The sequence below is a fragment of the Coffea arabica genome, chromosome 6e (genome assembly GCF_036785885.1).
Source record: "Coffea arabica cultivar ET-39 chromosome 6e, Coffea Arabica ET-39 HiFi, whole genome shotgun sequence".
Taxonomy (NCBI): domain Eukaryota; kingdom Viridiplantae; phylum Streptophyta; class Magnoliopsida; order Gentianales; family Rubiaceae; genus Coffea; species Coffea arabica.
Window position 1 is genome coordinate 49,706,116 of NC_092321.1, and position 144,179 is coordinate 49,850,294.

A 144,179-nucleotide genomic window follows, 5' to 3' on the forward strand; every position below is an offset into this window, starting at 1 on the left:
ATGGAACAATTGACATGTAGTGCTTAAGTGTTTGTATTTGAGAGAGTGAGAGAGAGAGGAGTATGCATGTATGTGTCAAACAAAAAGAGAGCAAATGTACTTTTTTGTAAGGAGATGTATGAGAGTGTGTTATATGTGTCGCAAATATAGCGTGTGCGATCAATTCAGAAAAAAAAATTTCAGTGAAATTTTTTCGCTTAAAGTTTTGTACACAAATAAAGCATTGCTCAATACATTAAGTGATAAGGTATTTCTATTATCAAATGAGATGAATTCAAAAAGTTCTTGATAAATTAATTTTCAGCATTAAATAGAGTTATCAAACGAGCATTAAGCTTCTCTTTCACTTAAAACAGTCTAGTAGCACAAAGCTATCCTCAACAAGTCAACACCATCGAAGCCTTTCAACTATTATGTATCCAAAGCAAACATAGACTGATAAAATAAGCATGAATTATTGGTCGTCTACAAACATTAATGGCAGATATTAATGGTGGTATGTAGTAGTGGCAGAGTCAAGAATTTTGTTTAAAAAATGTCTTTTGAAACTTATGTTTTTAAGAGTGTAATTTTAGAATTCTGGCTTATATGCTACCCTTTTTTAATTTTTGACACTTCATTGTCCAATCTTTGGTCTAATTATGCTCAAAAGTAAAAATTTTGAAATAAAGTTTCTACATTAACAAGTTCATTTTTGTAACAAGATTATGTTGATAAAACAATTGTCAGTTCAAGTGTTTGAAACTTTAGTAAGGAAGCTGTATATTTCTTAATAAATCGAAATATACAGGTTATTTATTAATATAACTATTCATGTTTCTATCACATTCTTACAATCCTAAGGGGAAAAGTATAATTTGAATATTCTCTGGTATCAAACTTTGAAGAGTAATCATACTTTACAGTGCAAATCAAAAGTACACAAACGTGTGTTTGGACAAGAGACTATTTGAAATAAATACTATAGCACTTTTTGGATAAAATGCGTGTGAGATAAAAACAAGGTTGGAAAGATAAAATGTTGATTGAAAATTGTGTTTGTTATGTAATCAAAATATTATTTGAAAAATTTTGCTATATAAACACGGTACTAATATACACAAATATTAGTTTTATAAATTTACGAGGAAAATTTTTCAAAACATACAAATTTTATGAACTTCGTGTATGGAAGATAATATGCTTGTAGAACAAAGTAGATAAATTTGAAATTTGGTAAATCAAAAATAAAAATAAAAATAAAAATTAATTGAAAGGTATATGCATTTTAGCTTTAAACAAATTTTATCTTGACATAATAGATAAAGTTTTCAACAATTCAATATGTAATGCTAAACTCATTAATAACAAGTTGAATTTCATATATCAATTAACTTATTAGTAAGGTCAAAAGTAGTAAAAGAGGAGTAGAAGTTCAAGTTTTTAATTAAGCTAAAGTTTGGTGGAAGGGGGCAATAGAACTTTGTCAAATCTTAGTGGGGTAGGGGATGAAAGAAAGACTTTTGATGAAAATTTTCAAAATCTCTTGGGGGCTAACTAAAATATCTAAAAACTCGGGGCAGCTCCCTGGCCCCTCTACTGGCTCTGCCTATGGCTTGTATCCGGAGCAGCTTCGTGTTCTACACATGGTAAGTGTGTTCAAGACACAACTGGACCAAATGAAGTCCGACTCGGCCAATTCAACAAATGATGCCCATTGGGCTAAGTCTGAAAAGTCCCATGTTACATTATAACTCTTTAAAGACTAGAGGTTTCTATGACATGACCAAAAAACAATTCAATTTCATAAATTAAGAAAAAATGCTTATAATGATAATAAACCTCATTGGAAAGCATACAAGCATACAAAAAGATGTCATAGACATTTACCAGTATGCCATTGGCAAACCTCAAAAGTACAGTCTGGACCAAAGAGTGAGCAGCAAGCTGTGTAGCTCCAATGTGACCAACAAATGCCTGGGTGATGACAAAAGTCCCGAATGTTGTAAATCTAGTAAATATTGCTGGAGCTGCAATCACCCACATTTTTTTAGATTCACCCCAGATCCGATCCTTAAGTTTCTCTTCCTCAATAATTTGTTCTTCACTCTGTTTGTCTGTTCTCAACAATTTGTCCTTGATATCGTCAGACATTTTGGTCACCTCTCTGCCACATGCATAAAAAAAAGAAGGAAATAAGTATACAAATTAAGAAAAGTAGCCCAAAAAAATAAGAAAAGTAGCAGATTATTTAAAATATTATTTGAAAAAATTACTATAATATTTTTTATGATGTGATGTATGGGAGATAAAAAAATAGTTTAAAAAATAAAAAGATTGAGTGAAAAACATGTTTTGATGCAAACAAATAATATTTTGCAAATAAGCCTCAATCCTAACAAAGATCTGTGTCATTTTCTACAGCTTAGAATTGGTAATGGGATTATCAAGGAATAATCGATGTAAGTATAGTGGCATGCAAATAAAATATCCTACCTAGATAAGAAATTCTCAATCACAAGTAATTAAATTTCTAGATTGGAAAATAAAAGGGAGAAAATGTTAGGTTGATGAGTAAAGAATTATATCCTATATTGGTTCGAGAAATGGAGAAATAGCGGTTAATATGTAAGTAAGGGGTCGAGACTTAGCAGTTTTAACTTTTGGATCAGAGTTGAATTCCTGACTAATATATTGGACTATTTGATGGACTCTTTAAAGGTGTTTCTTCCTAACAAGTAGTATCAGAATTTCTGATTGTGAAACTGGACTACTCATGACAAGTGGATTCTTCTCGGAGTTAGGTCAGTGAAAATTCTCTTCTTGGTGGTAAATCATAGACAAATGGATACTTCTCAGAGTTGGGTTGGTGAAAATTCTCTTTTTGGTGGTGGATCGAAATGTTAAGAAGTTTGGCAAGTTTGATTGGTGTTGGGCTAGATGCGCCATAAGTTTGACAGGGGTCTGGTTAGTGTTAGATCAAGGAGCCAAGTGTTGGCAGGAGTCCGAAATTTCACCTTATTGGTGGTGGATCATAGACAAGTGGATTCTTCTCGGAGTTAGATTGGTGAAAATTCTCTTCTTGATGGTGGATTGAAGTGTTAAGAAGTTAGTCTGGAGTTGGACTAGATGCGCCATGGGTTTGGCTGGGATTTGGTCAATGTTTTAAAAATCGGACCGTTAATTGAACCGGTGAATTGAAAGGGTCGAGGTTCAACCGGTCGGGCCGGTTCAACCTTGGTTCAATGAATTTTTTTTAAAAATAATTTATATAAATATATATATGCACAAAATAAGACATGTAATAGACTAATTTAATGCTTTACATGGTGAAAAGTTTACTATTTTTGAATAACTTGGATTTTTAAAATTAAATTATTTATTTTTGAATTATAAGTTAAAACAAATAAATTTCATCTCAATTTCAATTATATCTACCAAAAAATTTTAAATCCAACCCAAAAATATCACAATATTTTGAAATTATACAAAATTCACGTCTATGAGAATTTAGACATTGTGAACTTAAATTTTAATTTACATTTTGGGATTTAGAGATTGCAATTTAAAAAAGAAAGTTTGGAGTTCGAAAGAAATCAAGAGAATCGAAAATAGAAATGCAAACTTGATAAGAAACAAAAAATGAGATAAAAGTAAGTGGTTGTGGCATTAAATAATTTGGGTTTAAAAAATAATTCTTTTTTAACTTTTTAAATTTAATGGACAAAAATAAAATTAAAAGATGTAAGAAAACATCAATAAACTAAAAATAAAGATGTTTGATTAAAAAGGGAGTGACAAAAGAAAAGAGGATAGAGAGAGAGAGAGAGAGAGAGAGAGAGAGTTGAAGATTAAAAAGAAAGAGTCATGAGAGGATGAGATTTTGTAAGAAAAATAGAAAAAAGAAATATGAGTGTTTGTTTTATATAAATAAGTTATAAAAAAAATTAATAAGATGTGATAGTGCAACGATTACTATGTTGGTTTTATATTACAAAGGTCATGAGTTCGAATCTTGAAAGCCACATTTTGCAACAAAAAAAAAAAAAAAACTCGAAAACCGGAAAAAACCGGTTCAATCCGGTTTCACGGTTGGACCGATTTTTGACCGGTTTTCTACCATGGTCAACCCTAACATAGTACCGGACCGGTGCCATGACCGGTTCGCGGTTCAACCGGTCGAACCGGCGGTCCAGTCCGGTTTTCAAAACATTGGATTTGGTTGGTGTTAGACCAAAAAACCAAGGGTTGTTGGACTAGGTGCACCATGGATTTAACAAAGGTCTAGTTGGTGTTAGACCAAGGAACCACGAGTTGGTAGGAGTCTGAAATCTAGTTTGAATGTAGAAGAAAGTTCAATGTGAGGGATTGTTCATGAAGGAGGAGATTGTTAAACTTATGAGTAAAGGATTATATCCCACATTGGTTTGAGAAATGGAGAAAGACCTGAAACCTAGTAGTTTAATCTTTTGGATTAGAGTTGAATTTCTGACTTACATATTGGTCTTTTTGATAGATTCTCTCCAAATATTTCTCCCTGATGGATAATAACCCAAATTCAATAAACTATGACTCACTGCTTGATCTACCAATTTAACAATTTCCCAGAAGAAACATCATGAGAAGACGATATTGTGACATGTACCTGACCATTATTACATAACCCAGACAAACTATTTTTAGTGATTCACAGCAATTGAACAAGGTTAATCTATTCTACTCTACGAGTGTAACATTTTTATTTAGTATCAACTGTAGATAAATGCTAGATGTGCAAAATGAGAACGTAAAATTTAAGTAAACGTTGTATGTCATGCATCCCTACCCGTCCGAATATCCTTACACTTTAATCCATTTGTTCGGAGTTTAAGTTACTATTAAGGTGTAAACGAGTTTAATCAAATCAAATATTTTAGTGTTCAAACTTGTTTGATTATTTTAACGAGTTTAAATTTTGGTTCCAGTTTGGTTTGTTTATTTCACGAAGCAAGCTTGAACTAATTTTATTGAATCGAACTCGAATTGAGCTTGAGTAGTTTGAATATTTTACATATAAAATCTAATTTTATACTAATTAAACTAAGCTTGACCTGAGATTAAAAGTTTATTGAATATAAAGTGTTATTCAAATTTGATTAGTTGGTAAATCAAATTCGAATTAAACTCTTCTCAAGATGAGTTCAATTCGAGTATCAAGTAACTTGGTTTATCTTTTAACCTTAGTTACTATAAAATTATGATTTTTAGTCCGTTAAAAAATTTTCTACTTCAGCAAAAATGGAACGACATGCAAGGTTCTTATTCACTTTCATATGCATAACTCATTGATAATAGACTTTCTACCTAAAACGAAAAATCATCTACGTAGAATCTTCGCTGCGAGCATCCATAGTAATCAGTTCTTAAATGATTGATATCAATCGGATCCTTTTGATCTTGTAGGAGAAAAAAGGGGAATATATAAAAAAAATAGGTAATTGCCTAGTTAAGTTGGATTTATTAGCAATTAAATGGTGATCCATTACCTACTCTGACCGCCGGAGTGTGGTTCTTACTGTTTAAGGTGGTGTTTGGTAAGAGGGTTTCACAATGAAGAATTGGAATAAATCCCATAATTGTTGTTTGAATTACTACTATCGGAATAGGAATTTTGGAATCATATCTAAAAATTTAAAGTTTCCCAATTCCCTAGTAACTTGGAGGGTTTTAAACAAAACCCAAATTTGATTCCTATTTAGAAACGGGGCTCGTCCCGCCACTTGTTAAAAAAATTAATATATAATTATATATATTAGTATAATTATATAATATATTTATAATTATTATAATATATATAATTATATTTATATTTATAATTAGTATATACACCTATATAATATATTATATAAATGTATTTATAAATAATATAGATATATTATTATATAATATTAATAAATTTATAATGTATATTATATAAATATAATTATATAAATCTTTGGATTTTAAGCCCTATTTGATAATTCAGTTCAACACTTAAAATTAATGGGTTCAGATATTAACATATTTAGATGCTTTGATAACCAAAACTAGAACATCTGAATTTAGTAAGTGGGACTAAATTTTCTAGGCAAAATTTGTTCTAAAAAATAAGTGATACACTATTTATTTTTCACTTAATGTGATATACACTCAAATATATCAAATTTAGTACTTAAAAATTCACTAATTTAAGGGTGCACTTAAAAATGCACCCTTAATCTACAGCTACTTTCAAATTTAAATGCAGAGAATAAAATTTACTAGGCCTCCTTGCAATTTGAAATTTTTCTGATTTAATTTTACTTTTTGAAAAACTAAAACTTGAGAGCCCTTTAAAGAATACTAATTATTGGCATGCTTTAGACAAACCTTTTTTTCTTTTTGAATTTCCTTAAATGAATTAGCCGCTGCTTACTTGCACGAATCATGATAAGTACACATAATTAACTTGTAAAACCTAAAACCAAAAAAAAAAAAAAAAAAAGATCACTCTTATGATAAATACACATACTGTTGAACAGTGATACCTATATGCAATTTGAATTTCATCTAGGCACATTATCCACTCGTAGTTTTTCATTTAAGTTTTGGTTTATAAATTGCTTTTTAAGTTGTTCATTATATCTATATATTTTAAATTGTTCTTTTGATTGTAAAGGATTCTTGATTAAGGGCTGTCTCAAAGTACATTTTGTCCAAGAATTTTCAGATTTTGTGCCCTTGTCTTTGTTGATACTAACTTTGGGGGATCTGATTTGGATCGAATCCGTGGATGGCAAAAATGTTTTTTATAAAGTAAAGAGACTGGGGGAAGAATAACTCAATCAAGTGGTTTATAAAAAATATGGAAGATTAGGGATTTTCAAGACAAGAATATTGGAAGTATCTAATCTATCCATGTGATGAATGAGTTTCGTTAAAGGCTCAACATTTGATCCTGTTGTATAACTTCCCCTCAATTGTAAGATTACGCTGTTATCCTTCGAGATTCATCAATTGGTTCAAGCCTCTTTCTAATTGTGATTTCATTCTTTAAAAGTTAAATTAATGAACCAACCTTCGTTTTACTAGCAAGACATAAAGAGTATAAAATGATTCTCCCAAGGAAGATAACTACAGTGGTCGAGTTTGGATAGGATATTGTTTAGAAAAATTATTAGAATAACACTGTGGTACTTTTTCTAATGTGATGTATGTAAAATAAAAAGGTGATTAAAATTGTGTTTATGATGCAAGTTAAATAATATTTGAAAATTTTTGTGCCTTCTATTGTTCAAGTCCCCTTCTCCTGTCTTCAATTTCCATTTATTTTCCAATATTCTTCTCCAACTTCATTGTACAAGTAAACAATGTTTTTAAACTCAGACTATCAAGTGAATCGGATGAGGTTTCGATTTACTGTTTTAAACCGGTCCAACCTATTCAATGGATTTTTCTTTTTTAATTCTTTTAATTATTGAGTAACTTAAATGATTTGAAATTATTAAAATAAACACTAGTGTGAACTGGTCCAAATTTTCGGTTTGTAATGATTTTGATCGGTTTAATTGGTTCTTAATCGGATTTTACTAGTTTAATTGACTTATGAGTTGATTCTTGAATCGAATAGGTGCCATGATGGCAATCCGATCCAACTTTCAAAACATTGCAAGCAAATCCCACTTCCATTAAATTTCAATGCTTTCATTCTTTTGGAAGTTTTTCTCTGTGGGTAAAACACATTGCTGGTGGTAACGATTTTAAATTGTTTAAATCATTTAAACTTAAAAAGAAAAATAAATTAAAGTTGATAGTGACAAAAGTTGCAAACATATAAATCATGAGAAAAACTCATGTAATTCCACAAGCATTTGTTTTTTATTGGCGTTATTCTGTATTCAAAAGTATAACTAGCCCAAAGCACGCCAAAGGTGTAGTCAATCCTAATTTCTAGTGGGAAATGTGCTAATCATTCTCTATTACAAAATGACAAAACACTACAGGCCAAATGTTTGCAACAAACCTCTAGTGCTTTAACACGGGCTTTGGGAAACCAAAGTTGACACGCAAAAAGTGACCATAGTGCTTCCTTTTTCCGAGGAAATTAAATTGTCGGTCCCAAGACACATCTGAAAATTTTGTAAAAACCAATTTGACTACTTTTTCATTTTTCTGCATTTAAGTAGAGAGTGTTTGAAGTAACCTAACAGGCAGCATAATTCGTAAAGAACCCATGCTTGATAGGAAGGTATTTAGGGGACAAGAAATCAGTAGTTGTGTTTTGTATACTTCCATTCGATTGTTGTACATGTTCAAAATTTTAATATATAAATATATTAAAATATTATATTGAATATATGTCATATATTTTATTCATGCACATTACTTTTACTTCGAGTACAATGTAATGAAATTATATACCAAGTAATGTAAAAGGTAAAATAATTGGATCGAAAACCCTAACCGCATTGAGTTCTCTTCCGGTATGTAGTATTAATTTTGGTATCATATACAAAGAAGCCTGACTTATGAAACTGAATATATAGGTAAGATACATGAGCCCAATGGGCGAAATGGGAGACATTTTCTGATATTTCTTGTGTTTCTATTTTACTTTGAATGCAGTTAATAACATTCTTTCAATCACAGAATCAAACATTCCCATTAATCAAGAAACATGTAAATATATTTACACTGTAGCCATCAAGTATATTTACTTACAAAGAAAGGAAACTAAGAAAAATGGTAAAGAAAGACTTGATTATAACTAACCGGACAAAAGAGTGAAGAACCAATGAAAACCCAAATTCCAGAACCTCAGGTGGTGCAGCACTGTAGTTATTCAAGACCAGCGCTCTAAGAGTGAAGAATTGGAGAAAAGAAAGAGGAGGTGGAGGCAGTGAGTCAGGTATTCGAGATATAGAATGGGAGGTCTTCAGCGGTTGAGCTACATGATTCACGTGACTTTTATAACAGGTCGCCTCAAACTTTCGTTGTTAGATTTCTTTTTTGTACTTTTTCAATAGATGACCACGTTAGTTCCCTAATTTATATTTAACATTTTGATATGGTTTTTTTTTTTTCTAATTGGTACCTATTACACCAAAATCCTACATATCTTACTATGTATATGCATACACTAATAATTCATACCTTTTCTCACATTTATATACTTTTTATAATTAATTTTACTTTTTCAAAAATCTCGTGCTTGAGTGCATAATGGACACTCGTTAGATAAACTGTTAGATACACGTACTCTTATTTATTAGAATTTCTATTTAAAACTTTGACATGATTTCCACATTTTGGCACGTATTGATAGAATTCCTCAGTTTTTAAGTGGATAGCACAAATAAAAGTATTGATGCGTCTATATTTACGTATCTACTTGTGTATATAAACTTTACCTTTTGAATGAAAGTGCTCTATTATTATTTGTAGTGCCTTGTATGCTTTGAAAGAAGGACTAATTTTTTTTTTCACCCTCTAATCATTCTCCACACTCTTTTCAACCCCAACTCTAAATTTGAATCCTGAATGGGAATAACTCTAAGAATCCTTCCCGGCCACTGAGCCAACCCAATGATTAAGTGAAGGACTAATTTAACTTTACATTCTCTAACTCATGATCGATTCTCATTTTATACTTTCAATTATAAATTTATACACATTGCACCCTGAATTTATGAAGATTGCATGATTTTGCGTCACATGCACATGCTCTGCAGACCTATTAGCTCAAATTAACTTTGCACCTGTAACTTCTTACACGTTACACCATTCTACTTTGCATACCCAATCACTAATAATTGGACATATTGCACTCTCTAATATAATGTTAATGTATTATTACAAAATGTGTAAGCAATACATGAATTTTTATTTCTTATTTCGCACAGCTCAGTACCATCAAATTTACAAAATCACATTTGTAAACTTCCAAGTGTCTCTGTCTATTTGTACACATAATTCGTTTATATTTAACAATATGAATTGGGTGTACGATAGGAGATGGCTGAAAACATAATTGACCACAAAGTTCTGCATTAGAACCAGAGCAATCTAGACCTGGTGCTATATGGCTCAAATTATCGAACTGTCGATGAAAAATTAAATTGTTTATTCATCAGTATATAAGACAATAAGTAACAAGATTATTATAGTTTTAGTAGAATTTAGAGAAATTTGACAGTTGTAAGGTGTATCAAATAAATCTATGTACGCATATTGCACGCTCAAAGAATATGTAGCAGTGAATCAAGTCTCATTTTCGGAATGCAATCTGTCCAAAAATTACAACTTGAGGGGCAAACTTGAAACTGGTAATGATTTAGGGGTGCAAATGAAACTTGAACTGCAGAATAATGGTGTCTGGTTTTTCTTAAAATCAAATAGTTGGTGCAAAATGAGACAAACATAAGAGCTTATAGTATAATGTGCTCAAAAATTAAAATTGAATTGATCATGGGATGTAAAGTGGAATTCGTCCTCAAGAGAAAAAGAAATGTGATCTTGCCGACACAACAACACAATGTTTTTTTTTTTAACTTTTTGGGGGTAGTGGTACAACGTGACTTCCACCATTGAATTCATTCCCAATCTCCAAACTCACCATGATTTGCAAACCCCTAAATGGTGACTAAAACTGTTTCAAAATGCTAGTTGCTATAACAAAAATGGACTGCATTTAGGGATATTGTTATATCATGCAGGTTAGAGATATTGGTATGTTAATTTTTATTAGTGCAGTCTTTTTTTTTTAGTATAAGTAGAAATACTCAAATCCGAGACCTCTCACTTATACTTATTCCCTTATACCATTCAACTCATTCCTTTTCCCATAGTGCAATCCACTTACTTCAAATTAAATTGCAAAAAATAACAAAAACCATGAAGTACCAATAATGCCAGGTGGACCCCTGAAATCGTTGCTTGAAATGTGCAACAGCCGAATAACAATTTTTTAAAGTTAATCACAGTGCACAGTTTGTATTAACCTACATTTTCAGCTCTCAAAGCTGTGAATTTTTCCGAATTTCCAAACATCGCTGAAAACTGAGACTGGTTCCGTCTTGTCTTCACGAATCAGCAACTTTGAGCTGAAAAATGAATGCTTTCTGTTTGTAATCTTGGAAGGGGGTCTTCTGGGAACTTTTAGTACTTTGGATCTAGTTTCCAATGGTATAAAGTTTTCCATTTTTGGACATACCAAACTCACGATCTAATTTTTCCAAGTTTTGTCATATAAAGCTGAAAATTTCCGATTTCATAGGAAATGATCTTTTGAGAACTTTTTACTTCCTTTCGATATTGATAGTCCGTTTTAAACTTGATTTCATGGAGAATACAAGTTTTCCTTGTGACTTTAAATTCTCACTTTTGAATCTTGAATTTTAATGGAATAAAGCTCTCTTGAGGCGTTGTTCTATGTTTAAGCAAATGCATATTCTTCCTTAAATGTTAAGTGGTTGTGAGTATATGTGAGTGATAGTTGATTACTATTTCTTCAGGCTCTCAAGAGGATCTTGAAGAGAATTTCGGAGTAGACAACTAAAGACTTTATTTGCTCACTTACTTACTTGTTTTGAATTGGTGAGTGTCAAGTGCATGAATTGTGTGTCTACTTGATCAATCTTACTTGTATACGTGAACATAACTTAATGAGATGAGTGTGTACTTTATCGCACTCACTTTCCTTTATTTGACTTGTTACTTGACTTACTTGAACTTGATTTGTGTTAAACTTGAACTTATATATCGATTGGAGTGAATCTCATCGACTTATACTTATACTCGTGGGGGACACCCAAACTCATCGGCTAACCTTGCGGCTCGAGCCGGGAAGCTTGGTGAGCCATAAGAAAATCATAAGTTTGATCTATTTGAGAGATCTTGCTTGGTATACTCGCTTAGTATTGCCACGATATACTTGAGTAATATCAAAACTTTTGACGAATAGGGCCGGTATAGGAGGTGTAACAGTGAACGGGAATATGGGAAAAGTGGAGTTCTATGGATTTGATACTTGCTCGGTTGACGGAGAGTCAACGTGGGACATTTGGATCAAGACCTTGACCAAACTGCGTGGATTTAGCTCCTGAGAGCTCCAGTATCCTTATTTGTTTCTGCTTACTTTTTCTACTTGAAATGTTAATTACTTGAAACTGTTAGTTTTATTATGGTCTTAATCTTTCTCGTTCATGCTCTCTTCTACTTGCTTTATTACGTGCTTGCATGTTTTCTTAGCCTCACTGAGCGTTAGCTCACCCCATTAGTTTGTTTTCCTTAATAGGAGCTCGGAATGGAAAGATTTTGGGGATGCCGACTTGATTACCTTTTTATTAGAATTTTGGATGTAATTGATTAGCCGACTTATGGTGATTGTATTTTTGGGAAAAATTGATGTACTTTTGGTAACTTATGATGTAAGATTTGAATGTTTAATTAAGGAAGCAACTTTTCTTTACTTCGACTTTTATTATTTGGTTGTTTATCCTTAAGTTTGAATTGGATTCGTATTGAGTCCTGGCGAGAGCTAGCCAAGCGTTCCGCTGATACCCTTGGGTTTGCCCTAGGGTGAAGTGGAGGCGTCACACCACCAACTTTCTCTATCTCAATCCGACTCTAAGATTTGGATCTCTCTTCCAAAATTTCACAAGCAAGATATGCAACCAACAGACATACCCCTTCAGAAATTCAAGATGGATCCTCTGATGACGCTGATCAAGAAAGACTTTCTACGTCTCCTACATATTCCTCTATAACAGATAATCGACCTCAACTTGATGAGTTGAGGGTACTTACAATTGAGTACCATATCGACAAAAAAACCTCATGACAGAATTTTATGCAGAACACAACTATACTAAAAGAACATGGTTCTTCAACAAATATAAGGGACAACCTCGACAAGAAATACAAGAAGAATTCTACGGCTTCCTGAGAAAAACAAAACAACACATCTAGTTCTTTGATTGGTTTGAAGTATATTCTCAAAGAAATGGAATTGATTATCCTTTCTTCCAAACAGCAAATGTAGTAAAAATATGGCAGACAGCTGGAGGAGAAATCCAAGCAAAATTTCCACCACCAAAATCAATCACCTTCTTATACAAATCAACAGAAATCAATACCAAACCATTCAAATTTAAAACTGTCCAAGTTGAAGGAATAGTCGATGCCAAGGACATCCAAAAAATCTATGAACAAAACAACTATACCAACAAGTTCTTACAAACACCTAGAGAATATTTCCTGACCCGACCTATTCCCAAAACTCCTTCCACAAACACCTCTTCCTCAAATCCACTTTTCAAACCTCATGAAATACCAACCAAGTTTCATAAAGACCTCAAAATTAAACCTCCAAACCAATTAGAAAAACGAATAGCTAAAATAGAACAATCCTTTTCCACTCCAATATCCAAACACAGATCAAACAACCAAACATCTGCAAGTGTTAGCCAATCAGCCTATACAATAACCAAAGAAGAACTCCAAGAATTTTTGACTTTAAACAAATTACATCAAACCTCTTCTTCACAAAATTAAATTTTCAATTGGAAAAATCTCCAAAAAGTATACTACTCCCGAACTACCTATCCAGATGTCCTTCTTGAAGATAAACCTAATATTTTGTAAAATTCATGCAATGCAAACAACATCTATGAATGGAATATAGATGGAGTATCCGAATACAACATTCTTACAATCCTTCAACAAATGACAATGGTAGCTTCAACTTATCGAACATCACATGGTTGTACTGACCAATTAGCCGCTCATATTCTAATAACAAGATTTACTGGGCAACTCAAAGGATGGTGGGACGAACACCTCACCATAGAAGACAAGGACACCATTCTCACTACAGTCAAAATTGATACCAATGGCAAACCAATCCTTCAAGATAGAGATACCATCTCAGATGCAGTAGCAACATTAATATTCACTATTGCAAAGACATTTGTTGGTGACCCATGGATATTTAGAGAGAAATTATCAGAATTATTAAATAACCTCAAATGCAAAAGTCTCTCAGATTTCAGATAGTACAAAGATACATTCTTAACCAGACGGCAACAAAACCTATTGGAAAGAAAAATTCCTTGATGGCCTTCTCAAATCATTACGAGACCTAGTTCAAGAGTTTCTCAAGACTCAATACAATGAGACTGTATCATGGAAAGTAATAGTCTATGGACAGTTAACTAGTCAAATTCAACAGGTTGCACTCAAAGTATGCCGACAAGATAAGATGCTCGGACAACTTGCAAGGAATAGAGCCCAAAGAAGAAAAGACCTTGGATCCTTCTGTGAACAGTTTGGACTACCTATCTGTTATAAAAAATCCTATAAACCACCCAAATCCACAAAATACCTTGAAAAACCCTCCTTTTACAATAAGAAGTATCAGCCCAATAAACAACTATCTCCCACACAACCACCACAAATCACAGGATCAACCCTACCTATAATCATTTGCCATTAAAAATGTCACAAATCTGGACACATAGCCTGATATTGTAAATTCAATCAAAAAATCAATACTCTAGGATTAGAAGACCAAGTCAAAGTCCAAATATCAAACTTTCTGATTGAATCAGATGTTGAGAATTCTGAACGAGAAGAAGACTATGTCAATTAGTTTGAAGATGATCCCAAATTACCGGTGATGAAGATGAAAAAGAAGATCCTATGGTCAATGTGTTAACCAGAGACCAAAATCTTCTCCTAGACATCATTAAGATATTTATGAAAGAGAAAAAAGACAACTTTACCTGAACAAATTGAAAGAATCCCTGAACCAAACTTCAACCTCTTCAAATCCATTAACCAAAGATCCAAGACTACTCAAAACCTATAATCTCATAGACATTTTTGATAGATTTTTTTCTAAACCTACTAAGCCATTGACCCTTCAGAAACTTCAAACATAAATTGATCTTCTCAAAGAAGATATCAAAATAATCAAAACCAAGCAAGAACTTGACAGTCTTGTTCTTCAAAATCTAGTACTAGCCAAAGAATCCACAAATCCAAACACTCAAGATGACACTGAGTTCTTAAATCAATTATTCATAAAAATCCAGAATGATAAAGATCACTTTGTCGAACTTCGATTACTAATTACCAATAATTATGTAATCGAAACTGAACCCTTATTTGATATTGGGGCAGACCAAAGCTGTACTTTTGAAAGAATTGTTCCAACCCAATTCTTTGAAAATACCATAAAAGGATTTAGATGAGCCAATGGCTCTAAACTCGAAATTAGTTTTAAACTGTCAAATGTCCAAATCAAATTTTCTTCCTAATCTATCCCAGACACCTTTTTCCTAGCCAAAAAATTAACCAATAATGTCATTTTAGGAGTATCCTTTATCAATCAACTAGTTCCTTACTTAACCACCACCGAGAGTATAATACCCCAACTCCTTGGTCCTAATGCCCTCCTACCCTTTCTAAAAAATTAAAGATAAAGTAACTAATTCTTTTTGGCAGAAACCTGGTAGACGGAGAAACTCATCATCATACCATCCAGAAAAGAAACAAACAAGCAACTGTTTCTTTGACGGATACTCTAATTGGGCGCAAATCTCTGATGGAGAACTAAACAACAATCAAACCATTGATAAATGCCAAACATCAAATTGGGATTGGGTCCCTAATGAATCAACCTCAAATTGCACACCTGATGAAGCAACTTCAAATCAGTTCCAAGCAATTGATGAAAAACTCAACAATAAGCTGGATTCAGGCAACTGAAGATGATGAAATTCCATTTTTAATTCCTGGAGACCTTGCTACTCAATCCTTCCAGATCAAACTCAGAGACAATGCCTTCTCGCACCTCTAGATAAAGTATCACTATATTGAAAATGAGCAAAAAGAATCTAGAATCAAAAACTTTGACAGTGTGTACTTTAACCAAGATACTAACAAAAGAATTCCTAACTACCATATACACAGATACAACCATATTGGGATAACAGACTCAAACTACTCTGTACACACCATGAAAAAACAGTGCTTCATGAAAAGAAGAAATATTCAAAGAATGGCTCTCAACAAGTATTTACTTGAGAAAAGGGGAGTCAATGCACAACATTACAAGGAATGGATTAAAGAAGCATTAGAAGAATTATCAACAAACATTTGCTAAATACACAAACAGATGCTTCTAAGGACATTCAAGTTGGCTCAATTAGAACAAGAACAAATAAATCCAAAAGAAATCAGCAAAAAATTATTCTCACTATAGCACCAGAAGTCACTATAGCAGTCAGACAAGTTACTGTACAAAATAAATTGTACACTGTAGCAATACTGTACACTGTAACAAACGGTCAAAATCACTATAGCAGGTACTGTAGCAACTCAAAAAAATCATTATGAATACTCCTCAATCCCAACACAAACACACACAATTTCTTTAACTTAACTTCTCTCTCTAAGTTGAAGAATTCTCTCATTCTCTCTAGAATACAAACTAGTCTAGGTTCTTAAAATTTAAGAGCAAGTTTTGATCAAGAATCAAACAAGCTTCTCAAACTTTATAAGTTTTGCTACAAATTTATATTCAATAATATTCTATTGAATGGTCGGCTAAACTGCCTCATATTCTTATTCATTTACTTGTTTTACTTGTTCTTTTTTATACTAACATTCATGGCCGGTTATACTACCTGAACTAGGGGTGCAAATGAACCGAACTGCTCGCGAGCCGGTCAAAGTTCGACTCGAGCTCGAAGGGCTCATTTATAACATGAGTCAAGTTCAAGTCATATGTATGAAGGCTCGTGAGTTCGCGAGCCGCTCGTGAGCTGTGTAAAATTACATAAATACCCCTACTTATATAACTAATTACTAAATTAGAAACTAAATAACAACTCCTGGTTTCAGTGGAAAGGGATAATACGCAAATGATGGTATGTAACCAAAAGTAAAAAAAAAAAAAAAAAAAGGAATGAGGCAAGACATACCATCAAAATTTCCTCGGCTAGAGTCATTGTAGTTTTCACACTTTTTTGGTCTTTGTAATGATGACTTCCAAAATGGTGTTGTAATGATGACTTCTAAAATAGTAGGAGCCACACTTTTTTGGTCTTGGTATTTTTCGGTGAAAGTTCTTGCAAAAGTTTATGCTTACTTTCAACCTGCAATTTTGTTACTAGTTGGGCTGGTATTGAAAAAAATTACTCTCATTTGTTGTTTGGAATTTAGGCACAAGCACAATATGGCTATGTCTCTCCAAGATGTTTCTTCACAATTAGTTAGATTGGCGGGTGATTTTGCTGGAAATAACAATGAGGAGTTGGAATATTCTACCGGAGATGAAGAACTAGAGAGTGAAGAAGAGCGGTTAGAAGATGATACACAAGCACCAGCTCAAATTTCGAATCAAGAGGTTGGTCAAAGTAATGATCTAGATAATTATAGAAGGAAAAGAGAGCCAAAATGTCAGCCGCTTGGATCAATTTCAAAGATGTGGAAGTTGGGTTTGAAAAAACACTTTACTCAGAGTGTTTGCATTGTAGAGCTAAATTCTAGAAAATCAAAACTGGTACTGTGATACACCGAATGTTAGGAGATTGTTTTTAAAGAAGATACTGAAGTTTATTTCTTTGGGTTTGATTTAAAACCTTATTTTGTTTTAAAAGACTATGAACCCTAAATTCTAATAAAAAAACTCTAGTTTACTTGTGACTAACCGATTTTCTTAAATCTCTCACATTTTAATCTTAACCCTAATTGTAATCAATGAAATTGTAAAATCCTTCACATTTTTCTTAAAATTCCTTTTATTTGGCATTTATTCCTTTCTAATAGCTTTACTACTCATTCACACCCTCAGTAATTGCAATCAGCCATAGAATCAAGGATTTTCCCTTTAGGTTCTTAGTTCGGGTAAATTAGGGCTTTTTGCGTATTTTGACCGTGTGATCACTTGGTGAGATGTATGCACTAAATTCGGTGATTAAGGGTGAGTTTAGATGATGTTAAGTGTGTGATTAGAAGTAAGATTTATAAGTTAGTGAATTATAGGTTAAAACCCTAGTATATGCGATTTAAGAAAAAACGGGTTGAACCGACGGGTACCGTTTGTTATCGAGTGAGTGCACCACTTGAACACTACTTTATTACCTTAATCTCCTTGCTATTAATTGATTAAAATCATCCCCCAAAATATCCTCAAGGCAGCTGAAATATTGGACCAAAAATAAGAGAGAAAAGAACAAAATTTGACTGCCAATCAAAGTGTGACACTTGTCACTTTTGACCCAAATTCATTTCTATCATTTTAACCTTCTTGAAGCTTCATTTGAGCTTCATTTTCAGCCTTCCAGCCATGAGAGTGAGAGGGAAAAAGAGAGAGGATACCATCTCAATCCATCTTGAACTTAGCTTGATTGAGTGAGAAAACAAGAAAACTAAACCGATTAACTTCTAATTTGAGAGTTTAAGAAGCCTGGGGAGCTAAATTTTACAAGCAGAGGTGAAGGATATCTTTTGCAAGTCTTTTATTGAGGTATTATGGCTGTTCATCTTCTTCCTTTCCCTTAGTCTTGTTTGAGTTATGTAGTAACTTGTATTCTTGCTTTGTGATGCCTAATCTAAGTGATTTTGATGATTGTAGTGGTGAATTTTGAGTCAGGGTTTTGAATGGTTCACTTATAATTCTTGTTGTTTGGATGGTATATGGTGTATATAATCTTGTATAGGAGGCTGTGGTAGTGATTTAAGTTAGAAATGTGAAGTTTGCACCTTAAATTCATTGAATTCCAGATTTGAAGCTCTTCACTGCCCTGTTCTGACCGATTTTGTTTGACCATGATGGGGGCCGAATTAGGCTTAGCATAAAACATGAAAGTTATAGGTAATGATGTTTTATAGCTGCCTGTAAAATTTCAGCTCAGTGTAGCTCATGAAATGACAAAAATACCCTCGACTGCCATAGATAGAGTTCTGTGGACAGTTTTGAAATTTCATCATTCTGGCTGGGGTTTTTCACCTTGATCCGTATTGAATTAGCATTTGGCCAAACACATGAAAGTTGTAGTGCTATGTTATAGGTTTCCAACGCATCTGAAAACGCCTCAATTGGACTTTTGTAGCTTGAGTTATTATCAATTGAACACAGTGCTGTTAACCAGCTTGACAGTGGAATTCTGGTTCTTTAATCGATAAATTTGACCTTGTAAATGAACGAATTTTCTGTTGATGTCTTCATGAGACTTGTATTTCTCCGTCTTAGTTTCGAAACAGTATAAGTTGTACCCCAATCCGATAAGCGTAGTTTTGGTTGTGACTGATATGCTAAGAGACATCAAATCTGCCATTTGGCTATTCGTCTTTAAACTTGATTTCCGGTTGCCGTGTTAAGACCTGTGTTGTAATTGGATTATTTTGAGCCTAGTTGAAGGGCTGTTGTGTTACCATTGCATATGTGTGACTTTGGGACTGATTTGAGGAAAATATTGAAGCCATAAATGGTTGGAAAATAGGTAAACACAAGGGGCATGCCGCCCAAATTTTCACTAGAGGAATAAACTAGCCTTTGGAGTTCTAGTTCTGTATTTTGCAAATGTGACCTAAATCTACTGAAAACTGGGTCGAGTTGTCTTCATGAAAGTTGTAACCTTTTGTCTTAGTTTCGAGACGCTACCTAGTACACCTTGATCTGATAACCACAGCTCTAGTTATGATCAAAACTATGTAACCCGTTTTTATACCGTTTTCATTTCCGCGCACGCGCGCATGCACTTCTTTGCCGTTTTTACCGCTTTGATCGTTTTAGTCCTTATTTCCATTTGTGATGGTCGATTCACTGATAGTTGAGTATAATCTTCTGCCACAGGCAGTGACAAACCGGACGAAGTCGATGGACCCATATAAAGTGCCTTGATTTGCGTCACTATTTTGAGTGAGTAATTGGGTTGTTTATTGACGTGAAATTGTCAAAGTGCTTTGTATATGTTAAATGGGTACTTAGGTGAGGGTGTACTTTATCTCACTCGACTTAAGTCCATCCTTTGTTTTGATTTCATATGTAAGAATACATGTCTTATGTTGAGTATCACTCTTTTGCTGTGTGCTGATGGGGGTGATTACATGATTTGAGTTGAACCTCTTTTTGTTGTGTGCTGTTGGGGTAAGTATTTTGTTGTGTACTTTGTTGAGAGACATCATCTATTGAGAGATTTGATATCTCAGGGCTTGGTTCCAACCCGGTTTCAAGGGTAGACGAACTATTTGAGCCAGTCGGGGTTTGGTCCAAATTAGTTCCATGCTAACCTTGAGATTTCGTTCTTTGTTAAAGCTTTGATTAAAGCTAAGTGATTTTGTTTCGCTCGAGCTGCTGTGTGCTGTTGACTGGCCAGCGGAGGTTGATAAGGTGAACGGAGAAAATAAGTGGAGTCTACGGATCATGAGTACTTTGGTTGACGGAGTGTCAACAGGCGTTCAAGCTCGGAGAATTGAACTGGCTTTGGAGCCACCCGTATCCTACCATTGTGATGTTTTCTTTCTGTTATTAATGTGAAATATCCTGATTTACTTGTTTATTTGGATGTGAGTTTACATTTTTACCCCTGATTATTCACTAAGCATATAACTTACCCCGTTCCATTTATTTTCCTTAGCAGGGGCAGATGCGGAGAAAGCTCGGGAAGGTGTATAGACTTTTGGTTATAGAATAGTTGAATTTGTACTTGTTATAAGTTGACTAGTGAAATGTATATATTTGTTGTGGTGGTTATAGTCACCAGCTTTTCTAGGGTTTACTTTCTGGTACTAGTGGTATGTATGGCTTGATGTAATAGTTTGCACAACTTTTGAAGATGTAATAGTTTAAATAGAACTTTCTTTTGGCGTGAACTCTATTTTCTCATTTTAGAGTATCGAGTCCTGGCGCGAGTTAGGCAGGCGATCCGCTAAACGCTTTGGTACGCCTCTGGGTACGATGGGGTCATCACAGGTACAACTTCAAGTTTGTTAAGGCATCTTAAGAATTGTGCTGAGCGATTGAAGAAAGTTAAAAAAGCAGAGGTAAGCCAGCAAAAGATTAAATTTTCAGCCACAGATTCCAGCTCAGTTGCTCATTCCTACCTTCATACAGGCAAGTTTTATATGGCTGCCATGAGAGAAAGTGCTAATCTAGAGTGATTTCAAACTATTTGTTCCTTGTTTTTGAGTTTGTTTGAGGTGTAGGACATTTGAATTGAAAAATTGTGAAACAATTATGTATGTGGAGTTGTGGACATTTGTTTCTGATTTCATGCATGTATTATTGGACAATGAAGAACTTGTTTGTTGTTGCTTTTAATTCATGTCTGGAATTGTTAAATTCAAGTTTGCAAAGCATTGAATAGCTTAAAACGTGCTATTGGAGTCAGGTTAAATAAAGCTGGTTATGTTTAGTGACAGAAATTTTCGAGCTGAAATCGAGCCATTTCGAGCTCTTGTCGAGTTGAGTAGATCGAGCCTTATCGAGTCGAACTCGAGCCAGCTTCTTACTTAGTCGAGTCGAGCTCGAGCTCAATTTTTTTGAGCTCGACGAGCTCGAGCTCGAGTGTACAGTAGTTGAGCCTGACTCGATAAGTTCAATGTTCGACTCGTCTCGACTCGTTTGCACCCTTAGCCTGAACTAACTTACTAAATTTGTTTATACATATTTTGTTTATATATTCTATTTATGATAGGTTATACCACCTAATCTAACAATCAAACTAGTGGCAGTCTGACTGTGACCCACTTCCTAACTCTTATTTTTTATGCTCATTATTTTTTTTATTATTTTCCTGGTTTAAGGAGCTAACCCCTCATCCCATCTAGTATCTTTCTTTACTCATTTTGATATTGCTAGTTCCAGATCTCGAATCACAGCTTCTAAGTTTAAGAACCTAGATTAGTTTGTATTCTAGAGATAAGGAGGAGAGAATTCTTCAATTTAGAGAGAGAAGTTGAGTTGAAAAATGGTGTGTATTTGTATTGGGTTTGAGGGGTATTTATAGTGATTTTTATGAATTGCTATGATACCCGCTACAATAATTTTGACTGTTTGCTACAGTGTACAATACCACCACAGTGCGCACTATAGTGTACAGTTTATTTTTTTGCTACCGTGTTTGCACAGTAATTTGGCAAACTGCTACAGTGACTTCCGATGCTATATTGAGAATAATTTTTTGTTGATTCTTTTTCCGGTTGAGCCAGCTTGAATGTCCTTAGAAGCATCTATTTGTGTATTCAATAAATGTTGATAATTCTTCTATTGCTTCTTTGATCCATTCCTTGTAATGTTGTGCATTGACTCCTTGTTTCTCAAGTAAACACTTGTTAAGGGCCATTCTTTGAATATTTTTCTTTTCATGAAGCACTATTCTTTCAGGGTTTGTATCGAGTAGTTTGAGTCGGTTACCCCAATATGGTTGTATTTGTGTATGTTGTAGTTAGGAATTCTCTCGCCAATATCTTGGTTAAAGTACACACTATCAAAGTTTCTGATTCTGAATTCTTTTTGTTCGTTATCAATATAGTGATACTCGATTCAGAGGTGTGAGAAGGCATCATCTCTAAGTTTGATTTGGAAGAATTGAGTAGCAGGGTCTCTAGGAATTAAAAATGGATTTTCATCATCTTCAGTTTCTTGAATCCAGTTTATTGTTGAGTTTTCAGCAATTGCTTGAAACTAGTTTGAAGTTGCTTCATCAGGTATCCAATTTGAGGTTGATTCATCAGGAACCCAATCCCAATATGATGTTTTGTATTTAACAATGGTTTGATTGTTGTTTAGTTCTCCATCAAAGATTTGCTCCCAATTAGAGTATCTGTCAAAGTAACAGTTGTTTGTTTATTTCTTTTCTGGATGGTATGATGATGAGTTTTCTCCATCTGCCATGTTTCTTCAAAAAAGAATTAGTTAGTTTATCTTTAATTTTTTAGAAAACGGTAGGAAGGCATCAGGATCAAGGAGTTGGAGTGTTATGCTCTCAGTGGTGGTTAAGTAAGGAACTAGTTGATTGATAAAAGGATGCTCCTAAACTGAGATTATTGGTTAATTTTTTATCTGGGATAGATAAGGAAGAGAATTGGATATGGACATTTGATAGTTTAAAACTGATTTCGAATTTAGAGCCATTGGCTCCTCTAAGCCCTTCTTTGGTGTTTTCAAAGAATTTGGTTAGAACAAGACTTTCAAGAATACAACTTTGGCCCGCCCCAATATCAAATAAGGTTTCAGTTTCGATTATATAATTATTGCTAATTAGTTATTGAACTTGGACCAAGTGATCTTTATCATCCTGGGTTTTCTTGGATAATTGGTTCAAGAATTTAGTGTCATCCTAAGTGTTTGGATTTGTGGGTTCTTTAGCTGGTACTAGGTTTTGAAGAACAAGACTGTTAAGTTCTTGCTTGGCTTTGATTGCTCTGATAACTTTTTTGAGAAGATCAATTTCTATTTGAAGATTCTAAAGGGTCAATGGCTTAGTAGGTTTAGAAGGAAATCTATTAGGAATGTCTATGAGATTACAGGTTTTGAGGAGTCTTGGGTTTTTGGTTAAAGGATTTGAAGAGGTTGAAACTTGGTTTAGGGATTCTTTGAATTTGTTCAGGTAAAGTTGTTTTTTTTTCTATTTCAGGAATATGATGTCTAGGAGAAGATTTTGGTCTATGGTTAACACATTGACTATAGGACCTTCTTTTTCATCTTCATCACTAGTAGTTTGGGAAGATGATGAAATATCATCTTCCAACTGATTGACATAGTCTTCTTCTCATTCAGAATCCTCAGTATCTGATTCAATTAGAAGGTTTGATATTTAGGTTTTGATCTGGTCTTCTAATCCTAGAGTATTGATTTTTTGGTTGAATTTGCAATATCGGGCTATGTGTCCAGGTTTGTAACATTTGTGACAAATATATATATATATATATATATATATATAGATATGTGTGTGTGTGTGTGTGATTTGTGCAAAGACATATTTAGCATTCCTTTCATTGTCTTTGATTTGCATTCTTTTTTTTTTTTTTTAATGTTATTCTACTTCCTTTCCCTTAATAGAAATCTAATAAACTCTTCGAGTGTTAATTGATTTCTTTCATTGATAGAAGAATCATTTGAGATTCTTATAAAAGTGTAATATTTGGAACTCTCTATGATCATCATTTTTTGTTGTTCTATGCAATTGTTATTATCTTTTTATTCAGGCAAATGTTTATTTACCAACTTGCTATGTTTCTATTTCTTATTACAATGATGTACTAATCTTTTGCTCAACAAAAAGTGGGAGAAATATCATGTAAAATTTTAGGAGTGGGTCATTAAAAGGTAATTAGATAGGCCACACCCATCTAAAATTATATTCATTTATGACTCATCTATTTTGAATCATTGATTAAATAGGTATATATGGGTTGACCCAATTATAACCTAGCCAAACTTACACGAATCACCTATTTTGAAAAGCTCTATCCCATCCCATAACTATGGGTCCACCTCAATTGTAGTCATAGATCAGCCTCCCTAATGCTAGTGCTATCTTTCCACTCCTTGCATTATTTACAATCCATTACCTCACTTTTCAAGTGTTTTTGATAAACTAAAAACCTAGAATTTCACTCCTAGAGAAAAAGTAAGCTCTTGGATGTAAATTGTCTGAAATACTACCAATTCCGGTATTTCTCTAGAAACAGGCATCCAAGGATAGTTTTTTAAACAAATATTTCATATAAAAGGTTTGCTAAAATACTCCCAAAAACCACCATCTAATGCACCTTTATTGATTTAAATTCACATCTATATTTTGTTTTATATGCAATTTTTTGGTGTACATGTGCTATATGAAAAATGATCTAGGTGCTTGCATGATATTAATAATGAGTTTATTCTAAGCTCAAATAAACTGTCAAAACCATTAGTTATATACTCCAAATTTAATGGCAAAGCATAACTTCCAATATTAATAATATAAATATCAGTCAGTATTTCAAATGCTAGATTTTTAGAAATATAAGATTAATTAAGAAAAGTGTATAAATGCAAGGGAATTAATTAGAGAAACTGTATAAATGTAAGAAAAAGTAGTAATTGTTAATGTTTGTATATACATAATAGGTTGAGTGGAACGTAGATATGTTAAATAGTGCCTATAGGACACATGTTAGAAAAATTCTATAAATATTTAGAAAAAATAGACCTAATGAATAAGTCCAACTTTAAAAGTATAAAACTTGGACAAAACAAGTCTGTTGCAATGTTCTAAGCTTGCTAAATACGAAAAAGCTGAAGAAAATTTCTTTACTTTATAATTATATCACTTGCTACCATTATTCACCATTAGAATGTAGGTATGAAATTTTGGATTCTGCTACAAGTGTATTTTAATACAAAGACATGAAATGAGTCAAAAAAAAATTTTCTTTTAATGTAGAAAAACATATTTACATATTTAAGTCAAAATTACTGAAAAAAAGTTTGGAATATTAATAGTTAGTTTTCCTGTTGATTTGAATGTATATTTTAATTTTCATAATCTGCTAAGTTGCCTTCAATTTTGGTGTTGCCAAATTAAATGATTTGGAATATTGTCTCCTCGCGGATCCATAGACTTCAGGCAAGTTTGGTGGATTTGATGAAACAAATCAAATATACAAAGAGAATGAATGCAATTTTTTTGAATTGATTGAAATTTTGCTCTCATAGACACATATGGCTATTGACTTACATTGATTCAAAAAATATATTGTAAACGGAATTCGTATGTACTGACCTAGATTTTTGTTGAAAAAATATATTTTACCATTGATGTGCTAATTTGCAATTTCTTGCAACTAAGGACAGGCCTATGGGGGCCTCCAATTTTTAGATAATTTGCTTTTGCTATCATAGAAAATTGAAAAATTTTAAAGATTTTCTTTAAAAATTGAAGCTTTAGCCTCTACAAGTTCTAAAAAGTAAAAACTAGATTTTGCTTCCACAGAAAATTGAAAATTTTAGAGATGCTCTTTAGAAATTTAAACATTTTTCTCCATGACAACTTCAAATTATTTTATGTTATATACTTAAATTTAGATTTGTTAAAATCCACTAAATTTTCTGATTCCATCTAAGCTTGCAACTTATGTGTATCAAATTCAAAATATAACATATACAATATAACTTTTTATTATAGTTTTGTAGTAAATAGCTAATTTTGTTTTCATACTCGATTCCTAATCTATTTATGCTGTTCCAAACTTCCTGTTTACTATGTCTCAAATTAATAAAAATTGGAAGGATTCGCAATCTTTATGCTAGCAGCACTTTGTTTCTTTTATTGTAGTCATCTTCACTTATTTACATTTTCTCTTTTTTTTTTTTGAAATAATTAAGCTTAAGTATCTCCACTTTAAATCTGATTTATTTCATAGTGACAAAAATTGTGAAAAGACAAATGTACTTAAACTGACATTTATAAATAATTATTTATAAATGTACTTAAACTGACAAAAATTGAATCTAAACAAACTTTTGTATAACTCTAAATAATTATTTATGCATTTAATTGTAAACTCTGTATCATTTACTTGTCTCTATGTCAATTGGCACAATATAATAGATCGAGCATCCCATGTGCGAGTTGTATAAAATATATGTAACTGTTCGCTATCTTATATGCCGATCGCATATCTCATATGTCAACCGTAATTCATGCTAATATCTTATATAACCCAATTTCTGATATAAAATAGTAGAAAAAGAGAGTGATTAGGAAAAAAAGTTGAAGATGTAAAAAAAAATGATTACATTCCCTTTGAACTATTTGAAGTTTATGACCAAAGATTTATATGGCAATTGACAATAATAGAGAAATATATATATATATATATATATATATATATACATATATATATATATATATATATATATATATATATATATATATATATATATATGTGTGGAAATGGGGCGAGTTCACGGCTGTGATTTTGGCCCAAAAATTTGTGCGGCTCAGATCACATGTGGTAACTCGATTTTCACATCATGTGTGGTCCCACAAAAAAGTGTTCTAAAATTACGCTATGTATAAAGAAAGTTACACCGTGTGCTACCGATGTTACGTGCAGTGCAAAATGCACACAATTGGTACAAACGGTTACACCTGCAACCGTTTGTGCCCCTTGTCCATATATATATACACACACCAAGGATTTCTGCATAACAAGGTGTCAATCTAGTTCCCCCGCTTAAGAAATTGCACTTTTCCCATTTATATGCTCATTGACAAACTGTACAAATTCTATAATAGCTATAGTAAAACGCAAGTACTATCCATTTTGAAAAGTAAATGGGCGTGGACTTGGATTTTTAGCTCAAAACTTGGACAATATTACTTGTCTAATAAAGTCTCTCGTAAGATTTTTTAGTGAGAGACCTCTATTTCTCTTATTTCTAGTGAGAAATTTTTGCTTTCCTAGGAATTTCTAGTGAAATTTTTGTGTAGTATTTTTTCTTATTTAATTAAATTCAGATCTGGAATTTTTTTTGCATCTTAGGTCTATCTTGATGGATTTCAATCATTCTTAGAGTTAAATAGTTGATTAGCAAATCTCGCAAAATTAACATACACTTATTAGAAGAGATTTGAATTTCTTATGTTTTTAAGATATATTCATAATTTCTTTTAAATCCAGTGTATTTGTTAAATTGCTGTTATTTTTAATGCATATTTAACATGCCATTAGTCCGTGATATGAATCAAATCATGCTAAATAATTTTTTAGCAATCTCATTAATGAAATTTACTTTTCATTCAAATGAAAAATGAAAAGCCCTCAACAAGAGGTTGTTGTCTGCCTACCCATAGTCCTAACTCCTTTAAGCTGGATCCGGCCTCACCCATCCATTTCAGAGCAAAATGGTCATTTGGTGAACACTGGTTGTTTGAAATGGAACTTGTTGGGCCCGGCCCTAGCAGCTTCCTCCCTTTAAACTCGCACTCTGACGTCTGAACATAAAACTTGCATCAGTGGCATGCTTTGCATGACTGCTTTATGTTCTTTCCAACAATTGCTTCCTCTTTCTCCTGCATGTAAGTTCTCTCATATGCCCAAAATGCAATTTTGGAATCCCAAGATTTCCGCTGTCAACTTCACTGAATAATTACTGGGGTTTTGTCTTACATTGTTCCGTTTCATTTTAATTTGTCTTTCTTGAAAATCCCCAAAAAGAAAAAAAATTCTTGAGATTCACAGTATTCCCTCCTGTCACATGCGCCCATTACCATATCATGATAAGCATAATTTCTACAACCATTCATTACTTATTTAGAGGAAAAGAAACGAAATCTTGGGTTTCCCTTTATTCATCTTGTATTTCTTTTCAAAGTTTCCTTTCATTGCATGAATTCGCATGTATCTAGTTGTCAGACTGGCTTCCAATCAGTTTTGTGTCAGCCATAAATTTGTTACCATATAGCCTCATAATAATGGATGTGTATTAAAATATGGTTTTGTAGATTAGTTCAGTTCATTGGGCTCAATGGGAATCTGGGGAAGTTCTCCTGCGGCCATGTGTTCAGTGGAGGAGCGTTGCGCGGAATGGGCAGCCAAGTACATGGAATATTGCCTTTGCAGCACAAAGGATTGGGTTTCATTCATATTGGGATTGATAAGTTTAATGAGTTGGGCTGTTGCTGAAATCCCTCAGATCATCACAAACTACAAGCAAAAATCTGCTGAAGGCCTATCTCTTGCTTTCCTCATCACATGGGTAGTAGGGTATGCATTACCTAACGCATCTGTTTCTGTTTTTTTTTTTTTTTGGCTTTATTTTGTAAATTTTGTTCAAGGTTACTAGAAACTTAGGATCAAATTTAACCAAAAATCATAGAATAATACTACAGAGCTTCATGCTGGGTTTGTTCTCAATTGGCTTCTGATTTTCAGAAGATTTAATCAGAAGCCAAGACCTGCTTCTGATTTCAGCTGTGGGTTCAAAAGAGTTATATTGCTTACAGTGTATATGGGTCCCCCCTTGATTTCCTTTTATTTCTTCTCTGTTGAATGTTTGATATACATTTTCTGTTGTAGTTTGTGGGCCTATTTGGACGTTGTGGTCAATTCATGATACATATTTGATCATAAGTTTGTTGGATGAAAATTGGAACATTACACTTGGAGGACCAATTCATGGGCATTCCGAATCTTGGCTTACAGAATTTGGACTCGGCTAAGAAATTCTTACAGGGTTTTTTTAACGTATTGCAATTGATCTAGATGTAGTTAAAATTCAATGCAAGTCACTAAGTTTACTTTATACCAAAGGAGGGCTGGGGATCCCTTCCATTTAAATGAAATTTCTAGGCAATTAATTGATAAGTTTTTAAAAGCTGACCATCCGGATTTTGGTCCAAAAAAGTATTACTTTCAATAAGTAGCACTCTCTTTTGATAGCATGTGATACAAAACTTTGTTTAAGTTGTATTTGGTCAAACTTTGTGTTAGTTTCAAAATAACTGAAGAATTTCAACTTCTTGTTTTACCATTTTTTAGATGGCAGAGTGTAAAAGAATCAGGACTAATTTCGGAGAATTATCTGGCACAGTATCAAGAAATACATTGCTGATCATGTTTGTCTTAATGTCTTATTAAGTTCTTGTGAGAACTGATATCATCATATTCGTTGATTTTTGTTAGTCAAAAACTAGTTTTTGTTTACAGTTTATAGGCCTTTCGGATGGTCATACAGATTGACTTGAGGCGGCTTTAGCTTAATGAGTTTTGTAATCTTGATTTTTTGAGTATTATAAATGAAGTTTGTTAATGGCTCATAACCAGGATGCAGAGGATGTGGAAGGTCTCAAAAGTAACTCCATCCATATTCTGTAGATGATTCTGTGTTATGGTTGATAAACATTTGAGTGAGAGTTATCAGCTATTCAATTAGTTCATCAGCCTTTTCTGTATTATTATCTTTTCTGGGCAGTTGAGTGGGAGATATCAGCAGTATGTCTAACATTTCTAAACATTTCACAGATTTCCTTAATCTGTTCAAGTTCATTACAAACATAAACTCCTTCTTGCCTGGTATTCAGTCTCTTTCGTTTTGCTTCAACCAGTTTTAATGATAGCTAGTTTAGAATCTTAAACTGTTCAAAAGTAAAGGAAGTAATCTCATTGATTGTTGTTTTAATAAGTTTGTCTCCTGATTACAATATGCTTTTTTTCTTCTTGGTCTTATAACAGAATACATGTAAATATATGTTTGATCACTGAAATGTCCTTTTAACTTTGGGTAGAGATCTATTGAACCTCTTTGGCTGCATACTGGAACCTGCTACTGTAAGGCATTCTTCTAACAGCAAAACTAATATGCCATTTATCTTTTCCTCCTTAAATTGCGATGGCTACTCCATCCCTCTTAGAGCAGCTAGAGCTGAAAGAAACAACTTAAGATCAACTACAGAGTTGCTAATATTACAAAGGTATTAAGACCCCCCCCCCCCCCCTCTCTAGGCATTGAAATTTTTACTTGTCATTTTGTGAAACAAGAGATATTTTCACTTATGAAAGGTCTTGTTCCTTTTCTTTATGGTTTTTTGCTAATAATGGCCACTTGTATCTCAAATTTGGAACTGCTTTAGTTAGATAACATGAAATATAAATAAGGTAAACAATTCCTTTTTATGTCCTTTAGACGATTTTCTCCTAAAGTACGAAATTCTTAAAAATCATAAAGAAAATTAAAAAGATAGAGGAAATTTTGAGCAAAGAGAATTAAATCATTAGGTGATTTTCTGTCATCCTCAAGGATAGTAATAGTTAACCACGTGCAAGAGAATTTAGCATGTTATAGCTCTTGATGCTTCAGTTTTACAGACAATGTGCCATGCTGTGGATATGTTCTAGTATATCTAAATCTAGGATCTCAATTCCTAAGTGGTGAGGCGAGATATATCATATTAAAATCAGAGTGAAGGTTCATCCTTGACTAAGAGCTGTCTAAGACTTCAACTTTAGTACCTGAACCAGAGTCAACTTTAGTTCATTGATGAAGAAACCTGGATATGTGGGTTAGTGGCATTGAAGATTTCAAAGTTTTTGATAAAAAATTTTTCTACTGAAGAATCTAAATCTAATTTATGGAATATGGAGTATACTGGGTGTGATCTTTAATTAAATGTGTTACTTCAAGACTGGACTAACTTGAATGAGAAGGTGGCTTCCAAATGACAAAAAAAAAAAAAAACCAGAAACAGATCAGATGTGATGAACATTGTAATGTATTCAGTTCAATCATTTCATGTTCTATTGAATGTTTTGTCTGATTCGAAACTTTTCTGTTTTACAACCTTATGATGCATAGTTTCATTGAGAAGAGAAAGTAACTGAATTTCTTCTGCTACAGATGATTCATCTTCTGAAATTTCTGTCTCTTCTTTACTTTAAAAGCTTGAATATATTAAGTTGAGATGCAAAATTGGGTGGTGATAACCATTGCTTTTATTGAAAGAAGAAACTATATGATTGTTGTTGCTTTTGGCCTGTAACACAAGATACATACAGCACACTTATAGTAAAGAGCATTGCATGAACCTATGTTAAAGTAAAGGAATTGACAGGGTGATAAGATCCATTTTAATCTGAAAACATAGAAAGGTTGTGATTATATGCTAGGTCAATTTTGAAAATAAATTCAACTCTGCGAACTAGTATGTTTATCTAAATTAGTGGTAGGTATTTAATCTTAAAAAGAAGGCTCGTTTGATCTTGAAAAAATTCAATTCCACACTACTTGTTACCTGAAAAGATATCTTTTTTTTTTTTAATCTACAATGGCATGGAGCTCAACACTATGAGAATTTGACTTGTTTATTTTAGTTGGTTCTGTGAATGGGAGCTCGATGGCTAATAAAAACTAATAGTAACTCCATTTGTTGGTTTTACAGCTTCCAAAACAATACTACATGGCAATGGTAAGATTGATCTCTAAGCTTTCCCCCTATTTTTCTGTAAATCTATAGTCCTCTGTAGGATAATATATATGACCACCACATAATCTTTTGGTTTGTGTAGTTATATACATTTACAACATTGATTGTTGCTGGGCAAACCATATACTATGGCTACATCTATTATCGCCTGAAACCTTATAAACGTTCTCATGAGGTATGGCACTTTTATCCTTCCATTATTCGATTATGGGTTTTGTAAGTTTTACACATGCTCTATAGTTCCAGAACAATGATGGGCTTCCAGGGAACTAATAAAATTTGTCAAGACATGAGGAAGTCCTTTTTAATGCTTGAAAGAGAGGAAATGTGTAGTATGCAATTTAAATTCTTCTTTCAGGGATTGTAACAGTTCACCGTGAAACTTCTCAATTGGTGCAATACTGCAGCTCATCTGAGTAGAAGACATAGGATGAGAGCACATTTATCAAATACATTGGACTTTTTTCGTTTAAGCCAACTGAGTTGACAGAGAGGAAAAAATCCCATTCCCAAGAGGAGCAATTAACAGAAAAGAAAAAAAAAAAAAGAAATCATTCACAGGAATAGGGAAGGAATGCCAGAAAGATGTCTGTAGAGAATAGGCATATGTCTGAAGATGTTCAAGACCAAGACAACTTTGTGAAACTAAAGTTGTGCTCATTAACGAGTTGGGGGTGCTTAATCTTTTCAGATTTCTTATTCTCTGAACTTGTTAGCAAATATTTGGAATATCTCATAACAACAGATACCTTCCCATCATGCAAAGGCACCAATTTAATCCTGAAAGGAAATTCTCTCAGATGCATACTACATCATGTACTATAGATTCCAGGAAAAGTTGGAATATAAAAAACTAATTCTTAATAAATGGCCATAGATTGCTAATTTATAGGTTTTGGCTTGTTCTCAGTTGGTTATTTTAGCAGATTATAAATTCTGATTTTTGATAATCAGTTTTTTGGATGTTCTCATTTTCCTTTCTATTTAGATTGTAGATCCTTTAGTAGCCAAAAAAGCTAAAATCCATAATCTAACAAAGAGTGGATTTTGTTGATTTTAATTATTCTCTATAATCACTTTCCATAATCAAGTTTAGCAAAATGTAAAGCAAACAAGAACGAGGCCTTTGTAAAACTTATTTATTGCAGATAAAAAGTTACCACTAAGAGACTTCACCTTTTGCATCTCCAAGTTTGTCAAATTTTGTGATATGAGGACCATTTCTTGAGAAAATTTTCATATTATCTTGTATAGCTAACTCAAGTTTCAATGTGATAGTTCATGAGGCAAATCACTGTTGTGATTGCTTCCACAACTTTATCAATAAGTATATTTCCTTAATGGTTATGCCAGTGCATTTTGTTCATGTCTCTCCCTCCCTTCACGGCATCAACTGTAAAGCACCATAGGTGTTGCCTAAATGGAGAGTTAAGTTTGGAAAATAAAAATTTTCTGACTTTTGTCCTTAACAAATGGCAAAGAAATAGTACTTGCAAATTGCAACAACTTTGTCCAACATTAACTTAGTTTCAAGAAGTGAAGATTTTCCATGTGCACAGAAGGATTGATTGAATTCCAATGTGCAGTTTGAGTGTGTGCAATTGGTAGTAAGCCTCTCCATTGATATCTTATATTTAGTTTGTTATCTTTGAGTGGAATATTGTGGTTTTTTGAAACATAGGGGGCTCAAATTTGTGGGATTTACATGAAAGCATATGAAGAAGTGGCATATTCATAGAACATATGTTTAGAGGCCATTTTTGAGGTGTTATGTTGTCATTGTTTATGTTCTTGTACCTGAACATTGGGAAGAAATGACTGGTTATGGATTCAAGGTTCTCACTTGTTGTGGAAGCAATGTGCATAACTAGCATGCTCTTTCTCCTATTAATGGAACATGTAAATGGAGTTCTATGAGCAAATTGTAGATTTTTAAGAGATCTTTGAAATCTTAATCCAGAAAGAGGTTGAGGAGATCATACAATAAATTTTGGGGATATAAGCTGTATTTAACTTGGTGCCTTTCACTCCAGGAACATGTTAAGCATAGAGAAGAAAATAGTATGAAGTATCATAGGATGCCTGAATAAGTATTTGGTATGCTTAAACTGATATGCAGCAATGTTTTGATTTCCTGACACTTGATCAAAAGATTTCTTTGTTTAGTAGTTTTGTACTTCATTCAATTACTACTAGCTTGCACTTTTTTTGCAACCTGGAAATGTGCTGAGGCTTAAGAAAGAAATGGAAGTGGAATACTTTGGATATCTATTTTTGTGGCTGACAAGGATAGGACACGGGTACGACTCTTTGAAAAAATATTACTATGCTTCACATATTTGAGAATCTGTTTCGCTTGGTAGCAACCCTGTGCAGAAACTCAAAGGTCAACTCTTTCTACATTGTAAACTTAAAAAAACCTGCCACTAGCCATACGAAAACTGAGACCTGTTATTCCATTTTAGTTTGATATGAGAACAAGCACTACGGTCTGCAGTCTAAAAAGGAAGAGGTACTACTACAAGAAGACGGGTTTGTATTCCTTATTCTATTAGCCATTCATTTTTCCTTTCCACCTATTACTGGAAGCACGTATAAGAATTTATTCAATGCACAATAATAAATTAGGGAGCAGTTAAGGCTTCTGCAGGATGCCACTTATAAGTACTGTATGGACAGCAAACACACGTAGGTCCATGTTTGTTCGGCCCAACCAGAAATAAACACAAGCTGTCGAACCTGGGGGTGGAATTGGGAAGTCAGTGTGCATTTTCAGTGCACTATCAAAGACCCGAGCATCGTGTGCGCTTCCCTCCCATCCGGCATAGACATACACAAAGTGCATGTCATGGTCACATACAGCTAAAACGTTCTGAGATTGGATCCCATGTCTATTAGTGTAGGCCATTTGCTCATTTGTGGGCACCGAAGCAGGGATATGAGTGCCATCCATAGCGCCAATAGCATCCTGCATTTTGTTCGAGTAAATCAACTGGTCATTGACATGTATCATTTGCAAATCGTGAAACCTTCAATTAAAAAATCAGACAGTGGCTATTACGAACTTCTAAAGCAGTAGTTTGGTAAATATAAGCACCATAAGCATGACTTGGTTTCGTCTATTAGTGTGAAAGCAATATATGTAAATATTTGCATGGAAATAGCCAGCTTTTTCGAAAAAATAAATGTTTGAGGAGGTATCCCAACATTAACCTTAAACCAAGGATAATACTTGGTGCTATATCGTATTCTTGGATGCACGTCATTTGTTTCTCTTGGTCGAATAATCCTTTGCGCAAATCTACACAGTCCCAACAACACTTCCGCTACATTTCTGTGTATGGTTTCAGTGGAGTGTTGAAATCTCTCCGCCACTACTCGGGTACGCGTGCTATGGCTCAACATGACTAGAGTCATAGCCAGTGATTCCTCAATAGACACATGCTTGTGTGGATTTTGCGGGACGTAGTTATTTTGAACCAGAATGTCACAAAGTCTCATGAAATTGTCAACCGTTATTCGACAATTCTCCAATATGCGAAGTGGGTGACCAAGGATTAGCTCTTGCACCCACTTCCAACCAGGCATATCTCCAGTTCGGCAGGGTACTTTGATAAGAGGCCCATCATATTGTTCAGCTTTAGGTGCAAATAGCAAAATTGCTGCACCATTGAGAATTGCCTCATCATCATTCTCAGAAGTGGTGCCATACGAAGTTGAGAAGTTTGGGATGAAGTTTGCCATGTAGGAACAGGACAAATGTTGCTTACGGTTTCGTGAATGGGAAAGCAGGGAAAAAAATCAAGGACTTACTAGTGGAAGAGAGATATACCAAGTTTTGGAAAGCTGGTGAAAGAGAGATGGTTGGTGGATGTCTGTTGCATGGTAGGACTGTATTCTCGCCTGATTCTAAAGGGCGAGAATGGACATGAATTTGAAAAAAAAACTGATGCAACCAAGGTAATTGGGATGCACATGGGATCAGAGTTGTCTGTACCCTCACTCGTGAAGTTATTCTCTTACAAGTCCCCTCTTTTAAAGATGTATAAGGCCCCGTGAATTAACAGTAGCTATCTAAAAAAGCTCACCTTTTGATAAGAGTAAACTTCATAAAGACCTACAAGAATGGAACTATTCTTGACAGTGTGCACTTTAAACACTTTGAGAATATCTCATTTGTTCATATCAAAAGATCACACATATCGGGTACGTTGGAGTTATTCTCTTTATATGCACAAGATTCGGGTTTCACACATTATTGTCCTTAGAAGTCCCGTTGCTGTAATCATCCAGACATATGTTTATCTCACATAAAGGCAATTTTTTCCAATTCTTTTTTTTATTGAACCAGAGAGTATGCTACTCTCAAGTGCTTTGAAAAATATTCTATCTAATAAAACAAAAACAACACCTAAGCTTTTTCATAAGGTGGGAAGTGAGCATGTGCTTCATCTGCTCAAAAACGTGAGGAGGCAATAAAATCAATTTTTCAGGATTTGTGTTGTTCTTTCCATGCCTATTGGTTTGACGTATGCAAATGTCCCAGTTCCATAATGGCTGCACCGAATGTCACCTATGAGTTATGCAAAATAATTGGGAAGTGGAGACGCATCACATAGTGGAGAACGTGAGGCTCCCAATTCCAATTCATTGAGGGCCCCTGATGAAGTTTTTACCGTAATGAATAAACCCCTGTCTTACACATAAACTTGCACTAAATTAATAAAAGTATGGAGGCTGTAATTAAAGAATAAACAGAGAGTAGCCCGAGCATGATTGGATTGAGTCAATGAAATATTCAAGATAAAAGGCTGTTGTTTGTAAAATAGCAAAGAGTTACCACAGGCTTTCACTGTGTATTATCAGTAGTATTTACTAGCAGATACACAATCCAACTTGATCATTGACACCATAAATTAACATTCCTATAGACCATCTGCCTATGGATTGTTGCCTGTTGTTGAGAATGCGAAAAATTTAAAGGACATCAGCCTGTAAACTCTAGTCTTCTTTCTTGATATTTCATTTTCAGAAAAGGTTCAGCTTTTAAAAGTTTAGCCCAAAAGGTTCGAGGGCCCGAGATGGTCGCCAACTTGGCATTGAAGAGCTATTGTAGTACTTCAGTTAGGCTTAAATGGCAAAGAGTTAGCATGTAATGCTTGAGTTAGGCGCTACATAGTAGTACTTTAGTCCCAAAAAATTGAATTGAAGCATGTAATATGAAAAGCAGTCGACTTTTCTATTAAGAAAATGCAGCAAATCCTTTATAAAGAAATTCCTTTTCAAGCTTAAAATCCAGGTAATACACAAATCCGAAGAGGCCTACTCCTCCATTTCAACTCCTCCTTCAATAATGCATAAGGAGTTGCTTAATGGCCTGAGCCTAGTACCTCACAACTTCTGCAAGCAGAATGGATACAAGAATAAACAAGAGGAAGCTTAGGCAAAATGAAGCAAAAGAATTCAGAAGAAAACATACTTATGGTTCTAACCATCTCAAAAGAAGAAAAAACAGCATGCAACTACTTACCAAATAAAAAATTTCTATGCAACTACTTACCAGTACTCTTCGAAGGTAAGTCTCCTAGCAACTGACAAATTCAATACTCATACAAAACAGCATACAAAGACAGCCCTTAACAAGCCAAATTAACAGCCCTTAAATTGATGAAATTAGCACATGCAAATCAATCCAGGTTCAACAACACTCATACAAGTTGATGCCACTTTCAAACCAACATATTTAACAAACTTGCACAGTTAAACATTCCTAAGTTTACACCAAATGACTGCCCGTGGGAGCATAAATAGCACTTATCGAAATACTAAGCCAAGCATTTTGGGTCATAGCAAACCTAAGCAAAATCTGGTCTTTGACAACCATGAATGGCCATAGCATTAAACAAGAACTTACTAGCCGATAACGAAAATTTATAAAAGTCATTCAACAAATAGTAAACAAGAACTACGGATAGCCAATAAACACCGAAACTTCACTTCCCCTCCATCTTCGGGATGATGAACATCTCAATCCAGGTTAACTGCTCATCCCTACTGAAGCTAAGAAACAGAGCTCTAAACTCTTCATCCAGCAACTCCTTCAACAAGAACATATGCAGCCGCTTCTCCAAACCCAAGCTCTCGACAGCTTTTTTGGCAGCAGCTATGGAATATTTCTCTCTGGACTCTTTTTCATTTGCCGCAATACAAGAAAATCTGTTGAAATTGCTAAGCGCTTCTTGGTAGTTTTCAGAGCCCGACTGTCGAGACTTCGCACCTCTAGATCCATCCTTCTCAGAGCTATAAGCACCACTGGAAATTGGACGCTTGCTAGGATTTCTTGGAATAGGGCTGTCTTCATCGTCTGATGAAAGGAAGTGATGTGGAGGGTCAATAACAGAGCTGGAAGCCACCCCTTTCCCCTTGATGTCACTACTGTCCCCCCTACGTCTCCTTACTCGAGGAGGCACATATTGTGGCGAGGGCTGTGCCGAGGACTGAGCTCGACTGCCAGTGGCGTGTTTGCCACCCATAACCGCATCCCATTGCATCACCAAATCAGCACTATTTGGGTGTTAGAACTCCAAATAGTGCTTGTTTATCTATTTGTATGAAGAAGCTAAGTTAGATGCACATTCTATGTACAACGGGTAGTGCAAAATGTATAAGACAGAACAGGAATTGAAGTACAAGAAACAAAAATAATTCAGATGTTTCCAATTCTTCCAACTCTGAATTCTGTACACATAATCAATATGATTACATTGGAGCATTTTGTTTTAGTCTCAAACGAAACAATTAGACAGTAAGCTGTTTCACCCTAGTAGAGACGCACTGTTCTGCAATACTATCAGAACTAGAGCAGTAGCAAAATTCCAATAGATAGTAGCCTTTTTCCTACTATGGCTTTCAAAACCCTACTTTAAAAAGAGCTAATGACAGATAACATGTGTTCTTCCATTCTCACTTTTTCATAAGGAATTGGCATGTATGTAACCAAGGTAATTGAGAAGACTAATTATGTAAACGAAAGTCTATAACTACTGCACAATTTCATGGTTAAGGAAATACAATGGAACATGCATACAATGGTCAGAAATTACCTGGTACAAATAAGCCCACTGATAAGCCCACTGGTACAAATTACCTGGTACAAATAAGCCCACTGATCAGCTCCAGCTTGGAAGCATTTATGCTCGGCATCCCACCCTATCCCAGTCTCAGGTTTGGCAGAATCTCCCCGGAGATGAGTGAACAACCTCCATTTCTCCACCATGCGATAGTATTTGGACTGGCATTGGCTTCCAGTGCAACCGAGCCCATACTCTTGGGGTCAAGTAGTTAGCCAATGCAGTGAAGTTAGCCAACGTGCTACGAGTTGCCTCCTATTTTCCATTATGCTGCCACTCTACGTAGGTGCGGACATAAAGATCCTCCTCCCAGGGCAGCCAATATTTTTTGTCAGACATCTATGGAAAAACCAATAAGCACATCAGTCTTTTATAAATATGTTGTATGCACAATAGCAGATGAAATAAAACGGCATAGAAAATGATATCTTACGTCAAAGTAGTTTTGTAGGGCCTCGTGAAAGTCGTTAGAGGCACAAGAGGAATGGGCTGTGACAGAAGAACTGGGGCTGCAAGGGGATTCTGTAACATAATCCAACAATAAGTAAGAAAGGTTCTACACATTTGGATTAGACTATTGGTGCCAAATATAGTGGTACGGCAAGGGGGAAGACTAACCGACGCTTGAACTCTGAATATATGAATTGCTCGCGGGCATGAAAACTTCCTGTAGATCACACATACATCAGCACATCGTGGGTGGTTATGGGGAAAAAATTGACACAAAGCATGGGTAGCAGGATGCCCATAAGTTCATCATCAGACGAAAGCGAAGTTTAGAATGCTATCCAAATGCAACTTGTCGCGCCCCACTTTTTGAGTATGTGAAAGTAGTGTGTATGTGAACGTGTGTGAAAATGAAAATAAAAGGCCGTGGGATTGTGAAATGCGACGGTTTGGCCAAACAAAGTTCAAAAAGGGTTTTGAATGGAAAATGGAGTCGCCACTTGGTATAGAGTTAGGGTGTACCAAGTCACCCAAAAAGTGATTTTTTGGAAAGAAAAGTAAACAAACCCTTTTTAAAGAACTCTTAGGTCTACGTAACCAAAAAAAGGGATCGGGGGTCACATTTGATAAGGGAGAAGGCAAAGGCAAAGCCTAAGGCACTCCCTTACCCTAGCCAAAGCTAGTTGCGTGACTTAGCCCCACTTTTCCTAATTCTTCTACCCAAAATATGTGTTGCATGTTGGATGTAACTAATGGATATGAAAAAAAATGCAATCCTAAATCTAAAATGTCTCGTATGAGGTTTTTGGTCCCAATCACATGAGTTGTGATGGCCAATAAGAAAAACTCTCATAGAGGTCACGGGTAATGCAAATGAAGACCCAAATATGAATGCAAGTGTGAAAATGTAAGAGGAATACAAAAGAAAATAAAAACACAAATGTAAGTGCAAGTGTGCAAATGTGAGAAAAGTGCATGTGTGCAAATGTAAGAAAAGTGCATGTGTGCCAATTGAGAAAATAAAGGTGTTTGTGTGCAAGTGGATGAAAATATGGTATAATAGTAGTAAATGCATCTAAGTACAATTGGGTGCAATTTGTGAGGTAGAAAATAAATAAGTGATAGGGAAAGAAGAGAAATGTGAACATGGCATGTGGAGTGAGAAAAATATAAGTAGTAAGAAAATGTGGATAAAGAAAGTGAGGAAGTGATATGATAAAATGAGAGTGTATGAACCTAGAGGAGTGCATTAAGTCGGGTACGGGAATGACTTCTAACTTCATGATTTTTAATTTTCCCTTTGATTAGAAGGAAGAACTAGCGTGCTAAGGCTATTTTGTAGCTACACTCGCTCGTTTCCCTTATCGAAAAGGGGACTCTCAAGCAAATGTACCCTATAACTAGCATGAGAATGCAAAAACCTAAAATGCAGGGGAAAGGATTGGAGGAGCATGCCAAATGCTAGAAAACTAAGAAAAATGTATGAAATGTAGTGAAACATGCAAGTATGTACTAACGAGAGGGGACAGCCTATTGGGTCTAGCGTTGGACTAGCCCTTTTCTAAAATTCTCTCGCAAGCATTGGACTAGCTAGAGCTCGAGGGAAAAGACCATGGCCAGCGATGGACTAGCCACGGTGACGCACATTCATCACATTCCTCTATGACTATAGAAAGCAAGTAGACATGCCAATCACCTATAAACACATAGCACATAACACTTAGCATGCTCGACTAAATGCAAAAGCCTAATAAAGCAAATTAGCACGTAGCAACAAAAGCAAGCAATCAAGCTAATGAACCTATTACATTTGCTAACTAAAACAAATGGGGAAGAGGAAAAGGGAATAAAAATGCACTCCAAGCCCTATCTATTACAAGCCAAGAGGTGTACACATACCCCATAAATAAAAGAATGACTTAATAAAAGCAAAAGTAAATGAAATGAATGAAATGAATTAAGGAAAAGCAAGGAAAGCAAAGTAGACATGCAATTCTCACTTAGCACGTTGGATCACATAGGAGAGAGACAAAAAAGATAAAAGAAGTTATACCTCCCTTGAGTTGATGCCTTAAATGGAGTGAAATCACTTATTTATCCTCCAAAATAAAAGAAATGGTCAAGGTACCAATTTATTTGGGAAAATTTAAAAGAAATGCGCAAATACAAAGCTCAATTGATCGTAAAACCCCTAAAGTCATGACTTAAGTGCAATTGAAACAAAGCATAGTAGTCAATTGAAGCAAGCAAGCAATGAAATTGTAAAATTAAAAACTACCAAGGATCAAATTGATGAAATTATTCAACTGATGGGGTCCTAGCAGCATTAAGGAGGCTTGAGGGGTTAAAATGCAACTTTTGGAATACATTTGCATGCATGCAGTCAGCAATTTTCAGCCAAAACTGAAACCATTCCTTCGGCCATTTCTGCTATGGCCAGCATGCACAAACTTCAGCAAACCCCAAGCAAACTTTCGGCAAACACAAAATTCATGCAAAACTTCGAGTCGGCTCCACTCAAAACCATGTTAATCACCTCTCAAAAACATTTCAAATAAGCAGTTCAAATGATCAAAAATTTCAGCAAACCGAAGGAAGTTTCTGCAACAGCAGGTTTCGGCCATTGATGACGCTTTTTATCTGCGATTTTTAGCTCGTTCATCCGAAATGTGCTTGTACAGAGTAACGACCCAAAGGATTAAACAACTCAAACTTGAATCAAACAGCAAGATTTCTTACGTATCCTTTTAGCATGAGCTAACCAGTAGCTGATATCAAGAGAGTGATCTAAACTACACCATCCTTGCCAACAAGACAGGAATGCGTGAAGCAGGGTAGGACACCAGCAATGGGAAAGAAAACATTTTAACCTTTGCAAAGAACCACTTCAATCCCTACCCACTGCATAACCCAAAAAAAGTGAACAAACCCCCGGCAATTAAACAACTCAGAGAGGGGCTGCTGCCAAGATGCTGCTGCAACCAGCTGAGAATCGAGAGCTTGTTGCAGCAGATTCTTAATATACCAATCTCAGCCGCATGGAACGCAAAAACCCAGGCAGCAGATTAATCAAACACTTCTCCAATTTTCAACATGAAACTTTTGGATTTGAAACACAAAATTTAGGAAGAGAAAAGCGTGCAAAACTGGAAATAGAATTTCTGCAATTTTCTCGGCTTCATCCCCATCGCCTTTCGTCAGACGAAAAACCCCCAACCAAACGGATTTGGGTTGGAATATGAGGATCAACAAAATTTCTTTTCATTTTTCAGCACAATAATTAATATCTAAAGATTTAAGAGGGCCGAACAAATCTGGAAATGAAAACTACACCTTATGGTTATGACCGCTACAGACAACAAAGCATTTGTTTTTCCAGACCAGCCCGACATCAAACTACCGTCTAATCTTTTCCAAGCAAGCCAGGTAACAACGGTTTAACCACTACACGGATTCAGACCCTCTTACTTGGCAAGTGTTAAACTTAGTTTGCACCAAAAAGAACCAAAACAAATCCTCATCCAATTTCACGAGCTTAACAGCCCGATATCAGATTGTGCACACAAAAAGTATAGAAAATCTGTGAATCAGGATCCGGTTGCAACATTTCCAGATTCATTCAGGCTTTAACAAAATTTAACAACGAATAAAGATCTACCCTTCCCATAAAATCTCAAAGAGCAGAAACAAGGAAACAAAACACCAGATTTATGGCTCACAACTTTTCAACAGATTGGGTTTTGTTTAACGATGGAAATGAACAAGAAAAAGGGTGGAAAGTTACCTGCTCCACTGCCTTAAACCCGTACTCTCAGCGACAAGCGCAACGGCGGTAGCAAGAAAACAGCACCAGCAACGGCGACGTCACCACCTTAGCCAATGTTTGACGATGAGATTCTCGATACTCCTTTGTTGCTCTCCTCTCAAGCTCTCGTTTTTTTGGCTTTTCCTACCTCAGCCCCTATTCCTCTCACGCTGTTGTGCCTCTCCTCTATATCAGATTTCAGCCGCCAACTTCATCCTCAGACTTCTGCTCTCAGCCCTCGGTTTCTGATTCCTTCCTCTCTTTCTTGGTTCACTCCCCCGCAGCCTCTCTTCAGCCTTCAGCCGTTACCTCTAGTATTCCCTCAGTCGTCCAGTCGTCCTTCTCTCTCTGCTTTTTCTCTTGCCTAGCTCTCCGACTTTCCCTCTTTTTATCACCCTTCAAACCCTAGCCGTCATCCAGATTTCCTCTTCTCAGCCGCGCCTCCCTCTCTCAGCTCACTCTTCTCCCCAGCCAGCCCGTAGCTTCCTTGAAGTTTTTTCTAGCCGTCAGCCGTCACCCTTTGCCTTTTATATGGGAACCTCAAGTCCCTAAAACCCTCAAAACTCATCTTGATGGCCCTAAATGATTCCAGCACCCGGCCCCCCTCCTAGCCATTGATCATGGTTTTGAATTGGAGCCCTTAGATGGCCTGTACTTGCCTCATCTTAACGGAGCCAAAAAACGCAGTAATGAAAATAGGCCAAATGCCAGAATCCGCAGAAACTATCTTTTTTTTTCCTTTTCCATTCATTTTTCTTCATTTTTCCTTCTTTTTTTTTCTTCAGAACAGCCCAAAACCCGCTATCGGGTTTCCCTTTTTTTTTCTTTTTCTTAAATAAATAACAATAAACCTTCCTAATTTGAATCTAAAAATTTAAAGAATATGTTTTTGTGAGCAATTCTCTCTTTTTCGAAAAATCTTAAAATTAATAGACAAATAAGCAAAAATGAACTAAATTAAAAGATTTAATGTCCAAAATGCTTAAAAAAAATATCTAAGATAAAATTTTGAAATAATTAAAACAAAAATAGTAAATAAATAAACGAGTAAAAATTTGGTGTCTACACAACTATGTTAAGAATGAGGGAGGCCCATAAATTACTCACACGGTTGAACCAATTGATGAACGTCTTCACCAAGTTTTCTATTTCTAACTGTAAAGCATGTTTTGTATTCTATGCCTAAGTCTAAAAAATGACTGTCGTAGGCAAATTGTTTTGACATCTTAGTGTAACTTTAAACAGCAATCCGGATCAACTAGACCGGCGACTTGAAAAATTGAAGCATCAGGGTAGATAAGAAAGTAATTCCCTTCAAAAAATTACACAACCGTGAACATCAATTAATGATTCTTCAACTGTAATTAAACGCATATTTGGGAAGAATGCCAGTCACGGAACCCTAATTTAACATTCATGCGATTCATCAAATACGCAGCAACTTGACAGAAATGGGAGAAATTTTAACAAGGAACTACCGAAATCAAACATGATAAAATTGACCAACCAATTAGACAAGTCTAAAAAAGAAATTACCGACCGTTGTATGGCAGCTTAACGGTGTATTGCAAGGGCAAGGAAACCTGGGAATATAAGAGCACTTAACTCCTTCCTTTCCAAAGCGCTGAACTTGCAATCGATCGATGAAAGATGAGCCGAATCACATACTACCACGCTCCAATCGTGGAGGCGCTTCTGTAATTGCAGATTGAAACCTTTGCTTCACAGATTTATAGAACAACACGCTGTCCCAACCTCGCATGCGAAGTGAAATTTGCTATCACTTCATGGCAGAGGAATCAATTCCTTCGCCCGCTTGGTAGCAGTAGACTCAGTTTTCCTGATAGTTTCCAATGGCCTTTATGATGTAGTCATTGAATGGGTTGGATGATGAAGTAATTGCTCAGTGAAAGAGCTGCTCAGCCGAATAAGTTCTCTGACGAAGGCTTTGATGGAGCAGCTTTCCCTTTGCTTTACTCAGACGGAAGGTGCAACGGTACAAAATATGTAACTGTAAGCAAGTGAAACACAGTAGAAGTGGAGGGCCCCTGTCGGTCAAGACTTGTTAACTCCGAATCGGTATGCCAGGTATATGTCCACGTGGGCCTACACTTCAAGCATCAACTAGATTTGGTTTTGACCATAATGTCCATGCTGGAACATACGAGATGGAATGTACATGTATATTATTCTGGTCTACTCTTTGTTATCCAAACACCAATTTGACATATTTTTTGGAATAAGCCAAAAAATGCCTATCCAAACATTCTCAATATTTCAAAGTAAAATGGATGATATTTTTAGAAAATATAATAGTCTTGTAATTGTGTATATAGATGATATGTTAGTATTCTCTAAAAATAAAGAAGAACATGTAAGTCATTTAAAATTAGTCTTTGCAGAATTCATTAAGCATGGTATAGTAATGAGCTCAAAGAAAGCTCAGTTTTTCAGAAAAAACATAGAATTTCTAGGAACATAAATTGGACAAGGTAAAATAAAATTACAATCACACATTTGTAAAAAGGTTGTAGAATTTCCAGATAAAATAGAAGAAACAAAAAAGTTACAAAAATTTCTAGGATTACTAAATTACGCTAGACCCTTCATTAAAAATTTAAACAATTTAGTAGCACCATTATACAGTAAAACATCTTTAAAAGGACAAAAATTCTTTAACAAAGAAGATATAAAATTAGTACAAGAAATAAAAAGTGTTGTTAATAAATACCAGATTTAAGATTACCATTAGATACAGACTATTTAATTATAGAATGTGATGGAAGTAATAAAGGATGGGGAGCAATCTTATTAGCAAAACCACACAAATATAGCAAAAGAGAAGAAGAACAAATTTGTGGATATGCTAGTGGTAATTATAGAGAAAAAGGTAATATAAGTAACATTGATGCCGAATTATTAGTAGTAGCATATGCCTTGGATAATTTCAGACTTTTTATTATAAATAAACCAGAAATAACTATTAGAACAGATTGTGAAGCTATAAAAAAGTTTTATGATACTAATAATGAAAAAAGAAGTAGTACTAGAAGATGGTTAAATTTTACAGATAGAATAATTGGTAATGGGTATAAAGTACAATTTGAACACATTAAAGGAAGTAATAATAGCTTAGCTGGTTTTTTATCCCGACAATTCTCATAAATTCTGTGATTTTCAGAAACAATATGGCACAAGGTAGCAGGGTAAAGCTTGGACAATGGGAACTGACAAAGTATCCCAAAGGTACCGGTGTATATTTCCGTAGCACTGAAGAAGGTAATCTGGAAGAAATCCAGCAGGATATCTTAAATAACCTCTGGAACATGAATAGCACTAATGTAGCACAAAAAATTAGAATATTAAATATCTTAGCATTTTATTTTAGCAATCTTCCAAAACAAAGTTTTTCATATTATGTAGTAGTACAAGGAAGGACACCTGGAATTTACTCTAAGTGGATTTCAGTAGTAGAACAAATCAAAAATTTTCAAAACCCTCTTTGGAAAGCTTTTCATAATATTCATGAAGCATTAGAATTTGCTAGAAAAAATATTGGCATAACATTTCATGTAGATACTAAAGCCAGCATGGATAGTACAAAAATACCAGGACCTTCTCAAACTCCTGGAAGTAGCAGTAGTTATTTAGATGCAGTAGAATTTGATAAAAGTAGAAATTTACAATTCTGCAGACATTGTGATAGCATGGTAAATAATTTTTGAAGAATAGATGAGAAATGCAGGGTTTACGAGGATGAGATTAAGTCCCAAAAGGCTCAGATTGATTCCTTGACAAAACAACTCAAAGAAATGCATGGGATTGTAGGGTTACAAAGCGGCACTATTCTCTCACAAATATCAGAATTGGGAGAGCTAAAAAGAAGGTTATCACAGATAACATCCCATTTGGCCAGTTCTTTCTCTGGCCCAAATTTTGAAAAACCTGAATATGAAAGGCTTTTAAACTTTCTTAAGCCCAGACTATTTTTCAAACCCTACACAATTTTAGAACCTTTTCCTTATCCAATCGTAGAAATAATTGGACAAAAAGTCCAAGCCCAACATTTTTCAAAAATACAAGCAGTACAAAATCATTTTCTGAACCTAGCCACAAGTTATAGCCCAACAAGTAGAATTCGTTTTAGCCCTTCTTATTGGATTAGCCCACACAAATTTTGTCCAAATAACCCAGAACCATGTAACCATAGCAAAATAAACAATCATTGTGTTCATACCCTTGATTTTTATTAACATATCTAGTCTATTGGCGAATGCCGTTGTTTCCAATTGGGCTTCAATTGCTGACGTGGCTTCCTTGCATTGGTTGATTGGTGGTCGTCCGGCCCGTGGGATTCCAATTTGATGTCGTCCAGCCAGCATGAGAATTGGACGTTTGCTGATTGTTGCTTTTTGTTTCCTTGGACAGCTGGCAATTCTTTTGTTTCTTTTCTTTGTTGTTTGTTGTTTGCTCGGAAGTGTTCCGCTACAATCTGGTCCTGCGTTGCCGAATAGACCACAATTATTACTAATTATCTTTAATTGTAATTATTCCTTTGACTCTATTGATTATTATTAAATACTAATTAATTGTTAATAACTTATTAGTGATGTCGGTTTTTTATTGCCACTTTTGTTGCCCAACAAATTGCATTTAATCCATCACTTTTTTCGACTTATTAACAAAAAACAAGTTTTTTTTTGTTGTCCAAAAAATCTCATTTAATTACCTTTTTTCCAGATTTTTTTAAGAAAAATGTCCTTTTATTTTTTGTCATGCCCAACAAATAAGGTTTACCCATTGACTTTTTTGGGTTCACTTTATATTAATTAGATTCTGGTTCCACGCTTTTATTGTCGAACAAATTGCATTTGATTACCAGTTGTATGCAGTTATTAGCCAAAAATTAATCTTTTTTTCCCGATCAAATCATATTTGGTTGCCCTTTTTAACAATTAATTGCTAATTATTTAATTAATATTGTTACTTTTTGTTGCCTAACCAATCGCAGTTCATTAGCAGATTGTTGCTATTAATTGTTACTCAATTAATATGCCTGCATTGCTCCGCTTTGAGAAAAGCATTTCTTATTAGACTTTTCTTCTTTGCTTTGGACTGTCTTAATAATTAATTGATTCGTAATTAACTAATTCTATCATTAACATACTTAATTACCAATTCTTTGTAATTAACTATGGACGCATTTTATTTGTTTAGTTTAGATGCATACTTTCTCGATTTCTTCGTCCGTCATTTCACGTTACTTGTCAGCAGCCTTCTTTTGTTGACAAGTGATTGTACTGAGCTGAACAATGCTGTCTTATTTTATTATATTACCCATTTCTTGTGACTATATTTACTCTTCCTCATAAGAGCCCTTTTAGTCTTTTTGTGCTTTGTTTGGGGTTATGTCTGTAAATCTGCAAGATACCGTCACTTCCTCCCCTCGTCGCCCATAAGCTTTTTTTCTCCCGTTGATTGACATTGTTTTCTGCTTTGCATTTGCACAATGGTTATACCGTTTCTTAGCTTTTCCACAGCAGATTTTCTGCTGATCATCATCATGATCTGTGGTAATTGTGCATTTGCTCCATTGTTTTCCCTATTCTATTGCTCTTGTTCCTTTGCTAGACAGAAAGAGCTACCTCATAAGCACCATTCTTCATTTTCTTTAGCTATTTTGAATCTTCCCTCTTTCCCAGTTTATTGGTTTGGCTTTAATTTGCACTGCTGCTATAGTCGCTGCTTCCTGGTGAGCATCTCCACTTTACAGTTTCTTTTGTATTGTTTCTCCTCTAATTGTTCATATATTTGAGTATTGCTCTCGTATTGTTGTGTTTCTTACTTTTTCCTTGCTTCTCTACTTTCTTGTACACTTGTTCGACCATTTTAATTTTTCCCTTGTCCCTGCTAAATTCCTATCACCATATTTGCTTCTTTTTTTTTGTCTCTTGTTTCTTTTTCCCCTTTTCTTATTATTTCTTTGATAGCTTCCTTTTTTTTTGTCTCTTATTTCTTTTCCCCCTTTTCTTACTATCTCGTGGTTTCCTTGATAGCTTCTGCTGTTATTTGGCTCTGTGGTGTTGAACTTCTTCGTACAAGCAGGTTACGTATTCTTATTTTATTCTTCTGTTCTTTTAATCTTTTCTCTATATTTTACCCTTTAATTTGTACCTATTTCACATGTGTTTTCTGGTGAATCGTTAGTTGCATCCTGCTCCAGTTTTATCTTTTTTTTGTTTGGATCTTTTTGGCTTTTTTAACCTTTTGTGCTCCTTACACATTCCATGTACACATTATTCTATTTTTCCTGATGTTCTTCTATTGCCAGTAAGAAAATGCCTATTTCCTGCGTTGTAATTACCTGCCTGATTTTTCTTTTTTTGTTAAATATTTGCTTTTTGGTCAGCTATTAACTGTTAACCCCTTTACCCCCCTGCTATTTGTTTGATTTTTGCTCGCTCTGTTTTCTATCGGTTTTTAGTTTACATTTTCCCCTGCTGAGTTAGATGTTCTTTTCTTTATATAGTCCTTCAGCATTCTAGCACTCTTAGTAAAATCGAATGGATAGAAATGCTACTCGCCGCAAAAAATATGCAGAAATGCCACCGTTGGAAAAAATGAACTTCTACAACGTCGAAGAGAGAATAGATCTGCCAAGAAAAAAGATACACATTTACTCCCACGTATTCGCAAGGTTCCGCTTGGTTATATAGAATCCGATGTTTCTTTCCCTGATTCGCATCCTGAAAATCTTGATAGTGCGAATCAACCTTCTATGCATAGTGAAATGTTAGGAGGTGAACCATTGAAGACCGGTCATGACAGTGCCAATGTCATTACTGAGGCATTACAATATATGTCCTCTCGCACCTCTGCTTCTTTTGTTCCTCGTGTTGATTTTGTTTCCTCTGCTGAAATAGCAAGTGACACTCCAAATGCAAGTACTCTTGCAGGTATAGTTGGTGATGTCCTACTTTTTTCTTATCCAATCGGTGGTTTTTAGGCCACCTTCACTCCCCTACTTACTGGTTGCCAGTTTTGCATTTCAATTCTTTGTAAATGGATGCTTTTTCATTTACAATCTGCAGAGTTTCCACTAGCTGCTAAGGCTGATCTTAAGGGTTCCAAAGGAAAATTTCTTCCAGAAAAAAGAAAAAATTTGAACCTCTCTTCTTCTACTATTGAACCTAATTTTTGTCTACCTAGGAGAAAAATTAGGAACTCTATACCTGCAGCTTTGCATGAACGACCAGCCGAGTGCTTTGATCGTTCTGATAACGTCATCCAAGAAACTAACTCTGACAACGAGGATTTGCATATGAACAGTCTCTTTGAAAATTCAGTAGAATATTGTTCTTCTGACCATGTTTCTATGAGCTCTGGAGAGTTTTATCCTATCGGAACTGCTGTTCATACCGATCCATTTCTGCACCGAAAAGACAAATCTCTTGAGAAGCAAAATTTTAGGAATTCATCTGCTTGCCCTGTTCCTGTGATGCTGGTTAATAGTACCAATAGTTCTTCTCATCTTTTTGAGAGCATTATGCAACCTTCCAGCATAGACAAAGATCCTCTATTTGCTCATCAGCTTTTTGAAAACATTGTTAAGTACTCTCCTTTGCCAAAGGTTTATATGCAATCTGGCCAGCTGCAATCTCCTTTCACTGATAAGCATCAAACATTCCATTTTGGAAAGAATATACCATCGTCTCAAAACCAAACTTTTGAAGCAAATTCTGCATCTCAAGGTATATTTTTTAAACAACTACTCTCAAAACAATCCTTCCGAATATTCTTTGCTTCCCGCCACATCCTAATTATGTTCATTGAAATGACAACAGCCTGTTTTGTTAGCTTATTTCTTTATACGGTTGCAGAAATCACCTCTGTTCAAGTGAGACGATCTACCAATTCTGTTGAAAAATTTGATTCAATCATGGAGGCAACAAAAAATGTCTGCTCTTGTGGTTTCTCATATGACGCACAGTCTTTTACTCGAGAGCGTTGTTCTCATCGCCGTGTGAGAAAGCAGACTTCGGGTTGGCATTTTATTTCTCACTAGCTATTTAGATGCCCTTTAATAGAGACACAACTTAGTTTGCTTCTCAATTGTAGTTTCAAAATAAATGCAGCTGCGTCTAAAAAGAGGAGGCAACGCCAAATTTTCCAAGCCGACGAAATCCCACATAAAGCTTTGACTCTTCCAGATGCTCCTGATTGTGAGCATTGTGGAGCCAAGAGGTTCCATTTAGAACCTCCTAACTTTTGCTGCTCTGGCGGAGATATTTCTATTGTGGCTCCTTCTATGCCTTATGATCTTAGGCGCCTATTTATCGAAAATGATGAGGAAAGCGCTCATTTCAGGAATAATGTTAGGACCTATAATAACAACCTGGGATTCACATCCTTTGCTGCAAAATATGATCCAGAACTGACCAAGAACACGAAAGGCATTTATACTTTTTGCGTTCAGGGTCAGGTCTACCACTTTCTTAATAGTTTCCTCCAGCCTACCGAAAAACCTTCTGGAATTCAGTTTTACTTTTTTGATTCTGATGAAGAATTAGCAAGGAGGGTTGGAAGTTCTGATAAGTTGCGTGAAAGTACTTTAAAATTACTTATGCGCATCCTCTCAAACAATCCTTATGCTAAATTCTTTAAGAATCTCAGAAATGTCCAAAACATTGACAACTATAAAATTGTTTTGAATTGTTATCCTGGTTTGGACCAGCGTGTCTATAATCTACCTACGGCCTCTCAAGTTGCTGCCATATGGACCGAGGATGATGATGAATCAGCGGACAAAAATGTTCATATTCAAGTTTATACCCACTCTAATACCAGCCATAGAATTAAGCATTACTATGGCTGTTATGATCCTTTGCAATATCCTATTCTCTTTCCTCAAGGCGAATGCGGATGGCACCATGGTGTTAAAAAACTTCGCAAGAGAAAGAGAAATGCGGATTCTTGTGAGGAAGATTTCAATGTTGATCCTTCCTCTGTTGATGACCCTTCACATTTACTTGATTTGGAACCTAGAGGCAAGTGTATTTCTTGCTGTTTATGCCTATTAGGAGTGAACATCATAAAATTTTCTGCATTAGCTTGACATTTTTTCCTTGGTTTTTATAGCTGTTGAACATGGAAAGAACGAAGAGGACACTGTATCGGCAAGGGAGTATTATTGTTATAGGTTTCAAATGAGAGAGAACGATGAGTCGATGCTACTGCACAGTCTTAGACTTCTACAACAATTTTTGGTTGATTCCTATGTGAAGATAGAAACTTCTAGGCTGGACTTTCATAGACACCGACAGAATGTTGTTAGGTCAGAAATTCTTCAAGGAGTATTGGACAGTGTCTCTCTAGGCCAAACTGAAGATTCTAAAGTTGGTCGTAGGATAGTGCTACCTGCTTCTTTTATAGGTGGACCTAGAGACATGAGGCGCCGCTATCTCGATGCAATGGCACTCGTACAAAAGTACGAAAAATCGGACATTTTCCTTACCATGACCTGCAATCCCGCATGGAAAGAAATTCAATGCAATTTGAAGTATCATGAGAAGCCACAGGATAGGCCTGATCTTTTAGCTAGAGTTTTTAGAGCTAAATTTGAAATGCTTAAGCATGAGCTCTTGAATAAACAAATTTTTGGTGAAGTGGCAGCATGCGTCTATGTCATTGAGTTCCAAAAACGGGGATTTCCACATGCTCATTTGTTGCTCATTTTAAAGCCTCAATTTAAGTTGCTCAATCCTGAGTCCTATGACAAGGTAGTTTGAGCTGAATTACCTGACCGGATTCAATATCCTCACCTCTACTCTCTTGTTGTAAAACATATGATCCACGGTCCCTGTGGAGATATGGATAAAAGTTATCCTTGTATGAAAGACGATTCTTGCAAGAATCACTATCCAAAAAATTTATGCCCTCATACAACCCATGGTGAAGACAGTTATCCATATTATAGGAGAAGGGATGATGGCAAGAAAGTGAGAATTCGCATATTCACCCTTGATAATAGGTGGGTTGTGCCTTACAACCCCTATCTTCTTGCTTTGTTCGATTGTCACATGAACGTGGAGATTTGTTCTACCATTAAATTGGTCAAGTACTTGTATAAGTATGTGTTCAAAGGGCATGATCTGGTTTGCTTTAGGATTATGGCGGATGATAGTGCTACTGATACTGACGAGATTAAAGAGTTCCAAAAAGGTCGATACATTTCACCTCCGGAAGCGTTTTGGCGCATCTATGAGTTTCGTTTAAATGAGATGACCCCGTCTGTTTATACTCTCCAAGTCCACCTTCCGAATCAGCAACTTGTTTCTTTTCCAAAGAACTCGGATTTGCTGCAATTGTTAGCTAAAGTTGATTTTTCTAAGACCATGCTGACTGAGTTTTTCAAAATGAATGCAACCAACGCAGCTGCTGAAAACCTTAAATGCTTTTATAAAGATTTCCCTCAGCATTTCGTCTGGTCTTCTAAATATAAACACTGGACAGAAAGAAAGCGTCGGAAGGTGATAGGTAGGCTCGTCAGTGTTAATCCAAAAGAGGGAGAAAGGTACTATCTAAGACTTCTCTTAAACCATATTCCAGGACCAATATCATTCGATGATCTCTTGACTGTTCATGATAAAAAGATGAAGTCATTTAGGGAGGCTGCTTTGGCACTTGGTTTGTTGCAATCTGATACATATATAGAAGAAACGCTTGAGGAAGCTGCTGCATTTCAAATGCCATGTTCGCTCAGATTGTTATTTGCTACTCTTCTGGTCTATTGTTCTCCAACTGATCCCGTGATGTTATGGAGAAAATTTGAATTTGACTTTTCTAGAGACTATGAGCGGTATGAACAATATCATGACTATTCTCCCGCTCAAATTAGGGGCTTGGTTTTAGCTGATATTAACAGGTCGCTTCAGCAGATGGGTACAAGCATTGCTGCCTATCAGTTGCCATTAGATGATCTTGTTAGTATAGATCAGGTTCACCTAACAAAAGAAATAGAATCTGAAAGAAACATAGACATTCTGCCAGAAGATCTATTGATGTCTTTCAGATTAAATCCCCAGCAAAAGTATGCTTATGACATCATTCTACAAGCATGCTTTGCTTCCCAAGGACATTCTTTTTTTATTGATGGTCCTGGAGGTACCGGTAAAACCTTTTTATACCGGTCGCTGCTTGCTACTTTAAGATCGCAAGGCTTTATAGCCATTGCAGTAGCAACCTCTGGAATTGCTGCATCTATCCTACCTGGAGGAAGAACTGCACACTCAAGGTTCAAAATACCTCTTGATTTCTCGAAGAGCAGAACCTGCCAGCTTAGCAAGCAAGGCGGTGTTGCAAGGCTGCTCTCACAGTCAAAACTGATCTTATGGGATGAAGCTTCCATGGCAAAACGGGAAACTATTGAGGCATTTGATGATTTGCTTAGAGACATAATGGAATCTGAACTGCCTTTTGGGGGTAAAGTTGTTGTATTTGGTGGGGATTTTCGTCAAACACTGCCTGTTATTGAGCAAGCAACAAAGGAAATCCTTTTGCAGTCATGCTTTCTCAATTCTCCATTGTGGGATAAACTTCATAAACTGAAGTTGACAGAAAACATGCGAGCTATATTAGATCCTCACTTTTCTGACTTCTTGTTAAGAATTGGCGAAGGGCGTGAACCTGTGGATTTCGACGGTGAAATAACTTTGCCAAGAGATTTAGTCATTCCTTATTATGATAAAGAAGAGTCCTTAAACAGGTTACATTACTTAGTAACTTCTGATTTATCTACCTACTCTTCAAGGTATACAGCTTCTAATTAAACTTCTTTATGAACAGGTTACTATACTCTGTATTCCCAGATTTAACTCTCTATTCCCAGGATCCATATAGCATGATAAATAGATGTATTCTTACCCCTAAAAATAGCTCGGTTGATGAGCTGAATGATATCCTAATTAGAAGGTTTCCTGGAGAGCTTCGCACTTATATTAGTTCCGACAAAATTGTTGATCAGCGGCACCAAGAGGATTATGAAGATTTCCTTAATTCTCAGAACCCAAAAGGCCTACCTCCTCACAGGTTAATGTTAAAGGAAAATTGTCCGATTATACTGATAAGAAATCTAAATCCTGTTGAAGGTCTATGCAATGGCACAAGACTTATATGTAGAGAGCTTGGCCGGCATACTATCTCTGCTGAAATTGTCTTCGGCCAGCATCAAGGAAAGAAAGTTCTCATTCCAAAGATACCCTTGCAAACTCCTGACAACCAAAAGAACTCCATTGCATTCATAAGAACTCAATTTCCTGTTCGCCTCTGCTTTGCATTGACCATTAATAAATCTCAAGGACAAACTCTCGATTATGTTGGCATTTACTTGCGAGAGCCTGTCTTTTCTCATGGACAGTTATATGTAGCCTTGTCCAGAGTTAGAACTTCAGCTGAGCTAAAAATACTTATTGTACCAGGAACTTTTGATGGTATAAAAACGGATTGCAAAACTAGAAATATTGTGTTCAGTGAAGTTTTTCAATTGAGCCAGCAGTAGAATGTTCTTATATTCAGGTATACTTGCACCAGTTTACGTTTGTTTTACTTATTGCTATGGTCTTATGTATACCCAAACCTGTACATTATAATCATTTTCCCTTTTTTTCACAGAAATGTCTAACCTCCTGCCAATTGGGGATATCATGCCTGATATGAAAAACTGGTCTTGTATCATCACAGTTCAGGAAAAGCAACAGGTCACAGATTCTATGGGAACACCAACCAAAAAGCAAAAATTTGTTTTCTATGATTCAGAGGTTACACTTTAGAATCTGAAATAGCCATTAATTATTTGATTCTTTATTTGTTTGTCCATCATATTTGTTATGTGTAATTTTTTTTTGTCTTCTGGTAGGGCTCTAAAGTTGAAGGGATAATCTTCAATGCTGATATTCTGAGAATGAGTCCTATGCTGCAGGTTTATAAGAGATATAAGATTTCAAATGCTGATGTCAGGACTATTCCGCTAAAGTTTCAAACTGCTGAATTAACCAAACAGTGGGTGATCACTTCAAAAACTGTCATTGATGAGGTCGATGGGGATGAAGACATTATGCCTATTCAATTTGCTTTCACTAAGTTTGCTGATTTAGCTGAATACATGGATGATAGAAGCAAGTCCGTCGGTGAGTATGCAAATAGTCCATCGTTCGTATTTTTATCACACATCGTTATTTTCTCAACCTGCCTTCTTTTCCTTTGCAGATGTCCTCGGAGTGGTGATCAGTTCATTAGCCATGAAGACAATCACTAAGAACTCCAAACAGTCAAGCGTCCAAAAATTTGTCCTCCTGAATGAAGAGTGAGCAATCTTTTTATCATACTGCACGCTCTTTTATTGGCCTTATCTCATTTTTTGTATATCTTTGAATCATTTCCATCCTGCCTTTTATATCAATGTTAGGTCTCAAACTGTCCTGCTATCTTTATGGGATGATTTTCTGAACAATGAAGGTCAAGTTATATTGAATAACATGCAAAGCTATCCTGTTATCATTGGTCGAAGACTGAAAGTTAACAACTACAATGGTCTGTTAAAATGCTGTCTTTTTGAATTATAACCTTTATTTGTATATCAAGGTTCTCAATCATAGCTCGATATTCATTCTGTTGTTTATTCTATAGGCGTTTCTCTCTCTACTTGGTTCGATTCTGCATTGCTTGTTGATCCACCAATACAGGAAGCAAGACAGCTCAAAAATTGGTGCAATGACATTAACTAGCATTTTTTTATGCACCTCGTCTCACTTGTATCTTTACACCAGCCGATATTTTCCTTACACCATATTTTTTTTTGTAGGGCAATGAGAAATACTAAGTCAATTGCAGAAATCATTGATGCAAAAAGTTACATTAAATACAATCCTGCACTTTCTTTAAAAGGGGACCAAAAAACTACTCTAATTTGCAATGTTACCCCATCACAAAAGGTAATCAAGTGATAGCCTGTTATGTAATTTTATAGCTTCTTATCTGTTTAACTGTCATCTTATGAATGTCTATCTTTTAGACTGCCTGGGTCAAGGCAAAGCTCTCCTTTGAACACATCTTCCAGAAATATTGGTACATGAGTTGTGCAAAGTGCTATCAAGCTACAGCAGCAGACTACGAAATTGAATTTACTTGTAATTCATGCAAGGAGAAAGGCGCTGCTATGCCTAGGTCCTATTACTGAATTCCTAACTTTAATTCTGCTGCTTATACTCTCTTAATCTTAATATTATAAAGTGTATAACCTAAGCACTTGTATACTTATCATTCAGATGCCGCTTTGATATTGATTTGAGCGATGACAGTGGAGTTATACCTGCTTCTATCTTTGGAGATCTAGCAGAAACTATTCTCACCTTCACTGGTCTTGAAGCAATGGATCACTTTAATCAGGTTATTTTAATTGATCAAATTTAATACTAAGTACAGTATTTCCATGTCATGTCACCCTTATATCTTCTGTGCTCCTACCAGAATCTTGAGCTGCCCCTTGAGTTTGTTCATGCACAGCTTAAAACAAAGACGTTTCTGGTTCACATTAAACCAGTCCAAACACAACTCGCTGATGCTAGGCAGCGTTATACCGTTTTATATTGCTCTGAACTTGAACCACAATTTGATTGTGCTCGCTTAACAAATGAACCAAAATCTGTCTCTCTTTCAACTGACCGGCAGACAGAAAATGAGCAGCTGCTGACAGCAGGTTGATGAATATACCTAGAGTTATGATACATGACTGTGTTTTCTTTGAATCAGCTATTAACTTATCTAAGCGTTGCGCTTACAGGACACGGTGGTTCTAGCTCAAAAGTGCGCCTTCGACTCAGCCAAAAGTTTGATGAAACAGAGACTGTCGACACCAGTGACCTTGACAGTCCAGATGCTGACTCCAAGAAGAAAGCAAAATTAGGCTGAATTGCCTTCACTACTTTTTGGATTGCTTAGACATTAATATTTTTTTTGGTTCTGTCGTCTACACTTCTATACTTAGGCAGACTGCTAATGCTTTTGGAAATACTGCTCACCTATTCATAATTCCCTGGCTTTTGTACGTGGTTATCTACTAAACAGCTTTTGTCATGATCATTGAACTTTGGTAATGGCACCTGTATCAAAGTTCTTGTCCGGCTTTCAAAGATTAACTGAGATCCTCCATCTTAGGAAGCATGAGGATTTTTACAGATATCTTTGGATTCCTGACTCTGAACTCCCTTTTTGTAGAACTAACAGCTTTATAATCTATACAATGTGGGGTTCTTTTCCATTTCTTTATATTTTTTGCAGTACAATTGCTATTATCGCTTTTGAACATCCATTTTTGTATGCATACTTGTTCATTTATTACCCAAGCCTGCATTTTTTTCGAATAAAAGTTATATATTCAGTTCCTACTACTCATATGTCAGACTATTTGCTCCACTTAATATACCAAGTACATGGTGAATTATAATTTTGCCTTCAAACCATTAAAGCATTGCAAATGCAGTAATTTACATGCTGTCATTTGACAGCTCGCACTTAATGTTTACCATTGAATTGTCTTTCCTATTCATTGTTCCATACCTATCCTCTGCTGCAACTAATAAATCTTTTCAATGGTGGTACTAAAGAGCCTGCACTTAGCATTAAAGCAAATTAAAAAAAGAACTCTTTTTACATTCATCTTTTCTTTATATATATGCTATTTATCGTTTACAATATCATACATAACACTGGCACATTTTCTGCATAAGGACTTGTCAACAGGTGCATTGCTTTACAATCTATTTCTAATACTCACGAGATAGTACAGGCTTGTGCTTACAATTTCTATTAGCAGGCTACTTTTCTGATTTTTCAATTCTTCAACTTTCTTCCTGATAGATCAATGGCAGAAACAATGTCTATATCTCCAGCGAATTTCCCTCCGACAAACAGCTGTTTACCAGCTTGCTGTTTTCTACTCAAATGCATCCATAGAGGACAGGTTAACTTTTAATTCATCTTCACCTATATTGCAACATTTACAGTTAAATAGCATGGTATTCTTTGACGTTATTTTCCTGCCTCATCTTTTCAAGGTATTACCTGCTCAGTTTCAATTGTAGCTTCATCAGCATCATTGCAATAGAATCATTCTAAGGTTTGGACTGCGGCAATGGGCCATCGCAGTTACTGATCGTGCATTCGAAGAAGGATGGGATGCTTTTTGTGAACACAACATTGTTAAGAGACATGACACATTGTTACTTCGGCATAGCGGAAATCTGATATTTGATGTCATTCACTTTTGTGAGCTACAAAAACAAGTTTTATTGCCCTGGACAGTTTCCCTACCAGACCTGTTGCACATGAATGTCGTAGCATCACGAGGTCAGAATATCACTATATCTATCTCATATCCTCATCCATATCATATATAATTTTTAGCTTAACACATAATCACTAATTGCAGATGATATCCACGCATCTACTAGACAGCAGCAAGTTGCTTCCTCGCTGAGACCAAAATTCTGCCAAGATCTTTCTGATTCGGTTTGCTTTTATCAAACATTTAACTCTGCAACTCCATCCAGTTTGGTAAGCTATTCCATGTTTACCTGCATTCTCTTTGTCATCTCAACTTTCTTTCAAGCAATTTCCTTTTGTTTTTGGATATCTTCTGATCTGCGGCTTCATGACAGAAAATTCCACGCTTTATCGATCACTTCATCAATGGTACCAAGACTCCCACGTTGCTTATCAATACTGGAAACAAAAGCACTCAAATAGGTGTAAAACATAGACGCCTTCACCAAAACTGGAGAGATTTCATTCTTGAGCATCGACTGCAGCACAACGAAACTCTTGTTTTTGTTCCGAAATCCGAAAATATATTTACAGTTTTAATCTTCGACGATACCGGAGTTGAAAAGATATTTCCTTGGTATCACACATTCAATATTTATTCAAGTGCTTAGCCAATTTAGCTGAACTATGCTCTGTAATCTACCTATGAATTAAATACATTACTGGTAATTTCTGCTTATTCTTAGTTAAACTATGCAGCCGCTGCCCCGCAATCCTTAATACCTTACTTCTTGTTTGAATTCATTAATATTATAAAATTAATTACTCAACTGGGCATTACTGGGCATCATTACATTCGCCCACCGCGCATCGCGCGGTGTTATCCTCCTAGTTTCCTAAAAGCCTCTTTAACATTACATAGATATACCAATCCTTCGGTATTATATGCCAATGAAGAAAGAGTGGTCCTCACCCCTCAATTTCTTCTAGATTGTGGATTCCTTGAAAACATCTGGATAAATGATCTAGAAGACACGTACAGATTGGGGATCCATCTCGGATATTTTGCCAGAAGATTACTTGACTTTGGAGAATGGGTAAGGATTGAAATCAGATCAGCCCCAGCAGAATGGATTGGACTATTAGATATGGCACTAACAGTTCATAGAATAAGGTTAACAGTCAGCAATTGTTATCCAGGGAGATTAACTACAAAAGAAGTATAGAGATTAAAGGCAAATATTGTCGAATGTCTCTTATCATTAAAAGAACAGCTTAGAAGAAGCAGAATGCTAAATCTAGCATATAAACATTTCAAAGCAGAATGGAATCATTATAAGTTAGCATCAGAAAATAGGATTCAAAATATTTATATTCCAAATGTTTATTTTCTAGAAAAAGATTTTGAAGAGACAACGGTAGATGAAGAATTATTCCAGGGATATTTAGAAGATTACTTAGCATACGACACTCCAGAAGATTCTTTTGATCCAGAAGAATATGATACAACTCATTATTTTGAAAGCATGGGACCAGAAGAAATCCATAATTTAGAAAATCAGATGGAAGGATAAGGAGAAAGACACAGGTGGGACACAAATACCAGGCTTTGTCAATAAACAGTTGGAAGACACTTTTTTGAAACTCAAAAATTTGAAATCCGTCGGCTGAATAGATTGGAATCTTTTCTTTGGTCGGCCATATTATTTTATGGATTCAACATAATTGAAATCCGTATAGGTAGGAACATAAGTCCGGAATTTCAAGTCCGGAAGTAGGCTATAAATATCTCAGAGTTCTCATTCATCAGACACGATGAATTCTTGTGAGAAACCTGAGCATAAGAAAATCATCTTGTAAATTCTTGTGAATACATATATTTTTCTGCACATTTTTCTCATATATCCTTGATCAAAATAGAGAGGAACGGGAAACAAGAGAATAGAAATTAGTTGCAGCCAACCCTAGAAAGCTTAATCTTAAAATTTAGAGAGATACCCTGAGAGAAGATACCCTTAGACAAAGGGAGAAATCCAAAAAGTTCAAAAGACCGTGTAGTACCACTCAAGCCGTGTTAGCTGTTGAAGGCATTTAAAGGCATTCGGGAAGATCAGGTGAGGCAAAACTTTGTCAAAGGATTCGCAACTCTAAAGAATCGGAGATTTTTTAAGAAAAAGCTCAGCAAGGAAGGTATAATTTCAAAAATTTCTCTTAAAGTACCAAATCCTCATATAATAGATTGAATATTTTTGAATAATTTTATGAATTTTGATAACCAACCAACATATAATTATACAAGCACACCAGAGCACGCATATTGGTTAGCTTTAGAAACTATCCAAAGTCCCGAAGGATATTATAGTTACAGATTAGACCAAATAGAATCAGTGGAACAGTGTTTAGCAAATTTAGACATAGAACAACATAGCCTTAACAGAGTCATCCATCACGATCCACGATCATTTCTTAGAAACATTAGACAAGTTAAAGTAGATCTTTTATATCATAAATTATTTGAATTACAAATATAAGAAGATTATATAAATATGAAAAAATTAGAAAAGAAAATCATAATAGAATTATTAATAATATCATTTACAACAAAAATTAAATTTTTCTAAGGATAATATCATAGAATTTTATAGGTCTTTAACCTAAACCTTATAATTTCGGCCCATACATAGAATTTATATCATAGAATTTTATAGGTCTTAAACCTAAACCTTATAATTTCGGCCCATATATAAACATAGAATTTTATAGGTCTTTAACCGAAACCTTATAATTTCAGATATATATATATATATATGCCCTTTTGAATTTGATGCTTGTGTAAGTTCAACATCAGAAGAACTAGAACAGTAGAACCAAGGTCCATAATTGCGAAGTGCGTTTGAAAATGTGAACAAGTATAGCTAAAAGTAAGATAATATATTCCCTTTGGCACGACAGAAAAAGCCTCAACTTTCCATTGATAGCTAAAGGATCAAGATTCAAAGTGAAAGTAATGGAAAAGATGATTATGTCTAATTGAGAAAAGAAATCTACATCAAAAAGTGAAAAGAGAGAAGATTAAAGAAATGAAAGAGCTACAAAACAACATCCTGCAATCTGTATGTTGAATAGATTGCAGAGTCATTAAAGGGACTCAAGGTAAGAGAAAGTAGAAATTGTGTAAAAAAAAAAGTAACCATTTGAAGAGAAATCAAAGCTATTGAAACTTTTCACACTTCAATCATTTAAATCATTCACTTCGTCTACTATATCTATGGTATATGCCCTCTCTACTTTTGGTTAGTATAGTTGATTTCTCATTCATTTGGTTCGACTTCTTCATGTTTCCAAGTTCAAAGCAGAGATAGTCATCCGATATAGCAATTGTCGTGCATAACTTCACAATTTTTAGTTTGCCTGTCAATTAATAGATAGTGGATCAGTGGACTCTTGATCTCCTAGATGAATTTTCTTGCACTTCGTTGCCAATTGCTATGTCTGTTTCCGTTTTATATATTTTCTAATACAGGTTATCCAGTGTTTTCCATATTGGTATGCATAGTTGGCTATTTTATTATCTTCCTTTGATGATACTAAGAATAATATAGTGTAAAATGAGAGTAACTGGTCCCTGTAGTATAGCTTTGATTAGCAGCAGGTTCTGATAAAAAAGCAGAAGTCACAATAATGTTTACTGTTTACCTCCACAAAAAATTGACGTAGCACAACCAAAATGATACTTGCCCATGATCAACGAGCAGGGCCTAATTTTCAGCCTTTTTCTTCTGCTTGGTATATATAATCCAATCCCTACTTTTAATCTCTGTTTACCATAGTGCAGTAGAGCTTATTAAAGCATATGATTAAAAATTCAAGTACGGACATCCTTTTCTTATGCATTATTTTGCATGGAACTTGGCATGATTGGGGATATTTGCAGTGATAGGTATAGCTGTAATTTTTGTTTGAGAGTTTTCCAATAGCTAATTTGGTCTTTTGAATTAATAGCTAGTTTGGCATGATTTGGTCTTTTGACTTACATTTTCTTATTGTTGTCATGATTTTGAATTGCAGAATTTGGATATTGACATGGATAAAGAAGGAGATGAGCAAAAAGCAAAAAAAAGACAAGTGGTAGTTGCAAATTATATGGTAACAATAGCTACATTAGTAGTTTGGTGGCATGAGAAACATATAGTAAAGGAGTATTTTTTTTCTTTTAACTATAAATGAGTAACAATTTGTTGTCCAACATTACAGGCAAGTACTTTCTTATTGATGCGGGTTATGCAAATAGCCCCGGTTTCTTAGCTCCATATAGGGGAGTTAGATATCATCTTAGTGAGTGGTCTGCTAGTGGGAACAAGCCTCAAAATTTTAAAGAGTTATTCAACCTTCGACATTCAATTGCTCGAAATGTGATTGAAAGGACATTTGATTTGTTCAAGAAGCGATGGGCCATTTTGAGAGATGCATCTTTTTTTGATGTTAAGACTCATGTCATGATAATTAATGCATGTGCCATCCTTCATAATATTATTCGAGTAGAACAACCAAATGATCCTTACTTGGATGAAGTTGATGCTGAGATGCGAAGAGTACAACATGAGGTTGATGATGAAGGTGAAATGGAAGATGAAGATGAGGAAAATGGAATGGAAGATGATGGTCCAAATAATGATGGTGGTGTAAATGCTATTAATGAGAATCGAATTCGAACAGTACAACCAACTAGCGAGTGGACACAATTTAGAAATGCTTTAGCACGAGCAATGTTTATTGACTATCAAATTAGACAAGGCCATCATGGAAGTTGAAATTTGATAGGAACCTATTCGGATTTAATTTAATATTAGAATGGCAATTTATTAAAAAATAGTAGCAATGTATAATTGTGCTTTTCTTTCTCTTTTTTCTTTTGGCTAAAATCACTTTGTTTGCATATTCATCTATTGGAATTTCTTGTAAGATACAAAGTTCAAACATTTATAATAGGTACAAGTTATGACTTTTCTTCCCTATTCATATCATAGAGTAAGCATTTGATCTTCTCAAATTTAAAGTTCTTAACTTTAAAAAAAGTATCAAGGTTTTAACTGGATAAATATTAACTACTTTTTAAGTTAGAATATACAATTATTTTTTATTTAATATAATTTAATTAAGAAAAAAACAAGAATAATTTTTTTTTTTTTTGCAGAAAAGGAACTAATTTGTTTTTTTTTCTTTAAAGCTTTAGTAACAATTAGTTAAATGCAAGAAAAAATAAATTATTAAAGGCACTAATTGGCTTTTTCCTTAAAGCTTTAGTAACAATTAGCTAAATGTTAAAAAATTATTATATAGTAAAAAAAGAAATTTTTTATGTAAGGAAATGTTAGTTGGAAACAATTCTAATTTTTAATGAATTCTTCTCCTGTCCAAATAAAGAATTTGGAATTTCAAATGAATTCTGTATCAATTCTATGCATTACTCAAACAAAAGAATTCTAATGTTTTGGAATTCCAATTCATAGAATTCTAATTCAATAGAATTCCAATTGTGTAGAACCAAACGCACCCTGAGGAAAAACAAGAGCAAGGGTTGGCGGCTAGAAGAAACCAGAGCCAAGGAAAAGCAGAGGAGCAAAGCTGCGAAAAAACAGAGCAAGGAAGGTTCATCTGAAGAGCTGCCGGAACCGCCGCCGCTCATAGCCGCCACCACCTCACCGAACCCACCATCATCACCTGCGAATTTTCATCAAGCAAGAGTTTTGTAAGGTGTCTTCTTCCTTCAAATTTCAGTTTTTTAAGCATGGACGCTTGAAGCTCTCTGGTGTTTTTTTTATCACAATTTCTTGGTGGACTGCCTACGTTTCTTTATCGCAATTTCTTGGTGAAAGATTACTGCTTTATTTGTTGATTCGGTTGAATTTCTGGTTTTTTTTTGACAATTTTGAGGCTAGCCGTGATTTCATTGGAGTAGGGAATCACTGAAGTTTTTAATGCCCATTTGTTGTTCGATGAATTGTCTAATTGAAAGTTCTACTTGATAGATGATTCATCTGCACTTTGCGTGTTAAGAAAATGAAAAGACAGTAAGTTCAATGTTTTGTCAAAACATAAAATCTGATTTTCATGGTAGAAAGGATAGTTTTGATCCTGAGGGGCTTGTGTGCGGCACCTGTTTCTGTTTTGCCGTTTCATATTGTCCCCTTTTGTATGAATTCAAATTAATGTGAGGAGAGGGAGTTTTTGTTTGTGGATTTCGTTGTCTATTGGAATGGCTAGTTTTGAAATTGACTTTCGGTATGGCTCTGATTGCAAAGAAGGACGGAAATGGCCGTCTGACTCTGATGTAGAACCCGTCTGGGGAAGATGAGTATTTGTTTAATTTATAATTTCAGCCCCTCCATCTTCTCCTTCTTTGTAATTTAACCCCAAAGTTTTTAGGACTTCATAATTTGACCCCAAGACTTTTATAAATGCTTTCAATGGGGTCCCTGCTATAATTTCAAATTAGTCCCTGAACTTTATCTTTCCTTCAATTTTGGCCCCAAAGTTCTGGAAATCGTGATTAGGCCCTAAAAACTTTCTGATATTTGTAATTTGGTCCTTTGCAGCTTTAATTTCACAACTCCATTGCTTGTTTGCTTCAATTAACCACCATGCTTTGTTTAAACTGCATTTAATTCATAATTTTAAGGGTTATGACCAATTGAGCTTGTGTTTGCATATTTTCTTTAATTTTCTCAATTAAAGTGATGCCTTGACCTTTTCTTTGTTTTTGGGGGGTAAATAAGTAATTTCGTTTCCTTAGGGCACCAATTCAAGGGAGGTACACTCTACCCCTTTATTTGACTTTACTTGACCCTATGTGCCCCTATGTGACTTTATGTGCTTAATTGCATGCCTTTTGAATGTTTTCATTTCATTTATTTATTTATTCGCTTTATTTGTTTTAATTTTGTATATTTATTTTAGTTCAATTTTTGTATAACACCCTTTTTTTAATTTGTGGTTTTGATTTTGTTTAGGGTTTCTCTTCTTCTTTAACTTATTAACGTCCCAGAGCTCCAACAAAGCTTGAAGAATCAAGTTTCAATGGGAAAACCAGGATTTGCAAGAAAAAGAGGTAAAATTTCCTTTAGTTTGCTTCGTAATGTTCGTTTATACTTATTAATAGGTACATCGTATATAGGATTGAAGAGAGTGAACAGTTCAAAGCCATTTAAGAAGTTCAAAAATCTGAAGCTAAATCCTGGAGCAGAAAAACTTGTACCTAAGCATCCTCTAGAAAATGACTCAGGTGAGCCAGTATTACATTTTAGTTTTCTTTTAAGGATTTTTTTTGTTATTAGTGATTTTTTTTGTCTTTTTTAAATGTTCTAGAGGATTGGTCTGATGAAAATTCTGAGGCTGAATTAGAAACCAAAGAAGAAGAAGAAGTAGAAGAGGATATTGTTTTTAACAGAAAGCCAACAATGTATGACAATTTATTGAAGAGGTTGGGATCAAGTAGTCAATTAATTGCAAATGCGATTAAGCAAAGGTAGTGCTCTGGTGCTACAAAATCTGTGTCCCCCTTTTTCTTAATCTGTGAAATATACCCCCTTTTGATTGTGATGGTGAATTATTTACTTCTTGATGGTTTTATGTGTTTAAAATTTGCTGATTGACCATAGTCGATCATTTGGATAATGTCTTGATGATGATAGTGGAATTTTCAATGTAGAAAGTGCTGTTTTCATTGCTTTGAATGTTTGCTTGAGTTTTATAATGGCCAGTCTGGAAATAAATTCAGTGTACTTTGCGAATAAAGGAATACATGTTATAAGAGTTTGTTATGTATTACATGTTTTTATTTTTATCTGCGTAGTATGCCCCCTTTTGATTTTGCTGGTTAATTATTACATATTGATTGTTTAATGCGTTTAAAATTTGCTGATTGTACCTGTGGGACTTTCGTTGGTTTTGAAAGTCTATCATTTGTTATATGTATTGCATGTTTTTATTTTTATCATACCCCCTTTTGATTTTGCGGGTTAATTATTACATATTGATGGTTTCATGCGTTTAAAATTTGCTGATTGAACCTGTGGGACTTTAGTTGGTTTTGAAAGCCTATCATTTGGAAACTATGACTTGGATGATTGGCAATTTAATGTAGAAAGTGCTGTTTTGGTATATGTAATGCATTGCTTGAGGTTGCTAATTGTCATTCTGGAAATAAATTTGATTTGCTCTATGGATAAAAGGAATACATGTTATAAGAGCATGTTGAAATAGTGCTATGAGTGGAGGTTGGTGGGTTCCCAAGAACTAGGGCATTGAGGTGCACTGTAGCATATTCCCCTAGTGTTTTTGGGGTTTGTTAAGTTTTCTTTTGTAAGATAATCATAATTGCTTTGTTATTGTGGAATTGAAGTGTCAAATGACATTTTTTCGGGATTTTGTTAATGTTAAAAGCATCAATTGCTTCTCCATTAATCAGTATTTTACATTGTTTGATGATCATTGGTAATGGCAAAAAATTGTGATGAAAGAGGTGGAGAAACAGATGTAGTGATGTCTTTAATCTCTTTCCCTGAAACAATAGGTGCTAATCCTTAATTTATTTTGTTTGTAAAAGGTATATGAACATTTTTTCTTTGCTTATGGAAGATATATGGTTTTGTTTTCCTGGTAATCACAGCCTGTGCTTTAACAAAGACGAAAAAAATTATGGAAAGCATAAATGAGTTACAGAGGATGGAAATTATTTCAGTAAGTTTGATTTCAAGTATCTAGTCAAACTGGTGATTAGTGTAGGGTGAACTGTTTAATGTTGATTATGAGAAATGAAAGTTAAAAAATACAAGTCCTTGAAAGCTGTTCTTGTCGTGATGAGGCACGCAGATGGTTCTTGGAATAAGTTTTGTCACCGCGATAGTGTAACTGATGTGTTTCACTGCATAAGAATTGTTAGTTTTCTCATGCATAACTTTTTTCATGGTTAGGAGGTCAGTCAAATCAATCATTGTTATTCTCAAAAGTAATTCTCCATGTTTCTGTAGACACTTGGCTGATTTTTTTTACTATTCTAGTTGCATTGAATGAATTCATGATGTTGATTTATTTAGTCCTGTGAAAACTTACATAAGAAAAGTGTCTCTCCTGTGAATAGAAAAAGAGAAGAAGAAACTCAATTCATGATGTCAATTTATTTAGTCTGTGAAAACTTACATAAGAAAAGTGTTTCTCCTGTGAATAGAAAAAGAGGAGAAGAAGGGAAAAGTGATACAGAAGATGATGAATCAGAAAGTGAGGTTGAAGATGACAATGAAGGTAGACAATATGCTCTTTATGAATCAGTTGTAGAATTTGTATTTTGTTGCTTCATTTGGTTACAAGGAAGTATAATGCCTTTCATTCTCTTCTCATTAAATGTAAACTTCAATGCATCACATTATTATTGTTATATCCTTTAATGCTTTTGCTGAGCCTTTGCCTAGTTGACCCGTAAGTTTACATGTTGATTATTACCTCCATCATAGATTGTACTGGGTTTCTTGGTTCCATGTTTTCAGTTAATCGGCTTGTTTATTAGTTTCAAGCACTATGATAATTTGGATAGAATGTATTGAGCACATAGTCCACTATGTTATTTAGGTGAAAACATGTGGTGATGAGCTTGCACGCTAGTTACTGTAGCTTGAAAATTTTTTAGAGCACAAGTTTTGATCATTAATGCTCACATTAGCTTACTTATGTGAAGGATTGGAATTATGTCATGTTTCAGATTCTGTGGGGGCTAAAGTGTTAAACTTGTTATATTTAAAACTGGGCATAATAATAATTTTGGAGAAAAGTTCAACTAGTATTCTTTAATCCTACTGCCTTGGGTGCATAGATGAGATGGAAAATAAAAGTTAATAATCTTTCCTTGATGTAAAATTTAAACATCTTTGCATCATCGGAGGGATAAAACACTTTTTGTGTCTTGGAATTAGTATTTTTTATTTATTGATACACATGGGTTAAAATGGATTTTTGTTCTTTTTTCCTGTACAACATGTCGAAGTCTGTTCATATATCGGAAGTTATCAAGTTAAAGTGAATGGTTAGATATCATTAATTACTTGGGCATATCTTTTATCACCAAAATATTCAGTTGAAAAATTAGATAAATTTTCAAGTTATAAGCAATTGCTTATAGTCTGAAATCACCTCAGAAGCACAACTTTTCAAATAAGCAACCATAACAATACAAACAATAAGAAAAACTATGGAAGGCATGATCTTTAATTGCTCAATTGATTACTACAACCCTATCGGCGTTGCTTTTATATTTTTCCAACTAAAAAAATTAGTAATCTTGCCTAAAGCTGATATGTTGATAATTTATGGTGTGGTAAGAGTAGTGATGCAATCAACTTGTTATGTCATTTTGTAATGTGAGCTGCTTGGGTAGTTGACTGTTGAATATTGATTTATTTATTTATTTTTTTGAATTAGGGAGTATTGATGAGTCTCCTAGAAGAATTGAAATGATAAATGGTGCCAAAGAAAGTGGTGTGCCGGGTTCTACAGAAAAGAGTGAAGATTCTGGATCAGATGATGGAGAGATTGGTGCCTCTGACTCAGACGAAGAACATGATTCGAGAACAAATGTTGAATCCATTACCAGCAGAAGGTATTCTTACATGACATAAATTGCATTGGTTTTTCTATTATCGCTTTTGGGATTCCATTTTTTCTTATAAAACAAACAAAGGTGGAAAGCGAAAAGGACAAAGGTGGAAAGCGAAAAGGAAATCAACTTATGTTTTTAAAAAAGCAAGGACAAACTTTGGTTGTCTATAATCTAATTTTTATCCACCAAGGAAATGATAGATACATTATGGCACTGAAATGCGAGCATTTTGGAGTCTTTTTGTTGTCATTATCAAATTTGCTCATTGACTTCTTTTTATTCTTCCTTTGGATCATTGATCTTTATTTTGTTGCCCTTCTTAATGGAATTTGTGATGGCGTATTCATTTAATGATCATGTACCTAGTTTGACTAGTTACTGCAAAAGAGAGAGGGTATGATATGTAGGTGCTTCTTTACTGTGCATTATGCCAGTTTTGTTTTATAAATTTAAATCTCCAAGGAAAGTGATAAATTTGTTTTGAAGTTGTGCTTTTCCTATTCGCGTTTCTACGACGAGACTTTTCTTATATATATATATATATTTTGTTGTAAACTTTGCACTGTACGAGAAACCTTGTAATTTCCTAGTTTGAATGATTGCAAGGAATTTATACCTGACTAAGAAATTAATCGAACACAAGTATAGAATTTCATGGGCGATCTTTTACATGTTTTTCAATGTAGATGGTCTTTAACATTTTTAACATGTTTTCCTATTCCTTTTGGAACCAGTGCAACAACTGTTCTGCATTCTAATACGATGTTCTACCCCCACCGAAAATATATGGGACACAAGAACTGTCTATATACCTAACTTGAGGTTTCTGAACTTGTAGTACATTCAGCAGTCACTTGGAATATAAATTATCTCAAGGAGAGGTTGACAACTTATTCAAGAGGAAATGGAATTACAAATGGGAAGTTCCTGCTCTTCGTGCACCCAATTGCAAGTGGAGAGGAACTGGAGACTGTTTTTTGAAGGTAGATCTCTTTAATTATAACTGTTGGTTGATATGGTGAGTTTCTGCATGCAAAGAGCTCTAACTGTTGTAATAGTTATCGTCTTGTAATTCTGGTTCCTTTAGCCTAGTGGTTGATTGATGCGGATTTGTGTGGATCTAATAGCCCATTGTGTTTATTTACTTCAAGTTTTGGGCATACGATGCTGCAGTTGGACCCTCCCTCCCACAAGCATACAAAAAATCAGTTTCTCCTGAAGCAAAACAACTCTTTTAATATTCATGACCTGTTTTTTGTGGGTGGATAAGGAAGATTTTAGGGTAATATCCTACTATTTGGTCTTTTAGCGCCAAATACTCTTTGTTTGTTAGCACTGGGAGAGAATTTTGTAGGTTAAGTCCTGTTTGCAGTGTGGTATGGCAGTGCTTATCATTTAGAGTATCTTTGAACATCATCTATCATTGTATTTCATGATCTAGTTCTTAGATGGTGGCATGACTAAGCTCAATACATGATTTATTGCCTGTGTTCATGTTGCATTAGCTGAGGATTTTATGGGAAGGTAGTCGTTTACTTTTATTCTTTTGGAGCATTTTTTTTAATGTATCATAGTTCTTGACTTTTTAAAGCCAATTTTGCCCTTATCTTTTCCACAACCATATGATCATCAATCAATATGCTTGAGCCCTGAGCTCATTTCGCTATTTATCTAGGAGTCATGAATGTTTTGAGTTCATTCATATTTCTTGTTGCATTAGTATGTTTATCTCTACAAATCATTGAAAGATAAAGATGTACAACTTGGTGTTTATAGATTAAATTTTGCTGTTATTTAACTTCACCCACTTGGTATCATCTGATGATCTTGGATAGGTTTAATTTTTTTTTTTTTAAGGTAGCTTATGAAATTTAAACTATCTTCTATGCCTTTTGTTTTGATATTGGAGGAGAGTGCTTTCTCCTCTATTTACAACTTTCTTTCTTCCTTTCTGTTATGTGTTTCTGTGATTTGGTTCCGCATTCTAGTGCTGTGTGGACTGTGTAAAAATGTTACGCTAGTTAGAAGTCGTTGATGTTGCAGCAAAGGGAAATTAATGGAGTCTTTATTGGTGCACCCTGCACTTTGTCTGTTGTTGCCTTTTGAGATCTTTTTGATCTCCTTTATAGACTCTATTTAAAAGGACTTGAGTATAGTTCCGAGAGTAGCAGGACAAGTAATTGATGACTGTTTATGCAGGACATTGACATGAATGAAATGTGTGGCCTCAAGCCAAGATTGTATAAGCATTGGGTAGATGTCTACCAAGGATCTGGCGGCACTGATTTTCAATCATCTGAGCAGAGATTCTTTTTCTCCATCTGTAAGTGATCTAACAAACTTGGCCACACCTTTCTGCCACTCAAACTTCTTATGTTACTTATGATTAATAGTGGTGATGGTTTTCATCAATGTGACGTTGAATTAGATTGTAGCATTTGCTGTCACCTTGGAACAGGAATTTTGTGGTGTTAACTTTTGTGTGGAACAACTTATAGCATGCTTGGCATGTTTAAAAGTGCTTATAAACCTTTAGGTCTATCCTGTTTGTTAGTTTATTTTTGTGCTGTTACTGAATTTACTTTGGCCCTATCACTTGGCACCAGAAATTGTGTATGAACCAGTAGCAGTCTGATACATGTGAAAGAATGAATCATACTTACTCTGAAGAAGAAATTCTTGTTAGCGAGATTTAGTTCTAGAAACATTCAAGGAAAATTTAACTATATTAGTTTCTATTCCTCCTAAGTTCTTCAATCATTGTGTTCAGATTTCATAATAACGAAGGCAATATGGATTTATCCACATAAATATAAAATTCTTTTTGACTCCTTCAGTTGGCTTAATTTTTGTATAATTTTCTTGAGAATTGCATTTTGCATAATTATTTATTATAGTTGCCCTTCCTGGTTGAGTTTGGTTTCTTGAGAGTCCCAAATTTATATCTCAAAAAACAAAAGTGGCTTTGTCAGGTTGTACTTTCATTCTGCACTTTGCATCAGAAACTTTTAAAGACTAGGTCTAGGGGTTACAATGTTATTTACAAGCAGTTGATTGGAAAAGGCTAGGTTTTTTATTACCCTGGATGACATATCTTAACAATGCTGGAATACTCAGCAAAAGACATAAGAAATTAATTGGTGTTAACGCAATTTTCTTGGTCATCTTTGTTTGGTTTAATTGGTATTGCTTCTAAATTCAATCTAATTGATGCTTGCTGTGTATTACTTCAGGTTCAATTATGTGATTCTTTAGTTGGGTTTCATTTTGCATCAAACATTGATGAACAGATTTAATGTTGACAAACTGGCATGTTATTGAGCATGTATTGCATAACAAATGTTAAAAGCATACAGGTGTATATTTTTTACATTAAGAGTACTTTTGCTTTTCCCCTTTTTCTTTGGTAGGCGGAAAGGTGTCAATGCCCCGTGTATGTTTAGATGGTCTTCATAGTGCATTCTTTTTTTTTTTTTTTTTTTTTTAAAGAATGTATATTTCTGCAAACCAAATGTTTATTTATCTATTTAAAAGGCAAAGTTTAGGGGCAACTAGGAGATTCCTTTTAACGTCTAAGCTGTCCATTATTTTATTCTAGGGAATCAGAGTCAACCACGAGCAAGATATATATATGCTTCTCAGTGTAGATGATATAAAATGACTGAAAACCTTGTGATTCTCTGAGATGCCTTTGGACTTTATTTTCGATTTTCTTCCATGCTTGACCCCCTTTCTGCAATAGTTGTTTAACTTATCAAAGATCAGCAACTAGAATATAAGTTATTTAACATGAAGTGGTCCTTTTTAAAGTGCAGTTTGGGATTGAGCCTTATGATTCAGCTTATATTTGCTATAATATTTTCCCTTTTTTGTCACTCTGAGCTTATTTTGCGTTAACAATTGATAGTCAATCACTTTTTGGCACATTCTAGAGAATTGAGATGATTGTTGCTTTATGATAAACTCTTGCTTGTTCAATGGGGTTATATTCATCAGTTAAAAGTTGTACATATAATCTTCCAATCACACTATTTCTGTAGGCAACAGCTATCGGGATGTATTACACCATAACAAGAAGCCTTTTTATCTTAAAGGTCAAGAGGACTCGAGTATCCTGGATGCTTATGTATTGCACACTGTATGTATATGGTTTTATACTTGTATTTTGGTCATTACCTTTGTGTTTTGAATTGGCATTTCCTTTCCAACTTTCTCTATATGGATTTTTAATTGTTATAGCATCATTTTGTAATGAGAAGCAAAACAACATTGTGTATTTCAAACTGCTGATAAAACAGTGGTATGCAGTTAAATCATGTTTTGAGAACAAGGGATTTGATCAGTAAAAATGATGCAAAAGTGGCTGATGCTCAAGGACAAGGGGGCATTCTCAATGGTGATGGTTTCCTGGACCATGGGTTTACTCGTCCTAAGGTATTCATAGTGCTTGCTCTAGGTGTAATTCTGCACATAAGAAAGGTTATGCACAAAATTTTCTTCCATGCGTCTGTTTATTTATTCTGGTTGTCTTAATTGGCTGTTTATCTATTCCGTTCTTTCTTACTAGTCTGGTGTTGTTCTTATGATCTTTTTCCCCCTTTGTCATGTAATCAATTTATTTTTCATCTAAGTGGCTATCTTTTGCTCAATGAACAGTTACTATAAATTGGTAAACCTAATGTATGCGCAAGTTTCTCCATCTATTAGTAATTGTTAGGTAGACTTAAGGTCAGAAAGAGCTGTGCCTTCTCCTGGCAAATTTGAACTTCACTTCGTAGGCTTTCTGGTTTTGTCAATATTTGCTTTGGAGCTACCTTGCCCTTTGTGAATTTCAGAGGAAGAGAATAAATTCCCCATATTTTTATTCATCAATCGTAAGGGTATATATACAGGTATAGACATCCTATAATAGGAAGATATCCTATTACAATAAATCAGTCCTCTAATTCCTATAATTTAGGCTACAAACTAGCCTACATTTGTTAGCTATCTAATCCCTACAAATCAGCCTATATCAATCTGTGACAGCTATCTAATCCCTACAAATCAGCCTACATATAATCTGTAACAGCTATCTAATCCCTACAAATCAGCCTGCATATAATCTGTAACACTCCCCCTCAAGCTGGAGCATAGATATTAATCATGCCCAGCTTGTTACATAGATAATCAATCCGGACCCCGTTAAGAGCTTTTGTGAATATATCACCTAATTGTTCTCCAGTCTTCACATAACCTGTAGTGATCAAACCTTGTTGGATCTTTTCACGAACGAAGTGACAATCAATCTCAATGTGTTTCGTTCGTTCATGAAAGACTGGATTGGAAGCAATGTGAAGTGCAGCTTGATTATCACACCATAGCTTGGCAGGTACTGAGACCTTAATTCCTACTTCACTAAGGAGCTGATATACCCATATGACTTCACACACAGACTTGGCCATAGCTCTATATTCAGCTTCCGCACTGGATCGTGAGACGACATTCTGTTTCTTACTCTTCCATGAGACCAAATTTCCCCCAACAAAAACACAATATCCTGAAGTAGATCTCCTATCTTCCTTACACCCTGCCCAATCTGAATCTGAAAAACATTCAATCCTAGTATGACCATGATTGCCATATAGGATTCCACGTCCAGGAGCACATTTTAAATAGTGCAAAACTTGTTCGACTGCTTTCCAATGGTCAACAGTTGGTGAGGACATATATTGGCTTAACACACTCACTGAATAAGCAATATCAGGACGTGTCACAGTAAGATAATTCAACTTTCCGATTAGTCTTCTGTACCTCTCAGGATCTGCACACAATTCACCTTCTTTGGTTAATTGTAAATTAGGAACCATTGGGGTACTACATGGTTTAGCACCCAACTTTCCCGACTCCGACAGTAAATCAAGTACATACTTTCTCTGTGATAGAAAGATTCCCTTCTTACTCCTGCTAACTTCAACTCCCAAGAAATACTTTAACATCCCCAAGTCTTTGGTATAGAACTGAGTATGAAGAAAGGACTTTAGAGACGAAATTCCGCTAGAGTCGCTACCTGTGATTACAATATCATCCACATATACAACTAACAGAATAATACCTCCATTAGAGTGTCTATAGAAAATAGAATGATCTGACTTGCTTTTCTGCATCCCAAATTTCTCAATAGCTTGGCTAAATTTTCCAAACCAAGCCCGAGGACTCTGTTTCAAGCCATATAGAGATTTTTGCAGACGACAGACTTTCCCTTTCCCATACCCCCCTTGAGCAACAAAACCAGGTGGTTGCTCCATATATACCTCCTCCTGAAGATCACCATGAAGAAAGGCATTCTTGATGTCTAACTGATGCAGAGGCCAGTCATAAGCTGCAGCAAGGGAGATAAACAACCTGACCGAAGCAAGTTTAGCAACAGGAGAAAAAGTATCATGATAATCCACCCCATAAATTTGAGCATATCCTTTAGCAACAAGTCGAGCTTTCAATCGAGAAATGGAGCCATCAGAATTCATTTTGACAGTAAACACCCATTTACATCCAATGGCTTGTTTACCTGCAGGTAAGGTAACCAAAGTCCATGTACCATTGACATCTAGAGCATTCATTTCCTCAATCATAGCAGTCCGCCATCCGGGATGAGCTAATGCCTCTCGAACAGTCTTAGGTACAGAAACAGTGTCTAGGGATGTAAGAAAAGCACAAGAAGAGGAAGACAAATGATGGTAGGAAACAACTGAAGAGATTGGATAAGTACATGCACGTTTACCTTTTCTGTGAGCAATAGGGAGATCAAGATCATCGTTGGCAGCCGGATCTGATGACAAAGAGACTGGTTCATCAGGACATGATTCTGGAGACTCAAGGACCAAGTCAGAACTGGGCTGATGTGCCCGACGTGAGTAGGTATATTTGATGGGAGGCTTAACCGGTGTAGAAGGAGGCGGACCCAAATTTGGTATAACACTATAGATTAACAAATCATCATCCTCCCCTGGACTCACAGAACTTGAAGAGCCTGAAGATGAAGATAAAGGTGTTTGTTCCAAAAAAGTAACATCAGCAGACACAAGATACTTACCAAGACTAGGACAATAACAACGATACCCTTTTTGCATGCGAGAATAACCCAGAAACATACACTTTAAGGACTTAGGATCAAGTTTTGTAACTTGAGGACGAACATCCCGAACAAAACAAGTACAACCGAATATCTTTGGTTCTATAGGAAACAACTGTTTATTTGGAAATAGAGTGTGGAAAGGAGTATTACCAGACAAAACAGAGGAAGGCATACGATTGATTAGAAAACAAGCAGTAGATAGAGCATCAGCCCAGAAACATTTAGGAACCTTCATTTGAAATAACAAAGCTCGAGCAGTTTCAAGAAGGTGTCTATTCTTTCTCTCGGCAACCCCATTTTGAGAAGGGGTGTCAACACAAGAGGTCTGATGAAGAATACCCTGCTCAAGCATGTATTTCTGAAAACTGCTTGAAACATATTCTTTTGCATTATCACTTCGCAAAATTTGTACAGGTTTACCAAATTGGGTTCGAATTTCAGCACAAAAGGAAGAAAAGTGAAGAAATAGTTCTGAGCGACTTTGCATCAAATAAAGCCATGTCATTCTAGAATAATCATCCACAAAGGTAACAAAATATCTGAAACCAGTTTTAGAGGTAACTGGACAAGGACCCCAAACATCAGAATGTACTAACTCGAAGGGAGCAGTAGCTCGCTTATTGATTCTAGGACTAGAACTAAGACGATGATGTTTAGCAAACTGACAAGACTCACAATCTAATGAAGTAATGTTTGAAAACTGAGGACAAAGTTTCTTCAACATAGAAAGCGAAGGATGACCCAATCGACAATGTGCTTCAAAAGGAGAGATTGTTCCAGCACAAGCTATAGACCCTGGTTTCGGTGTATCAAGAATGTAGAGACCGTCAGACTCATGTCCCTCACCAATAATCTTCTTCGTCATGAGATCCTGAAATGAACAATAACCAGGAAAAAATGAGACACAACAATTAAGAGCACGAGTAAGTTTGCTGACAGAAATCAGATTAAAAGATAGTTGTGGTAGACTCAGAACAGATGATAAATGGAGAGATGATGTGGGCTGAGTGGTTCCAGACCCAATAACACTGGATGTTGAACCATCGGCTAAAGTAACAGGAGTGATAAATTTATGTGGCTGAAAGTTAGAAAGTAAACTAGGATTACCTGTCATGTGATCAGTAGCACCAGAATCAATGACCCATTTTGGAGAAGAGGAAACAAGACATGCATTGGGTTTACCTGTCTCGACAGGAGCAGTAACATGACCGGATGGCTGTTTCACTGTTTCTTGAAACTGAGTCAATCTAGCATACTCATCCGCAGATATTGTAACATGCTTGTCAGAGGTCGCACAACTAGATGCAATATGGGCAGAGTGAGCCTTCTTATACTGCAGCTTCCGACAGTCTCGCTTGATATGACCTGGTTTATGACAGTAGTGACATACAATCTCTCCTTGCTCCTGTCCATGGTTGCTAGTATTCTTATCAGAGTGGTTGGGCCCCGACCCCATGCTCGTACTGTTGCCATTACTCCTGTAGTGTTGTCTTCCTGAATCAGCTGTGGTAGTTCGGCTAAGAAGAACACTGTTAGGCTGAGTAGATAGAACAGGTAACGTATTCTCTGTACGGAGAACCCTTCGAAAAGCATCTTCTAGACTGGAAATTTCTGAACCGGAAAGAATTTGAGATTTAGCAGTCTCAAATTCAGACGGAAGACCGGCTAGAAAACTCATAACCGCCATCTTCTCTCGCTGATTTCGTTGTTCCTCCACATCACAACTGAAGGGAAGCAGCATATTGAGCTCTTCATATGTTTTCTTGAAGTCCATAAAATAACTGGTGAGAGACTTGTCTCCTTTATCTGCCCTGTAAAAATCCTTGCAAACATCATAGATACGAGAGAAATTTCCTTTTCCAGAATATAAGAACTGTAAATAGTTCATTAATTGTTTTACTGTCTTACAATGAGTAACCAGACCAACCACCTCACTATCAATAGAATTACGGATCTGTATATACAAGCGAGCATCCTCTCTCATCCAAGACAATTTAGAGTCATCCGTAGGTGGATCATCAGTCAGATGGCCATCCATAGAAATACTGAGCAGATATAATTCAATAGTATTGTTCCAATCAAGAAAATTAATTCCATTTAACTTATGTTCCGTGATTTTTGAAACCAGCGGAACTATATCAGAAACAACTCCAGGCTTTTTGTCAGACATAATTGCTAAGAAAATTCAACAAGATAACAGATTACCCACAAGAAAAACCTGTTGTAGCCAAGTCCCACACCTAGATCGATGTTGACCCACAAACAGGTATGCAAAATAGCGTCGAGAGACAGAGGAGAGGTGCTGGGTTCTGACCAATCGGTACTACGTACCTCCCTGAGTTGGCGGTGTCTATAAAGGAACCTCTAAAGCCTGTACCTTGAATATGGCAGCAGCTTCCCTCACACCCAACAACCCAGAAAAAAAATTTATGAACAAACCTTGCTCTGATACCATGTGAATTTCAGAGGAAGAGAATAAATTCCCCATATTTTTATTCATCAATCGTAAGGGTATATATACAGGTATAGACATCCTATAATAGGAAGATATCCTATTACAATAAATCAGTCCTCTAATTCCTATAATTTAGGCTACAAACTAGCCTACATTTGTTAGCTATCTAATCCCTACAAATCAGCCTATATCAATCTGTGACAGCTATCTAATCCCTACAAATCAGCCTGCATATAATCTGTAACACCCTTGAATTTCAAAAGTGCTGCAGTTTTCGGACCCTCTTATATCTGATACAGACAGTGACCGATGCAAGGGAATGGATATTTGAAAAGTGAAAAGATTCTGAAAGTTTGCCTTTCTTTTCACGTGAACTACTTGACGCCTTTGTTAAGTGATTATCATAGAGCAGAGCTTGTTCTTGAGTTCCAAAACCATGGTGCCAAAGATTAGAAAGTATTGATCGGAGGTGCCTGCATGGACAACTTGGCATCTCTGTTTCATCGCCAAGATCTTTCACCAATCATGTGCTACTATCTTAACCCACAAGACGTACAGATAGGTTAATGTAATGAACTTCTTCCTGTTAATTTTCTCACCTCGGAAGTTTATACCTACATTGTAGACACTCTATACATGTCTGAAAATCCACTTGGGAAAGAGACTAACAGGATGCAGAAGCAACTGACTCAAGTTTGAAATTAAGGGAGGATTGAAGGATGCTTAAAGTTTCTTTCATATTTGTTTTATGCGTCTGACAACTTTCTTATACATTTTAGTTTTGATGTCCTGGGCACACTCTTAAGATTCTTAATTGCTTTAATGTTGACACTTTCAGAAGATAAGCTTTTGCCCTTGTTTTTGTTTTAATTTTCAGGTATTGATCCTTTTGCCTTTAGCAAGCATTGCATTTTGGGTAGTAAAGAGGTTGATCCAGTTAACCCCTTCAAAGCATAAGGTATTGCTGCACTGTACTAGAGCACTGGTAGGAAAGGTCAACGAGTTTTTGTGCATAAGAGCCCACTGAGGCTGGTTATCTTCTTGTTTAGCACTATTCTTGCATAACTTCTTATCGAAAACTCAAATGTATCTGTTGTGTTGTCGACAATGACTTTTCAGTCTTCTGCACTTAATACAACTTGCCTGATGGACAGTGATACTTTATGGACTGGAGCACATACATGGTCTTACGCCCGGATATGACTTTCCATTGACTTGGGCAAAAGAATGCAATGCATGTCAAGATGCACATTCGCATGCTAGTGACCAAAAAGAAAAGCCAGTCTTCTGTACGATAATTACTGATTGTGACTAAAAATTTCAACTATGCTCAAGAAGTAGGAACAACGATGGCATATATTTCTTATTGCTTCCATGGGAAGAAATTAAGGAGATTTTAATGTGTTTTTGAATGTGTGTGGTGTAATGTTCATGCTGACACGCGGGAGACTGGCAAATGGTCCTCCTAGACTGGTTATGGATCTCCATTTTTCCAACTAAACAGTAGATTCTACATGGACTGAGTAGAAGAGGAGACGAGCATTCTAAGTTCTCCAATCGCGTTCTTGTGGAGTCTGGATAATTGTGATGCTTAGAACTTAAAGGGACTAAATTGACTGTGGTAGCTGCAAATATGATGTCTTATAATCTTTGCTTCTTGTCATTATTTGGGCATTTGCATAGGTCATCTGTGTGGAGTTAATCAGTCTTTTGTTGCTATAGTTATTGATTGTCATTAAAATGAACAGTCTCTTCAATGCATTTTCTGCATTGTCCTATTCCCCAGGTTAATATTGAACACATGGATCGCTTTACTGAGGAGTTTGGGAGTGGAGGAGTTGAAAGTGAGGAGGAGGATGAGGATGTTGAGAACTCAAAAAGAAAGAAGTCCTCTAAACCTTCTGACTTTCAGTCATTGTTTGGTGGGAATAACAATGATCATTTCATGATAGGCATCAAGTATATGGGGTAAAATATCTGATCTTGACTTGTTGACTATTGAGAGATTCTTAATTATTTGACTCTGTTTGAGCAGACTTCTTTAGGGAGCTCCTTTTTCTATTGCATGTCAATTCTTACGCATTCATTGGGTGTTTTCTGAAAAGATGAATGGAGCAATGCTTGTATTTTTTTATATTGATTGTAATTTCTTGGAGAAATAAAATCATTTGGGCTTTTGGCTGTCCGTTGTGACTAAGCCAAGTCTAACATTACAGTCATTTGTTTTCATATGTTTAGCTTTTTTCTCGTATTAAGTTGTCACCCTTCATTAACTTGATGAGGACATCTAAAGGCTGCAAAGTAATTCATGCTTTTTATCCCATTGTGCAATTTTATGGTATATGATTTAATAATGTACTGATTTGGACCAGTTGCCAAAGCTATAGCAATCAGTTGAATAAGTAACCTTGAAAATTCTGACTACTCATGCTCTAACACAGTTCCCTCCATGACCCTTGGCATTGTGACAGAACTTAGTTATATGAAATTATATTCTTTAAATGTCTTTGACTGGGAAGGCTTGCATTCTAGGAGTATCGACTTTGTCGTTTCTTAGTACCAAGGAAATAGATGGTTTGAAATGATTGGCTGGGTTAGCATCAAATAAAAGGAGGTTTTGAACTTTGTCAAGAGATTTCTTTTTTGGAAAGAGCTGACGGTGACTTTCTGCAGTCTAAGCATCACATGATATGTTTTGTGGGAAGTGTGTGAGTTTGTTTAATGTTTAATATAACAGGACATGATTGCATAACATGGTTCCTTTTATTTTATTTTAACATATTGGTTTGAAGCTTCTTCCTGGTTCTCAAGAAAAGTCTTCCCTATCACCATTGCTTGTGGAGGTGTTGATGGGACAGGAACTTCCATCCCTCAATTCCCCTCGGCAGGCTAAAATACTTCAACATCCAGGCATCAGACCTAATTTACCAGTAACCACTAACCACCAAAGGGCTCTTGGTGCATGCTTAGAGCGATTGGCCTAGTAATATTGCTTTAAAAATTTACCAAGTAGTGAGTTTTAGTTCTTCTGATTGAAGTAAGGTCATTTTCATGAGTGGAAAAAATCTGCAGAGACTTCAAAAGAGATTCTTCATAAGATGAGCTAGGGAATTGTTGATAATGACAAAATGGTGATTAGGCACAATTTGAGGGTTAAGTTGGATTTATTGTTATATGTATGAATCCGAAAGAATTGTATAGTCCATTGAGAAATCATGCATACTAGTTTTTAGCTGTGAAATAACTTCTTTATTCTTTCTCTGATGCACAATAGTAATTTGTTCTGTTTTGAAATCACATATTCTTTTCAAGCTCTGGTTCCTTATTAATCGTGTTGTTCTTGAAGATTTGGAAAAGCCCTGAGGTGTCTTCATTATTCTGATTATTAAGCTTTGGTGTTTTGCTTCTAATAATATTTCTTCATTTGATTGTTTATTGGCAGGAGGAAGATCAAGTTATATGCTGATTTTTATTCCTCAGACATAATAGTTGCTTCCCCTCTTGGTTTGATCACTGTGAGTCTTTAACTGGTCACGGTGATTTGGTTCTTAATGCTATGCATACTATGCCATGTGATCTCTTTTATCTGCATCGAGCATGTTTTGAGTTTTGGATTGCTATAGGTTGAAAATCTTGCCAGTAAACTATAAACTCCTCATCATGGATTGCTCCCTTGGCTGCTTGTTTACTGTGTATTATCTTTTTGCTATCTATACTGTGTTTGTTAGCGGTGATTATGACCAGTTTTCAGATTTTTTGGAAATTTATGTAGGTTTTTAGTGTTAACCAGTTAACAAAAAATTATGTGGTTCAATTGGGCATCATAAAGAGGTGTAGTCCAACCCAATTTTTGGTCCAACTTTTAATTTTAACCAAGAAATTTTAGCAGTACAATTCAACCATCCAGTTGGCTGAGTTACTCCACATTTTTTATGTAATACAAGAAACTAATAGTCGCATTCAACGGAAATGTTTACATGACAGTAGTAAATTTAGAAGGAACTGTATAATACGTATTTAAAGGATTGATAGATTGTACTTTTATTCTGTAACTTTTTGACCTATATTTAGAGCACCTCTACCAGTTACCAGCCTTCAAGTCTTGAAATGATTTTTAGGCCTTCATTTATTTATTTGTTGTTTAGGTGTGTCATCTCTAGTCGTGGATCCACTGCCTTAGCAACTGTTATGAGGCTTGTAAACCCTCAAAAGTCCAAACCTAAACTAGGACCCAAACTGTTGCATCTAACAAGCTTAAAAAATCTGGAAGGCTAGAAACCAAGCTTTATTCAAACACATGCCTGTAAAAGAAGAGGACATTGTTCATGAAGTGCTGACTGCTGTAAGAGATGTAGTGGCGGGTTGTGGAAAATTTCCAGTAAACAAGGCAAGCTGGGAATTGGCTGTAGAGTCAGGACTACCTCTGACTTGTTTTAGATGACTAGTATTGTATAGCATAGAGTACTATTGATGCAGTAGAAATTCTACATTCTGTGTACAAGCTTACTATTCTTATCAATAAAATGTTCAATTTTGCTCTAAAAAATCATATTAGGACATTGAGGTTTGTAACGAGGTTTCAAGTATAGATCATAATAATGTGGAGCAGTATGCCTTTTGAGATTGTTATCGTGGGGGTCAGAGTTAGGGCTTATTGGATTTTAAAATGCGCTCCATTTCTATGACCATCAAAACTCAACTACCTTTTCCTTTTTCCTGCAATAAAGGGAGTGGGGATTATTAACTTGCCTGTAAATTTGGTTAAAATAATCGAAGGGTTCTCTTAAAAGATCATCAGAAAAATAAGCACATGGAGTAAAGCGTACAGCCGGGAACAGGCTGTATTCAAGTGAAACCCTAGTTTTGTAGAACACAATGAAGCCCAAATTTTGTGGAACATATTCTTTCATAATAGCTAACCAATATGGCTTTGTAACATGTTCTATCATCTGGGAATTTTAAATCTAATATAAGTTGAAGTAGTTCTTGATATTCTGTTAAAGAAAAAAAGAATGCAGATCAATATATTTTAGGATAGTGCAACAAGGTGGGATTTAACAGATTTGATTAAAACCCAAAAATTGTTGTTTTCAATAAATTAAAAGTTTGGCTAGACTCCGAGAGTGGAAATCAATTCTTAGCCCTGTCAGGATTCAGTAGTGTAGTATTTTTTTTAAAGCATAAGGTGACCTTGATTTTACTGATGAGATTAGACCTCTACTTTAGTTTACTGATTGAGCTTTGAAAAACCATAATCACTAAAAGGTCTGTATTTTTTCCAAATTATGATTCAATAGAGATGGTCATTTTGTTTTCTATGGCTCAAAAATGTCATTATGACTAAAGAGAATCTTGTTTTTTTGGTTTTCAATCTCTCTCTAATTTTGGGGTGGTTTGCCGAGAACAGATGAATTTTCAATCACCTCCTTTCTCTCTTAAAGTGTGATATGCATAATGATTTGTTCTATTTGGCAATTTACAGAAAATTGGCGCGGCAGAAGTAGAGAAAGAAAAGGATATTGATTATCTTTCCTCCATAGAGGTAAACTATTTAGTTCTAAGCCATGTAATTTCCATTTAATATTTACGTATATAAGCATGTGTGTGTTTGGGTTTGTGTGCATTTGGGCTGAAAAGAACGTTTTATTGGTTGAACTTAATCACTACCATGATGATTCAATATTTATCTTAATAAATTCTTTAATTGTTTCGCTTCAATTAATTGAGGGCTTTTGCATCTTCCAGGTTTTGATTATTGACCACGCAGATGTCATACTAATGCAGGTGACTTTATTTTCTGGTAGAGTTTTGTTTTGTTGGTTCCTTTATTCAAGTTAAGTAGTCATTTCTCCCTTCTCCCACACTTCCCCTCCAACCGGGCTCGTATAAAAGGAGGAGAATGGATACTACTTCCCTTCCTTGTTTTAGGTGTATGGCCTTTAAGAATGAGTCCCAGCTATATACAGTTGTTGAAACAATAATGTGGTGCCAAGCAGCTTGAAACTGATACAAAGTGCACATTTCCTAATAACTTTTTGTTTACTTTTTTGTTGTCCTCATTTGATCTGCAGAATTGGTCTCATGTGAACACAGTAGTTGAACAATTAAACCGGTTACCTGTGAAGCAGCATGGAACTGATATAATGCGCATACGACCATGGTATATTTTTATTCCTACCTTTCTCTATGGGCAAACATCCACCTTTCGATGAGCCCTATGTATTTCCTGTCATACTCGGTCTTCTTTCTGCTACATTTCCTAGCTTCTGGAATATTAATAATTTATTTTTAAATATCTGAGTCAAGGATTGTGTATTCTTGTTACTTTAATATTAGTTGATTCTAGCTGTTTTTAGGTTTTAAGTTGTTTTCAGGTGTTCTCATTTGCCTTTGACTTCTGCCTTTTTATTTTGAGCCCAAAAGGCTGATTTGTAAATGTCCTTTTCCTTTTCAAAACTTATAGGACAAATATATCTTTTATTTTCACACAACATTTGAAGGATTAACTTTTTCTTAAGCAGCTTTTGAAAAGGTAAGGCAAGCGGGAATAACTCTGTTTTGCAATAAAAATGATCATCCTTCATAACATCTGATCTCTTAAATTTGTGTGACACCACGTAAACTTTTGCTTTCTTGCTTCTAGGTACCTAGATGGACAAGCGCAATTCTATCGACAAACAATAATTCTAGGTTCTCACTTAAACCCAGGTAATTACTTGCACATTGTTAATTTCATTATGTGTAACTGTTGCTTTAAGAATAGTTGTTGCATGTATATAACATTTTATGTTTTGGACTGCCAAATGCAGTTTATGAGATGTTTGATTTGACCTCTCTAAGAGTGGATCATAAGGCCAAACGCGAAGGAAATAATTCCATTACTTCTGGATTTTGAAGAATGTTATTTTGTAACTGTAAACCTAAATCCAACATCTAAACAATAGCCTCAGCTGTTAACTAGTTCCCTTAAACAGCAATGTGGACTTTTTAGCTAAATGCTTTTTGACTCCAATTTAACCTCTGAAGATATATGTTGCACCAAGTATATAGGATTTTCTGTTTTCTTTTCTTCTTTTTATTATTTTTTTTTGCGCTTTTTATAAATTTTTCTCTTCTTGATCATGCTTAATGTTGGTATGTGGGTGGGGATGAAAGTAAACTAGTACCACCTCATGCATTTAGGCCTTTCGTCCAAATAGAATAGTAAACTAACCACCTCATGCATTACCCCCACCCACAAAACAACTAGCCAATGCCCATAACAAAAAGAGAAGATAAGAAGTGCACACCCACTTTGCAGATAAAAAATATAAAAAGAAAACAAAAAGATCCTATAATGCTCCACAGGAATCCTTTTTCTGATCCTCATCTTTATATATTACGCAGGCTACTTTTACACATAAAATGTGCATTCTAAAGACTATTTTGTGCTTTCTTTGTTTTATGTGTCATAAAAGATGAACTGTTTCTTTGGATGTATGGAATTGAGACTGTTCATGCAAACCAATGCATTTGAACTTTAAAATTCCTCATAAGATACTTAGACAACAGTTGGAGCTGATAATTCTTTTGACGCTTCACTCTGCCATTCTCTTTTTCAGACGTCAATTCACTGTTCAATCGGCACTGCCTTAACTACGAGGGAAAGGTTTGCCCAAATTCATAACTTTAAGTGCATGTAGATATTATTGGCATGTTTAGTTGACTATTTTGATTTTAACTATCCATGAATATTAAAAGGCCAAAACTTGTGTAGACCCAGTCTTCAAAGACCCCAATTTGGGCCATTGGGTCTTTGAAGATGGGGTCTACCCAAGTGTGAGCCCTTGCCTTATATTTGTTTACACCAACCTTGTGAAGGGAGAAGTAAATGAATACAGTTCAGTATAGTTGTAACTGAAACTTTTTTTTTATCACTTCTGCAGTCTTTCATTCTATAAATTTCATTTTCTTTCTTTTCGAACAGTTAAGCCTGAGAGTTTTGATTTGTTCAAATTGCCCACTCTAATTCTCATTTCCAGATTACTAATTTGGCAGTATTATAGCTGCTGATGCTATGGGTGGAATGCTTATCATCTTGTTGGTGAAGATATGTAGGTTAAATTTTGGGGCTCTTGCCAATGCTGGTTGCCTGCTCCAGTTGCATTATTTTTTCCCCTTAGCTCCAAAATGAAGTATCACCAATTTTGGGGAGGAATGAGGAAATTTTGGTGAAATTCCTCTGCTTGAAATTTACTTGCTATATTGGACTGAAGCGCTAACATGAGCCTAACATGAGTCTGATTTACTTTGTTTCATTTTTCTCATGCAATGCGTCTTACAAGAAGATTTTAGATTGGGAAGTGTGAGGCAAAGTGGCCAATTTTCTTCATTAAACTTCAATAATAACCTCATCCTCCTACATTAACTTTCCGTGACTAATTGCAAGAGGTCTGAAGTATGGATGCTTATGCATTTCCCTCAACTGTAAAGGAATCTCTAATATGCTTCCACCCCGATCATCCAACATGTTAGGGGCAAAACATTGCATAACTGTTTCGTGTTTTCTCTTTAAAAGGAAATGTGATTGAACATGACTTGATGGTAAATAATGTGTATGATCTTCTTGCTTAACATAAAAACAGGCTCATAGTCTATGTCCTTGTAGCAAGTTACAGTGATTGAGGTCTTTGTGCAGGTCAAGTTGGTGTGCCTCTATAAAGGTGTTCTTCCAAAAGTATTGATCCCTGTACGGCAGGTCAGTTAGTCTTCAGGGGATAGGCTTTTGCTTGTATGGTAGACCAATTATTACATGATAATATTGTTGAAAAGAAATCTTTGCTAATGACCGCAACTGCTAATTTTCCATATATACTTGTGGGTTGTAGTATTAATGTGTGTTTAAGCAAAATTTAGATGTTTAGGATTTGCTTTTTTTTTTTCCAGCAAGATTGCTGTTAAACTTTTATTTTGGATTACCACCTAATATTTCTTGTATATCAATCAACTCGTAGAAGAACCTTCATCTAGTCTTCTTGTTTGTTTTGTCCCTTATTTGAACATGACAGATATACGAGCGGTTTGAAGCAGACTCGATTGCAGATGTTGATGATGCTCGTTTCCAGTATTTTTGTAAGAAGGTTTGTTTGATAGCTGGATTGTCACTTTAGATGGTGCAATATATATTGACAACAAAGTTGCTGCAGCATATTATTTCCATTTGGACCTATGTAGTTTATTTTTAGATATTACAGATAATCATTCACATTGGTGACTCGTTTGCTTTGATAGAGTTGGGTCAGTGGCCAGCGTTAAAGTTTCAGTACAGTGCATTTTTATATCTATGTTTCCAGTTTGTCCTTTGTGAAATATACATGATCAAGAAATTGATTAGAATTTCACCAAGATGCAATGTCACGTATTCACACTTACAGCACGTTGACCAAAAAAGAGAAAAAATCCAAGTGCATGATTATATTGCAGAGGGTAGGGAAGTGGAACTTCCCTTCTGGGTTAGATTAAGAAAATTGTAGCAAGTGGGATTATAGGTCTTTTCCCAACTCTACGGAAAACAAATGCAGGGTTAGAACTCAGATGAAGGTGTTTTCAGTATGGCAACTATGCATGCAACATAGGAAAGGAGACATGTTGGCCCAAAAAGAGATGAGATCAGTAAGAAAGCATTATCAGGCCCTCTGTAAGAATGCATTTAATCTGAATTAGAAAACATTTTGTCATGAATGCAAGAAATTTTTTATTTCCAGGGAGTATGTCCTCAATGAGCTTCCTCACTTTTCTGCTGAACTTCTGTAAATGGTGAAATGAATGGTCTTTGTCTATTATCAGAAAATGTATGCAATGCATGTGCTTTCCCTAGTTGAAATAAACCTGAAAACCAACTGCATTTCATAATGAGCTATTTAAAGTACCCTTAGATTGGGGAATTCTATCCAAAAGAAAAGGGAAAATAAAGTCAGGTTTCATAAGTTGGGTGCATGTAAAAATATACAGGACTTGGCATCTATCATCTTAGACAATTTGGTTTCCAATATTTCACATATAGTGTTGAACTCAACAGTGTCTAAGCTTCAGTCAGTGTTGTACCAGAGACAGTTTGCATTCTCGAAGTGAGTAAATAGTTGAGAGAAAAGATGAATTATCTGATGGGATCACAGTTCTGCACTCGCTCTTCGGAGTCCATATGTTGTCTTTCCTGCTTAAACAGGCAGAACTAAGTCTGAACATATCATATTGACTTCTGTTTCAATTGTGAACATGATAATCACTTGAGCTTGTAGGTGATGAAATTGAAATCAGAATAGACACCGGGAAGTTGCATACAAGAGTTTGAAAGGTATAAAAAAAAAAAAAAGAGACTACTGGAAGGAAAGGCATAGAAGGACCAGAGAGAATGGTATTTTGAAACTTTCATGGTTCCAGAGATGGTAAACACTAATTGCCAATCTGAAATAACATTTAAAAGACGTTATTAGGCTTTTCAGGAGTTTTGAAAACAGAGGAGGACTATGGGACTAACATCATTAAGGGCCGAATTTCTAGACTAGATTTAGGGAATTGAAGTACAATATCAATTACATTTGTGTCATTTGCCTGTGATTGAAGCAATTCTGAAGCTTCTTTTGGATGCATCACCATCTTCATCTGCTTCATTTTGCATTCTTACTGTTTACTACCTTTGCTAACTGCATTGAAATGATCTCTGCCCCTTGTAAATTGGAGTTAAAAATTATGAATTCAGTTTATGGTATGTAATTCTACTTGAGACTTAATTGAGAGGATCTTTTTGCATGGTTAAGTTAATCATAACTCTCATGGTTAGTCTTTTTCTCGGGAAGCATTGTTCTCTTATGCTAAGTTTATCCAGATGCAACTTATTCTCATTGCAGGTGTTTCCCAAAATAAAAGACTCTATCCAGGTATTTATTTCTTGTTTGAATTGGTTGATAATTTTCTGAGAACATCTGGTCTTAAGATCATATTGAACATTTATGAACCTTTCCATTTATGCAGGGTGGAATTATGCTATGTATTAGTTCTTATTTCGAGTTTGTTCGACTCCGAAATTTTTTGAAATCTCAAGAAGCATCATTCTGCCTTCTTGGAGAGTAAGGAGCAATCACCTTTTTCTTTATTTTTTTTTATTTTTTATTTTTTAGATTGTGCTGGTTTAATTCACATTTTCTTCAGCACAATATTTGAGTTTGATGCAAACGGTTGACTATCTCCACGTTTGATAGCAATTTCTTTGTCCTATTTAGGTACACCAAACAAAGTGATATATCTCGTGGGCGAGTTTGGTTCTTCCAAGGACAGCGGAAAATCATGCTATACACTGAGAGAGCTCACTTCTACCACAGATACAAGGTTCTTAGTTTCTTTTTTGTCTTCTTTCTGGTGTTTCCTACTACCACCTTTATTGTACTCTTAAGTCAATTAAGATTGGTGGGCTGTAAAACTAGTTGAGAAAATAGATATTAGATCATTTATGCTGCTGCATGATTTTTTTTTTTTTTGACAACAAAACTGATGAAGAAAAGGGAGAAACCATGGTCTATTGGTGATCAATGTTATTTCTGGCACAGTGATTTGACTTTGTTTCACAGAACTTTAAAATGACGCTATCTTCTAGTTGAATTCTTAAAATTACATATGGCTAAAACGTTTACTTAAATAAGAAATAAGTGCTTTAGGATTACAAGGCTTTGCTGTATTGATGAGATATCAAAAACTGGACCTGAATTAATATAATTGATGAGAATCTTCTGGTCTATTTGTTTATAATTGCAATGATGCATAATACTGCTGATAACAGCATCTCTCCTATGCATTTCATCCTCTTGATACTTTCATATTTGAGGCAAATTACATGTATATCCAAAAATCTAACTTTGATGTTTCAGAATTAAAGAAGGGAAATCAAGATACAAGTAGATTAGTGAAGTTTAATCTTATTTTAGAAGTCATTCTCATAATATTTAATCTTATTTTAGAAGTCATTCTCTTAATATTTGTCCTATATGAGTTCATGGCTTTCTCACCGTTCATAGCCATACACACAGTGTGTTTGTCTCTAAGTTTTCTAGATTGAAATGTTGTACCATGAGAGTTGACCTCAGAGGTTAGGATTTCATTGTTTTCCTAATAGTTTTAACAAGCTTTCAGATTGAACATATGACATTATTTTGATCCTAAGTTTCTTGTGTATAGATCCGTGCTATTCAGAAATTGATCATTTATTCTCTTCCGGAGAGGAAAGAATTTTACCCTGAGGTACAATTTATTCTGTAAGCATATGTTTCCTTTTCTCCTGTCTATTGAGGAATTTTGATTGAAGTACCATTGTCGTGTATTTCAGATAGTAAATATGCTCGAAGGATCTCAAAACATGTCTTGTACCGTGCTATTTTCTCGTTTTGATCAGTTCCGGGTAAGATCTTTTCGAGCATGCAATGAAATGAAAGTGTCCCTTGAAAATTTTCTATTCTTATTCTCTCTGAAGACAAAGTTCATAGAGATTGAAATTTGATTAGGTGCTCCAGAGTCCTGTGAGGAAATTCTTCCCTATTTACTAGTTAAAGTGGCAACAACAACAACAAGAAGATTTGCTTCACAAAAAAAAAAAAAAAAAAAAAATGCACAAACAGATTTGCTTCACAAACAAACATTTAAGGGGATAGTAATATCAAGTATGCTCTCAAGTTCACCGAACTTCAGTGTAATCATGTTTCATGGAGGACTTTCCTTGTTTTATCTTCCTTTTTGTCACGTTCTTACTAGCAGTGCTTTCCAGTAATTCAACTTGAGCAATTTTGACTTGTGAGAGAACTAAACTCGAAACTCTTTATCATGGATTGGATATGTTAAAAGACACATTTTGTGCAAAATCAGGGTATAGAAGAAAGCACTCAAGGACATTGCTTGGACTATTACTAACTTCTTTTTTCTTTTCTGATTTAATGTAGAACTTTTAGTTTATTAAGCAAGTCTGACTTGTTTGAGACCAGAAATTGGAGGGCTTACTCTTGAATATTGATGCAGTAATGGTTATAATAGACTTATCTGCATTTTGTCAAGCATCAAGCTGTACCTTCCCCCCCCCCCCCCCCCCCCTTTTTCTCCTCTTTTTCCCCTTTTTCGGTCAGATCTTTCTTGAACTTACCTTCTGTCACTAAGGCAAGTACCATCGTCTAGGAAACTCTCTTTGAATTTCTTGAAAGTTTCTAATTCCAATGAAGGTAATTTTCTTTCTTAATCTTGAATTGACATGACTCTCCCCTAAGAATGGCTTACACTGCATTGAGGTTGTAATCAAACCTTCTGGCTTGGATCGAAGGTTGTGGTTTAACCTAAATAATCTTTAAACATGTTCCAAGAGTAAAGGTCAAAATGATGGCACGTAGAAGGCTACAGGCAGGCATAAAAAGAAAAATGCAAAAGAATCAAAATGAGAAAGAAACTCTTTTCTGCGCCCTATGGGAGAATGAAGTTATGCTAATTCTACTCTATACCACTTGGGGGAAGCTTGCATTCAGCACGGGAGTTTTAACCTATGTGGTGAAATATTTATTCAAATGAAAACAAATGAGTATACTTGTCGAAACACTTGTAACAAAATATGGAGCATAAACACCTGAACCAACAATCTTCAATTTTAAAAGCTTCTATTGTTGCTAGAAAGTTCAAGAGCATTGTAATTATACTTGTAATGGATTAAAAATTGATACTTCACCTATTGTACATTAAAATTCCCTTAAACATAAATCAATTGCTGACTTGAATGAAAACACCTCTCCAAACAGGTACACCAAAATATGAAACAGAACCAATTGAACCAAGAGTTTCGAGTATTAAGAGTTTCCTGAACCAATCATCTTCAGCATTAAGAGTCTTCATTAATGCACTTAAAAAAATTGCCCTACAATTATAGATGAAGAGGAAGAATACTACAATTACACTTTTAAGTAGTTGCAATGCTAATTTTTTGCCTATAATGTGTTAAAACTACCTTAAATGTGACTTAATTACTAAATTCAATGAGTCCCATCTGTTATAGAAGCTCAATTGCACATCTGAGGGTTTCTAGTGGTTTGTAATCTAATGAAATTTTTGTTTGTATTAATGCTGAAGTTGATGATTAGCTTAGAAGAGAAGCTAGTCATTTTGCATCTATAAACACTATTTAAAAGTCTGATAATAATGTGCAATACAAACTAATTGCATATGGGAGGACATAATAGTCAAACTCTACTTACCTACACATCACAATTAGTTTGTTTGGATAAGAGTTTATTTGGATGATTTATTTGAGATAATTACTGTAACACTTTTTGTGATGTGATGTATGTGAGATAAAAAGGTGATTGGGAAGATAAAAAAGTGGTTGAAATTTGTGAAGTAAATTTTTAATTTTGAAATCAAGCCAATCCAAACAAACCCAATGTTGTTCATTTGGTTTAACCATTTGTATTTACGTTTTTCCCTGCCTAAAATGCCGCCAAAGATGGCGGATGAAAGTTTCTCAACAATCACCTACAAACTCCTTTTCACATATGTATAGGATATTTGCAAGTTTATAAAGCTTAGAGAGCTAAAAACTAGTCCATGCAACTGAAGTTTTATGATTGTTTGAAATCTTCATAGCTTGAAAGCAACGAACTTTTATATTCGAAGTAAATATGAGAACTTGAGAAATTGTGAAAATAGTAATATAGAAATTTATTTGGTGATAGATTTTGAAACAAGTTTGACTAAACCCGTTATGACCCATTTTGACTAAACCCGTTGTTGAAACGCCTAAAGTTAATCCAACATGTCCAATTGCCACCTATAATGCCTAGTGTTAGTAGCAAAATCTAAAAGATGTTAATTAGAATATTTTACTACGCAACTTTTTTTAGGAATTTCGACAACTAGAATTTTGATAAGAATTAAAGTGCAACTTTCTGTAAATCTTAAACATTGTGCAAAAGGAAATTCTAATTAAACTAAGATCTACACTAGGTATTTATTGCAGATCGTAGGACGTACCAAAACACAGCTACTATACTAGGCAAGCAAGCCCTTAGCGGCATCCATCTATAGTACAGTTACATAACTTCTGAATGTTAAGGTCAACCTTGGAAACGGCTACTTTTGTAGATTAAGAAAGTAGATTCTTTCTATTATTAGAAATAATAAGAACTATGGACTCTTGCCTGAGGTTTATTTGGTTTACTCGAAACTAAGGGTTCGTAGCTCTCTAAAGAGGTTTCAGGTGTGATTGATTCTTTTTAATGAAGGAGATATTAATACAATAATATCATCTTTCAGTTCAGTACAGAAAAAAGCCCCGTAGCCAGCAAACATAGAAACGAAGTAAAGTTCACAGCCCTTGCCTTGGCTCTTTGCCGCCATCTGAAATTCGCGAGATAGACTGAGGGAACTGTAAAAGGGCGGGGAAGTATAAGGCTTGGGTTAGAGAACTTTTTTGTTTTGCTTTTGTTTTTGTAAATGGAAAGATTTTGAATTCAGGATCTCTTACTTATAATCGCTCCAATTTTATCATTCAACCCAACCTTCTGCTGGTGTTCCCTCCGACCACTTGGGCTGGAGACTTTATATGTGTTGAATGTAATCCAAGGATCAAGGTGCCCATGTTTTTGCTCCAACTTGTCTCGTGTTTTTGCGATAAAACCTCTTCTGGCCTTCTCTAATTGGTGTAACTTAAGCTTCATTTCACTGCAAAGGCTGACCTGACCCAAATCATAGAGATGAGAATCCTCTCGATTAGGGTTTAGCTCGGTCCTTGAGGCTAACAAGGAACGTTTCAACCAAGTGTCGTGCTATCTGTTGAATCAAAACAGAAAAGACAATGAGAAGAATAATAGTACATTGAACAAGCACACAAAATGAAAGGTAATATGAAATGCCACAAAGGACTAAATCATGAATAAGTTTTTTTTTTGAGGAAAAAAAATATTGAAATTTGAAACCTACTACTAGTTTATCGCTGTTACCAACCAATAGAAATAATGCAAACGAGGGAAGTTAACATTTACAGGCCTAAAAAAAATCTAAAAATTATATCTGGTGTGTCACAAAGGACTAAAATATAATAATATGTTGTTGGTGTTACCAACAAATATAAATTGTTTGAATTACATAAAAAAAATAAATTGTTTGGATTAAGGGCATGAATGATTGAGTAAGTTATACCGAGCACACCTCATTCCTTTTTTAAAAAAAAAAATTTTTGCTCAAGATTAAAAATAAGGGATGTTGAAACTTACATGGATAAAAATATGAAAAACATAAGACAATATACCTATTCAAGAACAATGACAGAGTTTGGCCTTAAAGTTGAATACTTAATAGAGCACAACTCAAGGTCTCAAAAGAGTTGCATGAGAGAAAGAAAGCGAAATTTAGCCAAGGACAATCTGCCGGGGGGAAGGACTAAAACTAAAGTCTTATAATTTAGTAGTGATTCCCAGCAGATCATCTTTGGCCGCAATCCACTCTCCTCCTCTTCATGTAAATTCTTTTGGACTATCATTACGCTGGTAAATGTATTTCTTCAACCCATGAATTGAAGCACACAAGGATCAACTATATATAAGTGGGAAGTTTGACATCTTTGTGTGCTGATAATGCTTTTGATAGATATTCTCATTGAGCTACTTTTGATAAAGAATAAGGGAATTATTTTGTACTGTGATTGTAACATTTGTAAATAACCCCATATGCAAAGAATTATTGTGTTGTGCATGGCATCCGAATTTACGTGCCATAATAGAGAGGGAAGTCATAGCCAAGGCATGAACATACACTCGCAAAAAGAAAAATTGTACAGGAAATGAGAGTTTTATGTTACTAATTTACATAATTTTAGCTAGAATTTGTACACGGTTGATTACAAAGTTGCAACACAAATTCCTTATACTGTATAAGAGTGAATTGTGGTCAAAGGGGATTTGAATTTCAACCACATGGATAGAATTTTTTTGGAAATGTGAAATATGTGCAGTTTTTTAAAAACTTTTGATACAATTAAGGGCAGCATGTGTTTAGATATATTTTCTAAAATGCCCTCATTATGGTACATTTAAAATTTTGATTTATGGAGACATTTGAATATTTCTGGAATATGTAATTATTTTGCAATCGTTTTCGTATCAAATACAATGCATATAAGCTCATGTATTGGTATAATTACTGAAATGGTGTTATAGACACACTTAATTAAAATGTGACTTTTGTTGTGCAATTAATACAAAAATATATTAACATGTTGCGCAATTAATACGTTGCTATAACTAGCCGTTGAAAGATATTCTTTGCCTGAAACAACTTATATCTGCTCTTGGATGATTTTCAACAGACATTTATAGGGGCATTTTGGTAATAGTAAAACTATAAAAGTATTGATAAACACAAAGTGTACAATTGCGTGTTGCAATTAAAATGTACTATTATTAGCTTTGTCATATTTGATGACTATTTCTTTCCAAAATCTATTCTTATTTATCCAATGAAAAATCATCTCTAACCACAGGCACCAAACGCCTGCGCAATGCGCAGGTACTCCCCCCAGTAATGATATAAATATTAAATTGATTCAACTTGTTGCACGCCTACTAATTTTGATATATATATATATATATATATATATATATATGTATGTATGCATGCATGCATGTGTGTGTAAACATATATATATATATATATGTATAGATTTTTTTTTGGGTGCACTCGTGAGTATATTTTAATTATAGGTAACTTACTGTGTATTATCATCACAATCATTGTGTCCATTGCATTTAAACACACACACACACACACGTGTATGTAATGAACCTAAACTTCCATCTCAAATGGCAATAAAAAGAAAGTGGTTCATGAACTTTATTCCTTAATATAAGATTCCTACAGAAATTCATGAGGATGTTTTCCCTTAACACTCCTTATCATATGTGATTCGGATTTGTTGGGAAATCAGAACTTGCTCAAAGCCCATGGAGTTGTAAGAGGCAATTAAGAGGACCAAAGTTGTGTATGGAACTTTGGATTGGGGTCTGCAAGTTTAAATATCAGAGTTTTTCTAACAGGTGTCGTTAACCCACTTAATAGTCATCTAATCTACCATAAATATATACTAATAATTATTATCTTTTCTTGCATTTATATACTTTTCCTATTTAATTCTGCCTACCCTTCCTTATATTTATTTACTTTTTCTAATTAATCTTATATTTTAAAAAATATAACACTTGAAATATATTTTAACGAGCGTTGGCCCCCATTAGACAAACCGAATATTATAACGTTACCCTCAATTTTCATCTCAAAACCAATTCGCTAAGAGTGTAACCACTCATGAAATTTATTGATTAGGAAAAGACTTATTGAGATCCAATGTTGGATTTTGTCCATGTACACATATGGCATAGATTTCATGTGGGAAAGTGGATACCTTTCCTGAATAATCCAAATCATTTGATTATGGCCAATGAGGCCAAAATGCAAATTATTATTGGAATAGAATATTTTGGAGATTACTTGTGATCATTATCCAGAGAAGCGGGCATGTCAACGGAGAAAAGAAGACAATTATACATGGAATAATATTATTTGTCATTGCAATATTGGTAACTAATCTTTTCCAGATAGGCTTTATCCATTGTGAAGTCTCCTTCATCCTCAAGGCACTCCTGGAGATTTTTTAACCAAACCTTGACCCTTCAATTTCTAACGAGGTATTCGTGTGATTAATGTCTTCTGTAGTTACTACTTTCAATTGCACTATACAATGGATACACTAAAACATATATAGATGTTAATACAATAAACATAGACACTAAGATAAACATGCAACTATTGTCAGATAGTTTGTCATGCAATCGATTCCATCCATTTCAAAAAGGAAAAAAAGAACATAATAAGTTTTATCACAAATTGATAGTCGTGTCATACAATCAATCTCATCCATCCAAATTTAAATTAAATGCATTCTGACTATCAATTACACCATGTAATTGGTCTAATAGTTGCATAAAACCCTAATCCCATCCAACGCATGCTAGCAAAAGAATTCGTTAAGTTGTAGGTGTGAGAACCCGAAAATTTCTTTATTTTCTAACCATTATTTTATTTCTTTGCATACAATTTCTATACCTTTCATTATTATATTAAATTTTGAGAGATTTTTATAAGGGACTTAAGTTGTTAAGACATTTTTCCGATATAAGTTAGTTCGTGTGACATTAGTAGTATATATTAGACGTGGGACCCGCTAGTGCGGTACGTGCGATAATTTTTGACTAGTTGGAGTTCTGTGTTAAGGGATATTATATTACAAGATGCTAGATGACAAGTAGAGGTTGGCTAGGTAAATTAACCATTGGTATCCAAAAGGATGAGAATAAACCCTAGTGCGCTATTTGTCGCGAAACCAATGGATGGTGGACTTTGACCAAGATTTTCTTACTTCTACTAAATACAAAATTTGACTAAACTACCCTTTTATTTTGATTAAATTACTTTATAATAGCTATACTACTCATTTACCTCCCCAATGGTTGGAATAAATAATAGAATTAAGAGTTTTCCCTTTACTTTCGTCGTTAGGGTAAACTAGGGTTTTTACGTCTTTCAATAGTGTGATTATTCGGTACGGAGTGTATACTAAAATTGGTGATTAAGAGTGAGTTTTAAATAAGAAAAAGTGTATGATTAGAAGTAATAATAATAAGTTAGTGAATTGTAAGTGAAAACCCTAGTACGTGCGAATTAAGAAAAAACGGTGTGAACCGACGTGCACCGTTTGCTACCGAATGAGTGCACCACTTGAACACTACTTTATTATCTTAATCTCCTTGTTATTAATTGAGTAAAATCAGCCCTAAATATCTCCTTAAACCAGCCAAAATTATTGACCAAAATAAGAGAGAGAAAAGCAAATTTTGAGATTTCATCTTGGAGTGACAAGTGGCAACCATCCAATGGTTGTTTGACCAACCAATTTTCTTCATTTTTATCACCAAACCAACTTCAATTCTCCTTCATTTCTGCATCTTTCTGGCCGAACACTAGGGAGAGGAGAAGAGAGAAAATTTTTCATTTTTCCAACTTGAGAGCTTGCTTGATTCTTGAGAAAATTACCGTAAAACTTGATTCTACTCCGATCAATCTTTGGGAAAGCTTGGAGGTGAGCTTGGTGGAACTTTTGGGAGGAAGAAAGTTCTTGTATCACAAGTTATTTTGGGGATTTTGAGGTATTATGCTAGAAACCTCCCTTGTTTCATTCTTATTTTGCAATTTAAGCAAAGCATGGCTTGATTGTGGTGGATTGTGTGAGAACCCGAAAATTTTCTGAATTTCTAGGCCTTATTTTCTTTCTTTGTACCCGTTTTCTATATTTTTGTTATTATGTTAACTTTACAGATATTTTTATAAGTAAATACAGTTTTTAACTTATTTTTCTAGTATAAGTTAGTTCATGCGATATTTGAAGTGTATATTGGACGTGGGACCCGCTAGTGCATTAAGTGAGAGAAATTTCGGCCAATTAGGTTAAGTGTTTGTATACTGGGAGTAATTTACTAGGTGTTGAGAGATAATTAGAGGTTACCTAGATGGATTAGGATTAGAGAGACAAAGGGATAGCTATAAACCAAAAAGGTGACAAGTGTCACTTAGTGATTAAAAGTTGGACTTTGACCATTTTACCAACTTTACTAAATAACCAAGAAATTGACCCAAAATTCATCATCATACATCTCTCTCTTGGCCGACTCTCTTAGAGAGCAAAAGAAAGAAAAATCTCCAACTTTCTTCTTCTCAATCTTGCTCAATCTCACAACTTAACCGTTACAACTTGAAATTACTCTATAAAAACCCCTAGCTAAGTAGTAGTGAGGTAGTTAGTGGAGTTGTTTTGGAAGAAAGAGACCTAAGCTACTACCTTTTAGGAGGTATCAAGGTATGATGTGTAAAGATTCATTGTTTGTTTCCAATAATGGCTAATTCATGACTTGTGGTGGCTAGTTATGTGATTTTATGAAAGATTTTATGGATTAGAGTGAAGTTAGCTAAATTTCTGATTTTTGTGAGAATTTTTCTGTTTTCCTATGATGGATATGGTTGGATTGAATTGATGGCTCTAAATGGTGTTAAATAGACCTCTTGTGCGTTAATTGCGGTTATTTGCGGAAAATTTCAGTTTTGTGCGGAAATTTCAGCTTTAGGGTTCCAATTTTTCCTGTTCTGTCCGATTTTATTTGAGCATGTTAGAGGCCAAATCAGGCTTAGGTTAAAACATGAAAGTTGTAGAAAATGATGTTAAATATCTGTCTACCAACTTTCAACTCAATCAGAGCACTGTAGCCTATGAAATGACCGAAATACCCTTGACTGCCCATGAACCCTGTTTCGCGGACAGATTTCTGTTTTCGTGGAGATTTTCATTTTTGACCATGAAAATGCATGATTTGGCTTTGGAGGTCTTCATAAGAAATGTAGGTTTATGTTTTGTCTTCGAAACGCCATAAGATTCGTTTCAATCCGATAAGTGTAGCTTCGGTTGTGCTTATTGTGCCGAAAGATGTATTCTATAGTCTGTAATGTGTATGTGGTTGGTTTGAGATGAATTGGTGTTGCTTGTAGGATGGAAAAGTAAGGAAATGTAGGGGATATGCTGTCTAAATTTTGGATTGTTGGATTCCTTCGAGTTTGGTTTGATTTGGGATATATATAAGATAGGCTTTTGGGGTTGTTCGAGCCCTAAGTTTTCATATTACCTTTTTGTTCCTGAAATCATGTTTTGCACACTTGCATGAGTAATTAGTTGGCGAGACCTACGACTTGTAGTCGAGCCTCATTTGTGCATTTTATTTACTGGAATTGTGGCTATGGGAACCATAATTGTTTACCTTGGCTATTCTAGGGTTTCTTGGTGATTAGAGCCCTACCTTGGTTGAACTTTGCTTTAACTGGTGAGTGTACCACTCCCCTGAATTGTTGTTTAATTGGTTCATCTATACTTTAAATGTGTGACATAGATAACTATGAACTCTGTTATTCTGAATGAGACGAGGGTGTACTTTATCACACTCGTTCTCTTGCCTATGCTGAATGAACTGGAATCTATTACTTGTACTTGTTATGTACTTGAACTTGTTACTTGCGCTTGTTATGAGATCTGTCGCGCCCCACTTTTTGGGTGTGTGAAAGTAGTGTGTGGGATATGTATGTGAACGTGTGTAAAAAATGAAAATAAAAGGCCGTGGGATTGTGAAATGCGACGGTTTGGCCAAACAATAGTTCAAAAAGGGTTTTTGAATGGAAAATGGAGTCGCCACTTGATATAGAGTTAGGGTGTACCAAGTCACCCAAGAAAAAGTGATTTTTGAAAAGAAAAGCAAACAAATCCTTTTTAAAGAACTTTTAGGTCTACGTAACCAAAGAAAGGGATCGGGGGTCACATTTGATAAGGGAGAAGGCAAAGGCAAAGCCTAAGGCACTCCCTTACCCTAGCCAAAGCTAGTTGCGTGACTTAGCCCCACTTTTCCTAATTCTTCTACCCAAAATATGTGTTGCATGTTGGATGTGACTAATGGATATGAAAAAAATGCAATCCTAAATCTAAAATGTCTCGTATGAGGTTTTTGGTCCCAATCACATGAGTTGTGATGGCCAATAAGGAAAACCCTCATAGAGGTCACGGGTAATGCAAATGAAGACCCAAATATGAATGCAAGTGTGAAAATGTAAGAGGAATGCAAAAGAAAATAAAAACACAAATGTAAGTGCAAGTGTGCAAATGTGAGAAAAGTGCATGTGTGCAAATGTAAGAAAAGTGCATGTGTGCCAATTGAGAAAATAAAGGTGTTTGTGTGCAAGTGGATGAAAATATGGTATAATGGTAGTAAATGCATCTAAGTACAATTGGGTGCAATTTGTGAGGTAGAAAATAAATAAGTGATAGGGAAAGAAGAGAAAGTGTGTGAACATGGCATGTGGAGTAAAAAATATAAGTAGTGAGAAAATGTAGATGAAAAAATGATATGGTAAAATGGAGGTGCATGATCCTAGAGGAATGCATCAAGTCGGGTACGGGAATGACTTCTATCTTTATGATTTTAATTTTCCCTTTGATTAGAAGGAAGAACTAGCGTGCTAAGGCTATTTTGTAGCCACACTCGCTCGTTTCCCTTACCTAAAGGGGACTCTCAAGCAAATGTACCCTATAACTAGCATGAGGATGCAAAAACCTAAGATGAAGGGGAAAGGACTGGAGGATCATGCCAAATGCTAGAAAACTAAGAAAAATGTATGAAATGTAGTGAAACATGCAAGTATGCACTAACGAGAGGGGACAACCTATTGGGGTCTAGCATTGGACTAGCCCTTTTCTAAAATTCTCTCACAAGCATTGGACTTGCGAGAGCTCGAGGGGAAAGACCATGGCCAGCGTTGGACTAGCCACGGTGACGCATTCATCCATCACATTCATCTATGACTACAGAAAGCAAGTAGACATGCCAATCACCTATAAACACATAGCACATAACACTTAGCATGCTCGACTAAATGCAAGAGCCTAATAAAGCAAATTAACACGTAGCAACAAAAGCAAGCAACCAAGCTAATGAACCTGTTACATTTGCTAACTAAAACAAATGGGGAGGAGGAAAAGTGAATAAAAATGCTCTGCAAGCCCTATCTATTACAAGCCAAGAGGTGTACACATACCCCATAAGAGAATAACTTAATAAAAGCAAAAGTAAATGAAATAAATGAAAGGAATTAAGGAAAAGCAAGGAGAGCAAAGTAGACATGCAATTCTCACTTAGCACGTTGGATCACATAGAGGAGAGACAAAAAAGATAAAAGAAGTTATACCTCCCTCGCGATGGTAATCAAATGAAGGAAAAATGGCTTCAAAACAATAAAAAGGTCAAGGTACCACTTTAATTAAGAAAAATTAAAAGAAATGTGCAAAACAAAGCTCATTTGATCATAAAGCCCCTAAAGTCATGACTTAAGTGCAATTGAAACAAAGCATAGTAATTAATTGAAACAAACAAGCAATGAAGTTTTAAAATTAGAGCTGCCAAGGACCAAATTGAGGAAATCATTCAATTGGTCGGGTCATAGTGGAACAAGGGTTGACCTGGGGGGCCAAAGTGCAATTTTCAAAAGTTTTTCATGCAAGTTCATGCAAGACAAACGAAGAGAATGCTTCTGCAATTTCCAGCTAAACGTCTCTGCTGCAATTCAGATTTGCAAACTTTCCGTAGCTTTCTAACAAGATTCAAACTTAACACAACAAGACCACCTTCTAATCCTCTCACTTTGCAATATAAACTTCAGATTCAAACACAAAAAGTCGGACAAAAGAGCATGCAAACATTTACATAACCTTCTGCAACTTTTCTTTGCTCACTATAATAGCTTATCAAATTACATGTTCAAACCGCAAGTTAGTTATTTCAGTCAAACCCAACTTGAATCAAACAACAAAATTTCCTACGTATCCCTCTAGCATGAACTGCCCAGCAACTAACATCAAGAGAGTGAATTAAACTACCCCAATCCAAACAAACAAAACTCAGCAAAATATCATGCAAAAATTCTGGAAAACATGCGTGCAACACTGGTTTGACAACCTGAATCATTCATTTTCCAGCAAGCATTTGATCGTAATTCAGGTATTTCAGCCCCCAAACATGCAAACCCAACATCAAACTTCAATCTAAACAAGAACCTATTAAACATCTAAACATGCGAAGGAAACTCAGGGTATGATCATGAAGCTGTGGTAGCTTTCTCTTTGCTGATTTTCACTACACCATGCGGCACTCACAAACCAGATGCATCACCAATGAATACCAACAAACACAAGACACCACTCCCAATCATCAACCCAACCAAATACCACACTTTTATTACAAGACTAAGGCAGAAAAACTGGATTGGTGGCTGTCAAGAATACAAGAAATAACAGCAAAAGCAGGAGACAAAGTGCAGCCAGAATTTTCATAATAGCAAAACAAAGGTGCGGCCAACTGTTATGTCATGCATTTCTTGCTTTTAAAATGGTAGTAAACATATGTAATAGCTCACCATCCGATAGCAAAACAGACCTAAGCAACAAATTCAGGCCAAACCAAGACCTCAATCATCCCGAAATTGAGCTTCACTAACACTGCTGCAACAAGCTGAAAGCTTCGACCTTGTTGCAGCAGATTTCCTTTCATGCGCAAAAACAGTCAAACATCATTTAAATTCAGCCAACAAAATCCTCAAACAATCTTCAAACTTTGCAAACGTAAGACCTCTGGGTTTAATCACAAAATTTAGAAACAAATACGCAAACTTCGGCAAGAGTTTTTCTGCATTTTCTGGGTTTTCCTTAAGCATAAAAAGTCAACAGAGCAGGATAGATTCCTATGTGAATCACCATAGCCTTATCATGAAAACATCATTCGAAAACAGGCCCGTACAACATTATTCTCCTCATAAACGAAATAAAACATTGATCAGTTCCTTCAATCCTAAGCAGGGCAAGAGAAAACTAAGCGACACCATCAGCAGAGAAACCTCGGTCATCATGGAAACGAAAGCAATACCTCCCCCCCAACGGAAAAGGTAAAACCCCAAACACACAACAAAAGAGAGCGGCTTTAGACTGTAAAGGACAAGTAACATGCAGTAAAAAGGGTAATCTCGCAGGCAAACGGTCTTTCGCAACTCCTGGCCACATTCAAGGGTTTCATACGGGAAGAAGTTGAGGACTACCTGTTAGGCTGCTACAAGAACCGGAACTTTGATAGGAAATGAGCTACGGATCCTCTTCTCCTTGACTTTCAGCTTCGATCCTCCAGCCTTTCTTACGAAAATCTCCCTCCTCCCTGCTCCTTTTCTCCTTGCTCTCTCTTCTTTCTTGCCGTCTTTCCTCTCTCTCTGTAGCCTTTTCTCTAGCCGTCTCATAAAAATCCCCCTTTCTCAAAGCTGCATTTCTCTTTCTTTTATACCCAACCACAGCTTCAAAACCCTCACAGCAAGGGTATCAGATGAAGATGCATTTTCTCTTGCTTTTTAGAGCCGTCTGATGATTTTGTTAGAATATCCCCCCGGAAGCTGCTGCAATTTTGTTTTTTTGCGTGCCGCTGTTTCTGCGTCTTTTCTTTTTTTTTTTCTTTTTTTTTTCAGAACCTGTTAAGCTGCCTAAAACCCGCTCTCGGGTTCCCCTTTTTTTTTTTAAAAAAAAAAAATAAACAACAAACCTTCCTAATTTGAATCTAAAAATTTAAAGAATGTTTTTTTGTGAGCAATTCTCTTTTTTTCAAAAAATCTTAAAATCAACAGACAAATAACCAAAAATGAATAAAATTAAAAGATTTGATGTCCAAAATGCTTAAAAAAATGTCTAAGATAAAATTTTGAGATAATTAAAACAAAAACGAGTAAAAATTTGGTGTCTACAGTTTGCCCCTCTTTGTCTGAGTTTTGGAAAAACTTGAGACAAAGAAATAGACACCAAATGCTTACCTGTGTCATTCGACCACAAAATGGTTCCGACGGATAGGAATTTAAAACGGGACTGACCCGAACAAGAAATTTAAAACGGGACTAACCCGAACAAGAATTTAAAACGGGATTGACCCGAACAAGAAATTTAAAACGGGACTAACCCGAACAGGAATTTAAAACGGGATTGACCCGAACAGGAATTTAAAACGGGACTGACCCGAACAGGAATTTAAAATCATGGGACTGACCCGAACAAAATTTAAATCATGGGACTGGCTCGAACATAAATTAAAATCATGGGACTGACCCGAACAAAACTTAAAATCATGGGACTGACCCGAATAAGATTTAAAATCATGGGACTGACCTGAATAAGATTTAAAATCATGGGACTGACCCGAACAAACTTGAAATCATGGGACTGGCCCGAATAAAAAATTAAAATCATGGGACTGTTTAACGGCAACGAAAATGAAATGCTCACTAGTGGGACTGACCCACGGCTAGCGGCGATGAAAAATGAAATGCACACTAGTGGGACTGACCCACGGCTAGTGGCGATGTAAAATGAAATGCTCACTAGTGGGACTGACCCACGGCTAGCGGCGATGAAAAATGAAATGCACACTAGTGGGACTGACCCAACGGCTAGTGGCAGAGTAAAAGAAATGCTGGTATGTATGAAGAGACTGTGTAAGACTTGCTCAAAAAATTATCCGAAGATTTGCCCCAGTGTGATGAATTGGTCAGTGGGATTAAACCCGAGCCTGCCTTAGTTGGTGGTACAAAACCCAAGCCCAACGTGAACTTTGTGATGTTGGCGGCACAAAATCCAGGCCCAACGTGGTATAAGCGGCCAGCGGGATAGAACCCAGTTCTGCCGAGGTTGGCGGGATAAAACCCAGTTCCAGCGTGATATAAGCGGTCAGTGGGATAGAACCCAGTTCTGCCGAGGTTGGCGGGATAAAACCCAGTTCCAACGTGATATAAGCGGTCAGCGGGATAGAACCCAGTACTGCCGAGGTTGGCGAGATAAAACCCAGTTCCAACGTGATATAAGCGGTCAGCGGGATAGAACCCAGTTCTGCCGAGGTTGGCGGGATAAAACCCAGTTCCAACGTGATTTTTGTGAAGTTTGTGAATGGTCAGTGGGATAAGACCCAGTCCTGCCATCCAATTGGTCAAGAAATTGAATTTGATTTGTCAAAAAACCAGAAATTAAATTTGATTTTCCCAGAAACAAGAATTTGAACTTGATTTTTGATTTTTGACTTTTGAATTTTTCTGATTTTTCGAGAGAATCTTTTCAAAAAATAATTGGCCCCAATTTCCACCAATTATTGTGCAACCGATCAATTGATTTGCATTACGGCATGGTTGCTCCTCCTTGAGGCCTTGATTCGTAAGATTCTGACTTACGATTCTTCGTCGATTTCAGCCATGGACACCTGCACAGGGGGCTTACCAAAATATGACATGCGCTCAAATTTCCATGAAAAGAGCAGCGTGATTGATTTGAAAAATGCATTATTTGATTCTTGGACGAAATCCTCAATTGGACTACAAAAATATTTGCCCCTGTGTGGGCTTATTCTCACGAAATCTCATAAACAAAAATTTGCCCCAGTATGGGCCATTTAATTGCAAAAACTTGTTTGGATGATTTTCCATTTATTTGAACACTGTAAGAAACTATGTTTCCTAAAAGAAAATTTCATGATGAATTTCTTGAAATAAAACCAAATCACAGAAGATTTCTTCCTTACCTTGGCATTGGTGCTTAGGGTAATGGGTCACCACTTGCAGAACCAATCAAGTGGGCGTTATTTCTGATTTTGAGGTGGCTAAAGGAAATGGGAGGTCAAGATTTGTCTTATTCTTGTGCCCAAATTGTATGTAATCACATCTTAGTGAAAGCAAATAGTTTGTCACCCTTATTTCTTAAGAAAACGTAGTCCACATATAAGCTTTATAGGCTTGCAACAATATGGATGGAAACGATAGCTAAACATGTGAAAACGGGTCATAACCTTATGATCACAAATGATTGATGGATTTCTTATAAGCATAATCCTCACTTTGGGTTGTCATGAAGGAATAAGTCAACGATAGACTTTATTAGCTTGTAATTTGGCTTGAAAACGATAGCTAAAGAATAAAACTTTCAAGAACATTGCACCGAAGATCGCATTTTTCCAAAATTGCCCCTATTTTGAACTCAAAGATCTCAGACTTTGTTTGCATTTTCCTCATCATTCACCAGGGGTTTCAGAGTCGATTTTTTTTTTTGCATTTTCTTTTCTTGCTTTGTTTTTTCGCCTTCCTTTTCTTTTCCTCGACCTGGTGGGTTTTCTCATGGTGAGTAGCGTCAACCCCATACTCAAGCAATTCAGAAATACAGCTAAAATTTTCGGCATCAGAAATTTTCCTGATAGGGCCATTGCAAAGAACAGAAGTCAGGACTTTCGGCTTTTGTAATGGGGTTAGGTGGGGTGCTTAGAAAAGTTAAGGCTTGAAAGCGGATTCCAAAAGCGGTTTGAAGAATCCGAGATCGCATTGTTGCGCCAACCCTATTTTAGGGCTAAATCAAAATTTGCCCCAGTTTATGCTCAATTGAGGCTTTTTCTTTTTTCATTTTCTTTTTCCTTTGATTTTTCGGCCTTCTGCCGTTCTTTTGAACTTTTCACAAAATTTGCCCCAGTTTATTTTTGAACAGAGGTTCTCTCTTTTCTTTGTCTTTTGATTTTATTGCATTATCACTTTTCCACTTCTTGAAACTTTTTCCTTTTCAACTCAAACTTCCCCCAGTGTGGGGTTTGCGATTCTCAGGGGTTGCCAAATGAAGTATTTTATTCTGAAGGTTCAAAAGAGATAACTAGGGATAGAATGTTTGATCGGAAAAGAAGAAGGCCTGACTTTTATTCCGTTCCTTACAATAACTCTGAAAGGAAACTTTCATTAATGCGAAATTTCTTGCATGTATCTGAATTAATTGATTGAGGAAGACTCTTGTTCATCCATATCTACGAAACATAAGTGATTCGTCGGACAAAACTTGTCTTTTTTCCTTTTCTCTTTCTTCCTCTAAAAATTGAAGTTCAGGTAGAATCAAATTTCCCCAAATTGCGGTTCTCTCCCTTTTTAGTTTTAGCATTTTTGTTTTTTGCTTCATTTTTTGAAAACTCTCTAACCTCCTTCCCCAATGTGGGGTGCGATCATAGGTGCTTTGAAAAGAATCACCCATTTTAGCTCAAATGAGGATGCAAGGGATAAATAGTGTTTAGGTTGTAGAAACGATGGCCAAAGTATCATTCTTATACCTCACGACAACCAAAGTAACGAAATGCTCATTGAGAATCCATTCTCTTTGATATTTGAAAATCTTCCAATGTAGGGTAAAGATCATCAAGGCACTTATTTGAAACGAAATTATTCTTTTAAAAGGCTCAAATAGGAGAGCAAATGATAAAATCTGTATAGGTAGAGAAACGAATGCTCGAAATATCATTCCAAATTTTCAAAACAAACAAGAATAATGCACATTTTTGCTTTTACTTAGATGTGAATTGAATATAATTAGACACAGTGGGCATTTCTCAAACAAAGATCGCCCCAATTTGTAATTTATCAATCAATGTGACTGATTTTATTTTGGGGTTAAGTGAAGGAGAAAGGTATCTCATGGGCCTTCTGAGTGACCTCTTTTAATTTTGAGCACTCTTATTGTGTAGCTCGGATCACCAATCTAGTGTGCACAAGGATTTTAGAAAGCATACACTTGCGAATTTTCAGACTGGAGGTTGAAAAAACTCTCAAGTCGGTCTTATTTCTTAAAATTCATCATGAAATCTCTTAATGAGCTCAATAAAGAATGAAATATACACGAGTATTATACAAAACAAATAATTGGCTGAACAAAAGCTTTATTATTGCCAAGGTTTGAAAAAATTAAAAGCAATTCTACAAAATTCCTTTGCACATGTATACACATTTTCTCTCTTAATATCACATTTTTCTTTGAGCAATGAAATCCCTTAGATGTTTTGCACGAGCGCCTTCAGATGAATTTTCGAATTCACATTGTAGGGCCTGCCTAAGAATCAAGTAATACTTGTAATTTTTAAACTTTATCAGTTCAAAATAGTTATCAGATATAGAAAGGTATTTTCCCTTTATTGAAATATTTTTATGAATGCAGGGGGAGGGGAAAAACAAAAGGAAAAATACCCAGAGTCAGTAAGCAAGAATAAAAAAATCGGTATGCATGTCCTATGGGGGAACCCTTTTTATGCCAAGGGTAGGCCTAGCATGAAAATGCAATCCTCTAGGGTAGGCACTATACCATATCTGATGAATCCGATCAATTGATTGAGTGAAAAATGATTTGAAAAATTTGGCCAATTTGGAGTGAGAAGAAACATTCGTCCTAAAAAATGAGGACAAAGTCCGAATGAATTGCTTATTTTGATCGACGCATGATGTGTCAAAAGGGGTAAAATGGTCAAATTCATTGAATGAAATTTGATTATTTATTGAAAATTGAATGGATAACCCTAAAAATGAATTAAACTAATCAAATGAATTGAATGAAATCAATTGATCAAACCGATCGAATGAAAGGCTGATTTATTCAAAATCGACCGAATTGCCCTAAAAATAGGTAAACTGGTCAAATGGATCGGATGATTTGTTCAAAATTGATTAGATCACCCTAAAAAGGGTAAACTGGTCAAATGAATTTAAAACCGACTAGCTAGCCCTAAAAATGAATGAAACTGATAAAATGAACTGGACGTAATTGGTGAATAAAATAGTCCAGTGGATTGAATGGAATTGACGGCTTATTGGTAGTTTCAAAAATTTATTGCGATGCATTAGTCTATGAGCCTTCTAATATCAGATTTTGGCCTCAATTTATTTATCGTCTCATCAGTGAGGAAATATTGGTGAATTTCTTCAAATTAATGTCCTTTTCGCAAGGGATTTTTACCAATCTTGATAAAATGGCCAAAAAGTGATTATTAAACGCTCATATTCCCAGGATCGCTTTATGAAAATGATCGGATGCTACCTTACCTTGTGAACTACCCCTTTGGATGGTACCAAATGTAAACGTGCAAGTCTCCTTGGATTAAGTATCCGAGACACAAGGTGGTTTATTCCTAACACGGGATCCCCTAAATGGCATTCCCTTCTAGGGTTTATGCATGATGCCAGTTTATTAAAGCGATGTAAACATGATATGATGACCTAAAGGGACCTTTTATACGCCAAGGTAGGCTTAGAATGCTATGCAATTATTAATCTATGAATGCAATATACCAAAATCTTTAAACGTGCAATAACCTATCTACAAGGGTAGGTTTTAAAAGAAGGTCATGCCAGACCTCTTATTTGCTAGGGTTTAGGAATGCAATGGAGACACAAAACCAAAAAAAGTTAGTTCAGCCAGATAAATACACATAACACATTGTAGCAACGAGATAAAGCAATCAGTACAAAGCAATAAGAGGGAAAAAAGGGTTGGACCCCTCCCCTCGTGAATAGTGTCCCTAATAAGGCAAGGCAGACTCTACCCTAGGCAAGCTATCATGGATGCATGAGGTATTGGCTCACTAATGCATCTAGACTCGATAGGTTTTAGGTCCCCGAGCCTTCAAACTTGAAAACCAAGGGTCATCAATCCCAAGGTTCTTTGTCGGTGGCTCGAGCGATTCCCCAGACATTGCTACACACACATCGTGTCACGGCTACATGTCATGAGTGAATCTATCAAAAATCCTCAACCTTCGACTAAAAGCTAAAGGCTATGAACCCAAAGCTTAAAATAGAAGATTGAGTGACCCCTCGGATCAAGCTACGCACACATCGTGTCGTGATCGCAAGTCCAAGTGAGTCGCCTAAAATTCTAATAAGGTGGAGTGGTGTGACAAGCCAATAAAAGAAAAATAAATAAAGGGTACAAAATTAAAGCGTATGCACGTATGCTAGTGCTCATTTGGAGGGGAGGGATCGAGAACCAACGCGAGACTCTAGGGTAATGTCCCCCCACCCAAATGCAATGCAAAGCGCGAGATAAAACAAGTACAACATACATCCAAACAACCAATCATACATACGTGAGTGAGGGAATAGTTTGATACGCGCGCGAGACAAAAAGTCCTTGAATGGAAAATGCAACCCTAATATCCAAATGCTATGCATAAAAAGGGTAGAAAAAGGAAAAGATAGCTAAATCAAATGCTTGGACCTACTTAGGAAGTCCCCAGTGGAGTCGCCAACTGTCACGCCCCACTTTTTGGGTGTGTGAAAGTAGTGTGTGGGATATGTATGTGAACGTGTGTAAAAAATGAAAATAAAAGGCCGTGGGATTGTGAAATGCGACGGTTTGGCCAAACAATAGTTCAAAAAGGGTTTTTGAATGGAAAATGGAGTCGCCACTTGATATAGAGTTAGGGTGTACCAAGTCACCCAAGAAAAAGTGATTTTTGAAAAGAAAAGCAAACAAACCCTTTTTAAAGAACTTTTAGGTCTACGTAACCAAAGAAAGGGATCGGGGGTCACATTTGATAAGGGAGAAGGCAAAGGCAAAGCCTAAGGCACTCCCTTACCCTAGCCAAAGATAGTTGCGTGACTTAGCCCCACTTTTCCTAATTCTTCTACCCAAAATATGTGTTGCATGTTGGATGTGACTAATGGATATGAAAAAAATGCAATCCTAAATCTAAAATGTCTCGTATGAGGTTTTTGGTTCCAATCACATGAGTTGTGATGGCCAATAAGGAAAACTCTCATAGAGGTCACGGGTAATGCAAATGAAGACCCAAATATGAATGCAAGTGTGAAAATGTAAGAGGAATGCAAAAGAAAATAAAAACACAAATGTAAGTGCAAGTGTGCAAATGTGAGAAAAGTGCATGTGTGCAAATGTAAGAAAAGTGCATGTGTGCCAATTGAGAAAATAAAGGTGTTTGTGTGCAAGTGGATGAAAATATGGTATAATGGTAGTAAATGCATCTAAGTACAATTGGGTGCAATTTGTGAGGTAGAAAATAAATAAGTGATAGGGAAAGAAGAGAAAGTGTGTGAACATGGCATGTGGAGTAAAAAATATAAGTAGTGAGAAAATGTAGATGAAAAAATGATATGGTAAAATGGAGGTGCATGATCCTAGAGGAATGCATCAAGTCGGGTACGGGAATGACTTCTATCTTTATGATTTTAATTTTCCCTTTGATTAGAAGGAAGAACTAGCGTGCTAAGGCTATTTTGTAGCCACACTCGCTCGTTTCCCTTACCTAAAGGGGACTCTCAAGCAAATGTACCCTATAACTAGCATGAGGATGCAAAAACCTAAGATGAAGGGGAAAGGACTGGAGGATCATGCCAAATGCTAGAAAACTAAGAAAAATGTATGAAATGTAGTGAAACATGCAAGTATGCACTAACGAGAGGGGACAACCTATTGGGGTCTAGCATTGGACTAGCCCTTTTCTAAAATTCTCTCACAAGCATTGGACTTGCGAGAGCTCGAGGGGAAAGACCATGGCCAGCGTTGGACTAGCCACGGTGACGCATTCATCCATCACATTCATCTATGACTACAGAAAGCAAGTAGACATGCCAATCACCTATAAACACATAGCACATAACACTTAGCATGCTCGACTAAATGCAAGAGCCTAATAAAGCAAATTAACACGTAGCAACAAAAGCAAGCAACCAAGCTAATGAACCTGTTACATTTGCTAACTAAAACAAATGGGGAGGAGGAAAAGTGAATAAAAATGCTCTGCAAGCCCTATCTATTACAAGCCAAGAGGTGTACACATACCCCATAAGAGAATAACTTAATAAAAGCAAAAGTAAATGAAATAAATGAAAGGAATTAAGGAAAAGCAAGGAGAGCAAAGTAGACATGCAATTCTCACTTAGCACGTTGGATCACATAGAGGAGAGACAAAAAAGATAAAAGAAGTTATACCTCCCTCGCGATGGTAATCAAATGAAGGAAAAATGGCTTCAAAACAATAAAAAGGTCAAGGTACCACTTTAATTAAGAAAAATTAAAAGAAATGTGCAAAACAAAGCTCATTTGATCATAAAGCCCCTAAAGTCATGACTTAAGTGCAATTGAAACAAAGCATAGTAATTAATTGAAACAAACAAGCAATGAAGTTTTAAAATTAGAGCTGCCAAGGACCAAATTGAGGAAATCATTCAATTGGTCGGGTCATAGTGGAACAAGGGTTGACCTGGGGGGCCAAAGTGCAATTTTCAAAAGTTTTTCATGCAAGTTCATGCAAGACAAACGAAGAGAATGCTTCTGCAATTTCCAGCTAAACGTCTCTGCTGCAATTCAGATTTGCAAACTTTCCGTAGCTTTCTAACAAGATTCAAACTTAACACAACAAGACCACCTTCTAATCCTCTCACTTTGCAATATAAACTTCAGATTCAAACACAAAAAGTCGGACAAAAGAGCATGCAAACATTTACATAACCTTCTGCAACTTTTCTTTGCTCACTATAATAGCTTATCAAATTACATGTTCAAACCGCAAGTTAGTTATTTCAGTCAAACCCAACTTGAATCAAACAACAAAATTTCCTACGTATCCCTCTAGCATGAACTGCCCAGCAACTAACATCAAGAGAGTGAATTAAACTACCCCAATCCAAACAAACAAAACTCAGCAAAATATCATGCAAAAATTCTGGAAAACATGCGTGCAACACTGGTTTGACAACCTGAATCATTCATTTTCCAGCAAGCATTTGATCGTAATTCAGGTATTTCAGCCCCCAAACATGCAAACCCAACATCAAACTTCAATCTAAACAAGAACCTATTAAACATCTAAACATGCGAAGGAAACTCAGGGTATGATCATGAAGCTGTGGTAGCTTTCTCTTTGCTGATTTTCACTACACCATGCGGCACTCACAAACCAGATGCATCACCAATGAATACCAACAAACACAAGACACCACTCCCAATCATCAACCCAACCAAATACCACACTTTTATTACAAGACTAAGGCAGAAAAACTGGATTGGTGGCTGTCAAGAATACAAGAAATAACAGCAAAAGCAGGAGACAAAGTGCAGCCAGAATTTTCATAATAGCAAAACAAAGGTGCGGCCAACTGTTATGTCATGCATTTCTTGCTTTTAAAATGGTAGTAAACATATGTAATAGCTCACCATCCGATAGCAAAACAGACCTAAGCAACAAATTCAGGCCAAACCAAGACCTCAATCATCCCGAAATTGAGCTTCACTAACACTGCTGCAACAAGCTGAAAGCTTCGACCTTGTTGCAGCAGATTTCCTTTCATGCGCAAAAACAGTCAAACATCATTTAAATTCAGCCAACAAAATCCTCAAACAATCTTCAAACTTTGCAAACGTAAGACCTCTGGGTTTAATCACAAAATTTAGAAACAAATACGCAAACTTCGGCAAGAGTTTTTCTGCATTTTCTGGGTTTTCCTTAAGCATAAAAAGTCAACAGAGCAGGATAGATTCCTATGTGAATCACCATAGCCTTATCATGAAAACATCATTCGAAAACAGGCCCGTACAACATTATTCTCCTCATAAACGAAATAAAACATTGATCAGTTCCTTCAATCCTAAGCAGGGCAAGAGAAAACTAAGCGACACCATCAGCAGAGAAACCTCGGTCATCATGGAAACGAAAGCAATACCTCCCCCCCAACGGAAAAGGTAAAACCCCAAACACACAACAAAAGAGAGCGGCTTTAGACTGTAAAGGACAAGTAACATGCAGTAAAAAGGGTAATCTCGCAGGCAAACGGTCTTTCGCAACTCCTGGCCACATTCAAGGGTTTCATACGGGAAGAAGTTGAGGACTACCTGTTGGGCTGCTACAAGAACCGGAACTTTGATAGGAAATGAGCTACGGATCCTCTTCTCCTTGACTTTCAGCTTCGATCCTCCAGCCTTTCTTCCGAAAATCTCCCTCCTCCCTGCTCCTTTTCTCCTTGCTCTCTCTTCTTTCTTGCCGTCTTTCCTCTCTCTCTGTAGCCTTTTCTCTAGCCGTCTCATAAAAACCCCCGTTTCTCAAAGATGCGTTTCTCTTTCTTTTATACCCAACCACAGCTTCAAAACCCTCACAGCAAGGGTATCAGATGAAGATGCATTTTCTCCTGCTTTTTAGAGCCGTCTGATGATTTTGCTACAATATCCCCCCGGAAGCTGTTGCAATTTTGTTTTTTTGCGTGCCGCTGTTACTGCGTCATTTTTTTTTTTTCAGAACCTGTTAAACTGCCTAAAACCCGCTCTCGGGTTCCCGTTTTTTTTTTTAACAAAATAAACAACAAACCTTCCTAATTTGAATCTAAAAATTTAAAGAATGTTTTTTTGTGAGCAATTCTCTTTTTTTCAAAAAATCTTTAAATTAACAGACAAATAAGAAAAAATGAATAAAATTAAAAGATTTGATGTCCAAAATGCTTAAAAAAATGTCTAAGATAAAATTTTGAGATAATTAAAACAAAAACGAGTAAAAATTTGGTGTCTACAAGATCGTTTGGAAGTGTGTCCAACGATCTTCCTGTTAAACTTGAGCTCAACCTCATGGGGAGTTAATTAAATTGAGCCAGCAAGGGCTTGGTCGAGATAATTGACAATCCATGGGTACCTGTTCCTGGGAAATCTTTGGGTATTGAGACTCTTGATTCCGGTATACTCGAGTATTACCATTACTGTTCCTGTTCAGCGTTCGGGCCCGGTAAGGGGTATGTTTGGTGAACGGGATTTTGGCATAAGAGGGGTCTACGGACATGAGTGTGTTATTAAACGTTAACGGAGAGTCAACGAGGTTGGATCAAGTATTGCAACGGGGATTTGGCTCCTGAGGGCCACTTGTATCCTTTAAATTGTGGTGTTCGTTTAATTCTCTTATTTGATGTGTATATGTGCCCTAAAAGTGTTTTCTCATGATTTCCACTGTTATACTTTTGGTACCTCATTGAGCTTCTAGCTCACCCCGTTCCATTATTCTTGTTTTCCTTACAGGGAACCACTTTTTGGAACTGTGATTTTGAAGCATGAGTTGAGCTAGTTTAGATATTTTGTATAGCTCCTCAATGGTTGGAAACCCTAATTGTACTTGGATTCTAATGTTCCCTTTTGATTTGTAAAAATACGAATGTGGTTTATAAAAGCGTGTACTCATGTTCATGTGTTATATTTGGTTTGTATATGTCCATTTCAAGGATTATATAAAGTTACTTGTATTCGATTGGGTCCCGGTCGGATTGTGACGTGGCAGGCAGTATTCACTTTCCGTTTTGATTTTCATTTTTGTTTCGTGATTTTTTTTTGTTTTTTTTACGCGCTCTACTGTATTCCGGCACGTGTTGAGTTGTGTATAACTGTTTTAGTAGTCCTGACGAGAGTTGGGCAGGCAGTCTGCTAACATCTTTGGTACGCCTTAGGGGAAGGTGGGGCTGTCACAGATTGTATGGAAAATTTCTTGGTTTTGCTTATTAACTTATAATTTTCAGCTAGGGTTTGTAATTTTTGCTTATTCCTTGTCATTCCCGTACCTTGTTAAGGAAAACAAATGAAGGGATGAGCTAAAAGCTCAGTGAGGTTCCAAGAGAACAACAAGCAATTAGGCATTTTAGCATTCACATGATAGCATGATCACATTTTCCATAAACAACATAACATCCAGACAACTCATTTAACCATGTACAGCCGATAACACATGCATATAAAAGGATACAGTTTGTTCTCGGGAACAGGTTCCGTGACAACTTGTTCAGAATCTGTTGACACTCCGTCAACCATGGAATCATAACAAGTCCAGTAGATCATCACTTAACTCCAACCTCCATCCACCAATCAACCCCCTACCGGGCCTGAACTCCAAACATAAATAGTGGTGGTAATACTCGAGTATACCAATTAGTCGAGGAGATAACACTTCACTCGACAAAATAGTGGACCCAGGGTTCGTTATCTAATCGACCAGGCCCTTGCCAGCTCGACTCGATTAACTAGACTATGGGGTTTAGGATCCAGGCCGTTACTTTCAAATCATGCGCATGAATCTCAGTTCACTTGTAAACAATTCACTTATAGTAGTAAAACAGGAATTCAGTCAAGTTAAGGTTGAGTGTGATAAAGTACACACTCACCTATGTAATAACAAGTCAATTCAAGTAACAAGTCATATACAGGTCATATTTGCGCAACAAGTAGCATGGAACTTGCAGTTGGAACACTCACTAGTTCAAGCAAAAATAGCGTCAAAAGTTTCCTCCTGGATTGCCCCCTTGATCAGACAAGCCCTAAGAATAACCAAGTGAACAGAATTCATAATTTAGACTCGACTATGAGTCGTATACCTCTCCAAGTTAATTTTTTTTTCAAAACCCAACATACACAGCCATATTTAGAATGCAAATCAAGGAAAAATTTAAGTATATTCTAGGGCAAAAACTTAAGTAGGGTTTTGAAGCGTATGAGAGCATTTTGGACTCAAGAAACATGAATAACCAACAAGTTCCTTATTCGCTTCATGGCGGGAAATTTTCCAGCGGCGAACCAATGAAAGAAACAAGGTTTTCTCAAGTCAAGTCAGCAAGGTTGTGTCCAAAAGACTTTCAAACTAAAGATGTTGAGGCTAAACGGTAGCAAGGTGCAAAATTGCCCTCCAAATCAGAATTTTTTCGCAGCCATGAAACAAGTACAATCATGAGGTTTTCACCTTCCAATCTTCATAGTTTTCACTCAAATTCACGCACAAAATGCTTCTCCAAAGTTTGGAACAAGTTTTGGCCAAAACCAATTACTAAAAGGTTAGAAAAACAACAATGTAATAGGCTGCACTCTCTATCGACAAACAAGCACAATTTTAGCCAGCAATTTGGAAGAAAATCCCAATGAAACCCTTCCATTTCAACCAAAATGTAATACATAAGCAAAGCTTAAAGGTTCACAAAGTATATTAGGCAAGTACATCACCAAATCAGTCCAAAATCAAGGTAGTAAGCTGCCCCAAAATTTGAACAGCATAACCCCTATTTTATCCTATATTTCCTCTCCAAATTCAATACAAAATTTCATGGCCAAACCATCCAAATCAAGACCACAAATGATAGGCTATACAGGCTACTAGTTTCAGACCATAAAGCCATCAAAAATAGACAAGTATTCAACTCACATGTCTCCATACCAAGGCTGGCCATCAAGCAAAAGTTCAACTCTACAAGCTGAAATTTCCATAAGCAAACTAATAGAACATGTACAAGCTAGAAAAATCGCATGACATGGCTAACATTTAGATTAAACATGATATTAACATATTAACACTCATTTTCCTCAACTAAAACTGGAAATTTATCGCTTGGGACATGAAACATGTAAAACTGAAGTTTTCACCTCTCAACCTTTCATTTTCTACTTCAATTCACTACTCATACCAAAATTAATGTCTAATCATATGTTTAAGACATTAACAAGATGATTTCACCACACAAAGCCAATTGTAAAGCTAAACAAAATCACTATCTCTTTCGGTCAGCCTTGAGTAGAATTCCAGCTATGAAAACAGTGAAATAAATAGAGTTTAAACCACATAAGGTCCATGGTTTTGGTTCATTTCCAACACATACTTGTAGTTTAAAGTCTTATATGGTATTTTGAGCAAATTGAGCTTAAAATCATCTTGAAAATTTAGCAATCAAGGCTGAAATTCCCGCAAGCATTATTTCTTTGGGAAAATCATAACTTGAGTTATAACTGTCAAAAACTTATACAACTTGGCTCATTTAAAACTGGACTTGAAATACTAACAATCTTTTAAAAACACCTCAAGGAGATTCAGTTCATAAATTAGTCCAAATTGAGGCACAATTACAAATTAAGTTTATCCCCTTATCAATAATTCACCTTAACATCTATCTCTCATCTCATTAACTCTTAATACCTTGTAGCACAATAACCCTTTTGTACAAATTTCCCTCTAATTCACAAAATTTATCGCACCTACCTTCCTAGTTGGACTAATTGGTTTATCACCCCAAGAAAACCAACATGCAACAAATTGAATGAGGCAATATAAGAAAAATCAAGATTCAACCGTTAGATTAACCAAAGATTCAAGGCAATTAGATTAGAATACACAATATATATATAAATTCTAAGAAATATAAAATATAAATATAATTTTCGGATTCTCACAAGCCATGCTGTCCGATTTTTGCTGGTTCATTTTCCTTGTTTTGATTTCGAATTTTGCGGTTATATTGATGCCAAAATACTTGCTACATGTTGGGTTATGTGTGTATAAATTATCTCCTAAAAAGCATTTCATTTGGATGAGTTAAAGTTAGGTTAAAGGGAGGAAAAAAACCTGAAAATTTCTGATCAGTATAGCTGACCAGTCCGCACTCAACAGCCCAAAATGTTTCGTATAGGAGTTGAAATCAAGTGCCGTTTGTGGAATATGAAACTAGACTCCGAGGGCTTTCTAAGGTATAAAATGCACCTGCTAGTTCATTTTCTATGAGTTGCAGTGAATCGAAAAATTTGGCTGTTTTTTCTCACTGTTTTAACCAAGAAACAAGCACAGCTATAGTTTGTAGCTCGTTTTCACTCATCTTACAAAATGAATTTGAAGAGAGTTTCTTCTAGTGATTTTTAGAATTTTGAACCTAGTTTTCAACACCATAAACCATGCTAATTTTGGATTTGTTTAGTCTTAGTTATGACCTGATTTACAAACTGTGTCGGGCGTTCTAAAGTTGGAATTTCGTGAACTAGGTCTCAAAAACCAGCTTCCATAAAACTATTGTATCTTGGTGTAGAAAAGTCCAAATTGAGTTCTGTTTATTTCATTTGAAACTAGACTTAGAATTATTTCAGTGGTAAAAATTTCAAGGGCTAGTTCGATTCCTATGAATTTTACCAAATTTTCAAATTTCACTGAAATTCAAGACTGTTTTGCACTGTTCTTACTGAAGCAGTGATTTGGAGCTAAGATTTGATTGATTTCTGATTTGAATCTAGGAAAAGTGTCTTCTAGAGAGTTTTATCTCATTGAATCTTTCCAACGGTATAAGATTTGTAAATTTTGAACTTATGAAACTCAAGTTATAATTTCTCAAAGAAGGTTGCCAAAATTGAATTTTTCTTTGTAAAGTGACAAAACTTCAAAGTGACTTGTAAGCATCTTCTAGGTTTTAAACCTAACTTTCTTGGTTATTTGCACCTCTTTCATACTTGAGAAATGGATTTCACCCCCTAGTCTTATGCCCTTGGTTTGCATGAAAATGAATCATAAATTGGAGCGTTTAGCTAGAGTAATTCTTAAGGAACTACCCTAGTTTTACATTAGAAACTTGGAACTTTTAACTTCAATATTTGCTATGAAAATAAGTAGCATTTTGATGGATTTTAACTCCATAAATTTAGAAAACGTGAACGCTCCTTTATATTCTAAAATTTGGGCATGGGATTAGAAGTTTTAAGATATGAAAGCCATTCTCCTTTCCTCGATTTTTGTGCCAAGATTAAGTATGGTACTCCTCTTTTGGAATCAAGATTTCTTGTCATGACTTGACTCAAAAACGGCTTTTGAGTTCTCCTTGAGTGTTATTTCAATGATTTGGAGAGAAAGTCTTTTTTAACTCGACTTGAACATGTGGCTTTTGAGTGTGGGTAGTAAGAGGATATTTTCTTATTAGCCTTGGTCGAATACCTAGATAATCGTGATTGTACATGTCTCAGGTGGTCACGTAGATGTCGAGAAGCTTGTCTAATCTCTTGCTTTTGCTCTTGCTTTGCCCTTGACTTTTGGTGAGTATCAAGTGCATGATTCATGTGCTATGATTGAAATAATAATTGTACAAGTGCTATATGAAATTGTTATGATTTGTGAACTTACCGAGGCGAGGGTGTACTTTATCGCCCTTGTCCTCTCCTTCTTGAATCCTCACTACTTGTATATAAATTTACGTGACTTGCACTTGTACTCGAACATGCTTGTAACTCGTGAGTACTGAGCGGCAGTATGTACCACACCCTATTCGGGTGGGACGTCCCTCTCATACTGACTTAGTACTATGACTGATTTTAAGTCGATTGAAATGTTGTCTCAACGACCACTCGTGCTTGTGGGGACGCCCAAACCTATTGGCTAAACTCGTAACTCGAGCCGGCAAGGGTTTGGTCGAGAAGTTTGGTGAACCATGAGAAATTATAAAACTTGATCTTTTGAGATCTTGTTTGGTATACTCGAGTAGTATTGCCATCTCGTACTTGTTTGGTTCCGGATCCGAGAGGGTGTTATTGTGGATGGAGGAAGTAAGTGGAACTCTACGGACATGTTGCTACTTGAGTTGACAGAGGGTCAACCAAAGATGGCTTGAACCGGTTGAGACGTGGAAAGAGCTCCTGAGAACTCCTCTATCCTTTTACGTGTGTTTTACTTCCTATTTGTGCACTTAAATGAAATTTCATTTTAAGTCATTTTTAAGTGTGATATTTGATTTAATTTGTACTACTTGCTTGCTTGCTTAATTTTTTTGGCCTCATTGAGCATTAGCTCATACCTTTAAATTTGTTTTCCTTAACAGGTTTTGGAAGTGGAAGTTGGGGACTCTAAACTAGCGACTTTTGGTTGAAACTAGTGAACCTTTTGTATGTTATTGGAGACCTTTGAAGTGTAAATTTTATTATACTTGGAAATTTTGGATTGTAATTGTAAATAGTAGCACTAGAAGAATTTGGATTATATATTTGCAGTATTTCTTTAATCCTAAGTCTATGATTGACTTGTGGATCGTTATTAATGTTGAATGAGTGCGTGAGTCCTGACGAAAGTTGGGCAGGTATCCTGCTGATACCTTAGAGTTCGCTCTAGGGAGAGATAGGGGCGTCACAATAACTTGAGAGCAAGATTTAGGAAAAAAATGTTTACCATGATATACTCAGGTTGAAAAAGAATTGGGTCTAGAAGATCTATTTTTTTATTAATTTGAGTATTATCTTGAAATTAGGAAATGCGTTCTTCAGTATTAGAATCTTCAAGCTAAGATATCATAGAAATTTGTTTGAAGGTACTATTTGACCCATTTATTTCTAAATTAGCTAACTTTTCTAAAATTTGTCTTATTAATTAGAGTCATTTTTTAATAATAGTTTTAGGTAATTCGAATGGTTTGAAAAAAGGTTTAGAGGGATCTACGCATGGGTGTTTATTAGTGGTATTATAGGTTTTATATTATTTAATTTTTCCAATTGATTTGCTTTAGTATTTAGAGCTTGACTAATATTATTATTTTGTTGAATTATTTTATTTATATCTTTATTTATTGGAAAAATTTTTCTTCAGAAGTAATTTTAAACGGAGAAGCTATAATAGTTTGATTTTTATGTTTTCTTCTAGTGAACCTTTTGTATGTTATTGGAGACCTTTGAAGTGTAAATTTTGTTATACTTGGAAATTTTGGATTGTAATTGTAAATAGTAGCCCTAGAAGAATTTGGATTGTATATTTGCAGTATTTCTTTAATCCTAAGTCTATGATTGACTTGTGGATCGTTATTAAGGTTGAATGAGTGCGTGAGTCCTGATGAAAGTTGGGCAGGTGTCCCGCTGATACCCAAGAGTTCGCCCTAGGGAGAGATAGGGGCGTCACAATAACTTGAGAGCAAGATTTAGGATAAAAATTTTTACCATGATATATTCAGGTCGAAAAAGAATTGGGTCTAGAAGATCTATTTTTTTTTTTATTAATTTGAGTATTATCTTGAAATTAGGAAATGTGTTCTTCAGTATTAGAATCTTCAAGCTAAGATATCACAGAAATTTGTTTGAAGGTACTATTTGACCCAATTATTTCTAAATTAGCTAACTTTTCTAAAATTTGTCTTATTAATTAGAGTCATTTTTTAATTTAATAGTTTTAGGTAATTCGAATGGTTTGAAAAAAGGTTTAGAGGGATCTACGCATGGGTGTTTATTAGTGGTATTATAGGTTTTATATTATTGAATTTTTCTAATTGATTTGCTATAGTATTTAGAGCTTGACTAATATTATTATTTTGTTGAATTATTTATTTATATCTTTATTTATTGGAGTAGTTTTTCTTCAGAAGTAATTTTAAATGGAGAAGCTATAATAGTTTGATTTTTATGTTGTATTTTAATTTCTTCTAAAGAAGGGTGAATAGATGTAACAGTATTTCTAGAACTAGTTTTCTAGGATTTATATAATACTAGACTAATAAGATATTCAAAAAATGGGTTTTCAATTTTATTTCTATGTCAATAAAATTGAAACCATTCAAAGAAATCTAAATGAACTTCGAGTTTGATTAATCTTGAAAATAATCTTTTTTTTAAATTGTCCCTTTTTTTTGGGAAAAAGTTTTAAAATGCCATTGCCTATATATATATATATTATAATACACACACACACACACATACTGTGAGATCCCGATTCGTCCTTAATTTTGAATAAAGAATATTAGTGCTAAATTTTGCTATAAAGATGATGGTAATTCTTTACATGTGATTTTGCTTTTTAGAATCGAAAAACCTTAATTTGGAACTTTATTAAAACCCTAATGGATTTACACCTTTGATATTTTTACACAAAACCCTAGTTTACGTATTAATCATAAGTTTATGTGGTAGTAAATATTATGCATGCTAATGTATGTTTTCGTATGAGTAGATACCGGATTCGATTTCTTTTATAAAGGTTAAGTAGGATTAGAAAGCTAAAAAGTCTTACACTAGTAAATTCCCTAGTGTTTTGCTAATTGAACAACCTTAAGTTGGGTTTAAAACCCTTAATCTAGCTAATGTAAAAAGATTGTGGTTTAGTTGCTTTTATGTGGAATAAGGAATAATTAAGGATGGGTGATTAAGATAATAAGGTGATTAGTGAAATGATTAAGTGCAAGGAAGTATTTTGGATTAGATTAGGTGTAACCTATGGAGTTAATTGAAAGAGTTCCAAACATTTGTGGGCAAAAGTGTAAGAAAGAGAAAATGTTGTTGCAAGGGCTAGGAAGTAAAATCCCACCTCGTATGTGATTGGTTATTTGGGTTGATGACTAAGCTATTAGGATTGATGACTAAGCTACTAGGGTTGATGACTAAGTTATTAGGGTTGGTGACTAAGCTTAAATCTAGAATCTTCAAGAGAGAACCAAGCTTATAAACAACAAACACCAAAGGAAAAACCAAAGGAAAAGAAAGAGAGAGAGGGCCGAGAGAGAGAGGAAAGAAAAGGGAGAGAAAAGCTTTTGTTTCTTGCAATTTTTTTCATCAACTTTGAGTTTGGATCTTGAAGGAACAACTTGGAGCTTGAATTTTGGAAGATCAACCTAAGAAACTTGCAACTAGAAGGTAAGAATCTCACTTGAAAACTTGGTAAAGTTAGGAATGATCTTTGATGGATTAAAATGATGTTTCGTGGAGTTGTTTTAATGTATTGTTGCTTATGAGATACTTGTGAAGGAATTTTATGGTTTAATTTGTTGATTTATGGCTATCTAAATTTTGGTCAAGCCAAGAGAAACTAGGGCTTCTTGTTTTAGGGTTTTCTTAGTTGATTTGGTTGGTGATTAGAATTGATAATGGAACTTTTGGTGTGATTATCTCATTTGAATGGTGGATTCTTAACAAAATCAGATTTGGTTATGAAACCTTAATATAAAAGAAAGTTAGTTTAGTTTGGTTAGAGTTTAGTTGGTTAGGGTTTTTGAAGTGAGTGAAAAACTAGTGAAATTGGATCCTAGATTATGGTTAGTGTTTGGTAAATTTTGTGGTAATTTGGGGAGAAAATTTTGAACTATTAGTAGGTCTTTTAGACTCTGGTATATGAAGTATTATTTGGTATGAAATTAGTTAGAAAACTTGTATAAGAATCATAGCAAGGGACCATGTGTTTGTAAAGTTCAAAACCGGCAAAACTGGAAACAGGGCAGTTCACAAATCCGAACTTGGGTTCCATTTTTCTTTATGCTGCGTGCTGATTCATAGATTTCTCAAAACATGAAAATTGTATCCTCTTAAGTCCTTAATGTGCCTGCAAAATTTCAGGTCAAACGGATCAGTGTAGCCCGAGTTATAGCCAAAACACTTGCACCTGTTTTGAACACTGGATTGTGTTACGTTTTTGGATTTAGCCTCTGACCATGCTCGGTTCTCCTGGATAACGTGCGAACTGGGTGTTGACTCCTTCATAAGAAATGTAGATCTTGGTTTTGGGTTCGAAACGGTATAAAGTTTGTCCAAATCTGAGTTCCGTAGCTCCTGTTATAACCAAAACAAGATCGGTTGTCAGAACTGCCTTTGAATTTGGACAGTTCTGACAGGAATTTTGGACCCTTTTTTCATCTTGCTCTGCATTGATTCAGATTTTGTCCAAAACACAAAAGTTCTAGAATTATGTCAGATATTTCCAACGCCTTTGGAATTTCTTAATTTGGGTTTGTGAGCTGTGAGTTATGGTCCGGCAAACATACCCTTTCCGTCACCCTAAAGTGCGAACTTCTGGCACGGTTTTCCATATTTTCGACCTATTTCTGTTCTGATCCGGATTTAGCTATCTTCACGAAAGTTGTAACCTTTTCTTTTAGCTTCGAAACGGTATCTGCTACACTTTAATCCGACATTCCTAGCCCAACTTATGGTCAAAACAGTTTGGAACAGTAACTATGCCCATTTCCGTTCGCCGGCCGTTTCCATTTCCGTTTGCCGATTCCGCACATGCATGTGCCAAATTTGCCGTTTTGCTTAATTTACGCACTTTAGTAGTTGTTTGTGTGATAATATGACTCAACCTTCTGCTACAGGCGGTGACGGGCTAGACGGAGCCGGTGGGGCCCACTAGCTGACGACTTGAATTCATTTCCGTACTTTCTCTCGTTATACTTGCTCTTTAGGTGAGTAATCAGGGTTTCTGTGTAACTCAATACTAATATGAGTTTACTATGAAAAATGGGCACTTAGGCGAGGGTGTACTTTATCGCACTCGATCTAAACCCCATTAGTTGCTATTGATACCTGTGAAATATGATTTTGTGATTTGTTATGGAGCATTTATTGCTTGTGAAACATTTGCGGAGCATTTATTACTTGTGACGCAATTTGGGAGCATTTATTGCTTGAACTAGAGCATTTATTGCTTGAACTACGATTTTAGAGCATTTATTGCTTGAAAAATATTTTAGAGCATTTATTGCTCGTGACTTGAGCTGAGGCTCATGGTCTCTCTATGTGGGATCCTTTAAGAGAAACGAGCTGTGTGGCTCAAGATCTCAAGGGTCAACCAGTGATCAAGCTCGACAAATGAGTTGCCTTGGGAGCCACCCGTATCCTTACCATGTGGTGTTACTTTTCTGCTTTTGCTTTGCTCTCACTGTGCAAATGTTGACATGTAAAAATTACATTTTTTACCCCTGGTTAGTCACTAAGCTTATAGCTTACCCCCTTTTCTTTTGTTTTCCTTAGCAGGGGCCGATACGGGGAAATTTTGGCACCATCACTAGTATAGTTGGGTTTCGTTTGTAATAACCAAATAGTTAATATGTTTTTTCCTATTATAGTGATCCGTTTAAGGACCCTTCTTAGGGTCTACTCTTTGGTTTTGGTTATAATCATAAAGATGTAATGGTATGGGTAGTTACTTTTGGGGATGTAAATAGAACTCTTTTGCCGATGTATATAATGTGAATAGTACTCGTTTGGTACTTTTAGCTTTTATTTGTTTTTGACTTTGAGTCCTGACGCGAGTTGGGCAAGCGACCCGCTAAGCCCTCTGGTTCGCCTTAGGGGGAGGTGGGGTCGTCACACATACTCTCTCTCTCATATATATATATATATATATATATATATAAAAGGCAGGTGACAGGGCATGGGATGGGGCAAGGGTATACTCAGTTCCCCGCTCCATCAACCCCTTTGCCCTGCCTCTCGCCCCATCAACCTCTCATAGGCACCAGTCCAAATTGCCATTCGTACTAGTGATACTCATGCATAAAAGATAAATCAATCAAGAGTTTACAAACCGAAGCAAAGCAAAACCTAGGCAATCGAACTCTAAAAACTTTGAAAGTGCCAAGGGTTTACAACCAAACAATATAAAATCTTCTTGAGCTCCGACACCCATTTCGAGAAAACGTCAATAAATTAGTTTGTTTCTTTGTAGATGTGCTTAACGATAATTGATTGGAATATCTCCATAATTGTCTTGCAGAGACAAACAAGTGGAGAAGTAGAAAACATCAGATCAACTTTAGAGTTAAAAAAATCAACAAGTACTTTTGCATCCATTTCCACACAAACTTGATTGATGTTCAAGGTCTTTGTAAACACCAAAATTTTCTTTATCCCAAATCTACTACTATTTTATTTTATTTTTTACTTGTTTTCAATAAAAAAAATGCTTAATTAATTGTTTTAATTTTGTTTTGTAGGTTTGTGGAATAAAATGAGAGTAAAAATTAAAATTTAGGAAAAACAATCAAAATGACCCAGTTTTCTTTAAACCTCAAACCCAATTCCTAAACTCCAAAATGCGTCCACTCAAGACCTAACAAAAGCCCACCCAAAACCAAGCAAAAGTCTGGAAAGAAGTACCTAAAAATGAGGCCATTGGCCAGTTTCTTTTGCTTCCAAAAAAAAAAGAGGATCTATTCACGCGTGCGTAAGCGCACTATTATCTCTTCATCTTCGCATCAAGAGACCAGTACAAGGCTTTGTACTAGAACTTCATGGTTTGATTTGCTTCTTCCTTTTCCTTTTTTTCCTTTTTCTTTTCTTTCTCCCCAATCCTTGTTCATATAAGGACAACTCACCCTATTGAAATCTTATCCTTTAACACCTAACAAAATTCATCAAAAAGTTAGAAAAGAAACACATCATCCTTTTTCTAGAATTTCATCCTAATCCTTAGTTTTAGGGTTTTGTTTCTTATCATGGGTTCATATAAATACATTAATAAGGGAGGTTTTAGGGTTTAGCAAGTAGATAGAGAGAGATTTAGAGCAAAAAAGAGAGAGAGAGAAAAGGGTAAATTTTTTTTTTCAGAAAACTAGGAAAAAAGGCTGCCAAACCAGCCCTATTTGAACTCGTTTTCCTCGTTCATTACAGGTCCATTTGGGGTGATTCTTTTTTTTTTTTTTGGATTTTCTAGGAATATAGGAGGACAATTTGTCTATTAAAGATTTTCGGTGATAATTGTTCAAACCCCTTCAAAATCACTCTTGAATTCGACCCCCTCTCAACTCTTGAAACTTTTGATTTGTTCAAGGAAAGGAAGACCGGCCTTCATTCACTCTCCATGTCCGACTCCATTGCTTCTACAACCTTCAAGAAACATCCAGGTAATCTCATCCACCTTCTTTTTTCGTTTAATGAAGATTAGATTCATGCTTGGTTAGAGAAACTCATCTTATGTTTCCTTTTTGGGTTGCAAATAGTGGATTATGATGTGGTCATTTTGAGACTAGAAACTTTAGTATATTTGGCTCCTCATCTTCTCAAGAATTTGCATATGTAATCTTGTTTGAGGTTGTTAAGATTTGGGGTAGAAACATGGGATTGAAGTTTCTTTGTATTATTGGGTCTTGGTCATTTAGCTTTTATGGGCTGAATTTGATTATTTAGTTATGTTTCTAGTATTGTATAAGATCATTTGTGTGCAAAATGTGCATGTCAAAAGTCATTGGAACATTTTTCGGGTGGAAATTCCGACCATTTGGCTAGAAGTCTTGCAAAGGACCTGACGAAACAACGAGTCAAAATGTTTGACTCGAGTCCACCATTTCTTCTTTCATTTTGTTGCTTTCAGTCATTCCCTTTCTTTTGTTTTTGTAACATTTTATGATGTAAATGGATGCATTATATTGGTTGGGTTGGTTCCAGAATGTAACTTGGACTTATTGGCATTCCTATCTTGGGCTTGCTTGTTCATTTTACTCTATTGAAATTTGGGCTTCATCAGTGGGTATAACATTAGCTAGGGGAGAAACAAGTGTGCTACTTCAGGATTCAAAAGGATCCATTAGTTGGTCATTGCTCCATAAAAAATTTTATTACAGGTTCATCTTCAATGACCTTAGATTTATACAACCACGTGTCAAAAAAAAAAATATTGCAGGAATATTGGTTCTTTCATAGGATATTGGCATTTTTATCAAAAATTAATCAACTTGTGATGCTTTAGTGGAGCTCCAAAAATGGAGAAAACAATTTCGAAGTCAACTTTGACAAAATTGATTTCAGTGAGGGAAAAAAGAGGACCAATAGAACGTGGCTCCAATCACAACTAAAGTCAGAAAAATCTTTCCTCTTGCTATCAAGCTTTGTGATTTCCAGCATCTAGTAATGCAAGTCAAATTTGTTTCAACAATACAAGATTTGACGACCCCACCTCCTCCTAAGGCGTACCAAAGGGTTCGGCGGACCGCCTGCCCAGCTCTCGCCAGGACTCACTCACTCATAACACGTGCATACATCCATGGACCATAAATAGCGTCGCAATTCAAGCTTAGAATTTACATTGATAAAAATCAAGGTACAAAGCCTCAATATACTCAAACTGGTTCAAGGCGTATACAATCCAAATACAAAACATTCTGTTCGAGGAATAGCGCGAGTACAAGTCAAAAGTCAAAACAACTAGTCTACGCTAGTCTTTACATATCTCACGCCTCGCTCGTACCCCCTGTAAGGAAAACAAATAGCGTGGTATGAGCTAAAAGCCCAGTGAGGTTCCAAATAGCAAATTGACCATTATTTATAAGTACAAGTTTTCGATATAGCAAAGTAACGAGCATGAAGAGTTTATAAAAGTGAACAATAACACTTCAAGTAGCAATCTCAAAATGAGCGAGTGTAAAAGTTTTCAGAAGAAACAATAATCCAATAAACAATAATCATTCCAACGCATAAGGATACGGATGGCTCTCAGGAGCCAACTTCCCATTTCATCATCAGGAGCTTGATCACGTAATAGTTGACACTCCGTCAACTTTCAAGTAAAGGAACCAATCCAGTAGAGCACCACTTACACTACTCTCCGTCCACCATTCACACCCCCTACTGGGCCCAAAATCCTCAATAAACACGGGTGGTAATACTCGAGTATACCGATTAGTCGAGGAGATATCACTCCACTCGACAAAACAAGAGACCCAGGGTTCGTTACCCAATCGACCAAGCCCTTGCCGGCTCGACTAGAGTAACTCGCCACAGGGTTTCTGGAATTCCAGGAAGTGCGCACATCATAAACAAGTATATCAAGTCAATTGCAACAGTAAACAAGTACATCACGTAAGGGCAAGTGCGATAAAGTACACTCTTGCCCTATCAATTCACGTATATAACATGTAATCATATTGGTCACGTATCAAGTTCAAGTATCTAGTGCAATTCGGTATTTGAAAGCACTCACCAAAAGATATAGTGCCTCTAGTAATCACGTCTGGGTGGTACTCCGGGTTTGGAGTCCAAATCTGCGATAAAACTTGGCTTAAGAACTTTGAAAATCGACTAAGATTCGGAACTTAGACGTTTCGTTCAATAAAAATCAAGAAATTGAAATTCACTCGGATAGTAGTCGTGAAACACTTGCTCATTTTTTAAACAGTATAACTTTGTAACATTTATACTTGAAATTGTCAGGCGAGTTGAAAGTATAAGGAAAACATACTTCGAGCAATCATTATTTCATTTCTCAAGGGTACAAGTTCGGCCAAGTCTTTACTTATATACCTCGGAACAAGAAGACTCAAGTACTCTAGATGGTTCAAGTAGTAATCACTCTTAACCCTTACTCAAGTTGCAAGTATAGTTCTCTAGTCCTCGAGCGTAAATTTGGCAGCATGCCCTTTGTGTTTACCTAATTTTCCAGCCATTTAGGCTTCATTATTTTTCTCTCAGCCAATCCCAAAGTCATACATATCCTAGATTCAAGTAAATAGCCGTTCCATAGACTCATAACAACATAAGAACAGAAATCAAAGTGATAACAAGTGCAGAAATGTAACCTAGCAAAAGACAGATTTGACGTGTGGTTGCGGAAATAACACATTCGAGGCTACGCTTATCGGATTGAGGTGAAACTTATACCGTTTCGAAGCTAAGACACAGGGATACAATTTTCATGAAGATCACTTAGTCCATTTTCCAATGCAACCTAGTCAAATTCCCAATTTACAGAACCAAAATCCAACTAGTCGGCTAATTAACCGCACTATACTGGAATGGTCATATCTCAGGTTACCAAGGTCCGATTAAGGTGTTCTTTGTGGTGTTTAAAATCTAAGACAGAATACTAAAACTTTCATGTTTTGTCAAAAGGATAAATCCCAACGTATTATAGTGAATAAACACAACCAAATAGACTAAACTGTCCACGCGGAACTCTGGAATGTAACCTAGACAGCGAGGGTATTTTCATCTTTTCACAAGCTACATAGATCCGATTGGTTTGAAATGTTTTAGGAACCTATAAAATACCATTATCTACAACTTTCATGTTTTAGGCCAAGCCTGATTCGGCCTTTAACTATGAGTACTAAAACCGGGCAGAACAGGGTGGAATTTTTCCAGAAATCTGGAATTTTTTTATTTCAATGATACTTTCTTCATTTCTTGCTTCACTTGCTACCAAAACCCCTTAAACAACCTTGGATAGAACATATATTAACCATACATCAAGTTTGGCAGCAATTCACCAAACCCTAATTCATATGTCCACAAGGAAAACAACACCCAAGACATGCTAACAACCATTATTCACCACAATTTTGAGTTGCTAAGCTAATTTAAACAAGATTGAGAGTAAGAATTGGGGAAATAATCATCCTTACCTTGCTTAGTGTCTACCAAGAGCAACCCTAGCTTTCCCCTTCAACATTTCACCAACACTTCACTGAACAAACACTCAAAGGTGAGTTTAATCGGTTTATTTTCTTGGTTTCCTCACTTTGTGGTTAGATTCAAGAAGAAATGGAGAAATTCTCTCTTGGTGTTTTTCCCATCTCTTGTTTCGGCTAAGGAGCAGCAAAAATGAAGAAGAAAGAGGTCTCCAAGGTGATAAGAACGTAGACAAGGTATCTTGGTCAATGGCCCATAGATGGCCGACAAGTGGCGCCACTACCACCACTCATTTTTCTCTTTCTTTTCCTTGCTATTTGGTCCACATTTTTGGTCAAGACTAGCTGGCAATGAGGGGGATGTTTGGTTCAAATATTAATGAGCTCATGTGGTAAGAAAGTGGTGGTCAAGTGGTGCGTTCAATCGGTAACGCGCATTACCCGTCAGTTCGCGCCATTTTTCTTTAAAACACACGTACTAGGGTTTTTACTTCCTATTCACTAACCTTATATCATTGCTCCTAGTCACATATTATTTCTCACTTAAAATTCACTTTTAATCACCAAATTTGATCCTTGCTCCGTACCGAAAAATCATCCGGCGAAAAATCGCGAAAACCCTAATTTGCTCAAATCTTGAAACCAAAAGTGAAACCCTACTTTCTAGATTTATTTACATTCATTGTGGAATGATTTGGGTAGTAGGGCTTTAATAAATAATAATTTCCAAATAAAAGGAAAATTTTAAGAAAAAACGTGAGGGATTTTACAATTTAAGTGATTAAAATTAGGGTTTCAATTAAAATATGAGAGATTTAAGAAAACCGGTTAGTCACAAGTAAACTAGGGTTTTTGATTAAACATTTAGGGTTTCTAGTCTTTTAAAACAAAATAAGGTTTTAAATCAAACCCAAAGAAATACACTTTAGTATCTTCTTTACAAACAACCTCCTAATATTCGGGGTGTCACACAAGAAGTTATAGATTCTAATCAAAGAGCAGAACAATTGACCTTCACAAACATAAAGTCAACAACATATCTATCACCATAACTTAATAGCAATACTTGAAGTGTGAACCATACACACTCATCATCAACTCATTTAATTCAACCAATTAGACCTATTATTTATACTATTTTACAACAATAACTATAAACTCTATACGGGTTCACAAATATGAGACCGTATAAGCAATTTTTAAAATCATCCAAACTCAAACCAAAAACATCATTCAAGCGTTGTTAAAAGAGCATGGTTGACAGAAAGAGCAAGCTTTTGCTATTGCACAACAAGAATTTTGGTTTGGGAATTTCATCAAACAAGGTAGGCACAAAAGGCCTTAAACCATTTTACACAAATCTGTTTCAAACATTTTCGACCAACATTCACCCGCATATGTCAAATTTAATCGACAAAATCATTGAAGCATAATTTTCAGAAATTCAATAAGAAAAAACAAAAAAAAGTATAGAGGGAGGAAAAGTTGTTAGGTACCGTCACTTGACAGCAAGTTTTGGCGGGTACCAAGCTTTTCGTGGGTTTTTTTCCTTTCTTTAGGTAATACTGCTTAGGTGAGAGAGAGGCAGACGTGTTTAATGGCAACTACCTCATGGTCCAGAGTTTTCCACCACTTGGAGAAGAAGACGAAAGGTTGAAGAAGGAAAAGATTTGCGAGAGGAGATAAAAAGCATGAAACTCTTTTGAAGACGGCGGAGGTTGAAGGAAAATAGGTGGGAGGGATTTTTTGAAACATTTTGACACAAACATTTTAACTCCTTGTTCTTTAGAGAAATTGAACAAAACTATTTTAACTTTTCGTGAGAATTTAACAAAATTTTGACAAGGCTAATGAATTGTTTTTAGAGAATTTAACAATATTTTGACACTGCTTAAAAGGAATAAGTCTTATATGCACAACAGTGCATACTGTTGGGCTTGGGTTTTATTGGGTGAATTTCTGTAAACATTACGAAAATAAGAGATCATGCGCAAAATTGGTGTTGTGGGGGAATTGATGCTGTGTTAGGGGTCGACAAAAATGAAATTTGCAGCGTAGAGATAAAGTTAATTTATTTTCAAATTTTTTTAACTGACAATGTAAAGAACAGTGAAAAATAAAAAAAACAATAGATGCGGCTATACTTGAGCACTGTTGATCAACTTGGTTGATCAATGGTGCAAAGCTATTTTAAAAAATAAAATAAAATTTCAAACGCGGCATCCAACAATGGATGCGGCTATACTTGATCATCGTTGATCACATACTTAATCAACGGTGATCAACTTGAGATCAATGGTGCAAAGCTTCTTTTAAAAAAAAAAAAATCAAACGTTGCATCCAACAATAGATGCGGCTTCATTTGAGCACCGTTGATCCATGGTGAAAACTTTAAAAACAAAAAAAAAAATTTTGCAGCATCTGGCAAAATTCTTCGCACCATTGATAAAAGTGGATCAACGGTGCTAAGTTTTTTTTTTTTTTGTTTAAATTCGGACGTCACATGTTTAGCCCCACCTAACCATGCCCACCAATAGTTTTTTTAGCCATTGATTAAATATTGATCGACGGATGGATATAGTCGATAACAATGATTCAAATGTTTGGCTACAAATACATCACCGACTAGATCTCTATTTGCATCTTTACACTTTGGTCTCTCCAACTTCTTTCTTCCTTTCTGAGTCTTCCCAATTTCTTTGTTCCATTGCTAGGGTTTTCTATCGAAAAGCTCCTGCAATTGTGGTCCTGCATTTGTCCATTCCCATTGTGTCGTCGTAATTGTGCCTTTAGATTTTCTATCGAAGAACAACTGGCATTGTGGTATTGCATTTGTGCTTTCTCATTGTGCAGCCGATTGTTGGTTTATGGTTTGCTATAACGGGAAAAAGGAAATCGTAGATGGTTGTGCGCATTGATTTTCTGTACCGGTCAAAAACAGCTTTTGCTCAGTGTTGAAGTTGGTGGATAGCTATCACATCAAATTGCTAAGAGGTAACAAGTACGATGTGTTACGTTGAATTACATTTAATCAGTTTGATATATGTTATTAATAGTAATTTGTTAGTTAGTTAATTACCTACTGTGAATTTAGTACATTTGATTGGTATTTAAATTAGCAAAATTAGTAATACTATATTAATAATTAATGTTCATGTTTAGGATTTGCAAGTTTTTACATTAGAATGTTACTATTTTGTACAAGCAGTCACTAATAATTATATTTAATATGTTCTTATTTAGAATAGTCAAAATTTCTATTAAAAGTAAAGAGTATAAGTAGGTAAAAAAGTAAATACTAAATAGTAATAGTAATAATAATAACAATAAAAGCAAATAGTAAAAAAAAGTTGAATAGTAAATAGTAAATAGTAAATAATGAAAGTAAAAAAGTAATAGTACTCCCGTATGTTAAATAATAGTAAAAGTAAATAATAATAGTAAAAATAATTAATTAATAGTTGAATAGGACAAATGATAAATAGTAAAGTAAATAGTCATATAAAATATTTAATTGTAAAAGTAGATAGTTAATAATAGTCATATTAATACTGGTCGTAACCAATACTAGCAAGTAATATATAAGAACGAGTTTAAGGCAAAAATGATCTTTGGATTTCAACCATAAGGATAGGGGCTATTTTGGGGTTGTGAGATTGTTTGGAGTGTTGTTGTAACGGAGAGTACAATTGTTGATACAACTTTTGTTTTTGGCTTTGGCATAAATAGTCTTCTATGTGGTAATTGCACATAAAGTGTTGTTTTCAAACGAATTGGGTATTGTAGGAATGTACAATTATTTTAGATGTATTAATAGTAGATATAAGTGATAACAACCCTTATTTCACTGAATTTATGTAAACATCATTAATTGATAACTAAACTTAGCAGAAAGTGGTTTATTGACAAATTAGTGATAGGAATTAATTAGGGAGGGGTATTTTGGAAATGTCATTTTGTTGTACTGATCTTTCAAGCAGTTGGCACAAGTGCTAATACCCTTTGTGTTGGTGTAATTACTTAAAACTCTTTAGTTCTCAATTAAGGCTTGGACAACATGGTTTATGATAGTTTCTGTGAGAACCCGAAAAATTTCTTAATTTCTAGGCATTATTTTCTTTCTTTGTACACGTTTTCTATATTTTCGTTATTATATTAATTTTATAGATATTTTTATAAGTAAAAATAGTTTTTAAAATCATTTTTCTAGTATAAGTTAGTTCATGAGATATTTGAAGTGTACAGTGGACGTGGGACCCGCTAGTGTGTTAAGTGCGGTTAATTCGGCCAATTAGGTTAAGTTTTGCATTAAGGGATTAAATTACTAGGTGTTAGGAGATAATTGGAGGTTAGCTAGATTAATATGTATGGAGAGACAAAAGGATAAGATTTAGCATAGGAAATGACAAGTGCCATGAAACCATTAGAGGGTGGACTTTGACCACTATTCATCACCTTTACTAAATACCAAAAATTGACCACAATCATCTTCATTCTTCATGCTTCTTGGCCGACTTTAGAGGAGAGAAAAAGAGAGGAAAAACCTTCATTTTGTCTTGTAAATCCAAGCCAAATCTTGAGTTCCAACCATTAATATCACAAATCACTCCATAAAAACTCCTTGCTAGGAAGGATTAAAGAGGTTGGTGGAGTTGTTTTGCAAAGAAAAACCCTAAGTTATCATCTTTCTTGAGGTGTCAAGGTACTTTGCTTACAAACTTTCTCTTTACTTCAATTAATTGATAAGTAGTGGCTTATAGTTGTTATAGATGCTACTTTGTGGATGATTTCATGGATTAAAGTGGAGTTGGCTAAATTTCTAATTTTTTTGGAGATTTTTCTGTTTTCATATGATGATTATGGTTGGCCTTGGATTGATGGCTCTAAATTGTGTTAAATGGATCCCTTGTGCGTTAATTGCGGTTATTTGCGGAAAATTTCAGCTTGTGCGGAAAATTTCAGCTTTAGGGTTTCAATTTTCCCTGTTCTGTCCGGTTTTATTTGAGCATGTTAGAGGCTGAATCAGGCTTAGGTTGAAACATGAAAGTTGTAGCAAATGATGTTAACTAGCTACCTACAAAATTCAGCTCAATCGGAGCACTGTAACATGTGAAATGACTGAAATACCCTTGACTGCCCATGAACCCTGTTTCGCCGGCAGATTTCTGTTTTCGTGGAGATTTCCATTTTTGACCATGAAAATGCATGATTTGTGTGACAGCCCCACCTTCCCCTAAGGCGAACCAAAGGGGTTAGCGAACTGCCTGCCCAGCTCTCGCCAGGACTACGGTACAGTTACACGCGTTCGAATAAAACAAAAGTGCGCTCGGACAAGCCATAAGTATCAAAATAGCAAAATAAAAAAAAAAAGGAAAACTGAATAGTGGCCCGGATAGTAGAATCCAAACATCAATTTAACATATACACATTGAAATCCAACATTTACAACCATAGTGGCATGCCACAGACATTCATTAAGGAAGTACATATTCAGTTTGCCTATCAAAAGGAAATGAACTCGTTACACATTAAGGCTTCATTTCAAGAGCTATACAAAAGACATTTACAATCTCAATTTGGCAAGTGACTATCCAATCCATTCTCAAAAGTAATTATATCCCTGTAAGGAAAACAAATAACACGGAATGAGCTAAAGCCCAGTGGTATACTACTACATAAGCAACCAAAGTCACATAAGGATGAACTTTCATTTAAAGTGCACAAATAAGCAGTAAAACAAAACGGAAAAGGATACGGTCGGCTCTCAAGAGCCCATTTCCACGCTTGCAATCTTGATCCAACCTCATTGACCCTCCGTCAATGAAAAGTAACCATCCGTAGACATCACTTACATCCAACCGTCCAACTATCATACCCCAACCGGGCCCGCACTCCATTCAGTCATTTTGGTAATACTCGAGTATACCGGAACCAAAGGTCTTATTACCACAAGATTCCACAGTACAGTCCCCGTGGCATGACAATTTTCACGACCAAGCCCTCGCCGGCTCGTTCCAATTGACTACCAAACGGGGTTGAGCTCAGTGATACAGTAAAGCCATTGGACATTCGCCCAAATGAATCATATATCAAGTGCAGTAATTTAGTAATGCAAGCACTAGCCACGCATGGAATCACAAGGGGTGAGGGCGGTCAAGTACACCCTCACCTCAATCATTTCCAATAACCAATTAAGCCTTCAAGGCATCAAATACACATAGCACAAAGCCACATTATAACAAGTAAGTGAGTAGTATACTCACCAAGCAAGAAAGTGGTATTTCATGCACCACGATCACCAAGACGTCGTGAGCTATCGTCACGCCCTAGAACATGTAAACAAATACCATAAGACTCGATAACGAGTCATAAAGTCAAACCAATCATCGCCCAATAGGGTTTCATGCATGGAAATTCAAGTGTTAAATACTTAACCTTTACTCAAGTCGAGAATATAGTTTTCTAAATCTCGAGTAAAAATTCGGGCAGCATGCCCTTTGTGTTTACCAAAATTTCCAGCCATAAGGCTTCATTATTTTTCTTCAATCACAACCCAACAACACACATATAAGCATTTCATGTCAAGAGCCGTTCCATAGGCTCACAATATCATACAACAAGAAACCATACCGAGCCATAAACAACACCAATTCACAACCCCAATAGGGTTTTATAAACATATACAAGCATGAAAGCAAACCAGAAATTAAGAAAGGGCTTTAACCTAAGCCTTGATAAGAAAACCGGATTTGACCTCATAATGCGGTAATGGCACAACTCTCACTACAAATGTCGGATGGGGGTGTAAGACCCACCATTTCGAAGCCAAGAAACAGAGCTACAACAATGTAGAAGGCCTCTCAGTCCAAATCCTAGCACAACTAGGTCAAAAGTGCCAAATACCAAACCAGAATTACCAAAACAGGTTTGCAAAACACACAAAACTGTAATACGTCAATCTCAGCCTACACAGGTCCAAATGCCGAAATTCCAAAGGCATAAGTTAGCTAAGACATCCAGATACATTTCCTCAGAAGACACCAACTTCAAAATACAAACCAATTCCAGTCAAAACAGGCAATTACTATCGCATTTCGGACATTCTGTGCACCAAAAACAGCAACAGTAAAAACGGCATAACTCACTCTACACAAGTCCAATTGCCCTGAAATTTTGCATTCACACTAAACTCATCAATACCTACAACTTTCATGTTTTGAGAAAAGTCCAATTCGGCCTCTAGCTATGACCTAAAATTTCGGGCAGATTAGGGGTTCATGAACCCTAACTTTTCACAATTCCATTCAAATCCAAAATTGATTGCATTTATCAACAATTCACACCCACTAGAGTCAAAGCCCCTTGTTACAAACCATCAAAAACAACCACACCATCAAGATCATATGAAACCAGAAAATTCATCATAAAATGGAAAACTTCACCAAATCAAGCCAAACCAAGAAATAAATCATATAATCCATCACTTTAGCCACTTCTAAGCCAAACATAAGCATCATTAGATGTAGTAGGGTGTTCAAGCATCACTTACCCAAGAAACAAGAGAGGAGAAGATGTTGGGCACCTTAGCTCTCCAAAACAACTTCACTAATACACTTATGAGCACTAGAAGCAAGGTTTTTATGGAGTGAAATCTAGTCTAAGCTCTTGTTTGTGGAAGATTGAGTGAGATGGAAGCTTGAAAGTTGAAGAATCTCCTTCCTTCTTGCAAGAGAGAGGTTCGGCCACTATGAGAAGAAAAATGGTGAATTTTGGTGAATTTTTGAAGTATTTAACACTTAGTCAAAAATAGTCAAAAGTATGAATAGTGTTTCTTAAGTCAACCCAATGGTAGAGTGACACTTGTCACCCTCATAAATGCATTCCAATCCTTTCTTTTCTCTCTCACATCAATCAAATCTCACTCTCTACTTATCTCTTAACACCCGATAAATTTTACACAGTATCCGAAACTTAACCTTATTGGCCGAATTTTTCCGAACTTATCGCACTAGTGGGTCCCACGTCCAATATATATGCTTAATTTTCTAAAAATTCTCCCATACTAGAAAAATCATCTTAAAACTATAATTAAGCATAAAATCTACCAGAAAATATTTCTAAGCCCGAAAATGCAAAAATATAAGCAATTAAAGGGTAATAAACCCTAGGAAAATATTAGGGTTTTACGGGTTCTCACACTCTCCCCCACTTAAAAGAATTTCGTTCTCGAAATTTCTCACCTTAATCCCCGAATAGGTTTGGGTATTTCTTTCGCATTTCCTCTTCCATTTCCCAAGTAGCTTCCTCAACTCCGTGGTTTCTCCACAGCACCTTTACTAATGGAATCTTCTTGTTGCGAAGCTCTTTGACCTTCCGATCAAGTACCTGAACCGGTTTCTCTTCATAGGCCAGTGATTCATCTACTTCAATATCCTCCGGTTGCAATACATGGGATGGATCAGGATGGTACTTCTTTAGCATCGAAACGTGAAATACATCGTGAATTCGAGATAGACTAGATGGCAGTTCCAATCGATACGCGACCGCTCCAACCCTCTGAAGGATCTTGTAGGGTCCGACGTACCGCGGTTGAAGCTTCTTTCCTTTACCCACTGTAAGACTTCGTAAAGGTGTGATCTTGAGAAATACGTAGTCTCCAACTTCAAACTCCAAGTCTTTTCTTCGATTATCCGCGTAGCTCTTTTGTCGACTTTGGGCTGTTTGAAGCCGTTGCCTTATCAACTTGACCTTCTCTTGAGCCTCTTCCATCCATGGAATGGTTGACGGGTCCAGTGCTTTCTTTTCGCCAACTTCATCCCAGTAAATCGGTGACCGGCACTTGCGTCCGTAGAGAGCTTCGTACGGGGCCATTTGAATCGACGAATGGAAGCTATTGTTGTACGCAAACTCTACCAAGGTCATGTGCTGACCCCAGTTGCCTCCAAAATCCAGAATGCACGTTCGTAACATGTCCTCAAGAGTTTGAATCGTCCGTTCTGACTGGCCATCCGTCTGAGGATGATAGGTCGTGCTCAAATTAAGTTTAGTCCCCAGGGTTTCTTGAAACTTCTGCCAAAACCGAGATACAAACCGTGGATCCCGATCAGAGACGATGCTCACAGGAACACCGTGTAGTCTTACTATCTCATCCATGTACAGTCGAGCCAACTTGTCCATTGAATATTTCATGTTCACCGGCAAGAAATGGGCCGACTTGGTTAATCGATCAACGATCACCCAAACGGCATCGTGTCCTCTTTGCGTCCTCGGTAAACCGGAAACGAAGTCCATGGTGATGTTTTCCCACTTCCACTCAGGTATCTCCAAGGGTTGTAACAGACCCGATGGTTTTTGATGCTCTGCCTTCACTTGCTGGCAAATGAGACATTTCTGTACGTATTGAGCAATTTCCTTCTTCATATTGTCCCACCAATAGGTTCCTTTTAGGTCTTGATACATCTTGCTGCTGCCCGGATGGATTGTATACTTGGACCGATGAGCTTCCTCCAGAATCTCCATTTTCATCGACTCCACTTTCGGTACCACTATTCGGTTCCGATACTTCAAAATACCCTCAGGACTCAAATTGAAGTCCGTTGTTTCTCCTTTTTCCACCTTCTCTCTCCATTTCTGTACCATCAAATCTTCTTTTTGTGCCTCTTTAATATGTTCCAGTAGAGTGGAGGTAACCCTGACATTGTCAAATATCACCTTATGGCTCCCTAGACAGGGTTTCCACTCGCACACGGATTCTAGCAAATCCCACTCCTTAATCATTAGTCCTGCTACTTGCACCTTACGACTCAAGGCATCTGCTACCACATTTGCCTTTCCCGGATGATAATTGATTGTACAGTCGTAATCTTCCAGAAATTCCATCCACATTCGTTGCCTCATGTTTAATTCCTTCTGGGAGAAAAGGTATCTAAGACTTTTGTGATCCGAAAACACTTCGAAGGTCACCCCGTATAGGTAATGCCTTCACTTTTTCAGTGCAAAGACAACTGCGGCTAACTCTAGATCATGAGTCGGGTAGTTCTGCTCGTGAAGCTTCAATTTCCTAGAGGCGAAAGCAATCACATTCCGGTTCTGCATCAAAACACACCCCAGGCCTTCTCGCGACGCGTCCGCATAAACCGCAAACCCGTCCACTCCATTTGGCAAGACCAGTACTGGAGCCATGGTCAATCTTTTCTTTAATTCCTGAAAACTTGCTTCGCATCGGCCGTTCCAGATAAACTGGCCATGCTTCTTTGTCAAGTCAGTTAAAGGTCCTGCCAGTTTGGAAAAATCCTTAATAAACCTTCGGTAGTACCCCGCTAGCCCTAGAAAGCTACGAATTTCCGTGGGGTTTTCTGGCCTCTTCCAATTTGTCACGGCCTCAATCTTCGCCGGATCCACCGAAATACCTTCGTGAGAGATCACGTGACCTAGAAATGCTACTTTCTCCAACCAAAACTCGCATTTGCTAAACTTGGCGTACAGCTGATGTTCTCTTAATGTTTGTAACACCACTCTCAAATGCTCCTCATGCTCCTCGCGTGTCTTCGAGTAGACCAAAATGTCATCGATAAACACAACAACAAATCGGTCTAGATAGGGTTTGAAAACCCTATGCATTAAGTCCATAAAGGCGGCGGGAGCATTGGTCAGTCCAAAGGGCATAACGGCGAACTCGTAATGCCCGTATCTCGAGTTGAAGGCAGTTTTCGGAATGTCCTCCTTCCTTATTAACAACTGGTAGTATCCTTGTCGGAGGTCCAACTTCGAGAAGACCACTGCTCCTTGCAGCTGGTCAAACAACTCGTCGATGTGAGGTAGTGGATACTTATTCTTGATGGTCACGTTGTTCAGGCCTCGGTAATCAATACACATCCTCAAGGTTCCGTCCTTTTTCTTCAC

General features: G+C 35.7%; 5 protein-coding genes and 3 long non-coding RNA genes across 17 annotated transcripts in view; 5 read left to right on the plus strand and 3 right to left on the minus strand.

Moving 5' to 3' along the window:
- LOC113695558 (protein DETOXIFICATION 21) overlaps positions 1-8,889 on the minus strand; it is a 14,657-nt gene extending 5,768 nt beyond the window's left edge. Inside the window, exons 1-2 of the mRNA XM_027214688.2 lie at positions 8,749-8,889; positions 1,870-2,146 (exon numbers count right to left, since the gene is read on the minus strand). Coding sequence (XP_027070489.1) covers positions 1,870-2,133 — 264 coding nt within the window. The 5' untranslated portion in view covers positions 2,134-2,146; positions 8,749-8,889. The remainder of the gene's footprint in view (positions 1-1,869; positions 2,147-8,748) is intronic.
- Positions 8,890-27,962: 19,073 nt separating this feature from the next.
- LOC113695024 (uncharacterized) lies at positions 27,963-32,776 on the plus strand. Of its 3 annotated transcripts, none has more exons than XR_011816529.1 (4): positions 27,963-28,058; positions 28,485-28,746; positions 31,917-31,943; positions 32,044-32,269. It is a non-coding gene; the product is annotated as an uncharacterized lncRNA (long non-coding RNA). The 3 variants fall into 3 exon arrangements; XR_011816530.1 differs by lacking the exon at positions 27,963-28,058 and adding an exon at positions 32,320-32,776 and having other exon boundaries at positions 28,321-28,746; positions 32,044-32,136; XR_011816528.1 differs by lacking the exon at positions 27,963-28,058 and having other exon boundaries at positions 28,321-28,746.
- A 1,820-nt stretch (positions 32,777-34,596) lies between these two features.
- Positions 34,597-35,705, minus strand: LOC140009906 (uncharacterized). The gene is made up of 2 exons (XM_072056245.1): positions 35,365-35,705; positions 34,597-34,990 (listed from the first exon to the last, which is right to left on the minus strand). Exons 1-2 carry the CDS (start codon positions 35,703-35,705, stop codon positions 34,597-34,599), a joined length of 735 nt encoding a protein of 244 aa, XP_071912346.1.
- A 1,977-nt stretch (positions 35,706-37,682) lies between these two features.
- LOC140009655 (uncharacterized) lies at positions 37,683-45,438 on the minus strand. Of its 2 annotated transcripts, XR_011817134.1 has the most exons (6): positions 44,884-45,438; positions 41,592-44,007; positions 39,710-39,758; positions 39,525-39,613; positions 39,065-39,430; positions 37,683-38,563 (listed from the first exon to the last, which is right to left on the minus strand). It is a non-coding gene; the product is annotated as an uncharacterized lncRNA (long non-coding RNA). The 2 variants fall into 2 exon arrangements; XR_011817133.1 differs by having other exon boundaries at positions 41,592-45,429.
- Positions 45,439-48,710: 3,272 nt separating this feature from the next.
- Positions 48,711-59,339, plus strand: LOC140004549 (replication protein A 70 kDa DNA-binding subunit B-like). 2 transcript variants are annotated; one of them, XM_072054073.1, is made up of 12 exons: positions 48,711-49,095; positions 49,400-49,448; positions 56,013-56,158; positions 56,257-56,527; positions 56,607-56,703; positions 56,806-56,930; positions 57,027-57,105; positions 57,202-57,331; positions 57,412-57,563; positions 57,665-57,785; positions 57,867-58,095; positions 58,180-59,339. In XM_072054073.1, the coding sequence occupies exons 1-12, from the start codon at positions 48,853-48,855 to the stop codon at positions 58,305-58,307; spliced, it is 1,770 nt and encodes a 589-aa protein (XP_071910174.1). In that variant the 5' UTR covers positions 48,711-48,852; the 3' UTR covers positions 58,308-59,339. The 2 variants fall into 2 exon arrangements, with proteins under 2 accessions (XP_071910174.1, XP_071910175.1); XM_072054074.1 differs by lacking the exon at positions 57,867-58,095.
- A 129-nt stretch (positions 59,340-59,468) lies between these two features.
- Positions 59,469-60,243, plus strand: LOC140009218 (uncharacterized). Its single transcript, XR_011816573.1, has 3 exons — positions 59,469-59,744; positions 59,827-59,951; positions 60,056-60,243. It is a non-coding gene; the product is annotated as an uncharacterized lncRNA (long non-coding RNA).
- A 3,640-nt stretch (positions 60,244-63,883) lies between these two features.
- On the plus strand, positions 63,884-64,471 carry LOC113696818 (uncharacterized). Its single transcript, XM_027216199.1, has one exon. It carries the CDS (start codon positions 63,884-63,886, stop codon positions 64,469-64,471), a length of 588 nt encoding a protein of 195 aa, XP_027072000.1.
- A 653-nt stretch (positions 64,472-65,124) lies between these two features.
- LOC113695090 (protein NUCLEOLAR FACTOR 1) lies at positions 65,125-92,921 on the plus strand. 6 transcript variants are annotated; one of them, XM_072055781.1, is made up of 25 exons: positions 65,125-65,414; positions 66,671-66,768; positions 66,835-66,942; positions 67,026-67,185; positions 68,887-68,960; positions 70,131-70,308; positions 71,147-71,291; positions 72,508-72,631; positions 74,349-74,446; positions 74,617-74,742; positions 80,755-80,835; positions 81,664-81,845; positions 83,320-83,392; positions 85,360-85,419; positions 85,623-85,661; positions 85,949-86,037; positions 86,521-86,585; positions 87,479-87,525; positions 88,555-88,614; positions 88,925-88,996; positions 90,764-90,793; positions 90,888-90,982; positions 91,136-91,241; positions 92,085-92,147; positions 92,233-92,919. In XM_072055781.1, exons 2-25 carry the CDS (start codon positions 66,738-66,740, stop codon positions 92,401-92,403), a joined length of 2,277 nt encoding a protein of 758 aa, XP_071911882.1. In that variant the 5' UTR covers positions 65,125-65,414; positions 66,671-66,737; the 3' UTR covers positions 92,404-92,919. The 6 variants fall into 6 exon arrangements, 5 of the variants coding, with proteins under 5 accessions (XP_071911882.1, XP_071911884.1, XP_071911885.1 ...); XM_072055783.1 differs by having other exon boundaries at positions 65,125-65,409; XR_011817135.1 differs by having other exon boundaries at positions 65,126-65,414; positions 90,742-90,793; positions 92,233-92,261.
- Positions 92,922-144,179: the final 51,258 nt, after the last annotated feature.

Coding starts and splice junctions, on each gene's coding strand:
- LOC113696818 (XM_027216199.1), top strand. CDS start 63,884: ATGAGTAACAATTTGTTGTCCAACATTACAGGCAAGTACTTTCTTATT.
- LOC113695090 (XM_072055781.1), top strand. CDS start 66,738: ATGGGAAAACCAGGATTTGCAAGAAAAAGAG. Junction 70,309..71,146: donor GAATCCATTACCAGCAGAAG/GTATTCTTACAT, acceptor CTGAACTTGTAG/TACATTCAGCAGTCACTTGG. Junction 83,393..85,359: donor CCCCTCTTGGTTTGATCACT/GTGAGTCTTTAA, acceptor GGCAATTTACAG/AAAATTGGCGCGGCAGAAGT.
- LOC140004549 (XM_072054073.1), top strand. CDS start 48,853: ATGGTTATACCGTTTCTTAGCTTTTCCACAGCAGATTTTCTGCTGATC. Junction 49,449..56,012: donor GAACTTCTTCGTACAAGCAG/GTTACGTATTCT, acceptor TTTTTTTCACAG/AAATGTCTAACCTCCTGCCA. Junction 57,106..57,201: donor GCAAGACAGCTCAAAAATTG/GTGCAATGACAT, acceptor TTTTTTTTGTAG/GGCAATGAGAAATACTAAGT.
- LOC140009906 (XM_072056245.1), bottom strand. CDS start 35,705: ATGGCAAACTTCATCCCAAACTTCTCAACTTCGTATGGCACCACTTCT. Junction 34,991..35,364: donor CTGGCTATGACTCTAGTCAT/GTTGAGCCATAG, acceptor TTTTAATTGAAG/GTTTCACGATTTGCAAATGA.